Source organism: Sturnus vulgaris, chromosome 10, assembly GCF_052056855.1.
Source record: "Sturnus vulgaris isolate bStuVul1 chromosome 10, bStuVul1.hap1, whole genome shotgun sequence".
Classification (NCBI taxonomy): Eukaryota; Metazoa; Chordata; class Aves; order Passeriformes; family Sturnidae; genus Sturnus; species Sturnus vulgaris.
The window spans coordinates 24,932,770-25,051,175 of NC_142252.1; the positions used below are offsets into that span (position 1 = coordinate 24,932,770).

Consider the following 118,406-nt stretch of genomic DNA (forward strand, 5'->3'; position numbering starts at 1 on the left):
ATGAGGGCAATGGGGCAGAGTGGTTCTGGCTCCTCTTTCCTTCTGGGAGTTTCCCACCATTTTGAGCTTACTGCTGCTTCTGGATGTGCTCCTGAGTCTTATGGGTTCAGGGTGTTCATGGCAAGGGACAAAGGCCCCATTTGTGCACTGCCAGGGCATTGTGTTTGCTGCCTCCCCCACTCTTACAGGAAAGTGTGAGGGATTTGTGTAAATTACAAATGTATCTTAGAGTTCTAGGGACGTGTGCAGAGCACATAGTTACACACACAGCCCTTAGATCCATCTGTGTGTAGCTGATGGTGTATTTTTAGATGTGGTGTAAATTGATCCTGTTCATGAGCTCTGGTCACTGCGAATTGATCAAGAGAAGGAGCAACTGAAATTTGTGTTTCTGTACATTCAATAGCAGAGATTAATGTCTGAGGGTCTACTCTGGAATCCCCTCCTGGACTGAGGGTAAAAGCAGGTGAAAAGCCAGGCCCAGCTGTGTCACACCATCAGCTCCCAGTGGTTTAGGAGCGTTCCTGGCTGACCTGCACCCCGAGTCCCGAGCTGCTGCAGGGCTTGGCTCTATTTTGGGTGCAGGTGATTATACTTAGGGCTGAGTCATCCCTTCCAGTATCAGTTACAGGAGAGCTTAAATGAGCAGAGCCGGTGGCCAGAGCCGCTGGGAAGGGCTGGGGCTGTGACACTGAGCTGAGCCTCTGGTGGTGGCAGCAGCCACTGCTCCGTCCGGTGGGGACAGCCCCAGCCCTGTCCCCTGTGCCTGGCTGAGCCAGGGGGGAATTGCAGCACAGCCCCAGCCCTGTCCCCTGTGCCTGGCTGAGCCCAGGGGAGGAATTGCAGCACAGCCCCAGCCCTGTCCCCTGTGCCTGGCTGAGCCCAGGGGAGGAATTGCAGCACAGCCCCAGCCCTGTCCCCTGTGCCTGGCTGAGCCAGGGGGGAATTGCAGCACAGCCCCAGCCCTGTCCCCTGTGCCTGGCTGAGCCCAGCATGGACCAGGCAGAACTGTAGCTGGCAGTTGAGGAGTGGGTGCTGCCACTGCCCAGCTCCATCCCTGCTGTGGGCAGGCCACCCACACGGGGCCATGCTTGTCCCCACGGGGGTTTTAAAGCCAACATCCCTCCGTGGAACAGTTCCTTGATGTCACCATGGCCTGCCATGCTACAGGGAGCTGCTGAATTCAGACAGAAATTCACGTTTGCTTCCTTATGGACGTGCACTAAGGGCACCTGCTTATCCAGCCATTTACTGGGAAATGGGATTCACTGGGACTCACTGGTATTTAACCTCTCCTGGTTTCAGCAGCCTGGTGTGACCCCAGAGCCACAGCAGCTTTCAGAGCACTCAGTAAGGAACGTGCCCGAGGGGCTGTGGCAGTGCTGGATCCTGCTGGTGTGGCACCAGCCCTGCCAGCACACAGCACTGAGAAATGTGTTCCTTTGCAGATTTATCCCCATGCAGAAAGGGAAGGGTAGAAAACATTTTCGTTGAATCACAGCCAGAGAGACAAGTCAGCTCCTCCATCTGCTCCCCGTGAGGGTTTGGCTGTTGATTTGCCTCTGTGGGTCTCTCTGGACCTGCTCACTCTGCGCTCTACAGGACACCTGTGGGTCAGGTTTCTTCTGGTTTTTCGCTGTTCTCAGTTGTCTCAATCAAGTGACACTTTGCCCAGAGTCTGAAGGAGAGGAAACAACTCAGAAACAAAGGAATATCTTGGTGAAAACTGTTCTGATGGTAGCGAGAGCTGGCTTGAAAACCCAGAGTTTTATTCTGAGTCGAGTCCCTCAAGTAATAGCTGAATATTGGCTTTTTTTTAAAGTGTTTAACTTTATTTTTAGTGCATCAGTGTCAAGGTGAATGACAGATTTTCAATCTTCCTTTGGCTCCTCCTGCTCGGTGCTCAAAGCTCCCCTCCATCACCCTCTGAGGGGCCAGGAGCCCTTCCATGGGAGAGGAGGAGGAGGAGGAGGAGGGTGCTGCGCCCTCCGGGGCCAGGAGGGGACAGAGTGGGGGGTGATGGGATGGGGGTGACCAGGGGTGATGGGATGGGGGGTGGTCGAGGCATGAGACTGGGGAGGGCAGGGGGAGGAAGCAATCCTCTCCCAGCTCTCTCACTTCCCCAAAGGACTTTGTTTTAAAACAAGTAGTCTTTTAAAAATCTAGGGCAAGTCAGCCTTCTGCCAAAATTAGTCTTTGTGCAAGAGCATGAGAAGGAATTTTAATGGGTAGCTGGTATGTGGGGATGAGGGGAATGACTGCTTTTACTATCTAAATGCTGTTTAAATAAGGCTGTAACATCAAACAGCTTTGCCACGCTCGCAGCTCAGTTTTACAGGAAGCATCACTGCCACCGCTCACAAATACACAAGAATGTTAAACAACAACTTTTTATTTGTGCCAAACGTGTCCCGACACATTGCTGAGGAGGAGGAGGAGAGCTGCAGTGCCAAGGGAGCTGGGGCAGCACCAGGGACCTGCTTCCCTCTGGCCGGGCTGCTGGCCCTGCATTGGAAACTGCCACAAACCCCTGCAAGGCCACTTTTCCTCTTGGGTTGGCCCAACTGCACCAAGGGCAGCAGGGAGAGGTGAGACCCATCCTGCTGCACCCATCTGGCTCCTGGAGCCCTGCACAGAGCTCACAGCAGGGATGGGGATACTGATGGGCCAGCAATACCAAACAAATAAATAATTTGCCCTCTGCAGTGCAAAGCTTTATTACCTTCAATGTAAGACTGAACTACTCTGGTGTTTTTACTGAGGATATTAAAATTTAATAGTCTGCTAAGAATTTAAGTTCTGTGGAGTCTTAAAAGTACTCTTTAATTCTGAAATTAGCAATAACATAATATTTGGTACAAAAACTGTGTTATAATCCCCAAGAGCTTCTTCCAGCTGGGTCCCAGAGAGACCAAGTGAGCAAATCCTCATCTGCTGATCCCAGGACCGTGCTCCAAGCCTCTGGCACGTGCATTTGGGATGCTTGGCTGCGTGCAGGAGCATCCCTTCCCCTCCTCTGCCAGTCCCTCGGGTCTGTTTGGGTGATACCAAGGCTGGGTGCCTCTGCACAGCTCCTCCACACCTCTCTGGCCCCAGCACCTGACACTCACCCCAGTCTGCTGAGCCAGCCCTGGCTCCACGGCTGGGTCATTTCTCAGTCACTGTCCTGGAGAAAAATCAGTTCCCCACAAAAGGCCATTATCCACAGTGGAAGGAAGTGCATTTGTGACCAAGCAGCCTGACTTCCACAGGGAAATCTCTGCCAGTACATGCCAGAATGCCAGCACAGCACGGGGCACTGCCCTGCCACCCACCAGGAGCCAGCCTGGCCTCGAGCCCTTCCAGGGGAGGGGCAGCCTCAGCCTCCTGGGAACCTGTGCCATCAAAGTTAGGAATCGAAGCAGAGTGAGGCTCTCACCCTGCTGGGGAAGGTCCCTGGGAGCAGCAGGGTTTGATGGATTTCAGTCCATCCCAGGTCATTGCCCCAGCTCAGGAAGGAAAGTGCAGGGCAGAGCCATAAACTGAAGGGAACTGAAGTCTTCTATGAATTATTAACATAAACAGCTCTGCTGTTCCTTGGCTGTAGGGGAATGCCAGGAAGTGTAAATGGTGTTTCCAGCACTTTAAATGAGCCAATTTTCTGATGATCACTTAGGGATGCGAGGATGTTCCCACGGGCAGGCAGCAGTCACTCGGGTCCCTGGGGATGGTTTCTTGGTGGGACTCTCTGCCTGGTTCTCATTTGGCATATCCAGCTTGCACTGGGCTGTGGGTCACTCTCAGAGGGGTATCCCCATTCCCCAGGGAGCACGGTGTGGGGCTGTGTGCCCCAGGGACATAAATACACCCAGCACTTCACTGTCCCCTCCCACAGGCACTGCTGGTGACCCCCAGCCAGCTGCCATGGAGCCCAGCAGTTCCAGGAGCTCCTGTGATGGCACAGACACAGCTGAGCCCCACCCAGCAGCCCCGGGGCTCTCCTGCCTCACCCCCAGCACCTCCAGCCCCTGGGGATGCCAGCACAGGCTGGGCACCACTCCCACATCACAGCCTGTGATGGTTTGGGGTAAACCCCACAGATGTGTCCCTTGATATATCACTGCTGTGCTGAATGCAGGCTGGGACTGATGGGCTGCTTCAGACTATCAGCCTGTCTCTGCTCTGCTTTGAAGAGGAAAATAGCAATGATTTTTGCAGGTACCAACAATAATCTGATCAGTAATTCTGACCTGGTGGGGAGAGAAAGACAAATCTGCATTTAAAGTCCTATGCATTAGGAACTTGTGCCAGTGCCCTCTGAGCTCTGCCCTGCTCCAGCCCTGCCTGAGCTCAGCTCCATCCAAGCACCTTCCCTGCATCTCCCTCCTGCTCCAGCAGAGCCAGGGGCTGGTGCTGCCAGCAGAAACCCGAGCTGCACAGTCTGAAACCCCCCATTTATTTAATTATTTACCTGTTCTGCTCGCTGCCTCTTGCCACAGGCCGGTCTTTGCTTTCCAAACGCTGTAAATTAAAGTTTAGAAACAAATATCCCCCGGGGCCGTGTGCTGCCTCACCTCTGCCAGGGTCACAAAGTGCCTTTGCCTGCTTGGGCCAGGGTTAAAGGAAGCCATTGTAATTGCACTTGATGATCTTGGAGGCTTTTCCAACATAAATTATTCCGTGATTTGGAGGAACCAGAGATAAGTGCACAGTCAGCTCAGATATTAAATCTGGTGTTCACACACTGCCTGAGTCTGCTCATGTCAAACACAACCAGCCAGAGCACGGCCCTGGACCTGCCTGACTTGGAGCATTTAAAGGTTGATGTGCTGGGGGAAAACGAGGTCTTCGGGCCTCAGCAGGTTTTGGAATGGAAAGGAAATTTTGGAAAGGCATGGAACAGCATGATTTGTTGATGATGGAATTAATTTACTGGTAAGAAAATATAATTTTAATGAAATAATTTTAATGGGTAGCTGAACCATTTGCATGAAGGGCAAAGATAAATGGAGAGGAAGAAAATTAAGAGAAAGGTAAATAGATCTTAAAATAAATCAGGTGAAATCAGTGAAGTACCAATATGTACCCACAGCCATCCCACATGAGGAGGAGGGAACAGAATGAAACTGCATATGGTGTGAAGCTGGGGCAGCTGCAGGCAGCCAGACGAGACAATGGCATGGAAATACAGCCCAGCATAAACCTGAAATACTTACATGGCAGGGAAGGCACAGCTAACAGAGGGCTTCCACGTTTTAATGGGATTGGACAGGTTAAGCTGTTTGGGAAGGAATCATCCCTCAACATCCTGCAAGGAAACTGAGACACAGCAGCCATTGCCAGAGGGGAAAAGCAGTTTTAGTTTTGATCTGTACAGGAACAGGGGATGGGAGCAGGTTCATTTCTGGCTGAATACTGGGAATGAGAGAGGGTTTGGAGTGGGTGGGAATGGGACAGCAAGTCAGCCTGCAGCCCCTGGAACTGCAGAGGTGTGACCCCTGTTTGTGCCACCCACGGACACGCTGACCCCAAACTGCACAGAATCAAGGTTTGGGTTGGAACATGGAAAGATTTGGGTTGGAACAGACCTGAAAGCCATGGTAGGGACACCTTCCACTGTCCCAGGCTGCTCCAAACCCCAATGCCCAACCTGGCCTTGGGCACTGCCAGGGATCCAGGGGCAGGCACAGCTGCTCTGGGCACCCTGTGCCAGGGCCTGCCCACCCTGCCAGGGTAAAACTTTCTTCTAATATCTGATCTCTATCTACCTTCCCTCAGCCTAAAGCAAATCACCCTTGTTCTGTCACCACATCTCTACACGCCTCCTTTGTCTTTGAAGACCAAGCATCACTCATTTATTCACTTATTTTGATTCTCATTTGGTCTTCCTGGTTCCTCTCAAGGTTTTAAATTGCATGTATTTTGCAAGCCTTTTATTACCTATTTTTAAAGACATATCACTGCCGGAAGAAGCTCCTGGAAACATGAATTAACAACACAAAAGGCAGAAGGAGTGTTTCATAATGTTACTGGGGCGGCTCCAACACGAGTTGCTTGGTGCGGTGGTGCAGCGCCAGCAATGCTGGGGCCACAGTTTTGCTGCCACTAAAAATAGTTGCAACTTCAAACCCAAATATATTTTTGTTCATTAAAATAATGGACAAATAAGAGGATTTTTTACTCTTTAATTAAAGCAGCTACATAACCCGAGTGTAAATAAAAGGTAGCCCTGTCCCTGCAGATGTTGCAGTCAGATTTCAGCAGTGTTGACAAAAAAATTGAACTTAACAATATTAAAATCACAGCACGCCAGAAAAATTAGCGTTTTCACATATGCCCTTGGAACACACAGTTATTCACAGCCACATGCCAAGCAATAAGTCTTGTGCCTTCAGAGTATTTGAAATTGCTGTGCCCATGCAGTCACGCCCAGGAGTGCCTGGAGCCCCATGTCCTTCCCCACCCAGAAGAGGAGGACAGCACGTCCAGGGAAGATCCCATGACCCCTCCTGGGACTCACACAGCCCCGTGCTGGGGTTTGGCTGGGGGCCTTGCTATGGAGCCAAACCCCAGCGTGTCCCTGCAGCAGTGGCACAGGGGCCACCAGAGCAGCCCTGCAGCTTCCCAGGGCAGGGCAGGGCACTGGGCTCACCTGCACACCCAGGGCACCCTGCTGCCAACAGCAGCGCCAGGTGCTGCTCGCTCCCCACCCTGCTCAGGAGTTCATTGATTCCTGTTATATGGAGTGGGTTAAAACAAAAAAGTCCACAGTGCTGTGTTATGCAAATGTACAAACTGACAGCAGTTCACGTTGGTGCTGACTTCACGTTGTGTTAAAGTTATGGAAGAGTTACTGGGCATAAATGGGAACAAACATTAACCCATGAGCTGCAGGAAGCAAATACAGCTCCTGAATGAGGATTGGTGTTGGATCTGGTAACCTTTAATCTCTAAATAACTGTTTACTTCAAACTTTGTGGTGTCTTAAGAGAATGATTTATAGTTAGAAGATCCCCAAACATACCCAGGGGGAAAATAGGTTACAAACATGACCACAAAGTCAGAACAGGTTCAATCTCATTTGCTTGTCACAGATTGCACAGCATGTGGGAAGGTGGAACTTCTAGGTGGTCACAGTAGTGAGATAATGAGCTGAATCTTGTCCCTAGTAATCACAACTCATCTTTGTCACTGATTATTAATTACCAGCCCAAAGACTGGAGCTGCAGTTGCCTTCCCTTTGCATATTGAATGGATTAGAAACTCCAGGTGAGTGGCTCAGGGAAAGGCCTCTTCAGCTACACCCATCTCTGAGGTTTATGGATAATCACAGGGATCACCTTGGGTCCCTAATGCTGGGGGTCTGATTGCTTTCCACAAATCCATCACAGAAAGGACCAGTTCAGTGACAGACTGGCAGGTCTCCAGGAGCTCATGGCTGCAGCCCTCGCTGTGCCTGGAGAGCTGCTGGGCTGCCCCGTCCCCCCAGGTGGGACTGCCAATGCATGGCTCTGGCCTGCTCCAGGTGAAAACGAGCTGTGATAGACAGGAACCTACTGGGATTTTGCAATGGCTCCAGCTACCCCATGCCAAACACAGCAAGGCTTGAAAATGGAGCGGGAGCTCTGCAGGTTGTGGGGCTCAGCTGCAGTCCTGGTGGGACTGAGCCATGGCTGCGGCAGCTCAGTGTGTGCAGCTGTGAGTCCCACAGGCATGGAGTGAGGGGTTGGCTCTGCAGGGCAGGGGGGCTAAGAGGTTTTAGCTCTGCAGGGATGGGAGCTGTGAGGTGCAGAACCAGTGCCTGTAAAACACGTTCCGTGACCCACCCAGCATCCGCCGGGAGGCTCCTGAGAAACTGCAAGTGCTGCTCCCTGCCCCGGCTGCCCGGCAGTCACAGGGACCTTCCAGCAGTGAAGTGTCCGAGCAGCAGTGGTCACCTGCTGGACCGTCCGGCCACCTGCCCTGCTCCTTCTGGCTTGGCCAGGCCCCGAGTGAGCCCTGGGGTGAGCTCGGCCATCCCATGGGTGTGCGGGGCTCAGGGCCACCCACAGGTGCCCAGCTCGCCAGCATGGCTCTCCCTGGCCTGGCTGGACACGGGTCTGTCCTGCTGCCATTTCAAGCCCTGTCCCCTCCAGCTGGGAAGGGTTGGACAGTTCTGCTGCCCAGAGCCATGGTGCAGACAGGGAACTGCACGGAGCCCGGCCTGGGCCTGTGGGTTCTGTGGGTCCTGTGCAGCCACGGGCCTGTGGGACCTGTGGGTTCTGTGGAGACTGTGGGTTCTGTGGGTTCTGTGGAGACTGTGGGTTCTGTGGGTTCTGTGGAGACTGTGGGTTCTGTGGAGCCTGTGGGCATCTGGGGCTGAGGACCTGCGGGGCCTGTGGGGTCTGTGGAGCCTGTGGGGTCTGTGGGGCCTGTGGGGCCTGTGGGACTGTGGGGTCTGTGGAGCCTGTGGGGTCTGTGGGGCCTGTGGGGCCTGTGGGACTGTGGGGTCTGTGGAGCCTGTGGGGTCTGTGGGGCCTGTGGGGCCTGTGGGACTGTGGGCCTGCGTCCTGCTGGGGACCTTTTGTCAAACATCAACTCGTGGGACATTTTATTTCCTAACTTAAAGTGAGAAATTGACCACAAAACGAACAGGATTTTCAACACGGAGAAGCAGAATCAAAGAATATCCTATTTTTGTGCTCCCTCTCCGTGTAATTCATCTGCCATTCCAAACAAGACGTGCCTCAGCTGAATGAAGCCTCAAATAATCACATAATAGGAGAAGTCATTTATTGTGAATCAGGCTCTTTCTGTGGTATATAAATAGTCTGTGCTGTTCTACAGGCTTTGTCAGTCAGGATTAATTAGCAATTGACCCTTGCCTGAGTTTTCTTCACTACCTTTACATTTTTCATAGGGCTAAATGAGCTCTCCACATTGCTTTAAGAGGCTTCCTAAGCTGGAGTTTCATTTACCTCTAGGCTACAAATCAGTAGTTTAATTTATGACTACGTTACATATCAGCAGTGAATAGTCAGGGTGGAATTGAGTTTATTATAAAGATGTTCTGTTAGAAGACACAGTATTACAGTGATTGAAACATGCTCTTCAATTTTCCATTAATGCCCAATTCTGAATATGACCACAGAGAACCACACTTTACAAACTTTACATTTAGCATTCTAATAAATAAGTTCAATAAATAGGGACTCTGCAGAGGAAGCCGTACATGTGAACAGAAGCTGCTTAACAATGTTGTTGAAAAATAACTAGAGCTACTCTCATTTGTAACCAATCACTGGAAATTGGTAAGTAAAATATAAATATTTTACTCTTATGATGCAGACCAGAGGAACAAAGATCTGTTAAAAATCACCCCTAGGATTACATTGAACTTAATTTTGTACACTAAAATTCATAATTCAGAGCATGCTTTTATACCGCTTTTAGCACAAAATATTTTCAAATACATTTATTAAAAGTATGAGAAACGAGTGAGACTGCCCATGTAGAATTTCATCTGTGCCTGATCACTAGCTCTTGTGTTACACAATGTTGCAGTTTGGCTAATTTTGGACAAACTATGTCACATTTGTAGAAGGTCTATAGTAAAGGGCCGGATTTAGCCCATAGTATATTGCAACATCTTGTTAATACAGTAATTTACTTGTCAAAGTACAAAAAAATGAATTCCCCCCAATTACTGTTATGTATATATTATATATATAATCCATTTATATTATCCATTTTAATAGTCACTGTTCTTGGGACATGACTCTTGTGTTTTCTGTACACCTGCAGGAGCAGAACCACCCTGGTTCCAAGCAGAGGTCCATGGAGCTCGTGTTCCCTGCTGGCCTCCAGGCCGAGCTGTCCCCAGCACACCCATCTCGGGTTCACTGTGAGCTCCGGTGCCAGCACGGTGCCAGCTGGGCCAGGCAGCTCCAGCCAGGCCACACTGGGGCGGTACCACCACGCCACTGCCCTGGGCATGGGGACAGGACCGGACCCTTGGCCCCCAGAGCCGTGACCCTGCATGGAGCTGTGACCCTGCATGGAGCTGTGACCCTGCATGGAGCTGTGACCCCAAACAGAGCTGTGACCCTGCATGGAGCTGTGACCCCACACAGAGCTGTGACCCCAAACAGAGCTGTGACCCTGCATGGAGCTGTGACCCTGCATGGAGCTGTGACCCCAAACAGAGCTGTGACCCTGCATGGAGCTGTGACCCCACACAGAGCTGTGACCCCATACAGAGCTGTGACCCCACACAGAGCTGTGACCCCCACACGGAACCGTGACCCCACACGGAGCCGTGACCCCACACGGAGCCGTGACTCCACATGGAGCTGTGACCCCACACAGAGCTGTGACCCCACACGGAGCCGTGACCCCGCATAGAGCTGTGACCCCAAACAGAGCCATGATCCTGCATGGAGCTGTGACCCCACATAGAGCTGTGACCCCAAACAGAGCTGTGATCCCGCACAGGGCCATGACCCTGCATGGAGCAGTAACCCCACACAGAGCTGTGACCCTGCACAGAGCTGTGACCCCACACAGAGCCGTGACCCTGCACAGAGCTGTGACCCCACACAGAGCTGAGACCCTGCACAGAGCTGTGACCCCATACAGAGCCGTGACCCCACACGGGACTGTGACCCCACATGGAACCGTGACCCCACACAGAGCCATGACCCCACACGGAACCGTGACCCCACACAGAGCTGTGACCCCACACAGAGCCATGACCCCACACGGAGCCGTGACTCCAAACAGAGCCGTGACCCCGCACAGCCCCGTTCCCCACGGCCGGCAGCGCCCGCGTGCCCGGCAGTGCCTGGGGACACCTCCAGTGCCAAGAGCCCGGGCTCTGGGGAGCCCTGGCCACTGAGGGGGCCAGGCTTGGCACGAACAACCACCGCAATCCCAAAGCACGACCATGCACACACCAGTAAAGCCTACCTCGAGTAAAACACCGGCACTGAAAGAGGACTGAACCATAAATGCCACCGAACTATCAAGTCATTATCAGCACTAGATGAAAAAATAATAAAACTGAAAATGATAACTGCATCGTGCCTTTGATTTAAATCCTTGCGTACAACAGCGAGTGAGCAGAAAGCCTGGTCTGTGACTGAGCCTCAGAAGACAAGATACTGCTCTTATTTTTATTTCCTATTTTTAAAGACAGGCTGACTGAGAACATTTTCAAACGTGGGAGACTAAGTCATTAAACCAGATGCACTTGGATTGCTCTCCTCCTTTAGGGGATTTATTTCATTTTACTTTATCTGACACAAGTCAGAAATAAATGAAACTACTGAAGGAAAGCTGAATTTTGACACATTATTTTCCATTAAAATTCTTCCACTGACTTTGTTAAGCGTTTTCTAAGACCAGAAAATGAGGCTTTATCTAAAAAAAAATTTGAGACTGGTAGATTTTCCTCACACACTTGTAAGCCCTACAGTCTCCTATTGCCTCAAAGCGGAGGATTTTTTCCAACTGTTCCCAAATCTTCTTCATTTGTTCACAAACTGGTATCTCCGTTCTGTTTATACTCTGTTAAAATATTGAGAGTCATTTCCTCACTTTTAGACTGCACATTGTGTTCGCTCCTTCTGGATGATTTCCTGGTGGCCCGGGAAAGTCGCCTTCGGAAGGTGTCACCTGCCAGGAAGTAAAGGATGGGGTCAACGCAGCTGTTGAGGCTGGCCAGGCCCCTCGTCACTTGGTAAGTGGCATAAACCTTATCGTTGAAGGCACACATATCTGGGGTTTGAAAATCCACCCTGGCCCTTAGATTTAAGGTCTTCATCACGTGGAAGGGAAGGTAAGACACTGCAAAGACCGTCAACACAATAATGACCAGGTAAATCGATTTTCTCCTGAGAGGAGAATTGTCCAAATCTTTGTAAATCAAAGCTTTCACGATGAGCCCATAGCAACCGAGAATCACTATGAAGGGGATGCAGAACATCAGCACTGTGGTGCACATGCTATAAATGAAGTAACTTCTCAGGTAATCATCGGCCGTTGTGTCGTAGCACGTTATGGTTTTATTTTTCCTTATCCCTGTTCCCGAGTAGAAGAGTATTGGAGAAATCACAGCCACCACCAGGACCCAGACCAGGCTGCTGATGTACATGGCGTTCTTCTTCTTCAGCCTCCCCAGCGACTTCAAGGGGTGCACCACTCCCGTGTACCTGTGCACGCTTATGCAGGTCAGGAACAGGATACTGCCATACAGGTTCACGTGGAAGATGAACCTCTGCAGCTTGCACATGATATCTCCGAAGATCCAGTCTGTTTTGTTGAAATAGTAAAAGATGAGGGCGGGCAGAGTCAAGACATACAAGAAATCGGCTAGTGCCAAGTTGAACATGTAAACCGAGATGCCGCTCCAAGGCTTCATGTGGAAGACAAACATCCAGATAGCCACGCTGTTGCCCAAAAACCCAGTGATGAAGACCAGAATGTAGACGGTGGGCAGGTAATAGAACTGGAAGCCGGTTTTGGTCAGGGAGCACTTGGTGGTGACGTTTCCCGCAGACCAGCTGCTGCTGGATAACAGGTTGGGCTCAGTTCCGTTCAGAGCAGCAGAGAGAAGGACTTCGGTCATGATCCTTCCCCCAGCGTCACATCGGTCTGAGGCGAAGCAACGAAGTCTATACAGGCACAGTAACGCATCTAAAAAAATAAGAGAGCAAAGCAAACCTAGCTGGAAGGTGAGCCCTGCCCTGCTTTTCCTCGGAGATTTCCAAGCGGCCGTGCCGGGCCCCGCTCCGCTCCCCGCCCCGCTCCCGGGGAGCCGCGCACGCCGCCGGCACCGCGGGACCGGAGCGAGGCCGGGGACAGGGCCGGGGACAGGGACAGGGACAGAGACAGGGACAGAGACAGGGACAGAGACAGGGACAGGGCGGCGGCAGGAACGGGGCCGAACGGGGGCAGGGAGCGGTCAATCCACCCGCGCCCCTCGGCGATCGCCGCCGCCCCCGCGGCTGCCGCCCCGTCCCGCCGCCCGCCCGCCGAGCCCCTCCGCCCCCGGCCCCGCCGCACCCCAGCCCGGCTGCAGCAGCGCCGGGGCCGCCCCACCTGCCTCCTCCTCCTCGTCGTCGTCGTCGTCGTCTCAGCCCGCGCTCGCCGCTCCGCGCCGCCGGCAGCGCCCGCCCGCGGGGGGCGGCGTCCCGGCCGCGGCTGCCCCGGTGCCCATGGCCGGGCAGGGCCGGGAGCGGCGGCACGGGAGCCCTGACGGCGGCAGCGCCGCGGAACGCGGCCCCTCGGCGGGCACGGGCACGGGCACGGCCCCGCCGGACTGAGCCGGGCGGGACGAGGCGCGGCTCGGCCCCGGTGCGCCCGCCCCCCGCACCGCCCCCGCACGGGCGGTGCTGCCGCGCCCGCCGGGGATGGGGACCGGCACTAACCCCGGCCCGGGCACCGCCGCACCGGGCTCGGGGGGCACCCGCCATGGGCGGGAGGCGGCGGTGGAGCCCGCGCCGTGCGGAGGGCGTGGAGCTCGGGCACGGCCACCGGCGGCTGACGGTGTCACAGCCGGGCAGGCGGGACAGGGAGCGATGGCCGGAGACACGGTCCCTTTAGCCCTCAAAGGAATGGGGCAGGGTCAGTTCAGCTCACGCAGCGATGGGACAGGGTCCCTCAGCCCTCAGGGGGATGGGGCAGGGTGGTGCTGCACTCTCTGTCCCACGTCTTTGCCAGTGGGTGGGTGCCAAGGGTGCTGCTCCCGAGCTGCTGCCAGAGGTGGAACAGCCCTTCCCTGATTCTGCTTTCACTCAACCCTTTGAAATCTGCTCTGCAACCCAGTTTAAGTGACACGAACATGTTAATTGCTGTAAATGGAACAGCTGAGCAGAAATATGCTCTACTGACCTCTAATTAAGCGCTATACATTTGGCACTTGAGTCAGAATATGGTTATTATTTATTGTCTTGGCAAAACACAATCTGCTGGTTTCAGCCATTTCTTCCTCGTTCCCATTTTCGCTAAGTGTGGTGGGTGAGACATGAGCCAGTCAGAGCTGCTCTCAGCTCAAAGCTGTGTTCTAGACAGAGTGTTATTAGTCCTTCATGAATATGTATTCATTTCTCAAACTTTTGAGTCTGTTTAAATTATAAAACTTCTTTGCTGGGAAAGCTTAATTGGGAAATCAGCTGCATATTGTACCCCTGTGGGAATATGCAAGTGGCTGCAGATGGAGTCGCCGGCCTGGCTTCACTTTTGGGGCAACTTAAGCTACAACGTCAAAGCAACACCTTCAGTTTTGTAAATACCTTTCCTTCTTGTATATTAGGGGACTTTTTCCCTTCTGTATTTATCCACTAATAACTGCTTATTCAGTACTTTAAGATTCTTTTAGTTTTAACACAAAATGAATGTGAAGAGAAAGGAAAGCGAAAAAGGAGACAAGAAGTGTAACACCTGTAAAATCCATGTTGTACAGGGAGCCCGGTTTGCAGAGCTGTTCTGTGGTGCCCTCTAGGATTTGAGAGAGCTGAAAAAATGAATCCTGAGTCTTCATATTCCCAGGAAAGCAAACACCCAACCCACGAGCCAGACACATGGCAAATGCAGCACAATGATATCAAGCCTACCACGCCAGCTTAGGGAAAAACCATCTTGCTCCTCTGAGAATCAGCTGCATGACCCAAAGCAGAATTTATTTAAATGAAGGACTTGGATTGTTGTGTACAAAAGTAATAAGATATGCAAACCGATGCTATTAGTAGAGGAGAAACCCTTTCGTTTCTCTATCCCTTTGTAAGAGCCGTTTCACTGGTGACTTCTCAGTGCCACTGCTCACTGCAGCTTCTCTCGGCAGCTTCCCTGAGTTTCCTGTCGAGCAAATTTTGAGTCATGCCGAAGCCGTGCCGATACCATCAGCAAACATGCACTATGAACTCCAGCCTGTTTCCCTCGGTTACCTAAGCAGCGCTGTAAATCCAGGCTGAAAAGACAAAAGGTTGGAGCAGCAATCGCGGGAGCACATAGCTGCGGGGAAGGAGGCATTTCTGGGCTTTGTGCTGGTGCCGGGGCCAGGCTGAGCTGCAGGCACGGGCACAGGACGGGGGGAACGGCAGGAGGTGCCGGCAGGAGGATTGTTGTTGTGTCAGGAGGAATTGGTGTTGTGTCAGGAGGATTGGTGTTCTGTCAGGAGGAATTGGTGTTGTGCAGGAGGATTGGTGTTCTGTCAGGAGGAATTGGTGTTGTGCCAGGAGGAGGATTGGTGTTGTGCAGGAGGATTGGTGTTGTGCCAGGAGGAGGATTGGTGTTGTTCAGGAGGAGGATTGGTTTTGTGCCAGGAGGAGGATTGGTGTTCTGAAGGAGAAGGATTGGTGTTCTGTGGGAGGATGTTCCCCATGTGCTGTGATTGCCCAGGCACCTGTGGGTCACACTGACCTCAGGGGGAACGCTGACACGACAGAGAGACACCCCTGGGCAATCCCTGGCTGCATGGAGAGGTGACAGCTGGATTGGCAGGACATTCCTGAGGTACCAGTGTGCGTGCTGAAGGATGAATACAAAAGTGCAAATACTTAAGGCAGCAGTGCTCTGTACCAGATCCGTCCTTCCCATCACTCAGGTTGCTCTTGATCTCTTACCAAACACTCCAAGCTCAGATTTATAATCTGGTCTGAGGCTACAATTTATTTAGTCTTCTGTGGAAGGGCAGGATTTTCCAAGATACCTGACTCATCCCTGTAACCTTTTTCTGGATGTCATCTCATTTTTCAATGGTTCTTAGGAAGGGTGGGCCGCTGAACTGGTTGCGACAGTGGCTGACACTGATTTCAAAGCACCGAGCTGCCTCCCTGCCCCGAGAGTGTCCCCTGGGAGATCCCGGACCCGAGCAGCCTGTGCTGTCCAGGCAGCTCATCCCTGCCCTCAGGGGCAGCTGCACCTCGGCATGGCCCTGCAGGACCTGCTAGCTCTGGGAATGGAGATGTCACATCCTGGCTACAACAGTTTGCACATTCTGACTGCAGTGCTTTAGCTGCAAAAGGTCCAAATGCATGAGTAAAGAATGAGACAGATTTTTTCTCAGCCACACTGTTCCATGCCTTCTTCCACAGCCAGCAAACGAGTGCCTTCCTGCTTGCCACGCCGAGCTGTTCTTATTTTGGAGCACAACATGAAGCATGTTGCATTAGCACCTTTCTCTCCATCGCTCCAGCATATGCCTGCAGCTCACTCGGTTTCTGTCTGGTGGAGCTGGAGCTGAATTCCTTCCAGCTCTGCCTCTTAATGCACTTTCTGCAAAATCTGGGATTTTATACTGCTGATTTCCATTAAACTGAATGTTTTGTTCTGTTAACAGCTGATTTAACCCAAACGGATGATATATCCCTAACGAGGAACCAAAGTGTGCTGGAGCACAAATGGAAATTCCCAGTCAGTCCAATTAGTGCTGAGCCGTTGTGGTGTGGGGGAGTGTGAAGGGAACAGGCTGCTCCTGGATCCAGCTGTTTCTACCTGTTGGGGCTGGCTCTCAGGAAGGCTCAGATGTCAGTGTCTCAGGGTGTGCTGGTACGAACAAGGGGCCCGAACCAGGTGCTGAGAGCTGGTGGAAAAGACCCTTGTAAATGGTCATCACAACGCCTGCTTCCTGAGAGGGAGAATATATACATATATATACAAAAATACAGCCAGAGAGGATTTAAGGCACTCTGCAGCTCTCTCGGGAGTGCTGCTGGGAAGGACAGGTGAGCACAGAGATTGCAGAGCTAGCACAGAGCTCGGAGATTGAGCTGCTCTCAGCTCCCCACCACAGGACACCTTACCTGCTGCAAAAATGCCTATTTCACATTTTACCTCAATTGCCTTGTGACCTACCTATCGGCTCCTGGAGAGCTCCATTCGCCTTCACCTTAGGAAACTCTTTAGGTCAAACTACACTTTACCACGTTAGTTTCCTTCTTCAGTCCCTGCAGCTTCTTTTTTTCCTTTTTCACGTGTCGCAGAAGACAGCATCTCTTCCCAGCATTCGTTTATACACCCTGCAGGCTTTCCACAGGGAGACCAAAACACAATTTATTTTATTTTAAAATACTTCTGCCTGCAGTGTATAGACCACTTTACAATATTCCCTTTACAACACAATATTCCCTTTTCCCAGTGAAGGGCAGGTTTCAGGTGGGCAGCTCTGCAGCAGCCCCGGGGTCCCTATGGCCAGGGCAGCCCAGGAGCTGCTCTGGTGCAGGAAGGATTTCGTGTCCCCTGGCCAGCGCTGCCGCAGATCCTCCCCTCGCTGCCAGCCTCGGCCGCCGCTCTTTCCTGCGGAAAACAAACCGGGGAAATGGCAGCTCAAGAGCTGATAAGAATAATTAGACGTGTCTGTGGCAGATAGGACACGCAGAGCTGGCAGGAGCAGGTCTGAGCCGAGCCGCTGCCAGCGGGATGTGCCCGAAGGAGAACGGGAGGAAGGAGCTCGCTCTGCACAATTCCCGACAGGAGGGTGAGGGTGGGATCGGGGTCTGCTCCCTCAGAACAAGGGCAGGACAAGGGGAAAACAAACCCAGGGTGTGCCAGAGGACCCTTAGGCTGAACAGTGGGACAATTTCTTCACCAAAAAGGTTGTCCAGCCCCGGCACAGCTGCCCAGGGCGATGGTGGAGTTTCTCCATCCTGGAGGGATTTAAAAGCTCTGTGGACGTGGCCTTGGAGAACCAAACTGGATAAAGGGTGACATTGGCAGTGTGGGGGTCCATGGCCTTGGAGAGCTTTTCCAGCCGAAATGATTCTGTGGTTTTGTGACTCCAAGCTCTGATGGTGTTTCTGTCCTGTGCTTGCTGTCCTTGCAGAGTGGCAGCTGCTGTCCTGGGGACTTTCACCCCAGAATTTTGGGGGTGACAGAATCAAGCTGTGCTCCAGCCCTCCAGGAGACTCCCCAGTGCCTGCTGTGGCCGGGGCAGCAGCTCCCTCCCCTCCAGCACAGGAGGAGCCGGCTCCTCTCTGCATTTTTATGTCTGAGCTGACATTTTGCTGTCTTGAAAACAAAAGCTGTTCCTGGGCTAATTAACTGGATCTCACACAGCATCGTGTGTGCCCCAGGGAGCCAGAGTCCCAAAGGGAGCTGGCTTTGGGAGCAGAATGGCACAGTCGTGCTGGGAAGAGATGTTAATTCTGCACTCAGCACTGGGAGCTGTGGTCAGTGTCCAGCACGGGAGGTGACAGTGCCACGTCCAGCAGGCCCCAGCCAGTGTCCTGTGGGAATCCCACTGAGCCCCACCGGGGTGAATCCTGCACATCTTTGCTTCTCCCTTTTTGCCTTATTAATATCATAAACCAACAAGGATAATGAAGCTGTTCTGGAGTCCCTTCTGTATTCCAGAATATGCAAATGGTTTGTGGTAGCAGTATGGCACAGCAATAATTGGAGTTAATGAAGTTGACTTATTAATCCTGCTAGAGCAACTACACTTCCAGAGTCTAAAGATAACACAGGATCCTGGAAAACTTGTTCTAATTACAGCAGGGAGCAATCTTTACTTCTTCCTATATTGCCATTTAAAATTGGAATTACTATTCTCAGTAGAAAAGCTCTTTTGTTTAGCTCCTGGCCAAGAGAGACAATTCTGCTGAGGCGGTTTGGTAGCACATTAATACTTACATTATACAACTTCCTCAAATGGCCAAGAAGACAAACAGGTCAGAAACACTGGAGGCTGCATACCAGGGGAGACAAAATTAAATATTTCAATTACGGATTTGCTATCTAATGCATAGGGGGAATGAATGTGGTGCTGCCTCTGAGGTGCTGTGACCAAAGCTATGACCCAGCAGGGCACTACTGAGGCATCAGTGGGACTCTGCAGGTGCCTCCTTCCAGCCCAGTGAGCCTCCTCATGGGGGCACAAATGGGGGCAGTAGCCAAGCCTGGGACAGAAGAAGGCAAATGTAGCTCAGAAAATGTCATGGCATCAGCATCACATCACAGCCAGCATCATCTGATGATGTTTAGCAAATATTAACAATATGGTCATACTGGATTTTCAATTAAGTTTCCCTTTTGATATTTTTTTATATATTTGTGTAAATGTCGGCAAAATTGTTTCTTGATGTGTTAGTGCAGATTTGGTCAGATCATCTATTTGGTTAAAATAAGCGTTCTCAACCCCCAAAACCTTGAACAGCTAAAATCAGACAAAATTTGGGTGCTAAACTCGTAAGGAAGATGTTAAAACTGATCTGAGTTTTTTAAAGCTAAGGCAAAGTAATGAGAGGTGAGAGCCCAGAACATTGCCCTTCCATGGGCAGCCACAACCCCAAATCCCAAGTGGTGAAGGTGATTCCGCTGCTGTTTCCAGCCCCCCCGTGCTGGAGCCCCCTGGAGCTGCCATCCTTCCTCTTTCCTTGTTTCCCTGCCCACATTTCCCTGCCGACGAGCTGTGCAGGAGCTGCTCTGAGCGGAGCAGGCACGCCCCGCTCTCCCACGCACCGCGGGCTGCGCTGCGTGCCAGCAGCCGGGGCTGGCTCCGGGCTCCGTGCCCCTGGAATCCACCTCTGCCTCCTCTGTGCTCGGCCTCCAGAGCCCCCAGAGATGATCCACCCGCGATTTGGGTCGTGCTTTGGCACCGGCTGTGCCACAAGAGCAGGGAAGGTGCAATTCTCGCCCGTGTTTCATCCCTCGCTGCGTGCCGGGGGTGAAACCCAAAGTGGTCCTGGGTGGTTGTGCCCCCGTGCCTTTCCTGCCCACAGCACCGGCTCTGCCTGGCCATTCCTCACACCTTTCTGCCTTTCTGCAAACTGCCCTCCCTCACTCCCTCCCATTCCTGCCCGACGGGTCTCATTAGGGGAGGGAATGGCCTCGAAAATACCGGTCAAGGAAATGGAAACCAAACTGTTCCGTTTAGTGCTGCCACAAAATGAATCCTGGATTTTTAGACTGATGCCAATTCTCGCTTTTGTTTTATTTTTAGAATATCTGAAAATGCAGTAATGACAAAGAGGTGTCAGGAGTTTAAACTCAGCGTTAAAAGCCCCCTTTTCTGAGCTCTCTTCCAACAGGTTTGAAGCAGATGGGGGTAGGAGCACCTTGAGCAGCACCTCTGCACTGCTATCTCCACAGCCAGATCTTTTCATCCTTTCTCCAGCTATTGTTCCCTCCCTCATTATCCTGCAGCTTTCCCTGCCCTGCTGCTCTTGCTCCCGGAGCTCTGTGCAGGGCACAGTCACCCCTCATTACCGGGCTGCTCTCGGCTGCTTCCCGTCCTGTCTCTCGTGACCCTCATGCTCTGGCTGGTTTCGGTGCTGCCTCTGGGCTGAAGCACAGCAGATGAATGTTTTCATGTCTCAGAGCTCTTGGGCACCTGGGTGTACCTCCACCCTGGCCTCAGGGACACGTCTGTGTGCACATGACAGCCAAAGGTGAAACTCAGCAGCTCCCAGTGATGCTGAGGTAGGAGGTGATGCCAAGGAACAAACACAGACACCTCAGTACCTGAAATAAAAACCCCTCAAGCTAATCCTGCAGGACAAAGAAATGCCAGCTCAGCCCTTACGGGAAGCAAACCCCCTGGCACTGCTCACCAAGGCCGTTTCCAGAACAAGGGGCAGCTTCTGAAGCTGCAGCTTTGGTTGGAGCTGCACAAGCTGCAGCTCTGCAGTGCTGGGGGGGTGCCCCTGCTGCAGAGGCCCCTCTGTTCCCACATTCCCTCCTCCTTATTGAAATTCCAAACACAAATAAACTCATCTGAGTCATGGTCCTCTGCCCCCTGCCATGGCACGGGGACCCCCACACCCCTGTGGCAGCAGGATTTGGCACCCCACACCTGGGTGAGGCCAGTGCCTGCTGCAGGCACATCTTCCCTCCAGCCCTTCAGCCTCTGCTTGCCCTGTGCTAATGCTTTCCATCCCTTAATGAATGATTGTTTATCCAGCTCTTAAGGGATTAACCTTTGTCTTTCCAATTTGGAGCTTCAGGAGCTTATTCCATGAGCCCAGTCTAAAAATGTACTGGAAAATAATGGCTGGCATAGATAATCCTTTTTATAACCTCTAGAATTTGACTAAACGAACCCACTGTTAAGGAAAAATACATCTGTTAATGCTCAAACATGTTATTGTACAAACCTTTTAAAGCTATTAATGATTGATTTTAATGTTTCATATTTAGTGGGGGGGCAAGATCAGCACTGACTTAGAACCATAGCAAACGGGGGGTGGGAAGGCAAAACCTGCTCTGTGAGTTTCTCTTTGCTGCTTCGATTTCTAAATGAAGTAAAATCAATTTTAAATGGGGCAGGTAAAAGAACTGCACTCCCAGAACTGCAGGGATGGTTTTGATTAAGGATGAACACCAAACCATTCTGTGTCATGGGGGTTTTCCTAAGAGAAACTCATCCTTCATGCCCAGAAGCAGCACCCTGGCACAGAGCTCGCTGGGTTTCCCTTGGCAGATTGATTCTGCCATGCCTGACACTTCCATTGCAAACCATCCACTGAGATGTTTTACCCTGTTCTGGTGAGAAGCTGATGGACAGGCTGGACAGGAATTCAGTTCTAATTTAGCCTAAAAAATGGGGAGAGGCAGGAGGAGCAGAAAGTGACACCTGCAGCAGCAACCCCACCTGGAGTGCTGCATCCAGCCCTGGGGACTGCAACACAGAGAGGACGTGGAGCTGCTGCAGCAAAGCCAGAGGAGACCATGAAGATGCTCCAGGGCTGGAGCCCCTCTGGAGCCAGGCTGGGACAGCTGGGGGTACTCACCTGGAGAGGAGAGGGGTTCAGGGAGAGCTCAGTCCCTTGCAGAGCTTAAAGGGGCTCCAGGAGACCTGGAGAGGGACTGGGGACAAGGCATGGAGGGACAGGACACAGGAAATGGCTTCCCACTTCCAGAGGGCAGGGATGGATAGGACATTGGGAAGGAATTGTTCCCTGTGAGGGTGGGCAGGGCTGGCACAGGGTGCCCAGAGCAGCTGTGGCTGCCCCTGGATCCCTGGCAGTGCCCAAGGCCAGGCTGAAGCAGCCTGGGACAGTGGGAGGTGTCCCTGTCCATGGCAGGGGTGGCATTGGATGGGCTTTGAGGTCCCTCCCAACCAGTCTGGGACTCTGATTGCCAGGCCAGGGCACACTGACTGTCCCAGAAGTGCTGCAGCTGCCCTGCCCCAGCCCCAGTGTCAGCCCTGGGTGCCAGCAGAGCCCCCAGTGCTCGTTTTCAGCCCAGCCTGGTTTGCTCAGCCAGTTTAACACCCTGTGAGTGATGAGGGAGTGCTGAGATGAGGGGAGCAGGGCTCTTGTCTCCTGCTGTGTTTGTGCTGTGCCTGGCAGGAAGGCACGCTCCACGCTGCCTTAATGGAAATAAACACTTCCCTGGTACAGGTGCTAATGAGGCTTCATGTGTTTGGCTAAGGGAGCTGCCTCAGGAACCCTGCCAATCCCTTGACCTGGCTGCAGCCAGGAAAGGAGCAGCCACAGCTAGGCCTTAGTGCTGCTGTAAAGTAATGAGGAGTGGGATCATCCTGCCCCGTGCTCACTGGCCAAATAATGAGATCACATCTCTGAAGTCAAAATCTGGTGGTTCAGTGAACTAATTCTATGTAAACTGACAGGTCTAATGATTGGAGCCATTTCCAGGAACAATGGGGTGCACACATCCTGCTCTGCACCCCAGAGCCGTGGCAGTTCAGGGCTCCTCCTGCCCCAGCACCCCAGACAGACCCTGAGGCTGCCCCAGTACTTGGTGATGGTGCAGGTGAGGGTCACACACTGACAGGATGACAGTGACAGGTGACAGGATGCCCCTGAGGATGTGTCTGGTGGTGTCTGCTGCCCGAGGAGATCCCAGGACTGTGCAGGACCCTCTTGCCCTCGGGTCCAAGAGGGATCCCCATGCCAGCCCTGCTGCTGCCAGGCTGCTGGGAACCATGGATGATGGATGGATGATGGATGGATGGATGGATGGATGGATGGATGGATGATGGATGGATGATGGATGGATGGATGGATGGATGGATGGATGGATGGATGATGGATGATGGATGGATGGATGGATGGATGATGGATTGATGGATGGATGGATGGATGGATGGATGATGGATGGATGGATGGATGATGGATGGATGGATGGATGATGGATGGATGATGGATGATGGATGATGGATGGATGGATGATGGATGGATGGATGATGGATGATGGATGATGGATGATGGATGGATGATGGATGATGGATGATGGATGGATGGATGGATGGATGGATGGATGATGGATGGATGGATGATGGATGGATGATGGATGATGGATGGATGGATGATGGATGGATGGATGGATGGATGATGGATGGATGATGGATGGATGATGGATGGATGGATGATGGATGGATGATGGATGGATGGATGGATGATGGATGGATGGATGATGGATGGATGATGGATGGATGATGGATGGATGGATGGATGGATGATGGATGGATGATGGATGGATGATGGATAGATGGATGATGGATGATGGATGGATGGATGATGGATGATGGATAGATGGATGATGGATGATGGATGGATGGATGGATGGATGGATGGATGGATGGATGATGGATGGATGGATGGACCAAGCAATCCAGCAGGGCCTTGCTCAAGTCCCCTCAAAGCCAAAGCAGTGATTGTGAGGTTCCAGCCTCGTGCTGCCCTCCAGGCTGCTGTCCCTGGCTCTGGGCAGGGAGGAGAGGGACACAGAGGGACTCAGGGGTGTCCCTGCTGCCCCGGCCCCTCCCCATGCACAAACCCCAGCAGCAGCCCCTGACCAAAGGAATTCTGGTGTGGCAGCAGTGCCAGCGACCCTGATTTCCAGAAGAGCAGCTGCTCTGTCATGCGAGAATGGCGTGTCTGGTAAACACTGATGAGAGGATAAGGGGCAAGAAGAAAGGTCAGGTATGGAGCCTTCAGTCACGCTGCAGTTCTGCAGAAAACATAAAACGTGCTTTGTACAGCTTCCCCGTGCCTGCCCTGCATGCCAGCTCCCAATGCCACGTGTTTAAACTTCATCCCTTTTCTGTGCTGTTCTCTAGTGGGTAAAACCACATTTAAAAAAAAAATATTTTTTAGCACTAATTAATATTAAAGCACATCTCCTTAGGGGATGTTTAAAAAAAATGCAGAGCCTTTGGCGCGGTGGGGGGGATGACATTAACGTGCACAAAACCACATAATTTAATTTCTATTTTCCTGTTTAAATTAATGCAGGGTTTCAAAAGGCTGTTTAAAACCAGGGCAAAGGATTCTCTGGTGGTGTTAACTGGGCCACTTAGAGCAAATGGGCTTTAGCAGAGAAATGCACAAATAAATGTGCTGTTCTAGCAGTGATCACGGAGCAGGCAGCGAACTCTCAGTGAAAGCACAGAGAAATGACAGGCTCGTGGTTATTGACTTTGGGTTTTGAAATGAAATTACTGCAATTATTTTGCTCTTGCGAACAAGAAACGCAGAATTAATAGAATTCACAGGAGATGAATATTCAATTATCCTGGGTTAGGGGGTTTGTGGTGTTGTCAGTCGGTGCTGAAGCAATAAAACAAACATTCCTCAGGAGAGCTGACTGCCAGGGGCTGCCCAGGGCCAGCCTGGCCAATGCTCCAGGCCAGGGCATCTCTCCCAGCCCTGGAGCCAGGGGCAGGGGCAGCTTTAATAAAATAAATTTATTTGGTGGCACCCAGGGCACGGATTCTCCGGCTTGGTGTGGGCTCAAACTCCAAACCCAGAGAATTTCCTGCCTCCTCCCACATCCACATCCGTGCCCATGAGGGAGCCCCAGCCCCAGAGGTGCCCCGGGGACAGAGCAGTCACACCTGGGGGGGGACGTGGGGCTGCCCTGCACCCACCCCACCCCACAGCGCGTTCCACAGGGCTGCACCAATCCTGCCTAAAATAAAGGGCAATAAACAATTCCCAGCTCCTCCCCAGCCAGCCCTGCCGAGGTGTCCGTGCCCACCCTGCCCCAACCCCGCAGCTCTTCCATTCAGGAGCTTTAAGGACAAGACTCATTTTTCCAACTCACAGCTCTACATTAGAAAAGACACAGGTGAAGATTTTTGAATGCATTTTCTGCTGATAATGAAAAGGTTGCTTTTGGTTTTGTTTTTGAAAGCAACAAAACTACCACACGGCAGAAACAAATGGGAGAAAACGATCTTTGAAACAGTAAAATGCATCGAAATTGGCTTATTCTGGGGCTTGTAAGGTCCTTGAGCAGCCAGGACCGCTGATCCCCAGCTCTGGGTGTGCCCAGGCCCTGCACAAGGACAGAGCCAAGAAGGGACGTGAGAACCAGAGCCAGGCAAAGCCTGTCCTGTGCGATCGGGCTGAGGGAGGGCCATGGATGCTGCCCCTGCAGGTGTGACACGGGACAGGTGCCCTGGGACCCTCCCCTCAGCCCAGGGTGTCCTCCCCCTCCCAGGGGCACATCCTGACACCCTCCTGCACCAGCAAAGCCTCTTGGCAGAGGACATTACATTTCTTTTATAGGGAAATAGGAGGAAAGATAATATAAATATAAATATAAATATAAATATAAATATAAATATAAATATAAATATAAATATAAATATAAATATAAATATAAATATAAATATAAATATAAATTAAAAATATAAATAGTATATGTAAATGTAAATATAAATAGATGTATCATTATTTCCTATAAAGTATGTAATATATGAATATTACATATATAAGTATCTCATATATTAATATTACATATACAAATATTTCATATATAAACATTTCATATATATATCTCTTATATATATGCTCTTTTAGGTTCCCACAGCCTTGCAGAGGAGGCATCAGAACAGCACAAGCAAATGTGTTTACAGCTTCACACTTAAACTTGAAACGTGTTTCTAACCTGACATCTGTGTATTTTCAGCCCTTCAGCCCTTTCCAAAGCTCTTGTTTTGCTTTCTATGGCTTCTGCTTCATTATTCTAATTTAATAAAGCTGCAGTGAAGGCAGACTGCCGACTCTTTGTGGCTAATGAAAGACATTGATTTGTTTGTACTTCTTGTTATAGATTTTTCCTAATTACAGGCATTTTTCAGAGGCAGTTGAAAAAATAAACGAGCAGCTGGTTTGAATGTGCAACCTATTATTGTATTTCCTAGAGCTGCAGAAAAAGTATTAACGCTCACAGCAGGGTGGTTTTCAATGGAGGAGAGCAGGAAAGGTATTTTCCAGGTGGGAGTCCACTCACTGATCCACTCCCCTCCTCCCTTCAGTGCTACTGTCAAGAAAAGCTGAAGAATTGGCTTTTTCTGTGCCACCACTCCAAGGTGGCACCTGGGCTCTCCCAGGGAGCTCCATAGGGCAGGAGGAAGAGGAGCAGCATCCCCAGGGCCTGGGAGAACTGCTGGGAACGGGCAGACAGGGGCTGGGATGGCAAACAGGGCAGCAGCCCGGGGTGCAAGGGGCTTTTCAGAGCAAATCCAAACAGTCAGGACCCAGAGGGGATGAGCAGCACACTCAGAGCCTGCCCAGAGCTCCCCTGAGACCCCTGGCACAGCTTGGTGGCCACAGGCTGGCACCAGGACACAGGAGCCCTGTGCCACTGTCACTGTGTCACTGCTGCAGTGACAGGGACAGGCACAGCCCGTGGCTGCCAGGGGCTGGCACCCCAAACACCCCCATGGAACGCCAGGGCAGCTCCTGTGGGACCCCACTCACACCTTCCATGGGAACCCTCCCCATTAAACGCTGATGGGAAGATTTCCCCAGGCGGATCAGGCTTTTCTCTCCAAGCACTGATGTTATTTATTTACTTCCCAAAGTTCGTGTTCATTGCTCCACGGAGCTCTGGCAGGGGCAGGACCTTGGCAAGCCCCACACAGCCCTTCCCTCCCAGGGCCACTGCAGCCTGGCCACTCCTGGTCACACAGCTCACTAGGAACCACACACGTGTTGCAAAACTATTGCTAAACCCTGGAAACTCATCCAAGCCCCAGTCCCTACACGTTTGGATCGTGCTCCCAACAAAGGCTGATTTTCCTGTGAAAACAAACCACTGCACACTTCACCCCAGGCAGGAGGAGCTGTGGAGGTGGTTTTGTTTGTTTGTTTGTTTGTTGGTTTGGGTTTTTCCTTGGAGGAACTATTCAAGACTTTAATCAAAACAAAAATCTATTTGGAGCCGGTTCTCTTTACCAGGGGAAATTAATAAAATATTGAATTTCAACCCAAATCCTTCACATTTTGCCCTGGCAATGTGTTGCAGAAGGGCACAGCACAGGAATCCTGCCAGCACTTGGCAGCTCTGCCTCTTCCCTGCCCAAATTTCTTTCAGAACACCAGAATTGCAGCAGCAGGGTCAGGAAGGTGCTGCTGCTGGAATTCCCTGCTGCCTGCTGCTGCACCAAGGTGCCTCAGGTGTAAAAGCTAAAACCCAAGGCATCAGAGCGAGGTGCAGAGGAAAAGCTGAGCTCGACCTGGAGGCAGGGACTGAGAGCCCTGCCCAGGGGCACTGCAGGGTGGGACACAGCCCTGAGGGTCACAGCCCTGAGGGTCACAGCCCTAAAGGTGACAGTCCTGTGTGTCACAGTCCCATGGGTCACAGTCCCGTGGGTCACAGTCCCGTGGGTCACAGTCCCATGGGTCACAGTCCCATGGGTCACAGTCCCATGGGTCACAGTCCCATGGGTCACAGCAGGGGCTCCCCGGGGCACGGGGGCTGTCCCAGCCTGGGGCTGAGCTGCAGCCCGGGTGGGAGGAGCAGGGGTCACTCTGCCAGCATCCGTGACAGAAGCAAAAATAATCCTTTCGCTCCCACATCACGAATTTCTTAGCATGATTCATTGGAAAGCAGAATGAATTCCAGTGGGGTTTTCCATGGAGGCTGTTGCAATCGAGAGGTGGGGGCGGGAATGCTGGGGGGGCAGGAGATTCCAGAGGGGATTTTGGCCATTTACTGGGAGCAAATCCCTGCCCCTGCTTCAGCTCCCTCGTGAGCAAACGAGGATGGTCCAAATTAACCACCCTGGTTAAACACTTGGAAATCTAAAATTGAAAGGGACCGTGAAAGAGCTGGATCTATTGCTGCAGGAGTATGGAACTTTAAAACTCCCTTGTAATCGTTCATGACCCCAAAGCTCAGGCTCAGAGCTGCACACACAGATTGGGGTCCCGTGCTGGGGCACTCTCCAGCCTGGGGCAGAGGGCCTTTCTTGTCCCTCCTTGGACAGGAGCAGCAGGAGGACTCACAAAGAAGCAGAGGAGAAAAAAATCTTCAGAAGTCCAGTTTGAAAATAAGGGAACAGCATTGTCAGCTCGTTCAAACCCTCCCTGGCTGCCAAACCCTTCGTGTTCTCTGCTGGGGTGTCAGTGCCCTTGCTGCTGGTGCTGCTGGGGGTGAGTGGCAGGATGAGATGACAGGACTGAGCTCTGCTGCAATGTTTAGAGACTGAGACCCTTCCCTCTGCTCCCTCCCCACAAGAGCATCCGGAGAGGCCTCGGCTGGCAGTGGGCAGGAAACAGATCTGGCTCTGGGTGCCTCTGGTGCCTCCTGCTCTGCTGCAGCCTGACCACAAACCGTGTGGGTGTTCCTGAGCTGGAGGAGCACCAGGGCACACGGGGAGCCTGGTCCCCCTGCAGCATCTGTTCCCTATTCAAGCCAGCACCAAAAAAACCCTTGGGACCCCCACCCCCCTCTCATCCCCCCAAAAATTCAGTCTTTCACATGGAATGAGAACAAATTCCCAGCAGGGCACTGCCCGGGTGAGCTCAGGACAGGAGCCGAAGGCACAAGCACAGCAGTCAAACAGCAGCCAGGAGGCTCAGCTCACTGCTCAGCACCCCCGAGATTCCCTTCTCTGTCCCCCCAGTGCCTCCAGGATCCCGAGCTCTCCTCCCCTGGAGGTGCCAGTCCTGCCATCACCCAGCTAATGCTGGCAGCTGCCCTCACAGTGCACATGAACTGCATCTGACTGGGATTCACAGCCAGCTCCTGCTGCAGAGGGGCTGTGTCCCCCCTGTCCCCCCTGTCCCTCCTGTCCCCACTGTCCCCCCTCACAGCCTGAATGGGGTCGGGGTTTCAGCCAAGCCAGGACAGCAGAAGCAGAGCCCCTCTGCTCTCTGCTCTTCCCCTGTCATCCCGGGTGAAGGAGTTCGATGGCAGCCGTGGGGTGGTGCTTTGTCTGGTTTGGGGTTTAAGCACAAAGTTTTTATGATTTGGACAATAAAGAGAAGATTGCACTCCCCGCAGAGCTGGCAGCCCAGCCTGCAGGAGCCCATCCCCTCGGTGGGGCTGGGCTGTGAGCACACGGCTCCCATAGCCCGGGATGATGCTGCCAGCTCCCTCCCTGCCCTTTCACTTCTCCTCTGGAAGCTGCTCCTGTGCCAGTGTGGGGGCTGACAGGGGGCTGTGGTGACCCCCAGAGCAGAGCAGGGAGGGGGACAGGAGCAATGGGGCACTGGGGTGAGGCTTTCCCACCTCCCCAGGGGCTGAAAAGCAGCTTCTCCTTTTCCTGCCTGCAGCCCAGCGCTGCCCCGTGCCCTCCCGGGGTGATGTGGAGCCCCATTGCTGCCCCAGGGGCTCCGGGCTGAGCACACACCCAGCCCTGCACCCCCACTCTGCACAGGCTGGGGGGTTCGGGTGCCACACGGGAGGAGGAGCAGGAGCTGCCGCTGCTCTGTGCCCACCCAGCACACCTGGATGGAGTGAGGGCACTGCCAGGCTCTGCTCCACACACGGGGGGTGTGGGGATGGCTGCGGGCAGGGGGATGCCAAGGGGAGAGCCTGCAGACCCCCAGCCCTGACACGGGGCTGGGATCTCTCTGGGGCTGGTCAAACAATCTTTACTCCTGGAAATTCCCAAATGGTTTTCAAGGCCTGAGAAAAGTGAGCCTTAATAGCTCCCCTTTTAGCTGAACTTTTGGCCATTCGTGCCAATGCCTTTGTTGACATTTGGTGACTTTTTTATTTATAAATTTCCTTCCCTCCACCACGGGCTGCTCTGTACAAACAGCTGTCCCACACAAAGAGCTCTGCAAGCAGAGTTCTGTCTCCCAGGCTGAGTTATCACACTTCCCCCAGATACAGACCTGCTTAGTAATGAATGACTTTTTAAAATTTACTGCAATATTGTATGGATTCCTGCGGTGCACTGAAGGAACACCCCCCTGTGCTCAGGGTTTGGATGGGAGCTGGGAGATGAGTGCTCTGTGCTGGGGCAGAGACAGCTCCCAGGAAACTCTCGTTGCTGCTGGGGGGTCACACATTTTTTAAAGAGTGCCACTTCCTGCAGCTCTGGGGAGCAGTTCTCAGCCATGGAAAAGCAGCGGGTGTTTAAAGAAGACACCAAGCCTCAGAGTCACCAAATGCTGGGATTTTCCAGCAGCTCCCGTGGTGCCTCCACAGCCCATCCAACATCTGCTGGAAATGCCAAACGCTGGGACAGCCACACCTGAGAGTGCTGTCCCCCACAAAGGAAAGGCCGAGGGTGATGTCCTGTCCCCACACAGGGCTCAGGGTGTCCCTGGGGCAGAGCGTGGGCTCTGCCCTGCAAACCCAGCAGGGTTTGGCAAACCTGGCCAGCCCCGCTGCCACCAGCCAGCACAGCTCACAGCTCACAGCTCACAGCTCACAGCTCACAGCTCACAGCTCACAGCTCACAGCTCTCAGCCAGAGCTGCTGCCCAGCACTGAGCACAGCAGCGTCCCCCTTCCCTGGGCCCTTCTGACATGTTTTGGAGTGAGCTGCGAGCTTTTTACATTCATAGTTGCTATTCAGTATTTTGAGTAGAAATATTAATTTTTTTCACATTGAGTAGTGTTAAACCCGAAGTGCTGGAGCATGGCAGTGCTTCGAGCTGCTAACAACATTCTACTCTGAAATGTTCCCATAAATAGGAAAGACAGGATAAATTATACTGTACAGCTCCATATAACTGACAGAAATCCATAAGCAAAACTAACAGGGAAGAAAACCTCTCCTCAACAAAGCTTATCTGAGTCCTTTAATTCTCATCTCCAATTCTTTCCTTGTTTAACCCTGGTTTTAAAAGACCTTTGAAAGTTTACCTCTTTTTTTTTCCCCCTTTCCTAAAATAGTTTCAGTTCCGTGCAGTTTTGCTGAGCGAGTGACAGAATTTTTCCTCTCTCATTGCATTTACTCCCCTGCTAGCGACAAAAAATGGCAAACCTGGGATTCAGCCTGGGTGGGGGAAAGCCGGTGGGGCAGTCAGAGTCACCGCTGCCAGGCTGGAGCTGTCCCTCGGCTGTCACTGTCCCCACCCTGGACCCGGAGCGTGTCCTCAGCCGCCCAGCACGGCCCGTGAGCGTTTCTGTTTCCTCCCCCGATAAAGCATCGCACATTTTTGCGATATCGCAGCAATTCCTGCCCAGTGCAATGCCGGGCACGCCTGAGGAGCATCAGCTCTGACCCCCGGCACCCCCAGCCCTGCCCGGCTGGAGCAGCCCCGGCGCTGCCCTGGGATGGTTCGTTGGTTGGTTCGGAGATTTTAAAAAATGTTCACTTCCTCAGCTGCTGCAGGCACAGCAAATCAAGCTGCTGTGCTCTTCCACCCCCGAAAACTCCGAGTTCCAGCGGGTGTACGGCCCCAGCACACATCGAGCACCCACCCTCAGCTAATGAACAATCCACTCCTCTCTCGGCCTCTGTAACCCAGCAGGAGTCTGACAACGAACATTTAATTAAAGCAAATCCCCACGCGGTTTGCAAACAATTTTTTTTTAATTACAGTGCATCAGAATTATATTTTTAATGAATTGTAAGATGCTGCGGTGATCCCCATCCACTTCCAAAGCGCAGGGGCACATAGATATTCATTTTCTTATCTCTTTTTTTTTTTTTTTACCCTGCACAAACACGCCTGCCTGCAGGAGCAGCGCCTGCCCGGGGTGATGCCCACAGAAGGGTTCGGGCATTTCGGGATCAGCCCCGCCCGTCCCGCTCGGACTGGGGCTCAGCACTGAGTGCGGAATCCGTGCGGGAGAGCCCCGCGATCCGTCCCCTGTCAGAGCCTCCAAACTCCGAACCCTCCCGAGCTGAGCCCGGGGCTGTGCCCGGGGCTGAGCCCGATCCTCCCGCACTCTCGGTCCGGAACCCAGAACCGCCCGGGCCGACCTGGGGGCAGGTCTGGCAGGAGGAGAGGCACCAACTTGCAAAGGCACAGGACAAAGCAGGAGCTCCACTGTGGTTTTAATGCTCCTCTCCTCTTCCTCGTGGGGAGCAGGAGGAGCACAGCCCCGTGCCAGGGCAGCACCCCGGGGTGACCCGGGCAGCGGCACCGGGATGCGCCGGGCACGGGGCTGGAGCCGCTCCACGCCGGGCGGGGAAACAGCAGAGCCTCCTCCGGACCGGCAGAACCGGCCGTGACCCAGCCCCGGCCAGCGGAGCCCCCACAGCCCCGGGGCTCGGCCCCACCCCGGGCCCGGGGAAGGTCTGGGGATGATCCCGCAGCATCCCGAGCCGTGGGAGCAGCGCCGGGATGCGCTCGGCAGGCAGCGGCTCTGCCAAACGCATTCCCAGCTTGGCACGGGACCTGCTCCCCAGGCAAGAAGAGACACGAAGCTGCTGACACGTTTCTTCCTGTTCCCACTGAAAACTGCGTCGGAGCAAGGCTGCGAGAAATCATGTGCTGGGTTTAACAGATTTCTCCCCTGAATGAGGCTTCGGCTGGGAAGGTGAGGATGGAAGGGTTTAAAAAATTAATACAAAATTCTGTTTGCCTGAGAGTGCTGTCACAGCACACTCGGACAGGCTGCCAGGTCCTTCACCGACTCCTCCCGGCCTGCAGGAGTCTGAGCTGGTGCCACTTGGAAAGCAGCAGTTCGGTTTGTGTAACCATTAATATCCACTGCATGAGGAAAGGATTTACAAATCAAGTACAAGAAAATGTTGCCCATCTGTTATGAGTGGGTACCTTCAAACTGCAGCATCACAAACGATCTCCCAGGACTGTAGGGGGTAAAAAAAGAGGGAAGGAAAGAGAAAGGGGGAACGGGCTGGAAGTGTGTCCCTTCCCTGCCCTGTGTCCCTTCCCTGCCCTGTGTCCGGCTGGCTGCAGGCTGGAGCGGCACTGACCGCGGGGCGGGCTGAGGTGTGGGCACTGCCCGGGACTGGGGCTGGCAGATACCAGGGAGGGCAGCGCTGCACGGTGCTGCAGAGGGGAGAAATGCAAAATGCCAGGAAATATCCGGGAAAGGGGAAAGGCTCACGTTGCAGAGGTGAATTGTGGAATGACACGGGAGAGGCACGTGAGACGCAGAGCAGGGCTCTGGCAGTTTGTAACACCGGGTGCTGCCCGTGGGTGCTGCCTTGCACCTGCATTTTAGGGCATCTCAGGGCATGGGGCCGGCCCCATCCTGTCCCATCCTATCCCGTCCTGTCCCGTCCCGTCCCGGCCCCGAGCAGCCCCAGCTCTCGGGCTGCTCACGGCCCCGCACAGCCGCCCTGTGCACCCTGGGCAGGGTTGCAGGACCCCAGAGGGGGCTCAGGCTGCAGGATGGGAGCCGGGGGAGGCGATGGCAGCCCCGGGGCTCAGCACTGGGCACTGGGCACAGCCCTGTCTTCCTCCCCACGAACAACCAGGGGTTCTGCCGCATCTGCCGAGCAGCGGAGCCGCGTGTGGGAACTCGCCGCTGGATTAGGTTTTTGCCGCCCTGGAAGCAACGTGATGACTGAATTCCCGAGAAAGAAAACAGATTGGGAAACAGAAGATTGCTCAATGCACCTGCTGGTGAGTCAGAAGGCTCAGGCCCGGCACGCTCCCTCCGCAGCGAGTGCCTGCACCACGAGGGTGCCAGGAACCACCCTGGGCGGACCAGCCCCCCACTCCGGCAGACAATTCACACACCAGGCTCGGCTCTGCCCCCAGCTCTGGCCTGAACCACTGCCCAGGGCAGGGAATTCCGGGTTTGGCACCCGAGTCCTGGCCAGGCACCCGGGGCCGGAGCTGCCCCAGCCAGCAGCGTCCTCCATCCTCCTGTGCCCTGGTGACACCGGCACGGCCAGGAAGGGCCTGTCAGGGGTGGCTGTGCCTGGGGGCTCACAGGGACGGGACCAGCTCAGCAGGTTCCCTACTGAAGGTGCCTGGCACTGCCAGCCAATGTTCGTGTTTGCCAACACTGCTCACAGGAGGTTTCTCCAAAGGAAAATAAAATTGATAAACCACATGAAAGGGCAACTCAGCCCCAGTGTGAGCATCTCACTGCAGAGCCACGTTCTCCAAACAGCGTGGAGGCGTTTTGGAGAACAGACACGAAGTGACTGATACTGGGTATGGGGAGAGGTCAATACAGGCATGACCCCCTAGAGTGAATGTTGATAGAGGCTCAGAGACCCCCCCAAAAATTTTATAGGGCAAATTGGATTTTGTGAATTCCTTCCAGCTCTCTCCTGTGAGCTGCTCCTCTTCCCTCTCTATCTGTGCATCTATTTTAGAGGGAAGTTATCACTTCAGCACAGATGTTAAGAACTGGGTTTCATGCAGTGCCGATCTGTTCGCATCGTTTTCCTTTTTGCACCAGAAACCAGGAATTGAGGCGCTGGAGCCAGCAGCAGCTGGCAGAGCCGATGGGTGACACTGAGCTCACGGCTGCCGATGCCACGGGCGCGGTGGCCACCGCCACAGACCCCTTGGCCACCACGTGTCGGGATTTTCCTGGCAGCAGCCCCGGCTGTGGCACCGCTGCCACCCCCCAGGGCAGACCCGGCCCCCAAAGCACCCGGGGTTAAATGAGCCCCTGCCGAAGGAGCCGGCGAGCACCGGGCAGCAAAGGCGACTGAGAACGGCGAGGGAGTGGGAACGGGAGGGACGGGACCAGCAGAGCCCCTCCACAGGCACGGGGCTCAGTGCCCGGACACTGCCCCGAGGCACAGGGACCCCGGAACAGGCTCCAGGCTCCGGGAGCCCCAGGACAAGGTTTTGTGGGGCAGCCCCGGCCGGAGCAACAGCTCAGCCCGGCCGAGGTCGGTTCTGGCCGTGGGAGCTGCCCCGAGGCTGCCCCAGCTCCCACCTGCGCACGCTCAGGCTCCAGACCCCTCCAGCCCTTCCCTCCAGCCCGGCTGAGCCCCTTGAAATCCCCGCCCACCCTGGGGCCGCCCAGCCCCACCTGCAACACCTGTGCCAATCCCCGAACTCGCTTCTCCCTCCTGCACCTGTGCCAATCCCCGAACTCGCTTCTCCCTCCTGCTCCCGCCGAGCCTCGGGATGCGGTGCCAGCAGCAGCAGCCCTGGCACGGGGTGGGGGTGGCAGTGCCACCCTCCCGGCCCCGCGCTGCGCTGCGTGTCCCGGGCAGAGCTGAGCCCGTCCAGCGCCTCTCCCCGTGCCGAGGCTGTGCCCAGCACCAGGACATCGTGCTGGGGCCACAGGGAGGGGTGTGATCGGCTCTGTTTGGGCAGGAAATACACTTAAAAAAAAAAAAGTCACGACTAATATCTGGATGCAAAAACGCCCTCGGAATTATTCTGTTTCCTTCTTCCTGCAGCCATTTCCCGCCCAGGGAGCAGAGGTAATTCGAACTCTTCCCCAGGTTCCCATTCCTCCCTCCCTGAAGGCCCAGAATCCTCCCCCAGCTCAGAAAAGCCTCTCAGCTGCAGATCCTTAGAACAAAATTCTGCTAATTTACTCTTCGTAACTGATACAGTTCTTATTGCTGCTCCTGTGGCTGTCACTGTCCTCGCCATGGCCAGCGAGGTGCCACAGCCCCAGGAGGTGTCACAGTCCCGGGAGGTGTCACAGCCCCAGGAGGTGTCACAGTCCCAGGAGGTGTCACAGCCGCAGCTCCCCGAGCCGCTTTGGCAGCAGCTCCTTCTCGTGGCTCCGCTCGGCATCCGAGCTGCTGATTCCTCTCTGCAGCGCCAGCCCCGGGGACAGAGCTGGTCCTGCTGCTGCTGCTGCTCCGCATCCTCTGCCCCGCCTGAGCCCGCAGGACAGACCCGGCCGAGGGCTGGGATGGACACGGGAGCCACCGCAGCCGAAATTACAGAGGAAAATCGAGCCGGGCTCTTTTTGCCAGTTCTGAACACTGGCACTGCTCCACACGTTGTTCTTCCCTTGGCAGCTAAGTGTGGGGATAAATGAAATGCTGGTGCCATCCTGAGCATGGGGCAAAGGGGGTGCAGGGGAGGGGGTGCTCAGCCGGCAGGGATGGGGTATCCAGGGGTGCTGAGCTGGGAAATGGTGCCCATAGACCTGTCTGGGAAAGGCCAGTTCGTGCTGGGGGTCACAGGAGACACCCGGAATCCCCCTGGAAAACAACTGCCCTGCAGTGCTTCCTTTAATCAATTAAAGCTGTGGTGTTGTGATCAAAACTTTCGATTATCAGTGATTTGTGGGAGACCGACGGAGGAACTGCAACACGTGGCAGCAGGGCTCCCTCTAATGTCAGCCACTGCCCGGCTGCACCCCATTCCCTGTGCCCCATTCCCTGTACCTCCCTCCCCGGTTCCCTTTATTCCCTGAACCTCCCTCCCCGGTTCCCTTTGTTCCCTGTGCCCCATTCCCTGCTCCCCCTTCCCCTGCACCTCTCGGTTTCTGCTCCCCATTCCTCGCCCCTCCAACTCCACGCTCCCCTCCTTCCCTTCACTCCGAATTTCCTGCACCCCCAGCTCCCTGTTCTCCAATTCCCTGAGCACCCAGCTCCCTGCTGCCCCATTCCCCTCATTCCCTGTGCCCCCATTCCCTGCAGAGGGTCCCAGCGAGTCCCTGGATCTCTCAAGTGTTGCCATAGGAAGGTAAAGACAGCTGAGGCTGACCCAGAGCATCCCGAAGCTTTTTATTTATCCCCTGGATCTAACAGGAATATCCTGAGCAGGGGCATCTCAATACACATCCTGTGGATGGAATGTGCTGGTGCAGAAAAGCCCCAGTTCCAAATAAATTGTGGGCAGTCCCACAAGTGCTCAGACATGTCCAAGCCTACATAACACAGCGGAGCCTCTTTTAACTCGGTAGAGAAAAAGATAATTAAGAGCGAGAACTTTTATTAGGGCAATTTCACTTTATTTTTTTTTTCCATACAGCAAGGTCAACTATAGCAGTAATAATAAAATAAGCATAAACCCAAATTGCAGCCCAGGACAGAGTACGTAACTGGAGCAACTACAAGCGAAAGGAAGTCTGTGGTTACGTAAGAGCAAACCCAAGCGCGCCCGTCCTTCCAGCAGATGACCCGAGGGCTGCACCTTAACGAGCAGCTCCTTCATCAATTAATTACTGATTGCTCTCAGCTCCCAGCCCCACGCCTGCCCCAGCTCTGGCACGGGGTGACCAGGTTCCCGTGGGAGATCCCCAGGTGCTTTTTTCACCTGCTAAAAGAACAGGACCACTACAGCGAGAAAATAATCCCCGACCCTACAGCTACGGGTGCTGTTCCGTTTGCCTGTCCATGGTTGAACTCTGTGAACGTCAGTATTTGTTTTGAAGAATCTTTTTTTTGTTTTTTTGTGAACAAGAAACCACTGAAATTGTCAGAAACTGGTTTGAATAGCATATATCTTTAATATATTTTGATACTTTAAACATGCAGTAGATTTTGAATAATGTACGGAATATCTGAGCCATGATTCCCTGGATGGGCTGAAGTACCTGCTTTTTTTTTTTCTTTTTTTTTCTTTTTTTTTTCTTTATTTTTTCCTTTTTTTTTTCTTAATGATTTTCAGGCAGATTTGACCCAGTGGAGCTTCTGTCAGTCATGAGATCTCGGAAGGATGGCAGATCTTTCCAGCTGAAAAAATCCTGGCAAACTACAAGCTGTCCACATAAAGCAAAGCAACTTTTTGGAAGGGGGATGGAGTGCTAACTCTGTGCCACTTTTGCAAGCAATTTTGTTCAGCCTGTCATTTTATTTAGCCTTAACAAAACTCCTTGTAATTATAGACATTTTTATTCAAAATAAGATCTTACTATTATACAGGTTTCTCTCTTTTTTGACTATATACAGAAGTGCAAAAAGTCAACCTTCGCTCTCGACGTCCCAACTGCAGCATAATCAACCCTCAAGAGTTTGCACACACACACTAGAATTCTTGTTACGTAAACTTTGAGTATTTGGATTATCAACAAAAAGTCCCTTGATCTATTGATTATGCAGCTTATTTATAACAAGGCCTGATATTCAGGGATTTCAAAAAATATTTAAACAATATTTTAACATTTGAAATGGATACAGTAGAAAATAAATTTTATTCTAATATCTAGGAACTAGATTTTTTTTTTTCTCATAATAACTAATTACAAACAAAATAAATCATCAAAATATTACTCAATTGTCTGCCAGGATTGTTGCCATAGCAACAACTTAACTTCTTACTTAGCAATGATTATATAATTATAAGATATCCATATAAAAGATCTTTGTTCTTTTAATGAAAACTAGACAAGAACTAACAATGACTGACATTCTTACATTGTCATATTAGATCAGTAAAATAGAAATCATTTAGTTAACAATAATACGAATACTCATAAGACACTACATGTAGATTCCAAACTGAGTATGTTATGAAGAAAACTACTTTTTTTTTTTTGTATTTTGAAAAAGTCATCAGTAAACTCTAATAAAACAAAATTCTATGAACTGAAATGGTATCAACTGGTAATAGAAAATGAAAACGAGCTAATAAATGTAAGAAATAAAAACTACACTTTTAACAAGAAAAAAATAAGTAAATTCTCTATGGTAAGTCACTACAATAACATGTGAAGTCACCTATACTTTCTTAACACGATTGAAATTACATTGGTATGGGTTTTAACCCGTAATGTAATAATCTAAGGCTTTAATAGATGTACAGTACAATCAGGAAAATCAACACATCATTCTTATCTATAAAGCATCTCTCTCAAGCATAAAAACTCGCAGTAAACTCGGAGTATGGCGAGTTCTAGAACAGAACCCGCGCCTCTCCCTCCCTGCCTGGCCCCAGGCAGCCCCTGGCTGAACAGAGCAAAAATATCCTTTACTGGCTGCAACATCCAAACCACAAAAAGGAATTCCTTTGGATGAATCCATTCTTAAAACTTGAATGCACATCTATTTGTTTGTTTTTATTTTGTAAAGGCTTTCTAAGGCTATAAGCAGTTAATCTGAACAAAAAAAAAAAATCACATATAAAACTCACCCGAGTATTAACCCACCCAATTTCTACACTAATTAACGTCTCATTTGTCCTATTTTGGTTTGTCATGCATCTGCTGTCAGTGCTTCTGCGTCTTTGTTTAGAGTCGCCGTGGACACGGGACTTGATGAATTAAAGTGAAACCCATCTCTGCAAAACATTTATAGTCCTTGTGACTGGCGACAGAGGCTATAAATAGAGCAAAAGAAGTTCCTCAAACATTTGTTACTGTGTCTCAGAAATGGCTTTTCCCTTTCGCAGCTCACCTCATACTGTAAATGTGCATAAATATGACATACAGCGCCTCGGGAGAGTTTAGAGATAATGTTGTCCATAAGGGCTGGGCACAGCTGGAGCATCCCTCTGGTGCTGCCCACTGGCTGTGAGGAGCAATTGGCCATTTCTGAGACAGCTTTGGTTTGAAACAGAACGGTGCCCTTTGACTGATCAGTACTCATCAAGTCAGTGAAAACGTGGTTCTGAAAATAACACTGCAGAAATAATACTCTGATGGATGTACAGTCTATGGCACTTCATGAGAATCCTTAACAACGTGGTACTTAAAGCCATTGATGTGCTTTAAAATATACACAGTTGTGGTTTTGCTTGGCACATTCATCTCTGTCAGATTCCTCTCTTCTCATTTCTTACAATCTATTACATTAAAAATATTACTCTTAAACAAAAATTACTGTGCATGCACGCTCTCGTCTATAATGGCAATTTTAAATACAAGGTGCACCTTTGTTATTTGTAAACCTTGAAAGAAATAAACTTACTTTAAAAAATTATATCTTGGTCTACAGACGTACCAATACATAATAGATTTGTGTTACAGCATCGTCCGTCTTTCCGGGTCATGTCCGTGATTGTGGGGGCAGCCCCGAGCAGGAAAGGCAGACGATGCTGCAGCCTTAGACAATAAGATCACCTCAGCACAAATATCAATTCCATGTACAAAGTAGATAGGCAACAGTGTGCAGTGGAGTCCCACGGTCTCGCTTCGTCTCGTTAACATGCAATGTGTGATGTCACTGCTGAGGGGTTCCCAGTGCTGCTGGACAGTATTTACATAACTATGGCTAATGGGCTCGGCCTCTTCCCACCCCAATCCGGCCTCTTCACCTCGGATTCCATCTGGGAAGGGAAGAGCACAAAGTGTTCTCGGCACAGCCAGGGCTCAGAGTCAGCCACACCAGCCCCAGCCTCACGTGGCACAGGGGGCACTGTCCCTGCAGAAACCCTCTGGAAGCACAAGTGTCCCATCCCACGTGAGGCATTCCTTCCATCCATCCATCCATCCATCCATCCATCCATCCATCCATCCATCATCCATCCATCCATCATCCATCATCCATCATCCATCCATCCATCCATCATCCATCATCCATCCATCCATCCATCATCCATCCATCATCCATCATCCTTCCATCCATCCATCATCCTTCCATCCATCCATCATCCATCATCCATCATCCATCCATCCATCCATCCATCATCCATCATCCATCCATCATCCATCCATCCATCCATCCATCCATCATCCATCCATCCATCATCCATCATCCATCATCCATCCATCCATCCATCATCCATCCATCCATCCATCCATCATCCATCCATCCATCCATCCATCATCCATCCATCCATCCATCCATCCATCCATCATCCATCCATCCATCATCCATCCATCCACCCATCCCATGCCATCCCACCCTTCCTGCATCCCTCCAGCAGTTTAACAATGTTTATGCTCAGCTGAAAGGAGCAGCTGTGATTTTGGACCACTGTGGCCACAGGGTCAATCCTCACCCTCAGAAATAATCCCATTATGGCCAAAGAATTCAGTAAAAACACGGCAGGAATGGAGCACAGGAGAGAGGAAGGTAACACAAAGGAGGAGCCATCCTAGGACAGATGGCTGTGGGGGGGGGAATCTCACAACAGGAGAATTATGGGTTTCCAAACCCAGGAAATGCTGGTGTTCCCAATTTTGATATTTAAAAGCTGTTGTTTCTGAACAGAACCTGATAGAATCATCTTTCCCCCCAGTCTGCCCCTCAGCTCAGGTCAGTGCTGAGGCCACCACAGACAGAACATGAGCCTCTGTGAATGCTGATTTTGCAGGTGAGCATGTACAAACTAACACATGATGTGGCCACTGGTACCATTGGGATCTCCCCTCGGAGAGGAATGGCCCCTCAGGGGGGTCAGAGCCTCTGCCCCCAGAGCTTACTGGTTTTCTTAGAAAGAAAATAAAAACATTCTGTCCCTTACAGCAACAAATTGCACACATAAGAGCAAGAGAAAATACAGCAACAACACATTGGGAACTTACTGTTTGATGACCAAATGTCTACATCTGTGTAACATACTTGTGGCTAGTCAGATGTTCGGCAGATATTATGGGTATCTACAGGTAAGAAACGTAAACAGTGAGTGACACGTGCAATGAGCCCACCCAGAGGCACAGCATTTGCTACAGAACATCACTTTGGGAAAGGGAGGATCAGCTGTGAGTTGGTGGATTTTATAACTGTAAGTTAAAGTCAACTGAAGTGCTACAATAGCAACTTACAACTGGAAATCACTGGGTTAAGTACTACGGGACAAATGTAAGTAAGTATTATTGTTGTTCAGGAAATAGGAGAAGTTAACATCTACAAGTCATGCAGTGCAGTAATTGAAAATAGCCCTTTTTGTTGGCCTACACAAAATTCTGTGCTTTCAGTGTCTCAGATGAGGAATTCTACAGTGGCCTCATTTCAGTGTGATTTTGTGAAGTGTTCACTGCTGTCACTGTCCTGGGTTTTGAATGCCAAACCTACAATGCCCTGAGTTTGATTTCCATGAGCTCTGCCCTTCCTAAGCAGCTGCAGCACTGTGCAAGCAAAGCCTCCCCAGCAGGGGAACAGCTCCCAAAATGTTGGGCTGCACAAACAGCACTGAGCACGTGGCTCCCCTCCAGTCAGTGCCCATCAGCTCCGTTTCCCATTGGAAAAGCCAGGATTACACTGGGAGCCAAGTGCCAGCAGTGCCACCACAGATGACACTGCACCCTGGCCGTGGTGGCACCGCAGCCCTGCAGTGCCCAGGGGAGCAGATGTGCCCAGATGTGCTGGGGCCTAGGACTCAGAATGGATTGGCACCATGCCAAAGGGCTGTGGCACTTGGAAAGACCCTTCTTCCTGATGGGCACCAAGGCTGGCCTGTGAATCTGCCCAGTAAAGAGAACAGGGGGGGTTTCTTCTCAGCCAACTCCCTGGCAGGTGCTGCTGTGCTTTTCCACCCGTGTGCCCTCTCCTCCCCTGGCAGATCACACATCACAGCATTGCCAACTCCACAGAAATGGGCTTGGAGCAGAACAAAGCTTCTCATACCATGTTTTCCTACTGCTGCAGGACAGTCTGAGGCACCCCACTGGAGCAGCATCAGGGGCAGTGCTGTCGAACAGACCCAGGACCTTCAACACCAGCCCAGGCAGATCCAGACCTTTGGCCTTTGGCATGCAGGCACACGGCATCAGGTGGCATTAAATACCTTCAGCATTGCTCACATGGTATATACATATATGGGTATATATGTATATATGGAGGTTTGGCTGCAGAACTGCACTGAGTGTGTTATGAGGCTCTGGGGAGGAAAGGCATGAAATGACCAGATTCTACAGCAGAAGGTTTTCCTGTGATCTACCTGGGAAGTGCACGGTTACTAACACAGAGATGATCTAAAAATAATGACTTTTTCTGTGGCTTGTCTTGTTCTCACAACCCTGAGGACATGGACAGGAGACAGAGACACACTGAAAGTAACTGTCTGGTGCAATCAACTTCAATATTAAAGAGACTTTGGGCATACAGTAGGTTGCTTGCTGAGGTGGCACATATGCAGAGGTAGCCCCACCTATGAACTAGCTTTTAAAACACAAATTCTTAGGCCAAGTTTAAAGCCCTGAGTGAGCTGTTCATTCAGCAAACATTTCTCAAGAGAAGAACATGCTAGCTGCTGAGCAGACTAACCTGGGTTGTTTTTGGAATTCTACAATCTCCAGGTCCCTTTGGAGGCTCGGGATGTGCACTCCTAGGTGTCACTGCAATGATGCCATTTGGGAATTGTATTTTTGAGAGATGAGGAAGCAGACAGGTTAACGAGGGACGTACAGCTGGGGCAGCACAAAATGGTAGTGCTCAACAGGTAAAAGTGCAAAGGCTCGAAGCCAAAGGCCCTGGGGCTCCTCTGCAGCTCTGGGTGTCCTGAGGAGTCACCTGCCCTGAGCCAGGAGCCCAGTGTGTCAGGTAAGCCTGCCTCAACACTGACATTTACCTGCACAGCTCGTCCCACACACAGGACCACACCTGCACCTGGAGCTCCCTGTTCTAAGGGGCACACACGTGTGATCCCACTGAGCTGGCAGCAAGACCTGCATGTCAGACCAGAACTGATGGCTTCATGGCATGGACACCTAACTGCCCAGTAAATCTCAGAAAATAATTTGCTTTTAGAAGAGGAACAGGAGGCTCTTTAAAACGTTTTTATTGTTGCACTTTCAGCCAGGTGTCGTACAGAAATCTGCCCTTCTGACAGCGTCCTGTGCTCAGGTGCAGCTCCAGCCACTCCTCTGGCCCAGGAACTCATCTTTAGAGCATTGGTTCTGGCTTTCCTGGGAGGACTTCTAATCATTTACGTGGTAAATCATTACTCTCATATTCCTGAAATACATCCAAACACGGCAATGACTGGGGGGGCTATTGAGAAATAAACCCAGACTCTAATGGACATTTTGTAAACTGAGCTCTGTTCAAAGCAATGGGCCATTGCAAAGAGAATCACAAGGCTGGAACAAAGGTTTCAAGGAAGTTTCTGTGTGGCCCATGCTCACAGGGTTTTGTTTTATGCTTGGAAGAGGAGAGTCAGAACATGTTTGGACTGCTAAACTCAGACTGCAGGAACCTGCAACCCCTCTGCACAAAGACTCCCCTGGCTTTCCCTAAGCTCTGCACTGAAAGGAGCTGTTGGCTCCACAGAAACAGAAATAAATCATGGGTTTGTGTATTATCCCTTGCTCTTTGCATCCCCGAGAGCAGAAATAAGCAGCGTGGCCCATAAATGTCAAGACTGAGTCAGAAACTCTATTGTCAATTATTTTTAGCATCAGAAATGGAACTGCAGCACCTTTGGAGCACGGCTAAGGGCTGATTAAGCTGTGCTGCAGCTCTCTGAGAGAATGTGTAGGCCAACAAGAGGTCAGATCCAAACCCCCATGCTCATTAAAGCACCGATTTCGAGTTGTCTGTAAGGAACAAAGCTGTAAATTAGCAAACCTGGTTGGCTGTGGCTGTTGCAGCGAAGGGAACACTTGTGGCAGATGTTGTTGCTGCAGACACAGTGGCTGGCGTAGCACCGTGCACCATGGGAACTTTCGGAAGGAAAATCAAATAAGCAAACACACAGAAGAGTGTAGCAGGATGGGACCAGAGCGACACGTGGGAGTCATTGAGCATGGGTCACCACAGCGAGAAGCCCCAGACACCATTGCCAGAGCGTGACATGCAACCACAGGGCAAAGCAGGACAGCATTCCGGGAGGGAGGGCAGGGAGATGGGAGAGAAAAAAAAAAAAAAAAAAAAAAAAAAAAAAGAGGGGAAAATGCTTGTTACCATCAATAAAGAAAATCGACACAAACAAGCTTAACCATTTCAATATGAAAAACAACAGGAGAGTTTTTTTCGATGCTTTTATATTTACAAATTTTTGGCTTTTAAAAATTCAACCCGAGTATTTACTGCTAACAGAAAATAATCTTGTAGAAGGACAGAAAACAGCTACATGGCTATGGTAAGATACAGTCTTTAGTTAACACAAGATAGTTTCTAAACACTGGAACTCATAGTCCAGTCAAAATCCACCAAGGAACGATGTGCAATTAAAAACTGCTGTACAAAATTAACATCTACGTGTCCATGTCAATTAAATAAAACAATCACATTTAATTGACAGGTGTTAGTGCAGGAGGCTGGGGGAGATGGACTGGCACGAGGGCTGTACATTAAATCTAGCAGTGGATTTTGAGGGTCTGTGAGCTGCACCACAGGTTTAAGATAATCAAGAAACAAAGCTGGCACCTACCAACACTTGTAGCGGGTGTCATGCACAATATTGAGCCTGCTCATCATGCATTGCAACAGGAAGGTGGATTTGGAAAGGGAAAAGAATTAAAACAACCCATCACACGTGTAATTAGAAATTTCATTTGAACAAAGAAGAAAAATGGTTATTACGGGCACAGTGGCATGTAACTGTCAGCACAATCAAACCATACACCAGCACAGTGACCTGTTAGAACAGGGCCTTGGGCACAGGGCAGAGCAGGGAGCTGTGCTGGGCCAGGAGAACCTTCCTCAGCTCCACCTCAGAGCTCCTGAGGCCTTTCTGACACCAGCCTTGCCATGGTCCTTTCCCTGCTCTTCTCAGATCAAGAGATACTTCAAACTCAGCCTGCCTGCTGTCCTTGTCCTTGTCCCTGTCTCTCCTCTCCTCTCCTCTCCTCTCCTCTCCTCTCCTCTCCTCTCCTCTCCTCTCCTCTCCTCTCCTCTCCTCTCCTCTCCTCTCCTCTCCTCTCCTCTCCTCTCCTCTCCTCTCCTCTCCTCTCCTCTCCTCTCCTCTCCTCTCCTCTCCTCTCCTCTCCTCTCCTCTCCTCTCCTCTCCTCTCCTCTCCTCTCCTCTCCTCTCCCATCCTGACTGCTCCAGTGGCCAGGGAATGCTCAGGCCACCCCCAGGTGCCCTGGCAGGTCCACATGGCTCAGAGCAGGGGCTGGATGGCCACTGTGCCCAGCTCATGGTGACACCTCACAACCCCTGCTCACCTTTTGTTCCACACTGTAGGATGTATTTTAAGCTGCTGGGCTCCCAGCCCCAGCTCCCTTCAGACCACACAACAATAAAGCACCTGCAGAGTTTGCCCTGCAAGCAGAGCCAGCAGCAGGAAAGTGTTTTTAGGATCATTCTGGCATCATTTTTAAGTACCACCAAGTTGGCAATTCTCTTTATGTCACACAGCAAAATGCCTCCCACCAGATTGATCTCACAATCCTCTATTCCTGCTCCCAAGATGATAAACATATACTGATCTTCCAGAATATCCATTCTTAATAAATTATTTACTTTTAAATTTAACAAATAGCATTCACTAACACTGTCAGTGATGACTGACACAGCAGAAACTGAAATAAACTCTGAAATCTGGGCATGAGGTTGCAGTAGAAATGGAAACATGTCCTAGCAGACTGGCAGAGGCAGCCAGGCAATGCTGCCTGTGTGACACCCTGGCTGCTCTGGGGACAGGGAATGGCTGCAGCCGTGCCAGGCACTGCAGGGGATGCTCAGCCTCAGGAGCATTTCACTATGCAGGGAAGGAGTGGGCCAGTTTAATTACTGCTGGGACCAAGGTCATTCTGTGTCACTGCTGTGTCTGTAAGGCAACAAGGGCATCATCAGGTCTCCAAATGACTGCTCTGTGCCATGGAAGAGACTGAGAACATTCCCAAAGAAAGGGTCAAGGAAGGGCACCTCTCCTGACCTCCCCAGCTACAAATCAGGGCTGAAGCCAAAGGGATCACTTGCAAGATTAAAACATGGAGCAGAATTTGGCTGAAAAAGTACAAACAGTAAGAAAACTTCTCTCTTGGTCCCTGCTAAGGGCTCTGAGTGGTGTTCATGGTTACAGAGGCTCTGCAGAAGTTCACAGGGCTGTGCACCCTCCATGGAGCTGCAGCAGCACATCACCCCATGCACAGCTGTATCCACAGGCTACACATGAGCTGGGCATTTATAACAACTCTGAAACAGCCCTGTAAAGTTTGCAAGTTAAAAGCTCCAAATTCCAGTCTGAATGATCTTCATTAACATTATGACCAGTGCACACAGTTTTTGAAAGGAAATTTAAGCAAATGAACATGAGGCAGAAAGTAGAATGCTTGCTGGGGTGGCATAATGCCCAAACACAGTTATTATGCTATATGACCCTCTTACCAGTAATAAAAATAATTTTTGCTATTATCTTAATATTCAGCTTGATTTCAGAAGCTTTGACTGACTAATGAGAACACATGAATAATGAATGTGCACTTTCAATGTTCCCTGGCTGTTTGGCACAAGGCAGAATTATAATTTGAGGATGTTCTGACTTAACTGACCATAACTTCACAACCAGATTATTTCTGCAGCAGAGTAAAGCTATTTTTATAAATATTCTAGGCTTACTGTTCTATTTTTTTTCTCTTTTCTCCCTTGTATTACTCCCCTCAGTCTATTTCTTCTGCCCAATCTACTAAAGCCTAATTAAAAACAGCACTGCAGTGGAGGTGAGCAGTGGTGTGTGACCTTTCCCTCCCCAGGGTTTTGGGGGAAGAGCAGTGGTTTTGCACAGGTCCAGCAGCCCCAGGAGGAAAGTGCTTTAGGAAAGGCTCTGGGCACTGAGTCCCAGCCAGGAACAAGGGAGTCTGTGGTGCTGAGGCTGCAGCAATTGAACAAAGACACAATGGGTTAACACGATACAGACTGAGCTGCAGCCTTTCCTCACTGGCTCTGGGCTCAGCTGCACCACCACACCAACTCCTGGGAGCATCCTGCCAGGCTGAGCCCTTCCTCTGGAGGATCTCACCTCTCAAGGACACTCTGGTCACCTGGGGCACACCTGGGGCACACCTGGGGGACACAGCTGGGGGACACAGCTGCACTGGCACTCCTGAGGGGACAGGAGCTGAGGCACAGGATGGGCACTGGCACTGGGCAGATGGCACCCAGCTGCCACAGGAGCAGCTCCAGCCAGCTCCTGGTCACTGCAGGACACGGAGCAGGCAGAGGTCTGAGGACCCAGAGCTCTGCACACCCACAGCAGGAGGGTCACCCACATCTGCTGAGGTGTCTGAGCTGGCAGCCAGGACCCAGGGACCAAACCAAGCTGTGAACACCACCAGGGCATGCAGAGCCTCCTGACCCTAGTTAGAGCACACTAACTGCCCTTATTTCAACAGCACAAATGCTCCTGGTTCTTGTAACAGCCCTGAACTCCCCTCTCAGTCTGGGGACAGCTTCCAGCAGCCAAGGTTCAGGGATACCTCAGGAGGGGAGCTGTGCACGGAGGGAGCTTTAGTTGAGAGAGGAGATATGAATGTCTGAAGGACATTTAATCACTTAGGGCGTGCTGGAGTGCACTCCCAGGCATGGATGTGCCTCACACCCCTGGCACACAGCGGCCAGAACAATGCCCTACAATTCACAAGAGGCATGTGAGGTGTTCTGGACTATCAGTGGGAACACATGAGGAGAGAAGAGCCCTGCAGAGAGGAGGGCCCTGCCCAGATTGCCAGGACCCACCCTGGGCACAGCCACCCTGTGTAGGCTCTGCCCGGAGCAACTAAAACACAAATGAGCACTTACACCTTGGGTTCTGAACCTGAAAAATTCACTTTAATTCAGATCCCACTGAGCTGCCCTGGCCCTGCTCTGTGGAGCTGGGGGCTCCCAGCTCTGTGCTCTCTATGGTTTTGTAGGGACAGATGGAGAAACTCTGCTTCCAGGTGACTGTGCCCAAACGGGAACTGATCCCAGTTCATTTGAAGTGGGAAAAACTACAAAGGGCAAGGTGCCAAAGACATTTTTCAAACTTTTTGGAAAGTACTGGATTACTGGAAAGCTCAAACTGCTGCTATCTGAAAAATATAGAGAGAATTTATAATAGCTCAGCCTAAAAAACTCCCTTACTTTTCTTGTGTCACATATATTAAACTTCGGTGGTCAGGAAAGGTCTAAGGAAGCCTCAAGAACCACTACCAAGCTCCTGGAGGTTTCAGTGTGGATCTGCTGGAGGAAGGGCTGAGGTAAGGCGTGTCAAGAGCCAATGGGAAAGACCCCAGTCTCTGATGAGGTGTAAATGGGGTCTGGCACACACAGACCACAACCCCAGCTCCTGAGTTCAAAGGGGGAGTACAAAGGCAGCTCCAGCATTTCCAGAAACCATCCAGCCCCTCACTGCTCTCATGGAAGCCAGAACATTGCATTTTACAGACTCCACTGGTTATGCTGTGCCAAAAGAGATCTGTGAAATGTTTAACATTCATAGGAAGGATTCTGAGTCTATCTGGATGGGGCTCTGAGCAACCTGGTCGTATGCCAGATCAAGACAGAATAGTAAAGGGCATTTATACTGAACTCCTGGGAACATTCTTGCCTAAGATGTTTGGGATAAAATCCTTTACTGATTAGCTGTATTTCTTCCTCTTCCCAGTGTGCATTATGAAGGGCTGTCCTCACAGACTCTTTCCCATTTTTGAGTACAGATCTCTCAGCTGGGCTCTGCCCACCTCCTGGAATGATGGTGCTGCTTTAGAGTGGGTTCAGGTGTAACAAACTACCTGGGTGTGTAACTAAGGGCAGAAGCTCCCGGGACCAACTAGAGACCATTTCTCACACAGTGCCATGGGCAGAACCAAAGCACAGATTCCAACTTTACATCCCCCATCACTAGTCCTCCAAGGGGATTTCTGCTTGGTGCAGTACAGCATCAACTCCTCAGCAATTACACCAGGACAAGAGTGGAGCTGGTCACTCTAGGCTGAGACAAGCACTCGGCTTTACCCAGTCCAAGAGCAGCCCTGAGACATCAGTGTAGAGGCCCAAACTGTGACTTCTAGTGCAGGTTTGTGATTCTGCACCTGTGAGACTGCCTGTGCTGCCTGGGATCGCTGCACCTCATTAAAACCTCATTAAAAACCCCTTTGTGTGTGTGACTCAGAGCCACCACTGCCAAGCCCAAGGGGTCTTACAGGGAAACAAGCACAACAGCTGAGGGATGTGGAAGGAAGAGCAGTTAATCCAGGGAAAGAGGAAGGAGAGAGGAGATTTCAAATTCTGATTTGGGGTGACAGAGCATGACGCTGATTCTGTGTTAGACTGGAAAACACCCACCCAGCTTCTGCAGGGAGCAGAGAGAAGCCAGCGTTGCCACAGCCAGCCCCTCATTGCCCACGGGCACGGGGCACTGCTGTGCCATGGCTGGAGGGGCTGCCTGTGCCTGGCACCAGCAGCTCCAGCACACACCACGTCTGCCACCAGCAACCACAGCTGTCTCCTACTGTGCTTTTTCCACAAGGCCCCCCTCTCCCTCCCCTGCAAAGGCGCCAGTGAAGCTCTTACCTGGTGGGAGAAAGGCTGTATGCTGCTGTAACTGCATGTTGGCAAGAGCTTGCTGGTATTGGAAGATACCAGTGTTAAAGACTGCGGTGGCACCATTGGTTTTTTCAAGCGCAGGCCTCTTTGGTAAGGGGGGAAGTACAGCTTGAGGAATTCCCTGAATGGTGGATGGGTATAAAAATAAAGTCCGGTAACAAAAAGAATAAAAAAAATAAAAAGGGAGGGGGTGGGTGGGGGGGTGGGTGGGGTGTGGAGGAGAGAGGGAGGGAGGGGAGGGAGGGGAGGGAGGAGAAAAGGAGAGAGAAAAAGGAAAAAAGAAAAAATCAGTAGAAGGCAAAATAACCAGGCAGCACCATGTTTCTCCATGAGCAAGCAAGCGGCATAGCAGACTGAACTACCAAATAAAAGGCGAGGGAACAGCTTTCCAGGGAGCACTGTTTGCTGTTTGCTGTTTGCCTACCACTGCAGCGGCACAGGGAGCGGCGGGACAGCCGCCACGGGCACCAGGGCCACGGCACGGGCAAGCTCCGGGCCGGGCCAGGAGCCAGGCTCTCGGGCAAGCAGCACCGCCAGCTCCATGAGGATCACACGAAGAAGCCATGTTAATAATTGTCACCGTCCGGAGCGGATGGCAGGGCCGTGGTGACACCCCAGTCCCCGGGCCCCAGCGCTGCCCGGGCATGCAGAGCGCGCCGCATGCCGGCCCCGGCCGCCTCCGCGCCACCAAGCCATGCCAACGCCCCAGCGCCGGCACCCGCGGGGACAGGGACAGGGGACAGGGGACAGGGACAGGGCAGGGGACGGGAAGGGCGCGGGGGCGGCCGCAGGGAGGGCACCCGGCCCGGCCTGGCCGCCCACACGCCCTTGGCCGGGGACGTGGCGAGGGAAACCGGGATGTTCCGTTTCTACACATTAACCCCAAACTCCACTCTACCATACAGCTACATGCCAAGCTAAAAGGTGAAAGGTCATAGTACCAGGTCAAAGGTTGCCTCGAGGGGTCGCTTCAGTGATTTGACAGCCGACTGAGTCTTAATTAGCAGGCAGCGAGCACATGATGGCAATGGCCAGTGGGGTCAAGCGCATTAACATAAACAGCAAGCAGAGGTGCGTCATGGGGGCAGCAGTGCATTTGGGGAGGTGAGAAAAAACAAATAAAAACAAATCACCGGATGCCGTGTACAACGGTAACAAGACTAGGCATGCACGGGCCCGACGGGCAGGGCAGCAGGGCAGCAGGGGGTGCCCCCACCCTGGCCCCCACACCGGGCAGGCTGTGGGGCTCACGGCCACGCCGAACCGGGCTCCTGCCCGTGCCGGACCCCGCCGGGAGCCCGCGGCCACCGCCTGCCCTGCCACCCCCACTGTGCTCTGCTTCCCACACCCAGGGGCTCAGCACAGGCGGGACCCTCGGCCACCACAGCCCCCCAGTGCTGCCCTCGCCTCGCCAGCACACCAGCTCCTCAGTGGGCACAGACCCGGCTGCTACGGCCACGGGCTGGCACTAGCCCTGGGACAGCCACCGCTAGCCCTGGGGACACGGGATGGGGACAACAGTAACACGGTCAGGTCACTTCAAACTGCACCTCTACGAACATGGACTTACAGAAACTAACCACGGGTTTATCCAGCTGTGCAGCTGGGTAGATACACACAGAGAGATACACATCTGCCCACACACGGACACACAGCTAACCAGAGACACAGGCTGCCCACACGTACAGGGGTACACACAGGTATTCTGTACATCAGCAGGCAAAATTAGTCAAACGCCTCAAAGGTCTGGAACTACTCCAGAGCAGATCTGGCACCACATGCTGAGAAAGCTCATCACACCGTGTAGTGACCGGGGTCCCCGAGCACACGCCCCCTCCTTAGCAAGGACAAACACACATCCACCATTGCCTCTCCTCAATGTACTTCTACATTCTATCTTCTCTCTAGAAGCGTTCCCACACTCACCATGGCAGCTGCAGTCGCTGCTGCTTGGGCAGCTGCAGCTTGGTTAACCTGGTACTGGGCAGCCTTGATCTTGGCTTGCAGGTGTGCAGGAGGGTGGAAATATTTGCACTTTTCCCGGGAGCACCTCCCTTTGATGTAATCCATGCAGACAGTGACCGTGTTGTCGTTGGTGTCGATCATGGCGCTGTCGGCGGGGTGAGCGAACCTGCAGTCGTTCTCTCCCCTGTTGCAGTTCCCACGCTGGTACTCTCGACATACCTGTGACACCAGCAAAAGAAAGCCACTTACTTTTGGTGATGGGTGCTGCAGCATGGCTCAGAGCAGAGATAAGCTTTCTGAAAGCCTGCGAGAGCACCAGGAGGAAGGGGTCCCACTGCAGTGGGATGGAGGGCTCAGGGACCTGGCAGCAGAGCCTGGCTTCTCCAGAGCCACTTCTGATGTCCAGGAGCAGGAAACCCTGCTGTGATCAGAGCCAAGCACACTGCAGTGTCACTGTGGCTCCCACTCAGCTGCCCATGAGTCTGAGTCTGTTCTGCTGCCATGTGCCATGGCCATTCTGAAGCACCCCAGGGTGCTCAGCTGCTCCCTGCTCTGGCCTGGCTGTGCTCAGTGTGCTCATTAAGGTGAGTGGATGGTGTGTGGCCACCCCCAGAGAGCCCCACCAGGCTGGCACTCAGTGTCCAGGTGCCCCCACAGTCCAGGTGACTGTCTCCTGCCAGGTGACAGTAACCCACAGCCCACGGTGGTGGCACAACCCCCGTGCTGCCCAACCATCACCGTGAGCAGACTCGGGAGGTGGGCACAGCCGAGCCTGCTCTCTGCTCTCTGCTCTCACTGTCACACGGCAGCAGCCAGATGGAGCTGGAGGGCTCCGACACTGCAGCTGCTTGGTGACAGCCCTGCAGTGTCCCCGTGGGCTCCAGCCAGCCCCCAGCCCACACAGACCCCCAGGCCCCTGCCACCCCAGCACTGCAGACACGGACTGTGCCACCAGTGTCACAAACACCACACGTGCAAACCCAGTGTCTGACAGACTGACATGGGCTCCTGTCGTGGCCAGTTCTCCCCAAAGAGCCAACAAAACACACTTAGCATTCCAGTTTTCCAAAGGCTATAGGAAACAAAGGGACAAAAGCAACTGGGTCTGCCCACATATCCTTCAGTAGATGGAATTTCCTGTTCAAGGTGGGTGCCTGTGAGCTTGGATCATCAGTATTTCCTCAAGGACTTTGGCTCTGATTCCTGCACTAACCCAGATTTGGTTTGCCTTCACACCAGTCCTCTGGCTGCCGTTTAACCCTTGTGCCACTGCCACTGCCACTTGCCCATTCTCTGTGGTTATGAACTGACCCCCCTGTAGGACCAGGACCAGGGCGGGTGTGAAAACATTTGTCCAGGGCCATTCCTGCAGGGCCATTTTTCCACGTGGTGACAGACTCCAGGTGTGCATTTACACAGAGCCACATGAGCCAGGCCCAGCCCCTCCCCGGCCCCTGCTCATCCCCTGCCCTCCTGCTCAGGGCTGGCAGAACGGATTCTGGAAACAGCTCAGGCAAATTCCTGGGCTGGAACATAACCACTGGCCTGCCAGGTAATCCTGCAGCCAGATCCCTTCCCTGGTCCAGTCCCCTGCAGTGACACATGCCAGCCAGCACAACTGTCCTGATCACCCAGAGCTCACCAGCTCCAAGAACTTCTAAGTTGCTTCTTTCTGGCAAAACATGGCATATTAAGAACCAAGCAAGAAACAGCAGCTTGGCTGTGGTCATTCCTGACTTTGGAACACTTCTAAAAGGAAATGATGGCATTCCAACAGAAACAGCTGTTTTTGATAAAGTGTTAGGCAATTCCTTTCTCTCTCACTTCCCTTCTTTCTTGCTTCTTTTCTAGTTCACTGAAGAACCACGCTTTGTTCAAGATATTTCCTGCAGGGGAGGAGTGTGAGGAAAGCTGTGGAAAAGCCTCAAGCCATGACATTTCCACCCTGAGATGCAGATTCCTTACAGGACTGGCACTGGACACCCAACACCTGCATGCTGAAATCTGGTCTGAAATCCAGATGAAAGCAATCCCACTGCTAGTAGCAGTCACTGACCTCACTTCACCAAGACTCCCATTAATTCAGCAGACACAGCACTGCCCGACAGTCTGCTTGCATCCCTGAAACCCCAGGTTGTGCCTACTGAGAGCTTTCAGCCTGGGAACAGCCTGCCTCTGTATGCCACAACGTGTGCTGACTTAATTCCTGCCACCGTACATCACTCTTGAAAATAAATATTTAAAATTCTAAGCAGAACCAATCATACTCCAGGATTAGATGCTAACATCATTGTGGTTATTTTTCTCCAGGACAGTTCATTCCAAGGCAGAGTGAGTGGAGCCTTATAAAGCTCTGATCATGCCATAACAAATGGCAGTGCCACAGCTGCAGCTCCCCACAAGAGCAGGTAGACACTGCTGGCTCCTCTGGGAGATAACAGCCAGATCATGCAGAATCTCCAAAACTCATTCTGCATTTCTGTAGCCTATAAAGTACATTCAAATATTTTGCTGTTCATAAAAATGTCATGCTTGTTTAGTGTTTGGATACTAAATTTGGATACTCCGGATGAGATGACCACTGTACTGGAAAGCATTTGCAAATTATGTTCTCACCTACATGTTTCACTGTTTAAACTGAATTTGCAGAAGGGAAAACAGTATTGTGCCCCTGAGAGTGCTACTCTAGGAGTTCCCTCTCATGCAGAGGAGCTTGGCTCGCAGTACATCCCTTCTCTGAACAGCAGTATCAAGAGAATGCAGCATCCAGAGGGCCAAATCCTGCACTCTGAGGTCCCAGATATCATCAGCTCCCTGTGCACAGTGGTCACAGCCTGTGGCCAGCACCAGGGCTGCCCTGGAGCAGCACACCAAGGGGTGCCCCTGCTTCCCTGGCTGCCTGGGGACAATGGGTACATCCTGCTTATAACCAGGATGCTTTTGAGCTCTGATGTCCCACCCTGAGCAGCCCATGGGCACTGCGGGGCTGGAAGCACAATTGAACACAGCAGCTGATCTTGGCAGCACAACCCAAAGGGTTCCCACCATAGGCACCTTCCTCTCCATACTCGTTTCCAAATCCATCATGATTTATTTACAAATTTACCTAATTGCATTTTGGTTTTAGTCCACCTCTGGCAGGTGTCCATCATGAAACAGAGTCCTCAAGGGAAAAACATCCCTGGGTGATTCCAACCAGCCCCATGTGTGCCAGCTCAGAGCTGCCTCCCCTGCAACCTGAGCGTGCTTTGGGGAACGCTTCCCTCAGGGAAAACATCTCTAAAAAGGGAAATGATATGATCCCACAGGAGGGTGACCTGTGGTGATGTGAGCTCTGAGAATAGTGACAGGAGCAGTGGGAAATGCTGGCTGCCAGCTGACCCTCCCAGCTCACCCCTTCTGAGCTCGTCAGCCAGGGATGCAGCTAAAGGAAAGGAATTCATTTCCCTTGGAAGGAGAGTTAATCCCTGCTAGTGCAGATGCACAGGCAGAAAGAACAGAGGTACAAATACAGCAGGCTGCATAAAACAGAGATCCTTTTTGCCAGCATGCTCCCTGAGCTCAGTGACCAGCAGCAGCCGTGCAGGAGGCAGCAGCCTCACACCCCCATGTCCAGCACACACCAGGGGGACAGCAGGGCAGCCTGGCTGCTCAGCCTCCCCCATCCCTGCCTTTAGCCACCAGACCCAGCCAGGGCTGCCAAGCACCTGCTCCAGGCTGTGCCCATGGGCTGAGATCTATGTTCTCAGGCTGTGCCCACAGCTCTGCTCTCAGGCTGTGCTCTGTGCTCTCAGGCGGTGATCCATGCTCTCAGGCTGTGATCCATGCTCCCAGGCTGTTCTCTCAGGCTGTGCTCCATGCTCTCAGGTTGTGCTCTCAGGCTGTGCTCCATGCTCTCAGGCTGTGCTCTCAGGCTGTGATCCCATGCTCTCAGGCTGTGATCCATGCTCTCAGGCTGTGCTCCATGCTCTCAGGCTGTGATCCATGCTCCCAGGCTGTGCTCCATGCTCTCAGGCTGTGATCCATGCTCCCAGGCTGTGCTCTCAGGCTGTGATCCCATGCTCTCAGGCTGTGCTCCATGCTCTCAGGTTGTGCTCTCAGGCTGTGATCCCATGCTCTCAGGCTGTGATCCATGCTCCCAGGCTGTGCTCCAGGCTGTGCCCACGGGCTGTGCCCCAAGCTCACAGCAGTTGGCTGCAGGTCCCTGGCTCCCCGCCCATGCTGCTGCAGTACTGATAAAGGGCTGAAAACACTGTCGGGCCTTTCAGATAAGGAAGATTGGGAGCAAGGGAGAGCAGCAGCTCGAGAGCAGCGACACTTGTCAGGGTTGTAGTGAGGGTGATAAGCCAGGAGCAGGAGGCCAGCAGGGGAGCCAGGGGAGCGTGGGCACTGCCTGCCCAGAGCCAGAGAGCCCGAGCCATCTGCACCTCTCCCCAGGGCTCAGTGGCTGTGTCCTCACCGTGGGGACACACTAACAGCTTTGTGGCACTCCTGCTGCTGCCATGATCGTTCCTTAATATTCCCATTTCTTTCTACAAGGGAGGGTCAGAAGCAGAGGGGCAGCCTGAACTTTACAGTACAATCGCTCAGTCACTCCTCCTTACCATCACAAACATACAGCATTACCAACCCAAGTGCAACCTGCATGATTTGCTTTCACAGGGCAAGTATTTCCTGCCCAGAAGACACAATAAACGCCAGCACTTGTGACAGTAAATTACACCACGCAGCTCCTACCTCCAGCCTGTCTGTCCTCATCAGCTTCTGGGCGGCGGCGGCGGCAGGGACGGGCACGCCGGGGTTCCCTGTCACCAGCATGGGGGCCGTGGGCAGGATCTCAGCGGGGACCAGGCCTGGGGACACGGGCCCCAGGTAGGGGTTGAAGGCGGCTGAAGCGTTGGTGGCTAAGCTCGGTGTGACGGAGAACATGGGCTGCAGGTGGAGACAGGAAAGGGACACTGAGCACTGTGCTTGCCGGGCTGCCACCCAAACAACTCTGCCATCCCCCCGAGCTGAAGCAGGGCCGTTCCTGCTTGGGGAACACCATTGGTTGTGCCTGTGGGTGGCAGGGAACACCTGTGCAGTTGTTGCACATGAGCGAGAGCAGCGGCCAGGTACCCCCAGCAGCCTCTGCTGGTTCTCCTCCTCCAGCTCCCTGACACTCCCAGCAATGCCACCACGAATGACAGACGCTCTGTGGGGTCACTGAGAGTCCAGGGCTACCAGGGGGACATGGCCACAGCAGGTACAAAGCTGGCTCTCGGGGAAAAGGCATCTGAGAGCCCTGACAAAGCATCAGCCACACTCGACTTCAGGCACGGGCTAAGCTTTTCTGACCCTGGTGCAGCTTGAGCTGGCTCAGGAACTCCTGGGCTTTCACACAGCCACAGTCCTTCCACTTTATAGAATTCAACAGGCTGGCCATGCAGATATTCAGAGACTCACTGCATCAGGGAGATCCTTTAGTTAGGCTAAAACATTACACCAGTGGAAGAAAGAGCACATACAAACATAATTTTCTTTTGTTTATTTGCATGTTTTCAAAAAAGAGTCAAGTGCCCTTGTGGGTGTGAAGACAATTGGATGCAGAGCCCAAATAATGCTGTGAAAACCCAACACAGAGCTGCTACACTGCAGCAAGGATTAAATAACTCTCCTGCCCCCAAATGCAGTGTAACTGCCAAATAAAATTCAGCCAGGAGTGTTTGTCTTTCACTATCTAAATAAAGCAGTTACTCAAGGCATTTAGGTTTTTTTCCCCAACTAATTTTTAGAGGGAAAAACAACTACAGAGTGAACACAACTCTTTCTCTGTTTCATATCAGTTTAAGACAGACACTAGAGAACAGCACATGTTTCTGTATTCCTGAGGAAATGACTGAATTGTTTGGAAGCAAGGGACATTGGAAATAATGAACAAAAACAAACTGGAGAAAACAGAATGAGAGTTGTGTAAATGAGTATAATTTCTGTAATGCTTGTGATTCTTCATTCATGTCAATGAAAAACAACCTGGCAAATATTACAGGAAATTAAATATTACTCTTAAACACACTATTAATTAACTGCACTTTTCCTTAGTGGGTTATCAGCTATGTAATAATGAACTTTAAAACAGAACCAGTCTGTTAGTGTGTAACTTAAGAGATGTTGGTGTTTGATTTTAGCCCAATGCACTCAAACAGACACCTGTGTGTCTGCTGTACAGCAAATAAGACTGCCCCATTTGTTTTCTACTGAGCTTTTTCTACAGCAATATAAATATCCTGCAGCCTTTTGACCACTGCAGAGTAACAGCATGTTATCAGAGCCAGCTGGCATTGCTGAAGCTCACAGGTACATTGGGATGTGCTGCACAGGTCTCAGTGGGGACACCCCACTGTCCTACAGCCCCACCAGCACATGGCCCCTGCTGGGCCAGGGCACAGAGCCCCCCAGCTCTCTGCTGCCAGGTGGGCTCACACTGACCAATGCACTAGCCATGGTCAAGCTCAGCCTAACTCCCCCTAAACCAAAGCTCAATTCCAGCAAGCAATTCTCTGGGAAAGTTGCCTTGAGTGAAAGGAAAACACCCAGTGGGCATCTCCTCAAAGCCAGGAGTTTCCTAGAGCACCCAGTGGGCATCTCCTCAAAGCCAGGAGTTTCCTAGAGCACGTGATATTGCAAAGGAAACAAAAATCTCATGCAGGTCACTTGCTGTGCAAACTTTGAGAATTAAATTTTAAAAGATAAATTAATCCAAGATTACTGAAATCAATTAAAAATATTACTCCAGGCAAGGCAGAATTAAGCAACACAAAGACACACACAGGGGCGTTTCGGTGCAGTTGGCTCCTGTCCCATTGCCCAGCTCTGTGGGGTTTCCCTGGGCAGCATTTGCCTGCCCCAGCTCTGAGGGAAGCCTGCAGGGCACGTACCACGGGCTGCAGTGGGGCTCCAGGCATCATGGCATTGGCCAGCTGCATCTGCTGGGCCAGCATGGCCATGTTCTTCTGCTGGATCAGGTTATTGCGGCCATTGATCTCCAGCTGCGTTTTTAAGTGTGGTGGTGGGTGAAGATATTTGCAGTTTTCCCTTGAACATCGACCCTGAAGAAGAGAATGAGCACAGTAGGGTTAGAAGCTGTATCTTTGTTCCTTATGTCATGAGCTAAAGCAAACACAATCAGACTGCAGAAACATTTATCAGATACCTGGCAAATGAGATCTTACCTGAGCACAATGTGAAAGTCAGAGGCAATTACTGCTAAAAGGGTAACATGGAACTACAACATGTATTGCTGCATCAGAGGAGCAGTTGACCTGATTCTGAAATCCAGATTAAACTCAATGTCCTCATCTCAGTGCTGGGCTTTAGGCTGTTCCACAACTCTCTGGATGAGATCCAAAGCCTGGCAATACGTGTTGTACACCCCAACCACTTCGTGTACTTCATACACTCAAATGCTTTAAAGCCATAAAATATCATTCCTGTGATCTAATGCAACGTCCTGTGGCTCCCAGGAAACAAGGAACCTCACTCATGCCCCACTGAGACCAGCATTTCTATCCACCTAGAAGATGGTTTTTAAGGAAAAGTATTTACTCAAAGACTACCAGAGTATACCACAGTCCCAGGTAAATTGTGCTTATGCTTCATTATCACCAGCTACTATCAAAACACTTACAACCTCCTTGTTTGCATGTAGTTCTGGAGCCCAGGGCACCTTTAGCCTTCAATCTTTTTAATTTACAGATCTTAGTGAATTTCCCAAAAGAAATGCAGACTTGTCTGTCTGGGAACAGGGTTTCTTGTCTCACTTTTATTCCATGGACCTTTACAAATGGTCCACAGAGCACCCAGGAGCTGGAAACCACAGGCTGGAATCCACTGCCACAGCTCTCACCAGAACACAGCAGCATTCATCCCCTGACCCTGCAGCTCCTAATTACCTGTCACTGGATCCTGCTAACTGCAGTCAGCAGAGTTCAGGGCAGATTCTCATCTCTCTGAGCCTTTTCTGAACTCTCTTCCAGTCATTACTAAAGGAATATTATGAGTAAATTCAGAGGTAGCAGTGATGCTGCAGTGTCCTGATGGGCCCCACCAGCACACTGGGACATTATCCAATCCTGCTGGACTCAAACTCAGGATAAATGCTCCCGAGGCTCCCCAGCACACCGGGGGAATTATTCAATTCTGCTGGATTAAAACTCAGGATAAATGGTCCCGAGGCTCCCCAGCACACCCCTGAGCAGAGCCCTCGAGGCCAGGGGTCCCAGCACTCTCCTGTGCCCAGCTCTGGGCTCAGCAGTGCCAGGCAGTGCCCGCTGAGCTCTGCCAGCCCCTCTGCCAGCAGCTGCCACACAAACTCTTCACTCTAATTTGAAGCATGGCAGCAAGCACACATTTGCTTTGCTCTCCAAAATTTTTTAATCTCATGCTGCCTCTCCCTTTCTTTTTTTGGGGTTTAATACACAGATTTATTTCCTACTCTGTATAGTTCACTTTCATTGTCAAAAATGAAGAAATGCCATGCACTCTGGATGGGAGCAGGATGTGCCTGACCTTGCTGTGCTCAGCCTCCTGTGACACCTCAGGGCTCAGCACGGTCTGGTGATCAGGAGGGGGGTTGGGAGGAATTTTCACCTTGCCTTCAGGGGAGCAGGAACATGTACCTGTCCCCAGGCACCTTCCCAGAGGGCAGAAGCATCCCCAGCTACACCCCATGGCTTCACTCCCCACAAAGCACAAGGCACTTTGTGTGAACACTTACAGAGCTGTGGGAAGCGGGGCAAACTCAGAAAATGACCAATCATGCCTTGGAAAAATCACTCCCAAAATTCTACATCCTGGAAATACAGGGTATTTCTACAAGACTTGGATCTTCTGACAGGTGTGTTGGATGCTGACAGTACACCTGGATTTTTCAGCCCTGCACAGGTGAACAGGAGTGTGCCCATCTGGGTGTGGTCACCACCAGGCTCTTCCCCACACCACCAGTTTTCTGGGAAGCACAGCACACCCTGCTTTTAACATCCTACATCAAATGTTAGGAATACAACTGCAATTCTTGCTCTCTGATAATAATCTTCCAGAAAACACCCTGATTGCATATTTAATAACAGAAAAGCTTTCTTGGGATTCCCTTTTGAGGCTGCAAGCTCCTTTAGTCACTAAGTCTGTGATTCTGTAATTTTAAGTAGCTATCCATGGTCAGACCAACAAGCCTCTAACATTTAACAAGCTACCTCCTAAAGACAGAAGAAAAATCTCCTTGTGGCCAGCAGTGAGTGCTGCACATCCCACCTGCCCGGCCTGAACACCACCACCCCATCACTACTGAACAATTATTAATGCCTGACATCATTTCCAGTCACTTAAACACTTGTGGAGTTCTGAGGGTGCTGTGGTACCGACTGGCTGCTGCTGGAGCTGTCCTGGTGTTCCCTCAGCCAGGGGCTCTGCCTGGGGAACCAGCAGCCACAAGTCACCAGTGCAGCTGGAACACACAGAACTCTTCTGGCCCAAAACAAACACACAAACACCTCCCTCAGTCAGGGAGTACAAATTCCTCCTGAAGCCAGCAGGAGGATGGCTGCTACACACCATCAGCTATTGCCTCTAAATGGTCAAACTATTTATCCTGATGCCCATGTGTTTTACAGGAAAACATTTAACTCCATGTAAGCTATGGCTTTCTTTTTAAAAACAAACTGTTTGCAGGCACTTTGTGTTGAGGCTGCCTGCCACATCCAGAGAAACCCTTTCAATAACACTCAGAGACACCTTTTCCATAACTTTCAGAGACACCTTTTCCATAACTTTCAGAGAAGCCTTCTCCATGCACTACAGGCCATGAGTCAGTGAGTTCCACCCCCGAGGGCAGGCAGAGGCAGGGCTGCGATCACGGAGCCTCTGCACAAGGCTGCTGTCAGCACACACAGCGTGTCTGCACAGGGGGTCCCTGCACCTCTCCCCAGAGCTGCTCCCACACCATAACCAGGGGCTGCTGCAGCGCCAAACCCAGAGCTGGGGCAGTGCCAGCCTGCCCTGGAGGGGCTGTGGTTGGGACATCCCCAACAAGCTGGGGACAACACACATCTCCAGGGCAAGGGAGTGAGGGCACCCTCCCTGTGAATCCCCCTCAGCTCTCCCCAGGGCTGCTGCTGTGGCACAGGGATACTGATGGCAGCGCTCTGCAGACACTTTTTAAAGTGAATCATTTCATGTGAAAACACACCAAAGTGACCACTTAATGACGTCTTTGTGTGTGATTCTTGTACATAAAAGCCTCAAGCCCTCTAATGGATCATTTGGCTTGCACAGCTAATAGCACTCCTACAGAGCTGTCCTACTGCCATGAAATACAACAGGGTTTAAAAAAAGAAAGAAAAAAGCAAACAGAGCAAGCAGACTGCCAGCATGAAACAGAAGGAAAGACACCAGCTCAGCAGCAAAACCCTCCCTGCTGCTCCTGCTGTCTGTGGGTCCCTCCTCCTCCTCAGCCCCGAGGAAGCACAGAATGATCCCCAGTGCCACAACAGCGGCATGAGGATGGGGATGTGCTTATATAAATTCTTTAAGCTCCGTAAATTTTATTTGTATTCATGAATTTTAAAAGTTTATATTTTTAAAATTTATATAAAAATTCAATACAATTTGTGGCTGATCTTGGTATTACTACAAATGTTTGTATATCCCCATGTCTGTACAGACACAGCATATGTATCAATCCATCAGAATTTATACTGACACTCCCAGGACACACAGACTCTGCAGCCTGACACTGAGCAACACTTCATTTCCTCCCAAGCACCCCCCTCCTGCCCCCAGCCAGGGGCTGTACCCCAGGACACGAGGGAATTTCGTTTTTCCGGGTGGGTACAGAAAGAGCAGCCTCGCCCAGCCCGAGGGGCTGTGTCCACCCAAGGGGTGGCACATGGGTCACAGCACCATTGGAACCACAGCGACAGCTCCAGCTGCTCCTTGAGCTTCCAGTGCTGCCAAATCCTTTTAGAGCAATCTCTGGTAATCCATATGATCCTCACTCAGGCGTGTAATAGCTCACAATTTAAGAGGAGAATTAATGACTTTATGTCCAGATCAAGTAAAACACACGGGAGATTTAATCTGTTTATCAGTGCAGAGTCCCCTGGTGCCCAGCACAAGTGGCCAGAAGAGTGGGATGCAGAGCAGGTACCAGGATTGCTGTGCTCCACACTCCTGCTTACAGCTGTAATCCCCTGACAGTGACTGGACAGGCACGACACAGAGCACTACACAGAACCTTCACAAGGAATTTACCCTGGAACTGACAAAGCAAATAAATAGCAGCAGAAAGGCACCATCCCTGTGCTGATCCTTCTGCACAGAGCTCGGGACTGAGCCCAGCACAGGCACCCACTGCACAGGGATCCCAGCCTGGCACCCCTGACAGCTGCCTTTAGCCCCAGAGGTGTCCCCAGGCACAGTGTACCCCAGCCTGGCACCCCTGACAGCTGCCTTTAGCCCCAGAGATGTCCCCAGGCACAGTGTACACCCCAGCCTGGCACCCCTGACAGCTGCCTTTAGCCCCAGAGATGTCCCCAGGCACAGTGTACCCAGCCTGGCACCCCTGACAGCTGCCTTTAGCCCCAGAGGTGTCCCCAGGCACAGTGTACCCAGCCTGGCACCCCTGACAGCTGCCTTTAGCCCCAGAGGTGTCCCCAGGCACAGTGTACCCCAGCCTGACACCCCCCTGCCCCATCAGACAGGACCCGTGTCTCTCCTGACAGGACCTGTGTCCCTCCCGACAGGACCCACATCCCCACCTGCAGCTGGATGTGACCAGGACAGAGCCAGCCCTCCCAGATGTGTGAAGGGCCAGGGGTGCACAGTTTCCAAAACAAGGGCCAGGTGCAAGAGGGGCAGGAGCAGCAGCCCTGAGCTCTGCTGCACTCTTGCCCTCGACAGGCAGCACTTGCACGGGGCTGGGGTTTGGCTGCCTGGCAGGGCTGTGCTGGGGCAGATGATGGCACAGCGAGCTCTGGGGAGCTCTGACCCATGGCACACCTTGGCTGGGCCCAGGTGACACGAGGACAGCACCAGAGGCTCCTGGGCAGGCGTCAGGCTCAGGGCAGCAACAACACCAAAATTAACATTGCATCAATAAATCACTCCCTGCTGCCCAGCAGCCTCCTCCGACTGCCTGAAGGTCAGTGGCTGCCAGATTTTATGTCTGGGTTTTTATGGGAGAGAGGCTGCTCTAAAAGCATTGCTGAGAACTGCAGCCCCACAGCTCAGACACTGGAAATCACTGCTGGAATCCTATCCTGAAATTGCACATCCACATGTTTGGGGTTTTTATTGACAGAGTTTATATAAGAATTTCCTTATTGTTATCCTTTTAGCTGCATTTTTCCCTTGTTTTTAGCAAGTACAGCATCTTGATATGCTGTTTTAAATACAATTTAAATATGATTAAAATACATTTGTCAAGCAAATATATTATTGACTGAAAAATATGTAAATCCCTAACATTAGTGGGGAAAGTAATTACTAAAACATTATTTTATTCAAGTGAAATGAAACAATAAATTCTGACTGAAATGTGGGAAGGTTATTAAACTTAATTTCAAAATAGGATTTGAGTTTACAACTGAGCACAAGTGAAACAAAGCACTCTGAGAGGAAAAGCTCTAAATGGGAAATTTCATAGCATCACACAACCACAGACTTGTTAGAGCTGAAAGTGACCTTAAAGATCACCCAGTTCCAATGCTCCTGCCATGGGCAGGGACACCTTCCACTGTCCCAGGTTGCTCCAAGCCCTCTACACTTCCAGGGATCCAGGGGCAGCCACAGCTTCTCTGCCAGCCTGTGCCAGGGCCTCACCACCCTCACAGAGAATTTCTGCTGGAAGAAGAAATTTGCCTGGACCTCTCCTTATAGATAAAGAAAACATTTCCCTGAATCCAACTGGGAACTGTTCTGGGGATCAATACCAAAGCCTGATTTCAAATTAATCCCCTGAGCTCTGCTCTGAGACGCCACTTTTGTCAGAATGTGGGAAGCAGGCAGTGACCCCCCAGGTGGGCAGCAGCAGCACAGGTACCTGTGACAGGTACAGGGCAGGCTCATGGCACTGTGGCAGCAGTGGCTGTTTGCACCTGGAAAAGCCAGCAGCTGCTTTCTCAGCTCAGGAACTTTCCCCAGAGTGTACAAAGGATCACAGGTTTGGATCAGCAGCGTGAGGAATGATCTTGACTCTCTTTCAGCAATGCCACGCTGAAATCTGCTGCCACGGGTGGCTCTGCAAGGGCTGCCTGGCACCTGACAAAACAAACCCAGCACGTTCCTCTGCTGGAACAGCCACGGGCTGCAGGGCATCCTGTGAAATCCCTGAAAGGAGCACGGAGATTTTCAGGAATGCAAACAGCTCCAGGTCCCTGACCGCACACGTGCAAGAGACATTTTACAACACAATAAACTGCCTAAGATGGAAACACACTGCTTGATCACATCCAAACCTTTCCACTTAATCACCACACGCCTCCAGTACTGCCAAAATAACCCCGAGTGGCTGTGGAGGTGACAGGGAGAGCTGTCAGGACTGGGACAGAGGTTCCTGGGCATTACAGACCCCCCAGCTTTCAGAGCAGCAGGCAGACTTGAGTGGGTGCCATACCCACAGACAGGCTGCCTCTGGCTGCTGACACAGCTTCTGCCTCTGGAAACCAAAAATTGGACACTTCTGGCTTCTCTGTACTGTTTAGTTAAAAGATCAACAAATGAAGGCCGTTCACTCCATTCAGTAATAAAACAAAAAGAGGCCAATACAGCACACTCGGCACCCAGGACAGCAGCAGGCTGCACATCACCCTCGTGGCACTGGAGCTCCAAAGCGATTTATTCTGATGTCACTGCACCACAAATCACCAAGCTTGGAGATCCATTTCCACAGGGGGCCGAGGGAGCACTGACACCTGTCACAGCAGGTAAGAGGGGGGCATGGAGCCCCTTAGAGCAGCGTGGGCTGAGCCACAGGTTTGACAGAAGGGTGGTGGCTGTCACCAGCACAGTGCCACTGACTGCAGCGTGTGGGGAACCAGCCTGTGCTGCCCTGCCTTGCAAACCCAAAGAACAGGAGAAGTTCACACAGGAATGGAAGGAAAACCACTCAGAGCTTCCAGATGCCTCCTCCAGCCAGAATCCCACTGTGACTGAAAGGACAAACCCACAAATGCACTCGAGTAAGGCAGAAAGCACTGCCACTGTCCAACAAGAATTTTAGGAAAGAAATAAAGTTGAAGAATTTCTCTTTTGGAAAAAAAACAAAACAACAAAACAAAAATGGGGAATCTTTAACAACTTCTAGGAAAAAATTCCACCTGTTTTCCACAAGAGGGAACTTTTGACAAGACAGTGATTTCCTACAAAACACCTCTTTAAAATCACTCAGTGCAGCTTCCCAGCAGAGGCAGAAAGAAGCCCCTTAATCAGCAATTCAGGAGGAATTAATGAACCCAGCCACACCCACCTACGAGGGCAACACACGAGCCTGGTGCCCAAAGGCACCCCCAGGTCAGCAGAACCCCTGGCACTGCTGTGCCCACCCCAGGGCACCCCCACAACCCCTGAGACACTGCCAAGATCGCCCCTCTAAGGGCACTGCTGTGTGCCCCTGCCACCACATCCCACCCTCCTACCCCACACCTTTCCCCTTTCCTTTGGCTAGCAATTAAGCACGCCTGGGCACTTTGAATTTTATTTTTTTTTTTAAAGCTCATACCGCCCGGTTTGAAGTGAAAATCAAAGAACAATCATTAAAAGATAAAGATTAAGTTGACAGAAAACTAGCTTGCATCTTTCCTTAAATGTGCAAGACAGACTGAACACAGCTCTTCTCCTTTTAACTCTCTACCATATCATAATTATCACGTATAGAATTATCATAATTATCACATAGAATTGTTAGCCTTGGCCTTTGTTTCTGCACGGGTCACCACCATAAAATCCATGGAGCCTAATGGGTACAGTGCCCTGGAATTTGGTAATTGACAGAATTTCAACACGTGCAAAGTAAAACAATTCAAATTAATACTTGTTGTAGTGATAAAGTGGCATTAAAAAGTAAAACAAAAGAGAGATGCTCCTTCCCTGGTGTAGCTGTCCCCTGCTGTAACCTGAGTGTCACGAGTGGTTTAATTCTATATATGAGAAACTATTTTTCATGCTGTGACATTTATGTGTCACTTTTCACACCCAATCTCTGCCAGGCACTATTCATTTCCTACGAGCCCTGTGTCCCTATTTGCTTCCAGATAAAGTTTCTCTCCCCACTTGTTGAAATTCCGTGCAATGAATTAATGAATTGTACCTGGGCACAAGCAGGGCCCGAGCTGGCAGCAGCTCCAGCAGGTGTTCCCAGGGAGCTGAGGAGCTGGCACTGGGCTGTGCCCTGCTCTGTGACACAGCAGTGCCTGGCAGCCCCAGTCGGGGCACAGCCACCTCCCATCCCCACCGACCCCATCCCTCCCTGCCATCCCCACCGACCCCATCCCACCGACCCCATCCCACCGACCCATCCCCACCGACCCATCCCTCCCTCCCATCCCCACCGACCCATCCCTCCCTCCCATCCCCACCGACCCCATCCCTCCCTGCCATCCCCACCGACCCCATCCCTCCCTCCCATCCCCACCGACCCCATCCCACCCTGCCATTCCCATTGACCCATCCCTCCCTGCCATCCCCACCGACCCCATCCCTCCCTGCCATCCCCATTGACCCCATCCCACCCTCCCAGCCCCACCGACCCCATCCCTCCCTGCCAGCCCCATTGGCTCCATCCCTCCCTCCCATCCCCATCCCTCCCTGCCATCCCCACCGACCCATCCCTCCCTCCCAGCCCCACGGGAAGTGCCCCGAGCTGCTCGAAATGCTCAGCATGGCTCAATAAACCCTTGGTGGCAGCACAAGGCAAGGCCCTGAGTCAGCTCTGCACGGCCACCCCTAACACACAAAAATAGCTTGTTTATTCCTGCAGGGGGGTTATTTTTACACCAGCAGCACTGGGTGCCCGTGGCTGTTTGCTGCTCCCAGTGAAGGCACGTGGTGGGGGCCAGGTGTGCATGAGCCCTGCAGGGTGCTGGCCTGGGGACACCCCTGCCCCCCTGAGCTCCCTGTCCTGGTGCAGGGGCTCCGTGTGGGGCTGGGAGAGGCCCTTGCACTCAGGGGACCCATGGCAGACACCTTCAGGCACTGCCCACCCTGCCAGCCAGGGAGAGCCAGCACACACCTCCCACAGCCCCTCCAGCTGCCCTTGGAGCTGCAGAGGGAAATCCCTCTCCTGAGCAGCTCCTTCGATTTCCCATCACCTGAAGGAAAGCCCTGCTAAATCCAAGTGTGCCTGTGGTTTCCAACGAGGCAGGAGCGATTCTCCTGTGCACACAAACACACCCATCAGCCAGGGATGGGCTGCACCCACGCCAGGTGGGCTCACATCTCAAACCAAAGTGCAGCTCTCCCTCCACACACCTAACAGGGTCTGTGCATTCCTGCAGCATCCAGGTAACTTCTCCTGGGGTTCACAGCTCTTTATAAATCCTGCCTTTAGTGGAAATAAACCCAAGGGAGTGAATGTGAACATCCCTGAGGGCCGCAAAGAACAAATTGAGAGGTGTGTGGGAACAGAACGGAGCGGGACAGCAGCACGAGCTGTTGGCAAGTAAATATTGCCCAACACAGCAGCAGGATTGGGGAAAATCTGACAGAGTGGAATAACAGGAAGCTTAGTCACTTCTGCACAAAAAAAAGTGAGCATGTGAGTGGGGCGGAGGGGAGAGGATGGTCAGAACACTGGGGTGGGATAATGGGATGGGATGATGGGATAATGGGATGATGGGATAATGGGATGGGAGGGCAGGCACAGGACACGCTGCCCTGGGCACTGCACTGGCCAGAGGAGCCTGTCCTGGGTGTCCTGCTGCACCAAACCCCGCAGGCTCCTGCACAGGCTTCCCCAGTCAAACTGGGACCCCATCAGCCCACATGCCCAGCTCCTCCTCCACCTCAGCATGGAGAACACCCCAAGTGCTCAGCTTGGACAGGAAAACACCAGCCACAATCCCCTGCAGAGCACTGTGCTGGTGATGGAATTACCATGGGTGTCCTGGCCCTCCTGCCAGTTGCTATTCAGATCACAGAGACACTTTGCAGAAGCCTCAGGAGTGGGGAGGGAAGCTGAAAGGAAGATCAGATTTCCCTGATGGCAACAGAAGTACCCATTACTGCTGAAATATGGTCTGTGCCATCACTGATGAGGGGATAACAGCACTGGGTGTTAGTAAAGGGACTAGAAAAACACAAACCTAAGATTTTACTACATCATCCAGAGAGGCAAGAGAAAAGATAAACTTGAAATAATTAGAAGCTAGATAAGGAAAGTCACCAAACCATGGCCAACTGATGACAAGCTTGAGTAATAGTTTTTTACTGCTTAGGCAAATGAGGGAAGAAAAGGATATAAATAACAAAGGGTACAGCAGCAGAGAAATAAAGAAACTGAAACTAAATTTATAGTTCAAAAATTCTTACAGGGAGGATCAACCTAAGTAATTCAGACCTCAAGGACAAAAGAAAAGATACCAAAAAATGTTGATGTATTCGACATCAGAAGGGAAACGGAGAGTTAAAAGTCTTTAACAAAGAACAAATTGAAGCAAGCAAGGCTAGGAAAGGGAAAGTGTCGTGGGTAAACAAAGGCTGACACATCAGGTTTGTTTTCCCTTTCAAGTGTTCGATGAAGCACAGTAAAAGCTTCCTAACCAAATAAACTCCCTTGCAGTCCCTGCAGGAATCACCCCTGAACGAGGGTAGGGCTGGAGGCCCCACTGGGACCTCACATGCAGCCCACTGTGCCTCTGGGATACACTTGTCATGTTCCTTCAGAAAAAACCAAACCAAAACAAACCAGCCCTGAAGCACTTAACAGCTCCACGGAAAACCAAGGAGCAGAGGACAGGGAGCAGGGAAGGAAGCTCGGTGTCCTGGGCAAGGCAGCAGAGACAGGCACAGGGGGAGCATGCAGAGCACAGACCACGAGCACTCTGCTGAATTTCACATCTGGGGGGTCAGCAGCACACAGACCACGAGCACTCTGCTGAATTTCACATCTGGGGGGTCAGCAGCACACAGACCACGAGCAGCCTGCTGAATTTCACATCTGGGGGGTCAGCAGCACACAGACCACGAGCAGCCTGCTGAATTTCACATCTGGGGGGTCAGCAGCACACAGACCATGAGCATGCTCTGCTGAATTTCACATCTGGGGGGTCAGCAGCACACAGACCATGAGCACTCTGCTGAATTTCACATCTGGGGGGTCAGCAGCACACAGACCATGAGCACTCTGCTGAATTTCACATCTGGGGGGTCAGCAGCACACAGACCATGAGCACTCTGCTGAATTTCACATCTGGGGGGTCAGCAGCACACAGACCATGAGCACTCTGCTGAATTTCACATCTGGGGGGTCAGCAGCACACAGACCATGAGCACTCTGCTGAATTTCACATCTGGGGGGTCAGCAGCACACAGACCATGAGCACTCTCTGCTGAATTTCACATCTGGGGGGTCAGCAGCACACAGACCACGAGCACTCTCTGCTGAATTTCTCATCTAGGGGTCAGCTGGGCCCACAAAAGGAGGCAGGGCAGTGTCCAGCCTCCCTGCCCTTGGGTCAGTGTCTGGCTCCACCACTGACACGCCCATGACATGATCCAATAATCATTAACATTGCACATGGAAGCATCAACCACAACTGGAGGTTTCAGCCCATACCAACACTGAATTCCTTGCTCAGCTCTGTGCTGCACTGCTAAGGGGGGGAAGGCAGCACAGAGGGCTCAACAGGCCCTGTATCAGTCACAGGTTTTTTTTCTCATACGGCTCAGGAATAATTTCCTGCACTAAGTGCTTTCCAGGCCTCTTAACATTGATATTGCAGATCAATATTTCACAAAGACAAAGCCGCCTGATGGATGTGTGCACTCATTTAAGCATCTCTTACAGGCAGCACTGCTGTAATCACACACTGCACCCCTGCTACCTTCTACCCCAGAGGTTTGGCCTTGCTCGCTTTCCACATGAAACAAAATGACAGTAAAATGAGGGAACAAAAGACCCACTGTAAGGCAGTGTGCAAATAAAGACACTATCTCTGTGCTCTGTCTGCACCAGTGCAGTGCAAATACAATTACAGCTACCAGGAAACATTGCTTGCTCTCAGGAGCTCTCCAGCCTCTCTCTGTTAAAGCCTCTGCATAGGTTTTACTTCTAAAAATGCAACTCCTCGTTAGGACAAATACACAGAGTGGGGCCAGGTGAGAGCCTCTGTGTGCTCAGAAATGTGGCTGCACGGTGAATATTTGATGCAAAAGTCTTGAGAAGCTCAACTCTCAGTCACACATCGAGGGGAAACACGCTCAGAAAAGCTTATAAAATAGGTGACAATGCCACCAGAGGAGCAGAAAGAACACATAACCAGCAGAAGCAGTTCCTCAGTGTCTGTAAGGCCCCAGAGCACGTGGGCATGCAGGAACAGGGAGGTGCAGACCCATCTGCCCCTGCCACGCTGCCTGAGCTGTGAGCAGAGCAGCTCAGAGCACACCAGTGGGAAACACAGGCGGCAGGATTTATTTTTCTAAAGTTAAATAATCACAAACCATGCCAAGCACTGCTCTGTGGTCAGAATTCCCTTTGATAGTTTATTTTCACGTGGGCACTGACAATGCCGTGTCCTGTCCCAAGGCAGAGCTGTGCAGGCAGCAGCAGAGCTCTGCTCCTCCAGAGGGAAGCCCAGCTCTGGGCCCAGCCCCACAGGTTACCCAGCACCAAGAGACAAAACCTCAACCCAATGGTGAAAAGCAAGGAGGAGTAGTATTTGTTTTACAGATGCAGCCTTTCTGTAGGAAGCAGCATTTGCATTAAGAATTTCTTTACAGCAAGGGTGGTCTGGCACTGGAAGGGGCTGCCCAGGGAGGTTGGGAGCCCCCAGCCCTGCAGGTGTCCAAGGAATGACTGACTGCAGGTGGCACTCGGTGCTCTGGGCTGGGTGACAAGGTGGGCATCAGGCACAGCCTGGACTCAGTGATCTCGGAGGTGTTTTCCAACCTAAACGATTCTGTGGTTTCTGCTCCTGGCACTTTGGTGTGTGTTAGGACATTTTGGCAGTGTCACCACCCTTGGTGCATGCTGAGCTGCAGGAAATGCCACCCCTGCAGATACTGTGTGTGTGAGCTCAAACACACCTCCATGACCTGCAAACATTCTCACTTCAACTGTTCAGCCACAGAGCTGGTGGGAAATGAAAAACTTTCCACGTGTGGGAGCCAACTGAGCCGATGAAACAAACAGGAACATTCAGAGGGAGGACTGGTGTATCATGATCTCATTGCAGAAGCACTTTTTCCCCAAGTTCAGCATGTGTGAGGCAGAATCAAAGCTCCAGAGATGAGCATCAGCCTCAGGGCTGCAGAGCTGCCTTACAGGTGCTTGCTCTTCAAAAACCTAAATTCTCTTTTAATATATTTGACTTAGATCTATGAGAGGAAACAACTTATTTCTGAGTATTACAAGGAAATAAACCAAATATTGAATTCCTCTCTTTTCCATGACCCTTTTTTTTCACAAGAGACCTGGCTCACTCTAAAAGTAGTAAAACAGCCAAGGAATGAGATAGAAAATGAAAACTTTCTACCCCACAACCTCCCTACAAAGCAACAAGTTCATGGTGCCAGCTTTGCTCACCATTACACCCAGGAATTCCAGGAATTCCAGGGGGCCTGGAGATGTGCTGCTCCCAACTGCTGATCCTGCTCTTCCATGGCACCACTGCCCCTGGGAGTCCCTGCAGCTCCAGGGCTCACACAGCTTTGACACAACATGAAGGAGCACAAGCTGAACCAAGTAATTTGTCAGCTGATCAAAACAGAACTTGAGCAGTCACTCAGTAACACTTAATTATTTGTCATTTAAACAGACCAGAGAGGAAAGAATGGAACAACTACAGATGGTGCTGGACAACTGACCCATGGCTGTACTCCAGACAACCATAAAATCCAGCAGTGCTTTCCAAATTTTAAATATTAAATACGGGCGTATTTTTAGCAACTGCTATTTTTAATTTTTTTAAGCATAAAGTAGCTTCTTAATTCACAGAAGGTCTTTGCAGCTTCTGAAGGCTCCTTTTTGTGTACAAACCCAAAGTCAACACACAAAACACACAACCTGAAAAAAGCTTGGAGAGGTCATCCATACAGACATAATAATATACAATGAGCACACATATATTATATATAATATACAATGAGCACACATGCATACACACACAACCTACAGTGTGTGCATGGCCCAGAACAAAACAGTTGACAAGTATAACAAGTAACTTCAACCTTCCACTGCTGCTACTTTTTCAGTGTAATTCCTTAGGTATCTACAATCACCGGAAACATCTACACCATGAATACGTAACAAGTGCTCTGTAGAAATATTTTACATTGTTACAAACATTAGCAGCATCTTCAGCCAATGGACTAAACATGAACAGGAGACCTCACTTCCCCTCTGATTTTCAGTGACACTTAATGAAGCCAAATGTTAAAGGATTCCAGCAATGCAAAACTAGGTGTGCTTTCCTCCACGGTAAGAAAAAAAAATAAAATCCATCAGCAAGTGTTATTTTTCTCTTTACATATATTTAATCACACCAGTAACCACGTTTGGAACTAGGTGCAAAAGATCTGCTGTAAGAAGCTGGCAGAACCTGGGGACAAACACATTTTGTGAAGGAATCGTGGAGCCTGTCTCACACCACATCCTCCAGCATCTCCTCATCTCCTGTCCTGTGCTTTGCTCTTGTTTCCCCTCCCCTCCCCTCTGCTCACTCAGAGCCCTCTCTCCTGTGTCATCTGCCAGGTGGTGAAACAGCCTCTGACCTCCTCAGCCTTTTGTCTCTCTTCTGTCCCTCCCTTTAATTTCTTTCTCTCCTGCCTTGTCTTCTCTTCTAGTTAGAGACTTAATCACCTTCACCACTGTCATAAAAAATCCCGTTTCCTCCTGTTCAATGCAGCCATAGAGAAACACCCAAACCCTGGTCGTGGCTGCAGAGCTCGCTCTGTGCTGCACATCTGCTTTGCCATTTGCAGCTTCACTCACCATCACTTCCCTAAAACAACTGCCCAGCCTGCAGAGGTGCTGCCTGGACTGACCAACCCCCCCACACCCCTCCAGGAAACATTTAAAACACAAATTAATTCTTTTTCTATGAAACAATTCCTTGTTCTACACTGTCAACAAGAGCTTTGCATTTTAAGGAACTTGGAATTGAAGCTGCCATATCCATCCATCCATCCATCCATCCATCGTGCAAGGGAAGCACCTGTCTCTGCTCCACAGACAACCAACAACAGGAGTAAATAACGTAGCAGATACAAAGAACTGACTCTTCTGTTTCCTCTAAGGAGTGTTTAATGAGCATGAACTCTTTAACCCTTCAGTTTGCCCAGTCAAGGGCTTTCCCAGCTCACCTGCATTTTTATTTGGTTACAGACACTGCAGACATCCAGGCTGTCTCCTGACTCAGCTCACTGCAGGGAAGGTTTTACCAGGGCAAGCAATGGTATGTCAATGCAGATGATTTTCTGAACACGCTCCACAACCAAAAGCTGAATTTCCAGGCACAATTTCCCATCTACAGCTGGCTCTAAACACCGAGTGCACTGTAAAGAAGGGGCAGGGCCAGCAGAGCCAGCAGCACCCCCAGCTGCAGCTCACCCTGTCTCTGGTGGCACAATGTGCCCCGAGCTGCTGCCTGCTGACAGCCAAATTCTGCACAAAGAGCCCAACCAAGTGCACTCTCCTTTCCACTCTGTGTTTGCTTCACCGATGTCAGTTTGCAGCAAGCCCCAAGGACACATAAAACATTTCATTCTGCCTGTTCTTTTTGAAAGACTTCAGTTAAAATTGCACGCTCTTGTTCCTATATAACAGAACAAGGTAAGAAAAACTGTGCTGTTCCTGACATTGCTGTGCTACTGCACACCTAAAAACCTGCCAGGCTCCTGGGAAGTGAGAACCTCTCCCTGAGCCAGACAAGCTGGAAAGATGCTCTCAAATTAAAAAAAACACAACCTCCTCCTCATCCAGTACTGAACACCAGCACTGAACCAGTACAGGTTTTTAGCCTGAATCCCAGCAGGATAAAGAAAGAGCAGAAAACAGTGATTTTTACTCCTGTAAAGTGATAGTTACCTGCTACACCTGCAGCTATTCTGGTTTACTGGCTGCTCCCAGACTCTGTGTAAGCCTGGAATTAACCCATGCAAATTCAGTGAAATCACACCAACAGTAAGTAACCAGCTTTGCTTCCTCCCAGAACTGCTCCTCTTTTCAAACAGCACTCTCTCTTTTTGCTAATTTTTTGCACTATTTTGCCAAGTTAGGAATGGTCCAGAGAAATCTGGAGCTGAAGAGAGTCTTTCCAGGAACTTGACGGCACTTGAAGTGCTCTGAGAGGAATCTGGATCCAAACCTGCTCCCCCAGCCGGCCCCTTCCCCCCTCCTGCTCCTGTCAGCAAATTTCGGAACCATCAGCACTCTCCCATTGGAACAGCACTCCCACCCCACCATCCCCTCTCTGCAAAGACAGAGAGCTTTTTGGGATCTCCAGAGATGACAAGTTTATCCAGTGAGTGGAGTATAACAAAGAGGCAATCTGAGGAAGCAGCTTGCTAATACACCGGATTTCTTCTTCCTCTTTAAAAATCCACTTCATCAGATGTATTTTCCTTTATTTGATCAAACATTGCAGTTGCTTTCAACTACCTCCATATGTGTTCTGCATCAGTTAAACCCTGAGATGTTTCCTAATGAAGAGGATAAGCCACAAGTATTTCAATAAATCCAACCATGAACCTGAAGGTTTTCTTACTTGCATAATCCTGCGTTTCAGGACCTGACAATTCAGCGTCGACTTAAATCCCATTTCAACAGCAGTAATCCTCCCAGTGGCACCGTGAAATGGGGGACAAGACAGAGCTCTGGCTCAGGATAGAAGCAGCTCTTGCTGTTTCCTCCAGGGGCTGGTTTGAGTGCAGCCCTGGTGGAGGAGCCCTGGTGCACAACCCAACCCGGAGCATCCATCGGGGACTGCCGGGTACAGGCACAGCCCAAAGCCCGGCCGGGTCTGTCTCTGCAGGGCTGGATGGACACGAGCACCTGGGGAGGGCCCTGGTTTGGCTGCTCACCCGGAGGAGAGGCTCGTCCTCAGGCACAGCACACGGGAGCTGCTCCTGCAGGAAACACACACTCCCCTAAGCAGCACCCGGGGCAGGAGTTCCTAAATAACATCCAGCTGGAATAACTGGGCTCTGCAGTCCCAACAAAGAAACACCAGCGTCTCTCCCGAGTCAAAAAACAGATGTGATCATTCGGTCTCGAATGTAATTTGTTGCTTCCAACAAATTTCAGTGAGCCTTGGCAACAAGGCATCTGTATTTGGAAAAACAGACACTTGGGGTCATCCTGGGAAGGAGACAGGCCCCACAGGCTGCTCCTGATCGCTCAGTTAAGGCTCGGGACAAATGGCTGAATGTTCCTGACATGAGGTTTTCTTATTTTATGCTACTTCACATCTTCCCTGCAAACCAGTTCAGAATTTTAGTGATTTTGACTATGCCCAGCAGAGTTCCTGACTGTAACAGGAGCCCACGCTGGTTTCTATTATGCACAGCCTTTAAAAAATGACAGTGCAAATGCTGCAGTGCAATGTTTTAATTTCTACTTAATTTCCTTCTGCCGAGGCAGAGCTGGAGCTGTAAAATGAGCTGTGAAGGCTGCAGTTAGTTGTAACTCCTCTGTCCAAAACCTTGATAAGATTTCAAAACACCATCTATCTTCCCACAGAGGAACACACGTGCTTTCAATTGTTTGGTTTGCTAATGGACTATTTGCCACTCTGCCTAACAATTGCCCCATTTTCCCGACTGTTTGCCACTTTTCCCTTTGCTTCCTCTTCTGGAGCTCAGCCTGCTGGCAGACGCACAGGCTGGAGAGGAGAGAAATGGCAAATCAGACCTCAGGAATTTGAACATTGTTTATGTTTTCATTTTTTGCCACGGGTTACTGCTTTACGAGTTTCTTTGGAATCAGCCATGTGTCCATCTGCCTCCCGGGCCTGAGCCTCACCTCATCTCTGCACCCTGAGTCCTGGCACTGCCCCACGCTCCAGGGATGCCACACAGCTAAAATTACCCAAGAATCACCTGAGTTTCTTCTTTTGCCTTCATTCAAGAAGAATCAGACCCATGATCTGCCACTCTCAACATGATTAATGCAATAGGCTTAGGGGATTTTTTTTTTCTTTGTATTAAATGAAATAAGGTTCTTACTCTACATCCTTAGGTGTCACACAAAGGGGAACAACAAGTCAGAAAAATCAGTATTTTTTTTGAAGTAGTGACAAAGTGGAGAGACTTGAACAACTAACGTTACCTCTCTGAGGTGGAAGAAATAAGATGCTCACCAATTTCATCAATAATAATAAAAATAATAATAATAATAGTACTGCTACATTTATATATTTTTAAGCCTTCTTGGTAAAAAGTGGCAGTCACTTTTACAGAGTTCATGCGTTCTATTTAAAAAAAGAATAAACACTTCTACATCAGAAGATAAAATACTATCATACCAAGTGCTCATGGGTCTCAGACACAAGGCACCAGAGCTTCAACCTCAGACATCATCACCCAAGTGACTTACACTTCTGGTTTCCAGCTTTTTCTTAGAATTAAAAAAAAACCGCAGAGAAATGTGGAAGTTTAAGGCTTTCCAGCTGTTGAAGAAAGACTAAAAAAAGCTTTTACACTTCATTGGGACACCCAGCTCGAACATGAAGGAGCTGCCTTAGCAGGAGCATAACTCAAGAGACCAGGAGCTGATGTGGGAGCTGTGCAGTTATCTCCAGAGCCATGGCTGTGACGGGCGTGCACCAGCCACCACCTCACCACGTGAGCTCCAGATCAGCTCCAAGCAGCAGGTTTGGGGACACAGCAGCAGTTTGGGGACACAGCAGCACGTCTGGGGACACAGCAGCAGTTTGGGGACACAGCAGCACGTCTGGGGACACAGCAGCACGTTTGGGGACACAGCAGCCCCCCTGACACAGAGCTGGTGTGGGGCTGTGCCGAGCCCCTGTCCCTCTCTGTGTGTGACACTTTCCCTGAGCCCCTCTGCTCTGTGTGTGACACTTTCCCTGAGCCCCTGTCCCTCTGCTGTGTGTGACACTTTCCCTGGCCACAGGGACAGGGCCGGGTGTCCTCAGTGCATCTGCAGCTCCCACAAGATTTGCATTTGCCATCCATCTCGCCATTGTTCAGACATCTTTATCTCAGCTTTCAGGAAACGCGGATGACTCATCTATCGGAACATCTGACGAAGCTAACGTAATTTCAAAAACCAGTTCTACTTAGGCTTATTTTTCCAAGAAAAAAAAAATAAAATTCAAAAATATGGTAAAATCAAATTTCTGTTGCAAACCAGTTTCCTGATTTAGGAACTCGAGCTTATTTTTGCTGTAGACAGTCTAACAGGCTTTTAGGCATCCAAATTTAGGAAAAAAATCCTACGGCATTTAAACAAGGCAGAGCCAGAGCTGGAGCTGACTCAGCCGCTCCAGCGCATAATTTGAATACACTACATAATCATTCTTAGTTTAAAATTATCCTCCTAATATCTAAGGGCCAGATTATCCCACACACGTTCATCTCGATTCATGTGCTCCCCTAGGCCAGCCCTGCAGGTTTCATTAGCACTAATTAGGCAGCAGGATGATAACATCTCGCAGGGGCTGTCCCAGCCCTGACCTCCTGCAGCACCTCGGAGGTCACACCACGGGCCTGGTGCCTTTTGCTGCCCGTGCTCCCCGTGAACACGGCTGCTCGTGCTGCTCACAGGTAAGGAGGAGCTGCCAGGTGCACCCACAGGTGTGTCCCAAGCAGAGGCGGTGTCCAGAGCCCAGTGCCACCACACACAGCACAGGAGAGAACCTCGGGAGGCTGCACTGCTTTCCTTGCTCTAGCCCTACACAGTTTGTGCCTTCATTTCACAAGAAGGGGAAATAATAATTTAGGGAAAAAAAAAAAAAAGTGCTTTACACAAGCTGCAAGTTTCACTTCTGGCATCTATTTTTGCCTGCTCCTGGCCGGGCAGGGCAGGGTGATGGTGCTCGGCTGTAGTGGCTGTGCACTCACTGAGCTCTGTCCCTGTGCCTGCAGAGGACACCTGGGCCAGGGCCAGAGGCGAAGGGCACTGCCACAGGGTCCCCTCCCGAGGATGTGCCCTGCCTGTTTATGTTCTAAATATAGCAGAGCACACGGGCCATGTCCAGCTCGGAGGAGCCCTGCCCCGGGGGCTGCAGCTCTGCAGACTCACACCTGCCTGACGTCAGCCCCACACGGCAGCCACTCACTCCTAGGGCACACACACACAGTCCTGGAGAGACACATCACAGCATCACACCGGCCTCAAAGGGACCTTAAAGGTCACCTCCTTCCAAATCCTGCCAAGATGCAGGAGTTTGTACAGAAAAATTCCGTGACTAAGTATCTGTCTTATGTCCAAGAGATAATGCAAGCATAGCTGTCTAATTAATACCAATATCATATACATTAATAAGAAATCAAATATTTTAACATTAGGGTCAATTTTTCAGCGTACTACCATTTTAGTAAAGAACAAGAACATTACATCCATATTGAATTACTGAAAAATTAAAAATTACTTTTGAATGTCCTGACCAAAAATCTTTTTTATCTGTACTAAAGTATTGACTGACCTTATAAGGTCCAGACAGAGCTGGTGCAGCATTTCCTTAAATTGCTTTTGCAGAACATCTAAAGTTTGGGATATTGCAGACAAGGTAACTCAATGACTAGAGCTGGTTGAGCTCAGCACACACCAGAACTGACACAGAGCTGAAACAAAACCAAAACCGAGCAATGGCTTCAGCAATGGGGACTGGACTGGGAATTCCCCAAAAGGGCACATTCCATTTCCTGTTTGCCCAGGGTATTCTGGTACACGGCACAGCTAGTTAACTAACCACGGCACAGCTAATTAACTAACCACGGCACAGCTAATTAACTAACCATGGCACAGCTAGTTAACTAACCATGGCACAGCTAATTAACTAACCATGGCACAGCTAGTTAACTAACCACGGCACAGCTAGTTAACTAACCATGGCACAGCTAATTAACTAACCATGGCACAGCTAGTTAACTAACCACGGCACAGCTAGTTAACTAACCACGGCACAGCTAGTTAACTAACCATGGCACAGCTAGTTAACGAACCCCCCTGGCCAGGGGCTGAGAGCTGCTGGCAGCCCCAGGCCCAGGCTGGGACACGGCGGGCTCCTGCCCCGGGCAGCAGCGAGGGGACGGCCGGATCGCCGGGAGCCTCTCCAGCTCACAGCAGCTCAGCCACTGGCAAACCTTCCAGCATGAGCACAAGTAAACAGCTCTGGTCAGCAGTGTATTTTTAAACAGCAGATTCTTTCCCAGCTCCCAGCTCGGCCCCTGCGCTGACTCCACAGGGCAGCAGCACACTCCTCTGCTCCGAGGATCCGCAGAAGGCTGTAACGTTACCCACGTTATCACCCACGGACCTTGCAGTGCTTTGCAAAGGTCAGCCTCAGTTCCTGCATTAAAAAAGGAAGTGAAGAGCCCTGCTGACAGCAGCAGAAGGGCCAGTCACGCTGCCGGGGCTGGGGAAACCAGGCCAGGCCTGGTCCATCCCCTCTTACACCGACACCAGCTCACGCTGCTGCCCGGCTCCAGCACCACCAGCATCCCCACCAGCACTGAGATTTCAGGGCACTTCCAGCGAGCGCTGACATCATGTCCGGCTCACTCCATGGCCGGTTTCCAGCTGAGGAGAGCAAGGCCAGTGGGGTCAGGCCGCGGTGGCCAGACTCACGTTGCTGGGAAACCAGCCCGGGGACACTGCGGGTGCTGCCGCACCAGCAAAGCCATGCTGGCTGTCTCAGCCCCTCACTCAGGAACAGGCTCAGCCTCTGGGGCCAGGCCCGTGCTCTGGCTATCCCCACGGTGACACCACACACTGGCACCGTGTCCTCGTGATGGCACCGCAGCGCTGGGACTCCCCACTGGAGTCTGGGACTCCCCACTGGCACTGCCAGCCCTGGCTCTGCTCCTGCCTCCAGCACATGCCTAATGCATAGAAACATCTTACTTCCATATTTTCAAATTAATACCCTGCGTGCGTTGTAATTGCCGTATTTAAAAACAAACCGGATGACACAGAAACAAATCCTTTCAGGGTCTGCAAGTTAAGCCATGGCTGGGGGTGATGGAGTGGTCATTTCAGGCCTGAAAGCACTGTAAAGCTTTACCCTGTGTCCTGACTGGAGACAAGACACATTTTGAAGCTCGGGATGCTGAGGATTTACAGAGACCTGCTGTCAGCCCTGGCTGGGCTGGGACCTGCAGGAGCTGCTCCAGCTCCCTCCCGAGCACAGCTGTGCCAGCATCAGCTCCACACACTCGGCTCCACTTCCAGGGACTGGGGCTCAGGAAGAGAAAATCGCACTAGAGAAAACTGACAGACAGATTTCTGCTTCCCAAGTTTTGACTTTTTCATGGCTCCGCTGGATTAATTCTGTACTGTGTGTGGTACGAGTATTTTACGTGTTAGGTTATTTAAATCATTAAAAACCAAGGGAAGGAGCTGGGACCTGCACATCTAACACCTATCACTAACATGACAGCTACAGTGGAACAGCAGCCCTACATTTATGGTGCCTAGCTGGGATGTGCCTCCTGAAAACCCTCTCTGCTCCTGCCATGCTTGCATGTCCAGAGGCACCTTGCCTTCTGCTAAGAACTGTCCTTCCCTTAAGCAAGTGCACTTGGGAAAAAGATGGGATAACCACACCAGTGCCAACCCTGGAAAGGCAAGCAGGGTGCTCACAGACACCTGAATAACCCAGGGAGGAAAACACTCTTCTAAGGTTCACCATCAGCTGTCCAGAGACACCAACAACCCGCTGGTAGTTACGAGATGGAAACAAATCCTCATATTGCTTACGTGGTTTGTGCTATTAAAAACAAAGAATCCTCACAGTGACTTTGCTGTTTCTACGTGAAGTGCCCTTTATTCCAGCTACAGGCAGGGAATAATTTGGAGGCGAAGAATGAGCCCCTGTAGCCATACTGGTGGATTTGAGCCCTGCCAGACGTATTTTCCCTTCGTTCTCTATATCCTTCCCCTTCCCCCAAGGAAAGCTGCAACGCAAATCGACAAGCATCAATAAAATAAAAGCAGCAAAACAGCCCATTGCTGGCAGCCAGCACTTGCTCCTGTTCGGCTGCAGGATTTCTCTGGCTACAACTGCTTCTTTCTTTAACCACATATCCTTGAAAATAATGTAATATTTACTCACTTTCAATGAGTCAAAGCAGGCGATTACGCGTCCGTTTTCAACTTGGCAGCTTTTCGACGGGTGTGCAAATTTACATTCCGTGTCTGGTCGTGAGCAAGTCCCCCTTTGGAACTCCCTACACACTTCCAGCGTTAGCCATTTTGTGTCCCGGATCGGTGTGACGCTAACAGCCATCTTTAGATTTTACAGGTAGTTAAAATTTCCAATAAAAACGGGCAAACGAGTATCTGAACTGATAAACTGGAAATGATGAAAGTGCCACCTCCAGAACACTATTTTCCCCCGCTCCCTATTTTAAAATAAGTACGTGTAAAACTGGGTGGCTGCAATCCCGAGGAAGAGCTGTGTCACCAGAGTTCAGAGCGTGGCACCGTTAGCGGGGCTCGGGCAAGGCCGGGAGCGGCAGCCAGGTGCGCCTGCGGGAGCGTGGCCAGGACTAGCCCCGTGTGCTCAGCATCCCGTCCTGAGTGCGGCCGCCGCAAGCATGGGCCCGTGGCGGGCTCCGGCAGCGCTTCCCGAGCTGCTCCCGGGGACGGTGGCTGGCAGGTGCCTCCAGGCAGCGGGCTCGCAGCGGGCTCTGCGGTGCAATCGGGATCGATTAGTTTGGCATAGACAGATGCAGCAGTTTAGAGCAACGACCGACACTGGGTTTAGGCTGGGGTTTGTTTTTTTTTTTTCTCCTCCTCTCCTTGGCTTTCGGGCAGCAGAGCTCTGACCTTCGGGGCACACTTTAGTGCACAGTGCAGCGGCGGCGGGGGAGCAGCGCCGGACCCTCCTCCCGGCGGGCGCGGGGCTGGCAGCGGCGGAGCGCTGTCGTCGCAGTCTAGCTGGCAGCAAGCAAGGCAAAAGCAGCGGCTGCTCTAGAAGCGGTCCCAAGCAGCAGCGACGTCAGGAAAGGCACTTCTTAGTACCAACCTGTGGAGAGAAGAGACACGTTACGAGCGGGCGGCGCGGGCGCCCCGCGAGCCGCCGCCCCGCGCAGGGCACTCACGGCTGCGGGCGGCGGGGCCGCGTCCCCGCGCGGGGCCGGGCGGCAGCACCGCCGCGGGCCAATCGCGGCGAGCGTTGCAGCGACACTCCGGGCAGGGAGCCAATGGCGGGGGCCGTCTTATGAAAGGTCGCGCCTGTCAGACGCCGGCCGCGCCGCGCTGCCCCGAGCGCGCCCGCCGGGGCCCGCGCGTGCGGCCCGGCGGTACCGGCGTGCGAACCCGCCCGGGAACGGCACCGGGAACGACACCGGCAGCGCCCGCCGGCCCTCCGGGCGGCTCGGGCCCGGTGCCGCCTGACCTCCCGCCGTGGCTCCCCGGCGGCTGAACGGCACCGGCACCGCCCCGCCCGGCCTGAGCACGGACCCGAGACACGCTGAGACCCGGCCCCGGCGGGGCCTGACCGCCCGCTCGGACGCGGCCAGCGGCACCGCGGCCACGCCGAGGGCTCGGGGGACACCGGCCCGGCCCGGCCCGAAGGGAGGAGCGCTGTGCCCCCGGCACCGGGCGGCGGGAGCGCAAACCCCGCAAACCCCGCGGCAACGAGGGCAAACCCTGCCCTCGGGATGGGTTTCCCTTCACTCCGCCACTCAGATGCCCAGCTCGGGCACAGCAGCCTGGTGCCACCTGCAATACAATTCCAGAATAATGAGCTACAGCTCCTGTCCCCTCCTGAGGATGTCAGCCGGGAGCACGGAGCACTGCCTGGGACACACTGACACCAACAACGACGGGGATTCTGCCAGCACTGCAACCCCAACAGCATCCTCCGCCTGTGACAAGGGCAAGACTGTTCCCATCCCCGTCTTTCTGAAGATGCTGCTTCATCATCTTCCTATTTCCCACCGCCCTCCAATACAGGTCACTGACACAGCCTCCAGAATCACACCCTGGGGAGCGATGCTGCCAGCGTGGATGCAAACCAACAGATGAGAAACAGCGAGACTTTTTCTAGGGACATAGTGATCAGAACAACCAACTCCAGGGGAAGGAAAACACACCTAACGAGCTAATGAGATTACAACAGGCACCGCGGGTTCTTTGCCAGGACGCTTGAAATCATGCCACATTTTTAATCCCTGCTAGCAAGAGACAAACAGCTACATAATTACTTGCAAGCACAAGTTAACAACTAAGTGTCTTTGTGGTAAACACAGACACTCATTTGCTTCAACTGCCTAAAATTCTGAAGTTTAGGGTCATGCTGCAGCAGCAGTCAGTACTCCATAGTGCTTGGGATATCGAATTCTTAGGTCTTGAAAACTTATTCTGTAACAAGTGTCCAGGCAAACCAGTTTGGTTGTTGCTCTTGTGCCACGCTCCCCAGCCATGACAGACTAGCACTGAGAGATCTGAAAGCAGAGAACGTGCTGCTGGGGCCGTGTGCCCCCAGGCATCCCTGCAGCCTGGTGCAGGACTGCCGGCACATCAGAGCACCTTTGGAAGCCTAAACACATCTGCCAGCCCTCAGTCAAGGTGCACTGCAACTCATCCTCCACAGATGAGAGCTGGATCTGCATCCTCCCACCATCACTCCTGCACTGCACAAAATGACTTGTGCTATTTTATTAGGAATGTTTGTTCCCTGTCAGACCCTCAGGACAGGGTGCTGCCAATGCCAGCAAGAAGAGTTCTACCACAAAGCTGTGGAACTGCTCTAAGCAGGTTTTTCTCCTGTTCATTAGCTTGGTAACCAATCCATACCAAGCATTGATTTTTCCAAACACCAAGAAGAGTTAGAGCAGTAAATTGATGCATTTTATACGCTGAAGCCAATGCAAGTTAAAGGCCACCACTTCCAAGCAAGATATTTCACTCTCATTACACGAGTAGTCACCCCTAACAAGAAATGAAAGAGAGCATGAAGGCAGCACCCGAAATGAAAACAGATGAAAACTAGCTTTTGTGCTCACGTGTATTGACAGGAGAAATATTCCCGGTAAGACTCCCAAACTGTGCTTTACTCCTGGGTTACTTGAAGTGTTTTGTCACAGTTTGTTGTCTACCTGAAAAGAGCCAGAAATGTCAGCTTTAAAAATAGCCTTCAAGCAGAAATAAAGCCTGACGTCAGACCAGAGGTTTAGCTTCAGTGTCTCTACTAAATAAAGGAAGATGTTAGCATGGAATTATCCTTTTTTATCTGCATAAACTATTTTCCCATCACTTTGAAATTCTCTTGTGATACTCAGTCACTAAGGAGTCCTCACTAAGCTCCATGTGCTGGAAGGAAGATACACTGTCTGCAGAACCCAGCTGGTCCATGTGATGTCTCCTTTGGGCTGTGGCTGATAAGGTGGGAGGGACTGCATCAAATCCAGAGGGAGAACCATAGGGACAGGACAGCAAAAGTATTGAACTTTTTATTTTTCATTTAATTAAAAATGATTTATGGGTTGATGGTTTCTAGACCCCACCTAGCAGAGCAGTCAGTACTAAAGACTCTTGTGATCCACAGGTGGGTTTTAAAGTTCATCTTTTGAAATCTGAAATTTGGAAGCAATTGCTACTCGTCTTGGGAATACTGTAACATTGGTTTAGCCAAAGCAGAACCTTGCCTTCACTGAATATCAGGATACAAGGATTGAAAGCAAATTAAAAAGTGATTCTCAGAAGAGACAGAAGAGAGAAAGAACACTAAGAAGTCATTCCTTAGGAGGGTAACAGAGATGACTTCGTTGTCTCCTGAGCTGGGTCAATGAAAATGATTAAGAAACAGCCTCACAAATCAATGGAAGGGTTATCTGGAAATGTCCAAGAAAGTGAATCTGACACAGAAGAGAGACCTGTTACTTCCCCTTATTGCTATAAAGAAATGTACAGACAGATTAACAATGCATTTTTCCTCCTCATTACAGTCTTTGACACAAAAATAAGATATCTCCCTGCCCTGAGAATCCCTCCCAAAGAGGCACTGTTTTCACTGTTCCTTTAACTGGGTTTGCTGGACATCCCTGTTTTCTCCAACTCAATTCACACACATCTCTCAAAGAAAGATGTAGAAAGCTGGGCAGGCAAAAAGCCCAACACTAAGGAGAAGATGGCAGGGAAGAATGCTATTTTTATGCTTAGAGAAAGTGGAAGCTGAAAACACCAGTCTCAATGACATGAGAACTGTCAGCAAGAACAGATAATTACACAACGTGAATACATCCTCATGACAATGACTCTAATGAGATAGGAAATGGAATAAAATCAATATTCTATTTACACTGACAGGGCAGTCTCAAAGCTTGAAATTGCCAAACGGCTGTCTTTTAAATCAAGGAACACAAAATTACTGACTCCTTACAGTATTTTCAAAACACCTCTGCCAAACTCAAAGTTTACCAATAACGTATCTCAATACGAAAGTTGGAAGAGATACAGCAATTACTCCATGGCACAATTGAGGGATATAATTATAGCATTGTCACAAAATTAAGCTGAAACAATGAGTTAATTAACATCTTGTCACATAACCGTATAGGACTGGATAAAGGAAAATATTCTTTAGTAAACTACAGCTGAAGAAGCCAATTGTCACATTCCGGGCTGCTCCCAGAGGACAGCACAGCAAAGCAAGATTACTCCTCTTTCAATTTTGTACTTTATAAATTTCAGGGAAAAATGGGAGTGCAAAGGCAGGAGCAGAGAGCAGCCAGCTCTAGAGCAGCCCTGCCAGGGTCTGTACCCTGGGCTGGATTTCACAGCTCCCCAGCCCAGTAACCTGGGACTTGGAGCCTGCCAAAGCTACAAGCACATGTTAGCTTTGAACTACTAAGTGCCACAACAGATCTGTAAAAAAACTGCCAACGCTGCTTCTATGACCCAGATATTTTGCATTATATACATAGTTTTAGTACTACTACTAGTAGTAGTGTTTTAAAGGTTTTTTCTGTACTGTTTTAGCTGTGACAGACTTGCCTGGTGCAACCTCCCACTGACTTGAGTGGCTCCTCCGGCACATCCCCATCAGACGTGGTTTTATCTTGAGTCTATTTCACAGTTTCTGAAACTGTTTCAGCAGAACCACCTAACTGTGACATTCCATGTGAATTGAAGACACCCAAGTGTACTCGGTTCATGGGAATTGGATAAATAATGAAAAAAGAGGCAACATGTTGTACCCCAACCACCTGCAGGAATTGGGTATTGCTCCAAGATTTCCCTGATCAAACTGTGAACCAATTCCCACTAGCAGTGCATGGGCACTGACATACAAATCCCACAGCCCAATCCTCTCTTACTTTAGATTACAGTAATGCTATTTTCAAGTCAGAAAGCTACACTGCAAATTCCATAAAACCTCTTTCCTTTAAGGAGCAGACGGTTACGGATTAACTGCTCTTGCTGATTTTTAAAAAAATTTTAAAGTCAAGAAACACGCCTGTTGATTTATTTTAATAAGCTGGGGTATATATCAATCTCTTTTACAAACTTTGAGGCTTTGGGGACACACAGGATTCACAGTTTGACAGCATTAGCTGGATGTGTATTTATGAGCATGAACAGGCACAGGCCAGTCCCTGTCTCTGCATGAGGATGTGGCACATGAGCTGTTATTCTCTTCCTGCAACTTTAAGTCAGGGACACAAAATGGGGAAGGACTACTCTGCCTTTAATCCAATTTTCATCAATTTATGTATTACAAAGCATTTACATATCCATCCCCATCCACCACTGAAGTTGCAAATACTGTTTCTGGTAATAAAAACATACTCACCCTGTAATTCCTTTACCATAACATTCACATAATGTATTTTAGAAATGGGAAGTTCTGTATTATCCTGGCATAGGGGAATTCCAACCATAAAAGAAGTGACATTGCCCAAGCAAGTCTAAAAAAGTTCTTGAGCTTTAAAAATGACAGTAATCTAGTGATTTAAGTTGAAATTCCAAGAGGTAACAAACTGAATTGAAAAAAAACAAAATCTGCTTTATTAAAATCAGTTTTATTTTCTTGTTCTAACAGTAAACACGTTGTTTCTATACAAAGGCACTTGAGAGGCCCTAATAAATCAACTATGCACCCTTCCAAAAACGACAAGCTATTTATTAATCCGACTCTTGCTCATTTTGTTTGATTAACTGCAAATGTACACAAGCCAAGCAAGGCAGGAGAGCAGCAAGATGACCCACAGCATGGGGTCAGGCCAGGACAGGCCCCCCAGGCTGGGCAGCACAGAGCTCTGCACCTGTAAAACCTTCCCTACCCTGCAGCACGTAGTGTGACTGATGCTCTGCCTGGCTCAGTGGCAGCCAGGCTGGGTGCTGGGTGCTGTCCTCAGGAGCAGCCAGAGGCAAACCCCAGGATGGCTCCCACAGCCCAGACTCACAGCTGGAGGCACCTGCAGCAACAGCAAAGAGGCAGAGACTGTCCCACAGTGACAGGTGATTCCTAACTGCACGTGTGTATGGATTTGTATAAAACACGACCATTAGCATCATCCACAATAAAAATCCCTACAGAACACAAGGCATGTCCATGACTCAGCAAGGGAAGGAGCTTCCCTCTGACACCAAATTCAGCTGATGCTGATGGTTTCAGGGAGAAGTGACCCGGAGGAGCCTCACTGGGGAGAGGTGCAGCACACACCAACTTCCCGTGCTCCACTGCCTGAACATCTCCTGTGCTCAAGGGAAAACAGGCCAGCACCTCATTCCTGCTCAGCTTCCCACTTCCCTGCCTAGTGCAGCTGCCATGTGGCCCTGGAGCAAAGGGAGGCTTTTCCTTGCCCAGACACAGCTGGATAAAGCAGGGGGAAAAGGAATCCTGAGAGACCAGTGCAGCCAGCACCTGATGGATCAGGACATACACATGGTCACTCCTAACATTATTAATTTATTAACAGTAGCACTTCCTCCAGACAATAAGCTCCTCCCCTTGGCCTCACTAACTCATCCCTGGCTGGGCCACCCCTCCCATGTTCACTCACAGCAAAATCTCCAGATTTCAAAGTTCTTGCCCGTTCACATGACAACCACTTTGTTAGGACAATAATTTCCAGTCAGGAGTCTGGATGCAGCCACCACATCTCTGCACACATCAAATTAACTAGCAAGATGAAATCTGAACCTAATTACCAGGAATAGAACAGGCCATTCATGTCACCTGCTCCATGCTGGTGTGTTGTCCTGCTCCTGTTGACAATGCCAGCAGTTTTCCTGGCCCTGAGGACACATGGACCACAGTGGGGCACGATTCCATGGGGGACACCTTGCTGCTCTCTGCCTGCTGTGAAACAGAACATTCTCAGGCAGGCCCATCGGGGTTATGGTAATTCTGGATTGCCTCATCTTGCATCTGACTCGAGGGCAACCGAAAAGGGACCGGACCCAGCCCATGAGGAACTCGTTACACCAAGTTCTGCTTGCAGCAGCTCCTAGAGCTGGTCACTTCAGCTCAGCTGTGGCAATGCAGGGACAATCACAGGCTTCTCCCCAGGGACCAGAAAATGAGACGGGAATGAGGGACAGCAGAGCCATCAGTGCAGTTCAGTTTGGACCAAAAGACTGCTGCCAGAGAGGCAAATCCACACTCTGGCTCTGCAGCATGGCCCAGCACAGCACCCCTGAGGAGGGACCGGGAGTCCTGCACCTCTGAAAGCACAGCAGCATCACACAGAGACAGCTCTGCCATGCTGGGCACACCTGGAAAGCTCACCAGCATCACAGAGACAGCTCTGCCATGCTGGGCACACCTGGAAAGCTCACCAGCATCACACAGAGACAGCTCTGCCATGCTGGGCACACCTGGAAAGCTCACCAGCATCACACAGAGACAGCTCTGCCATGCTGGGCACACCTGGAAAGCTCACCAGCATCACACAGAGACAGCTCTGCCATGCTGGGCACACCTGGAAAGCTCACCAGCATCACACAGAGACAGCTCTGCCATGCTGGGCACACCTGGAAAGCTCACCAGCATCACACAGAGACAGCTCTGCCATGCTGGGGACACCTGGAAAGCTCACCAGCATCACACAGAGACAGCTCTGCCATGCTGGGGACACTTGGAGCAGGGAAGCACTGGCAGTTCAGTGTGATGACGACACCACCAGACTCGGGTCACCAACGTGAGTCACACGGCAAGGACAGTCCTGGAAAACACTCAGCATGCGCTGGGAGACAGGAGACACAGCCGGCTGCATCTGCATTCACAGCTGCCTGCTTCCCAGGGAATCTCAGATCCAAAATAGAGCACTTTCCATGCCTTGATTCATTCTGGCCTTACATTTAATTTATGTTTATAATCACATCCTTCCAGGATAATAAAAAACTTGTACAGCTTCTCAGAAAATATAACGGATCTATATAATCTATTTCATTAGTTACATACGACTCTAAACCACAGAGAATGGGATTTTTAATTCTCTTTGCTCTGTCACCATCTGATGTATCAGAGATGACTTTATACACTAAATACAAAATGATTTTTCCATACACAGCAAAACCAAACCAGTTTTGGAGACGCTTTCCTTGATTTAACAGAGATCCCTGCATATACAGTGCTCAGCAGCACAGCAACACTGACTGATGTGATTCATTTTGGATCGTGACCAATCTCACACAAACTAAACAAATACATGCATCTTCAGATACCAAGCAAACGCTCCAAATTAGTCACTGGTATTAAAAAAAAAAACAACAATAAAAACTACACGACTTTTACTTTTGGAAAGAAGTGGAAAAGATCTTTGAGACAAGTTTTTAATCGGAATTTGCTTTAGTATATAGTAGTTATGCTTGTTCATTTTGAATCATGGTATGCATGCAGTTAACAATAACCATGAGAAACAAGCCTCCAACAGCCCTGCTCAGAACAGCCTGTGCTGCACACAACCTCAGCCAGCACAGCTTCCACCACACAGGGGACAAGTCACAGGGGGCTGCTGAGCTGGGCTGGTCCCAGCAGTGCTGCCACTGCCACTGTCCCACAGTACTTCCCACATGGAATTCTCCATCCTCTACCTGGGTTCTCCTCAATGTGTCTCCTTTTTCATTAACAGAGCAAGCTACCCAAATTAAACACAATGAAGGAATTCTGGAAAAACCTCAAAAGATTACTGTTTTCCTTGTCTTCTCCCTCCTACCTCTAAAAGCCATTTTAAAACACTAATAATAAAAGTTTAAATTTCTACTCTAGCTCAAAAAACGGGATGTTTGGAAAAAAGCTTCTGAAATTACTTAAGAAAACCTAGCTTTTATAAAAATGGTGATTAAGGCAGAATGATCAGAAGTTGTAGAAAACAAACCAAATCCAAAGCAATAACTTTGTCAGTCATGCAGAAAAATGAGTGAAAGAAGTTCAAATGCTTGTATTTCTGTTCCATTGCTAGTTGTATTTAATTAGAAGAATTGAGCAGAGCTGTGTGTACTTTTCACAACGAAAATCAAATCATTAAAGATTTATTTATTGAATATATTTGCACATAAATACAGGAGCTCAATAAAATGTTGATAAGCAGCAAACAAGATACCTGCCCAAGGACATCCTTCCCAGCAGCCTGCAAAGCTCCAGCACCACGGCAAGTGCCTGCACTCCCAAAACAACGTTTTTAACTGCTACACATCAAGAAGCTGAAAAGTACATAATTACATTATCAGGATCACAGACTCACTACCTTTGATTTTTCACTGCTTGAAAGAAGACTCAAAGTCCACTGAAGTTGTGCCTATGTTTGGAGCACGGAAGGAATTCCCATATAAAATTACAGATGAAGAGTACCAGACTTCACTGAAAAGCAGAGGTGGCCACACAAAGTCAAGAACGCTGCCCAGGCACTAATAAACTCTTCCACACACTGGAATCAACATTTTTGTTCGGATTTTATCCCAAGCTTCGGAGAGTCACAGAAGAAAACCCGGAGCGTTTGTTTCTGCCCAGAAAGGCCTCCTGTGTTTATCAGTGCGTGCAGCTGACAGACCTTCCTCCATGGAAGCCAGAGGCACAGGCAGCCTTGGGAGCGGCGAGGAAGAGGAAGGGTGGGTGGCCCTGCACAGCACCTCTGCCAGCGGCTCGCAGCGCCTGCGCACACCCCGACACCTCCTTTATATGGCCAAGCCAGGCCCGCTGCTGTGCCTTCAGCTTGGCAACCTGCTCGGAAAACCTGAGCCACGTGCCTGGAGCAGCGTGCTCCACAGCCTCTGCAGTGCCCGGAGCCAGGGGTTCAGAGGATCCACACCTCGGTACATCCAGCCCCAATGGACACAGCAAACTCCATGTGTACTCACACTGAAAGGAAAGCTGGTCTCCTGTGCGCTGGGAACTGTCACTGCAGTGCAGATACTGCCACTGCAGCGTTTTCCAGGGCTCCAGCAGCCTCGGGAGCACATCCCAGGGGGGTCTGGCTGCCCACAGCCCATCCCTGCCCAGGGCACAGGGGGAGCTGGGCTCGCACAGGGGAGCTGGGCTCGCACACAGGAGCGCCGACAGCCCTGCAGCACTGAGCTGGGCAGTTCTGACTGCTCTCCCTTTTTTAGAAGGAAAAAATTCCAATTAACTTCTCTGGAAGCAGGATTGGGCCCAGAGCCCAAAAATGCTCCGGGTTCCCAAGTCCTTACTCACTGCTCGCAGTTGGAGACAGCAGCGCAGCAGGAATGCACGGAGCTGCTGCGGGAGCCTCTGGGAGCCCGGGCCCAGCCCTGCTCCTGCCGCCTGTGCCCCGGCCCAGCCAGGGCTCGCTACGTGCTGCAGCAAATGCCAGCCATGTACGGGACAAACGCTGCCCTCGCCCTCCCGTCCCTCCCGAGGGGAATGCAGATGCCACCAGCTGCCTCCTGAGCAGGCTCTGCAGGCAGACCTGAGCCCACAGACACCCAAGTCAGGACATGGTATTTATACTGCTTTCAACATTTCACTTTTCTCTGCAAATAATACCTGCTCCAAGTTCAAGTCCAAAGCATATTTTGCCTTGCCAGATGATCTGCGACCGTCTCATGACTTATTACATTGTTATCGCTGCTAAGCTGAGCAAACAGGGCTGCTAAGTCTATTAATCTTCTGAAACACCAAGTCTGAAACTGTAGAAACAAAACATCTCACTACAAGATACATAAAATGTGCTATAGAGAGATAAGGGGGGAATTCAGTGCACGCTCTGCTAAGTTTTTTCAGCGCCACTGCAAGCAAGACTGACGCACTTTTGCAAGAGCCGACTCTGGATGTAACACCAACAAGTTACATAAGGGAAAAGAAATTCCTTTGACAAGAGCAGCCTGCCCCAGGGAGGACAGCGAGGTTCACTTCCCACAGGAAAACCTGGGCACTCTGCAGGCGCTGCAACTCCACCTGTACATTCACAAGGACTGATAAAAGGAGCTCAGCCCAGCCCAGCCCAGCCCGGCTAGCCGTGGTGGGGAGCTCTGCTCAAAACACCAAAGGAATGGACGTATTTCAACCTATCTAGTACTTACTGCTGTTTATTCTGTGGAAATTCACTCCATTCAGCTACTCACAGGCAGCTTGCATATTTATGTACCAAAATATTTTTCTGAGCAAACAAGTATTTGGCCTATTTGCCTAAAGCAAAGGTCCCCCAGCACAGGGGATTCATACATTTTATCACAGTGCTCAGACCAGGGCAGCTCCAGGAGGTAGTGGGGCTGTGGAAGGACAGACAGACCCAAGCTGAGCTGGCCCGTTCCCCAGGCTGGGCCTTATGGGAATTATAATCTGGCTACACAAAACTCAGGCCCGGCTACATTTTCTTCAGGCCTGGCTGCCTCCATTTTCCTGTACAACCTGGAGATCAAACCAAAATGAACTCAAATTGCAGGATTTTGCACCCTTGTGACAGAAGTGCTGCCACCTTACACACTGCTGCTGCTCTTACTAATTTGTACCAACAGCAATTTTACCTCCAAAATTCAAGCTTAATCAAGCTGAATTGTGAAAACTCGAGTCAGATTTTACTGAGGATAGATTATGCCTATTGCAAACTTTTTTTTTTCCCAGCTACTCAAAATAAAGATATTTTGGATATTCTTCTATAGCAATTACATGCACATAATTTGAAACATGGACTATTTCACAGGGTAGGAGTTGACAGAAAGTAGACATTTAAAAAAATTAATTGACCCCTTAGGAAAAGCAATTCTTCTGATAGATAGTTGGAATTCACCCTGAGGTCAGCACACATCAAAGCCAGCCCCCAAACTGCCCAATGGGCACAGGAAACCTCGTTTCTGCCAGCCTGGCCCAGCTCAGGGCGCTGCTGTCACCCTCCTGTCGCTGCCTCTGAAGCTGAAGAGACTTCAGAGCATCTTCAGAACAGCACAACTTCCTGCTGGTTCTGAATGCACACATCAGGGCAAGCCAACATTTGTCACTGGCTTTTTTCTCCGAGTAAATGCCTAGGACATTCCCCTGCACAGACTGCTGAAGGGAGAGTGGGCTAAAGCATCCTCACAGGAACCACACAAAGCCTTCACCTCACAGCTCGCTATATTAACTGCATGTGCTTATCTCAGGATGTATTGAAGTTTCATCACCACTACAACATGGTTTTAACAGTCCCTTCTCTTTCCTTGCTAATTGCTGGGGACTCTCTTTGACACTAATGGAATTGCAATTGCACATATTCACGGCAGAGCAGGCTCCAAATGTCACCAAGGACAGCATTCAAACATATTTACATCTTTATCCCTTTGGTAAATAACTATGGGGTAGGAGGAAAGAAATGTTGTTTACTTTGCTGCATAACCTGGGAAACTAAGTTTACAGTATCTAATTGTTAATAAAACTAAATTTAAAAATAATAATCATAGGCAACTGCTCTAATCCTTCAGGCACATGAACAGTGGAGACTACCAGACATGCAAGGGAAAGGAGAGCCCCTGTGTAGGGCTGGGCACAGCAGGACACACTGAAGTGTAGGAATTCCCAGGGAAGCAACTGAACTCTGCCAGATCCTCCCTCTCCCTTCTCTCCAGACAGGAGTAGTAGCAGGAATTTGTTGATAAACTCATAGTTGCAAAAATCATCCTTGGTATGAACATAAATCACAAGGAACGGGAACAAAACCTTTCCTGCAGTTTTACCTTCAGGAGCTGGCCTTAGCTAAGATGCTGTTTACAGCATTCCCAACGAAAATATGCCTAAGGAAAACACCCGTAAAGCCTTTGAAAGTAAAAGAGTTACCACAAGGCCTCTTACAACCCAACACTCATGACTTCCTCAGCTTCAGAATATCATGTTTGCAGATTATCCACCAGTTCCTGAGCAGAAATCATCCACTAGTTGGGAATCAAGAGGTGCTGAGGCTCATCCCCCTAATTACAGGCTTCCCTGTGTCACTACCACCTCCCCACTGACACTGAAGCAGCAGAATAAAACAAGTACTCAAAGGTAATAAAAACAGAAGAAAGCCTGTGATTTAATCTGAACTGGTTATCAGATCTTCATCTACACCACACGTGTAAGAACCTTCCTGTGGCCACAGAAACCCTCCTGGCCAGAGGGGTTTTCACAGCCTGTCTGCTCTGGGCAGCCAAACCCTGGCCCTGTGGGGCAGGGCCCTTCAATGGCCAGTGCTGTTTGCTGGCACCCATCACCATCTCCTGCTCTTCACCATCGCATTCCAGGCTCCCAACTCGGGCAGCTCCAAGGACAGGGCAGTCAGAGCAGCACCTGATCAGGGATGCAGCAGGACACGGCTGGGACATCACACCAAGGCCACGGAATGGGACATTCACCTGCCCTCCACAGACCCCTCAGCACAGACTGCAGGAGTGCATTGCAGACTCTCCTCAGGGCTGTCAGACCTTCCCAGGAGGAACCAGGCTGGAGGCAGCTGTGGGATACACCCAACTGGCCATTAGCCGTGCCTGCTTTCAGCCCTGAGCAGACAGGCTCCCAACACCTCTGGTTCCTGCAGTGGCACATCCCAGACTTCCACCTGCAGCAGTCCTGTCACCATTGCAGTGAGCACGGGGCTTCCAAGCCTTTCATTTCTTCCTCTTTTATCCACTTTAAATTACCATAACACTGTTCTATGCCAGTGGGCCTGCCCAGGGTCAGTGTCACATGCAGCCAGCCCGAGGGGAGCCTGCAACCTCTCCTCAGCTCTCACCCCAAACTTCCCCTGCAGCAACAAGTGCCATCGGCTAATTATTCATCATGCAAATAATTTCCTTGTCACTTTGGAATGTGTTGTCGTTTCATTAGAACCCTTTGTCCGTAGTGCCAAAAAAAGACATAACCCAGTTAAGTTATTCACCATTGCTATTCATTACCGCCATCCCTCTTTCCCGTTACATCCCTTCCCTGAACCTGCTCTCCTGCGCTTCATTATCTCTGTCACCCGTGTCCCGCTTCTCCCTTGCTCTGGGGCATATATTCCCCACCTCAAAAAAATCACCAAAAAAAAAAATTTCTTTCTATAAGAAACAATCGCATATTTTTCCAAGACAACCATTTTACACAACCATCCCTGCATTTTTCTCTTCCACTATACCAACGTCTTAACAAACGGACTTGCTTGCACCTGCAAACCAAAGTTCCGAATTCAAGAACTCAATTGAACTGAATTTTCTAAAAAGAAAACACAAATCTCTCATTCCATCACGGTACCGCGGCAGCTGCCAGGCCGGGCGGTGAGTGCGCACAGGGCGATGCCGTGAGCGGCACCGCAGAGCCCGCCTGGGACAGCGCACCGCGGGCCGGGCCTCCGGACACCTCCGGACACCCAGGACACCTCCGGACACACACCGGGCACCCAGGACACACACCGGGCACCCAGGACATACACCGGACACCCTCGGACACACACCGGACACCCTCGGACACACACCGAGCACCCAGGACATACACCGGACACCCTCGGACACACACCGGGCACCCTCCGGACACCCAGGACACACACCGAGAACCCTCCGGACACATACCGAGCACCCTCCGGACCCCTCCGGACACCCAGGACACACACCGAGAACCCTCCGGACACCCAAGACACACACCGGGCACCCTCCGGACACACACTGGACACACACCGGGCACCCTCCGGACTCCTCCGGACACCCAAGACACACACCGAGCACCCTCCGGACACACACCGGGCACCCTCGGACACACACCGGACACCTCCGGACACCCAGAACACCCACCGGACACCCTTCGGACACCTCCGGCCACCCACCGCCCCCCGGAGCCGGCCCGGCAGCCCCAACCCAGGGCCCAGCCCCGGCCCAGCGCCCACCCCGCGGCCGGGCGGGTCCGGGGGGCTCCGGGCTCCCGGCGGGGACAGGATCGGGAGCCCCGCGCCGGGCGCTGCCCAAGGGACGCGCGGGCACCGGAGCCGCGCCCCGGCCGGCGCTGCGGCCCCCGGCGGAGCACGGTCCCCGTGCCCGGCCCGCCGAGCGCAGCACCGCTCCCCCCGCTCCCTGCCCCGGCAGCGCCGCCGCCCGCCTGCCGCCGGGCCCGGGCCGGGCCGCGCCGCCGCACTCACCCCGGGCCTGCCGGCGGGCCCTGCCGGCGCGGCCCGCCCGGCTCAGCCGCTCATGCCGACCGTGCCGCCGGCGCGGCGGGCGGAGGCAGCGGCGGCCCGGGCTCCCCGCGCCAGCCCCGGCCCCGCTTCCGCCGCCGCCCCCGCCCCGCCCGGAAGCGCCACCCGGCCCCGGCCCCGCCGGCAGCCCCGGGCCCGCGGGGAGCCCGGCCCGGCCCGGCTCGGCCCAGCCCCGGCCCGGCCGCGCTCACCTAGTCCCGGTGCGGCCTCCGCTCTCCGGGCACGGCGGGAGCGAGGGGCAGGCGCGGAGCGGGGCGGCGGCGCGGCGGGCTGCCCTCCCCCGGGGCCGCCCTCCCTCATCCTCCCCGCGGCGGAGCGGCCGGCGCCTCATGAGTCACCGAGCCCGGGCCCGCACACGTGCCCGGCCCCGCCGCCTCCGGCCGGGGGAGGCACGGCAGGGCCGGCCTGGGGGCGGGCGGCGCAGAGCGCCCAAAGCGATCGCTGCGGACCCCCCTAACGCCGCTCCTCAGGGCACGATCCTCTAAGGATTTGCTTCCCGAAGCGGGTAGAAGGACCCCGCTTTCCTCCCGGCTCCCGCTCCTCCCTCATCGCACAGGAGCCGCCGTTGTAAAGCGGTGGTTTTGCCGGCGGTGCGGGGGCTGGCAGGGGCTCCCCGGCACCCACCCTGAGCAGCCGCACCGCTCCCGGCCCTGCAGAGCCGCGGGCCCAGCACAGAGGCAGCAGGGCGGCTCTGCCCCGTGTCACAGGGCAGGTGTCGGTCCTGCCGAGTGGGTGACACTGACAGCAGAGTGCAGGGAAGGAGACTCAATAGTCTGGATTAGCCGGACGTGTATCAATGTGTCCTCTGCCAGGACACGCACCATGGGCCATGTGCAAAGGGCTCATCAGGGCACTGCGGTACTAACCACAGTTTAGAAACATAAACAAACTGGAAAGAAACAAGGAAACTGACAAGGAAAGAGACAAAGGTTTATCCGCAGTGTCAGGTAGTGTTAAACATCTTTCAACACAGAACCTAAGCAGAGGGTTATGTTTTGTGAGATGAAGGAATAATGAATAGTTCCTCACTTGATTTTGGGAGACAGATTTTGTTACCTGGTCTTTAGATCTAACTGCAGCTGCTTCCTTCATGAGGCTTTTTGTTCTATTACACAGCCTGGAGGGGATATCATTAACTTTGCTTTTCTTGTGCTCCAATCACCCCTCCAGCAGAGCAGGCAGCTCTTTGGGAACAGAATGGGTTTAGTGAGCATCCCTCCTCAGAGCTGCCCAGCCTCCGGAGCACGCAGGTGTGTCACATGTCCGAGGGAGTGCGGGCACCTCACTGCCTGGCAGAGCTTTCTGATACCTGCTGCTTAACTCATGGCTTTTTCCTACAAACTGGAGACTGAGAGGACAAAGAAGCATTCAGCTTTCTTTCAGAAAAATGTCATGTTCTTACACTTGTGTTTCAATGCAGCTTAATCCTATCAGAACAAAGCCCATGACAACTGGTATCCCATTATATTTTATATTGACGTGCCTCGCTGTGGTGCAGTGCAGATGTCCCTCAGACACCTGCACAGCCCCGATGGGCCCTGGCAGTGAACATTGTACTGGGCCATTTGTGCTCTTCCTGTTCCCGTTCAAGCACAAAGAGCTCCGTGAGCCATTTCCTGCCTGAGAACCGACATCACCACGCCGGGCATTTTCAAAGCACTTGCTCTGATCACTAAGTTTCTGTACAAACTCCTCCCTGCCCGAATCTTCTCAAATAATGGCATAGGACAATGGCACTGGAAGGCTGGAGCTGTGTCCTGGGCACCTGTGATGGCATTTCTCACTGTATCCCATAAAGTGAATGCATTCCATTCACATCGGTTTATGCAACTTACAGGGGATCAAACCCTAGGGTATGGATGTCAGGCACAAGCTCTGTCATAACAAAATGTCCAGGCAGGGCAGGGTAAAGAGGAAACCGTAAGAAAATCTCAGATCCAGGGGTCTCCCAGGTCATCATCCAGTACCAACAACAATGACCACCTGGGATTCCAACAGACTAATTGTCTTACAGCAAAGATAAAGAAATATGTCATTGCACACTCAGCATTGTGTGCCACTCAGCCCAAAAGACATAAATCAGTACTCAGGGACAAAGAGAAACACTGTGTGCTGAGAAAGTTTTTTGAGAGGTATTTTGTGTTTTAGAGTCCCTATGAGCTACTGCAGCTGGAGCAAGAAAGAGCAGCTCTCCTGGCTGAGTCAGTGCAGCCTTGGTGCTGCTGAGGTGAGAGGCTGACCTGTGAAAATGGTGCCAAGGTGCCTGCCCTGCCCTCTGAGCCCAGCATGCAGAGGGGCCAGTGGTTACCCAGAGCATGGCACTGGGACCAGTGTGTCCCAGAGCCTGGCAGGAGGGTGACCGTGGCATCCTCGCCACAGCTGCACCTCGAGCAGAACACAAACACTTCCTCACTGCAGGGCTCCCACCCACGAGGGCCATGGGGGTTCTGTACCTGCCTGACACACAGACAGAAACCACAGTGCAAGTCCACCAGAGCTCCAAGTATGTCCCGTGTCTTCATTTTATCTCACCAAAAAGCTGCAATACAGCAGGCACTAAATCAACCTGTACTCTGATTTTCCTTCCCTCCTCGACCCTTTAATAAAGGCAGACACACGAGTTGCTTCAAACCCAGACTGAAGATGACTGCAACCCAGGAGAAGCCGTTTGCTTCCTGATGCCCTTATTTGTGCAAGGCTGGTGAAGCTCAAGTTCCCCAAAAAGGTCCGACACAAGCGGCAGTGCTGCCGCCGCAGAAGGCCCCGCTGCTCCTGCTCTTCCGGAGCTGCACGGCACACGCAGCCCCCGCTTCCCGCCAGCACCGAGCACACCGCTTTCTGTTTAATCGAATCCTCTGTCTGTGCATTTCTGGAGATATAACACACTAATTTGTGTCTTGGCCCTTACACCGCTTTGGACTCTTATTTTATAGCCTCCTGCAACGATAGTGTATTTGTTGAAAGCATAAAATACTTAAAATCTCCCCTAGTCTGCAAGCACATAAGTGAGCAAAACCCACAGTGCAATTCCCAGCAAATACTTGTGATATACATTTTAGCTTTTGCACTTTCTGCAAAGGCGATTTCTTTCCTTCTCCGCAGCTCATGCAGCCCCTCCAGCAGCGCCTGGTCTCTCCCCCAGCCCCAAGGAGCAGTGTGGGTGCTCAGCCCGGTGGCTGCTGCCTGTGATCCAACATGTGTTTAGTCACGGAAGACTGGCGGGACGTTCGCCAGCAGCAGCAGATTTCAGGGTAGGAAGCTGAGGGTCATTCTCAGAGGATTAATGTCATTTTAATCTCCCATGCACTTAACCAGCAGCCCCCCAGAGTGCTGGAGCAGGCTGAGGAGCCATGCCCCAGGGATGGACACCCTCCTGCCTCGCCCAGGGCTGGCAGGTGCCTGCAGAGGAGCAGCCCTGGGCCCCGCTGGGAAATGCACCCAGCGTGGAGCACAGCCATGGCGGGGGTGCCTCACCAGCCCTGCCTCTGCTCCACCACAGACACTGCCAGAACGCAACAGATGTTGAACCAGCTCACAGGGCTCTTGTGAGCATGTGAAAACCTCTCTCTCAACTTTTCCAGCACGGTAAGCACAGAGGTTGTGAACAGATGAAACTGTAGAAAAAGCAGAAGAAAAGAGAAGATGCACGCGCCGGCGCCATGGCAGAGGCTCCTGCCCGTGCTTGTCCTGCGTGTCCCTGGGAGCAGCTGCTGCTCACTCAGGGTGCAGCTCCACACCACAGGGGTCCCACTGAACCCCCAGCAAGCACCACAGAGGGTCTATGGTGGGTCTGACTGAGACCTCTATTCCTCTTCAGAACCACCGAGTTTCGTCACTCATACCTTGCATAAAATCATCTTGCATTTAGCGTTCATTTCTCTAATAAATTATTCAAGCCTTCACTAAGTCAGGGTTGCGAGACGAGTATGCCAAAGCAGCACAGCGAAAGGTGACAGCAAAACCACCCAGCTTTGTGACCAACTCACCGTGTCCTGCTGCTCTGGGGTGGCAAGGCCCCGCGCTGGGCCGAGTGCCTCGGTGCCACCCGGGGCTCCTGGGGTGCACGGGGCGCAGGCAGAGCTCTGGCACAGCCACCGCCTCCCCGGTGCCACGGGACCAATTACAGCAGGCTGCTGTCTGCGCTGGCCTGGCCACTGAATGACACTTACCAACCCCACGGGGCCAAGGGATTGAAGTGAGCCCTCCGTGCAGCGGAAACCACGGCCACGGGCCGGGCTTTGCTTATGTATTTTCTTAAGGAAGCAAAAATTACTTTCTGCAAGTCGAAAAGGACCTGGCAGAGGAAGTGCTTTGCATGGCGGCTGCAGCGGCGCTGGCTGGCGGGAGCTCAGAGCAGGGACACGGACCCATGGCTGGGAGCCGAGGGCTCCCTGTGACCCCTTAATCTGCCCGCCGGCAGCTGCTGGGGGAACAGGCTTGGGCCACCGACACGGGCCATGGCCTGCGGTCCCTGGGATGGGGCAATGGCTGGGGCGGTGCCCCGGGACTCCTTCCTGCTGCAAGCCACAGATAACGGCTGCCTGGCCAGCACACTGCCACCAGCACCCACAGCACGGCTGCCTGGCCAGCACACTGCCACCAGCACCCACAGCATGGCTGGCCTGGCCAGCACACTGCCACCAGCACCCACAGCACGGCTGCCTGGCCAGCACACTGCCACCAGCACCCACAGCACGGCTGCCTGGCCAGCACACTGCCACCAGCACCCACAGCACCTCTGGCCTGGCCAGCACACTGCCACCAGCACCCACAGCACGGCTGCCTGGCCAGCACACTGCCACCAGCACCCACAGCACGGCTGGCCTGGCCAGCACACTGCCACCAGCACCCACAGCACGGCTGGCCTGGCCAGCACACTGCCACCAGCACCCACAGCACCTCTGGCCTGGCCAGCACACTGCCACCAGCACCCACAGCACGGCTGCCTGGCCAGCACACTGCCACCAGCACCCACAGCACGGCTGGCCTGGCCAGCACACTGCCACCAGCACCCACAGCCCCGCTGGCCTGGCCAGCACACTGCCACCAGCACCCACAGCACGGCTGGCCTGGCCAGCACACTGCCACCAGCACCCACAGCACCGCTGGCCTGGCCAGCCAGGGACTTTCAGCCCTTTCTGATATTTCTGCTGGGGTTACCACCAGCTCCAGGCTCCAACCCTTCTGCCCAAAGCTGTGCTGCACTCAGAGCCAGCTGGAAATGTCCCTGGCTCAGCCCAGGGGGAGAAGGCCATGGTGCCCCATCTTCACTGGCCATGCCAGCTTTGGTAAAGCTGTGCAGTGGCTCCTGCCTGGCAGTGTCCATGGTGGCATTGCCCGGGGCCAGGGATGTGTGGGCAGCAGCCCAGAGCCCCAGCGTGGGCACTGCTCGGCCGTGCCAGCTGTGCCCCACAGCTGGAGCAGGAGGGCTCATACCCACAGCCCCCGTGCCAGGAGCAGAGCTGCCTCTCCAGGACTGGACCCTGCACTGCTCGAGCTCAGGATGTGCTGCAGGTGCAGCTGGAGGTGCAGCATGTGGCTGGAAGAGCTGCCAAGGGATGCTGCAGCAGCACAGCCATGCACAGGATTTCCTGTCATCTCTTTCTGCTCCTGCCCTGCAGCAGAGCCCTGCTGGATTCACCATCCCACCCTGGGGGCATTGCAGGAGTGGAGGGAGCAGCTTTCCATGAGTCCCTGAGCCTGGCTCGTGGCATGGACCAGCCAGCCCCAGCCTGGCACAGCCCCAGCACTGGCAGCACTCACTGAGGCCACTGCAAGAATTGCCCCGTAGTGAGAAATAAATCCTAAGTCCTGATTTCAATCACTGATAAATAATAAAATCAGTTGCAGAGAGTAAATGATACACTGATTTGATCATACTAGAATTTGGAATAGTCACCTGAGAAATATCCATTCCTATTACAGAATTTTGTGTGTTTTGGCAGGGATAGGGATACTCTGCACTAGGGTTCTCTTCCAATCCTGAAGCCTTTTTCCAAGCAGAGCACAGGCACCCTGGTCTCTTCTCTGGAAGTTTCAGAGGTTTTGCAGCCTGGTCACAGTAAAACCCCTGATGAGAGTGAAAGGTGCCCAGAAATTTCACCCAGAGAGATATAACATAAATTTTCCCGTGGGTGTCAGCTGTCTGTGAAGAAACCCAACATCCTCAAGGTCTCCAGCAGAAAAGAGGCCTCCATGGAGAGAGGCCCTGGTCTATCTGAAAATCATGCCTGTAATGACAGATTTGCTATGTTTTCCTTTCCCTTGATAGAGCTGTGGCACTGCTGGGCACAGTGCACTGGCAAACCCCCCTGTTCAGTCTGACATGATCACCCGGGCTGCAAACAGACAGCAGAGCCCATCACCTTCCTGTGGTGTCAGACATGCAGCAGGGGGAGTCTCCATGCTCTGATGAATGGCTAAAACTGCTCACTAAATCCTGATCACAGACACACTTGTTGGCACATTATTCCTCAGGCCGTGGTTGGATCTGTGGCTCTGAATTGAACTAAAATTTATCATCAGCCCCAGACTGTGAGCAGTGGTGATGGGACACACGACAGCACTGCCGAACTTTTTTCCTTTTTTTGTTATTATTCCTGAAGAGTCCAAAGCCTGAGGTTTTACTTAGGCTGCAATTACTAAGATAATGAGTTCCTTCAGAAAGGCAGCAAGGCCAGCCCATGTCATGGTGCTGCTGAAGGGGTCCCTGTTCCCTACATTTCAGTAGCTTTAATTCTTTCTCATTAAACCCGACAGTGTCTGACCAATCACCCAACTCCTTCCTTATTTTTCCAAATTTTGGTCACATCTTTGTTTTGAAAAATAATGACTATGAAATTTTTCAGGGGCAGGAGCATTTTGTTTTGTTTGCAAAGAATGAGGAGCCTCTGGTTAATCTGCAAAAGATTATCTGAATCAGAGGAAGTGTGGGAAACATATGGACAATCTCGTCTCTCCCTCATTAGTAGATAAAGAGTCTTTGCTCCTCATTTTCATCCCAGCTTTGGAGATAACAGCTTTGCCTTCCTGCTGGATATTGTGTCAAACAGATCCAGATTGGAAACAAAGGTCTCTCCCCTGATAGGGGAATCAGGAGCAGGATCCTCATGTTCTTATATTAAACCCCAGTGTGAAATAATAAACTGACCCTGTTGTACCTTCTTGTGTTGTTGGGCAGCTCTTTTTCCATGAGGAATTGTGTAACCAAGGCAGACCTGTGCCGTGGGCACTGGGCAGGAGTGGGAGCATCTCAACATCCCTGAGCTCCATCCCACAGGATTGTTTGAGTCCAGCCATAAAGGAGGAGGAGGGGGTTGGCTCAAAAAATAAAACATGTAATTCCCAAAAGTGAAATCCATATGTAAGTACAAAGTGCACCAGATAAAACAACAGACACTTCTTTGCTTTGTTTGGCCTTTTTCCCTTTCAAAAGGTAGATCCCAAACAAGTGATGCTACTAAAGGCATTCCTGCTGTATTCTTTACCTTTTTCCCCCTCTTTTTAAAACTAATTGTATCCAGGTATAAAATAAAAGATAGTTTTAAGTAGTTTGCAGATTTTCAGGCCTAGAACTTAATTTAATCTTCTTTTTCAGTCCTACACGTTATCATCCCAGTGTCTGGCAAGGAGCAGTGGAACTGCCCTCCTTCCCACCTTTCACAGCCTCCCTGGGCTTCCAGAGCAATGGCCCATTCCTGCTGCAGCCAAACGACACATTAACCCTGGCGCTGCTCGCCCCAGCAAAGCGCGGTCCCTGCGGTGCCGCAGCACGAGGGGGTGGCAGCTCTGGTGCCGAGGCACAAACGCTCAGACCCGAACGGTCCCGGCCAGCGGGCCCGGGGCTGTTGTGGCTGGGGAGCGGGGCAGGAGCTGCCCTGAGCCGGGACACAGCCGGGCCAGGAGCCGAGGAGCAGCTCTGCGGGTCCCTGCTCCAGAGCAGGCGCTGGGATATGCCGGGATGTGCCGGGATGTGCCGGGATGTGCCCGGGATGTGCCCGGGATGTGCCCGGGATGTGCCCGGGATGTGCCCGGGATGTGCAGAGATGTGCCTGGGATATGCCGGGATGTGCCCGGGATGTGCAGGGATGTGCAGGGATGTGCCCGGGATGTGCAGGGATGTGCCCGGGATGTGCCCGGGATGTGCCCGGGATGTGCCCGGGATGTGCAGGGATATGCTCGGGATGTGCCGGGATTGCAGCGCAGCCATCCCAGCGCGGCTCGGGGGATGCTCGGCTGGGTGGGACAGCCACGACCCTCCGTGTCCCTGCCTGGACAAGGCATTGCCTTTTTGGCACTTTCTTGAAGGGATGCCTAAAGATTTCCTCCAGCCTGCCAACACCCCAATCAATCTATCTTTGTGTCTCTTCAGGAAACCACAGTCCCCAGTTTCTTCAGAAGACACTGCTAATTCACACGGGCCTAGCTGAGACCTACTTTCAGACACATCATCTGCTGTGAGACAGCCTCCAAACAAACACCTTATGGCACGTGTTCTCCCAGCCTGAGGAATCACCCAGCACAGATAAACTGTTTTGGGGAGGGTATTGTGTTCACAGCATATGAGAGGCCACATTAGTTCACTGGAGCAACTTCTGTGGCTGACAGCTCTTGTCTGGATGCACCAGCCCCATCCTGTCCTGCCCAAAGCAAAAGAATCAGAATAAAATACAGCAAGATGACAAGAGTGTTGTTTCTGTCTTGCTCTCATCAAGGCCATGTCAAAAAAAAAGACAATTTCAGGGTTTTCTTCTATAATCACACATTGCTCAAGATGCAATTGCAAACAGGATGATGGATTCCCAGTTAACCAAAGCATGGTGATGAACACAGACAGACAGAGCACAGACAGAGGACACTCCCCACTTCACTCTGACACAAACCAACAACTCCCATGGTCTGCTTTTCTGTGGCACAACTGTGCACAGAACCCATCCCATTTGGCCAGGCTCCTGGCCCTGTTCCAGTGGGGCACAGCCCTTCCACAGTTTGCCATGCCACAGACAGAAAACCAGAGCAGTGCTTGCCCAGTCCAGACCAGTTGGTGCAATGGGCATACTGGGATGTAGGGTGACATCCCCAGAGCCAGGTTAATGATCAGCTCATCTGTAAACACCAGCTGGATTCTCTAACTTGGTATTTAAAGTTGTACTCTTTCTAATTAAGTAGTGACTATGGCTACATGTCATAAAAATCAGATTGCAAGTAACTAATCATTAGGTCATATTTTAATTGAGTTTTTTTATGGAAAAGGCATCCTTTATCTCTTGTGCTTTTGAAGGGGCAATAAATAAAAAGATGAAAGATACTATTACAGTAGGAGAGAAAAATAAGTAAGAAGTGGCACATCCAGACAGTGAGTCCATTCAACAGATTTACAGTCTGCATGTTACAGGCATGAAGCAGAAACCTGCTTTAAAGTAAGATTTAAGGAGCCCAAGGAATCAAAATCAAGCCTGTCATGCTAAGAAATACTGTTGGAGAAACTTACATTCAATGCTATCAGTCCAACAGGCTGAATCACTGCAATAATGGGCAGCAGCTTTAAGAAAAACTGATTTCTCTGGTATAATTCAATATAGGAATAAAGTAGCTAAGAGTAACCATTTAACTCTGTTTATTTTAAACTTTATCTGTGTAAAGCAATACTGGGTGCTACATAGAATGGTTTGAAAAGCATTTTAGGAGGTAAGCAGGCTTATTGTTCCTCACACGAGCAGCAGGTCTGGAAAAGCTGCTGTCATAAATATAGCAAAAGTCACACCAAACCACTTGGAATGTCAGTAAGCAGAGGAACTGTTAATGAGAACAGGATAATTGTAACTAAACATTAATTCCTCTCTATTTATTTTGGTACAAGGTCAGTTCTGATGTTATTTCTTCCCTGCCAAGTTACACCAAACACTCTGCCCAAAGGTGTTGCAGGCAGGAGGAAACAAAGACTGAATTAATCTCTGATGGGAACAGGAAAAGTCATTTGGGGATCCTTTGAGGTTACTACAGAAATCCTTCTAGGAAATAACAGAAATCAAAGCAGAGGAGAGAGCATCTGCTCATCAGCTCCAGGCAGAGGATGAGGATGAAGGATGTGCCCTGGTCCTGAGGGAAGGCAGGGATGAGGCTGGGACAGGCACTCCTCCTGAACCACAACCAAACCCTGAATTCAAGGGGGTTTTATGGAAATCAAGCCATCTAAAGCATCCTGTGACACTTCTCTACATGAAGCAAAATGAGCAGCATGAATCACCACCATTTTGTAACGATTGCCCTGAAATGCACGAGAACTAATTAAAAGGAAACAAGAAAAACACCCTGAAAGACAAAAATAATTTGCTCTGAAAAGAAATTGCTCCCAGATCAGGGAAAGCTTATTTCTCTGTGACAGAACATAGACACAAACCTCAGAGAAGCCAGCATTTCTTAGGGTGGTCGATAGCTAAAGCATTCCCTGCAAAAATATTGGGTTGAAACACAAAGAAACTAGAATATCCCCATACACCATAAAGAAAAATAAACATTAGGTTGATAAAGTACTTCCTCTCCTGTCAAAAATATATTGCTAGATATAAAATCATGGCGACTGAACCTCATACAGGAGGTTTTTAAATTCGGGCCTCCATAGCAATGTGCTCTAACAGGATGATGTTTGTTTTCCCTGGCTGCTGCTCAGCCTGGAGAGCCCCCAGCCATTGTGCTCCTGCAGGAGGAGGATTTCCTCTGGTAAACCTGCCAGGGGAGCACAACCAGGCATCCCAGGAGCTGCATTTCTTCAGGAGAATGGAAAACCCCTCGAGTGCCAGGAGCTGGGCAATAACAAAGCAGAGCGAGCAGCCCAAGGTCCAGCAGGAAATGCCATGTTTGTTCTGGGGCTGATCAGGGGAAAGGAGACACTGGGACTGCTTAAAGAAAAAAAGAGAAAGTCCAAATGACTTTTAAAGCTACCATTCCAAGGATGGAGGGAGCCCGCTGGGATGGTTCACACATCCTGAGCCCTTTGCCAGATCAGCTGGAGACAGCAGTGCTGAGTGTCCCTGTCACTGTGTGTCCCTGTGACCATGTGTGTCCCTGTGACCGTGTGTGTCCGGGTGTCCCTGTGACCATGTGTGTCCCTGTGACCGTGTGTCCGGGTGTCCCTGTGACCATGTGTGTCCCTGTGACCGTGTGTCCCTGTGACCGTGTGTGTCCCTGCATCCCTGTGTGTCCGGGTGTGTCCCTGTGTCCCTGTCACTGTGTGTCCCTGCAGAGCCCAGGGGGCAGCTCCAGGCTGCTGCCTTGGCTCACAGCTGTTCCTTGTACTTCCCTTTACAGGGGATATTTCTGACTGGTTTCACTCATAACCCAGCTCTGAGGATGAATTTTTTGCCCGCTGCCTCTCAGTTTTACACCTGCAGGAGCCACGGGCTCTGCTTCACCACCTCCTTCAGCACCTCCTGCCTTAGCACAGAGCATCCCCTCACAGTGCTGCATGAACTCTGAGCACACATTTCCACTGCCAGATAAACCAAACTGGGTCACTTTTTTTCTCTGCAGTATCTCCTGGTTCCATCTGACTGTCCCAGCACACACAGCTCTCTCCCCAGCAAGTGCCCCATTCAGCAGTCATTTTTTCTGCTGTAACTTATTTAGCTATTGAAGAGACCTTTGAGAGCTGTCACCTCATTCTTACCTGCTCAGTTTGCTCCTGCCTTGTGCCCCTGTGGCACCCCCAGCACAGGAGCCTTGTGCAGGCAGGGAAGCAGCACCAGGGCTCCTTTTTAACCCCCCAGACCCCACATCCTGCCCGATGGAGCTCCTGGGGCAGGTGGGATGCATTTCCTCCTCTGCCCCTCACCTGGGCAGTGGGCACTCCCCAGCCCCTGCCTGGGTGGGCTGACAGCTGCCTCAGGATTTCCCCAGGGTGTTTGGAAAGCTGGGCTGTGCCAGGCTCCGTCCCCACCTTTCCCATCTGAAAGAAGGAATCGAGCCAGCAGCGAGTGGGCTGTGCCTGCCCCTGAACAGCATTCACCAAACAGAGCAGGTCTCTGGGAAGGAAAAACAATTCCTAAGACCAAGCCCTGAGAGCACAGGGCTTATTCCAAAAGGCAGCAGGCAAGCTGCTGGATTGCTCCATTTATCGAATAATTTAATTATTTCATCTGGACGGTTATTTGTGAGACCTTCCATCCTGTGACTCTTATGTGGCTGTGTCAGGAAGTGAGGCAAGAGTGCAAGAATGAACAAAGCAGCAGCTAAATGTTCCACTCCACTTAAGTGGGTCAAAATTGCTATAAGAGAGAAAACTGAAAGGAAGATGAGTCTTGCAGGCACCTTGCCCTGACATCAGATCCCTGCAGTTCTCTGCCCCCAGGTGTTTGTGTGCTCGGGTCAGACCTGATGCTGCTGGTCCAAAAGCTGCTTAGAACAAGCAGGAAAAGCTGTAAATGTTTCCATGAGTGCTGCTGCACACCTGGGCTGCTGCCCAGAGACCTCGGGGGCTGTTGAGGTGATCCCACACCTCGTACAGGCTGCCCAGAGGGGGAACTTCCTCCTGGGCTCCAGGAAGACTATTTTTAGCTTAAGTATTTTTAGAATGTGAAAACCAAATTGAAACCAAGCAGAAGTCAGCTGAATTGGTATCTCCATTGCTGTCAACATGAGCAGCTAAACTCTGAGTTGCCAATGTGGCAGTGCCAGGTCAGGACACGCTGCTGGAATCCACACAGAGGGTGTCAGCTCATGCCAGTGCCCAGGGCTGGCCAGGCAGGCTCCCCTCACACAGCACAGCCCTCAGCCCACAGCCCCTGTGTGGGAATCCTTGCTCCTATAAACCTTTATTAAACCACTGCAGAGCAGGAGCTGCTGTGGCACAGAGCAGTGCAGGGAGCACAGGCACCTGACCCCAGAGCAGCACTGCCCGGGCAGTGCTGGCCAAAAGGTGATGGCAACAAAGGCAAACCCGGGAAATTCCCTCTAAATGTCAGGAAAAAACATGGTGGGACATTTCACACGTTCCAAGCTGCAGAGGAGCTGGGGTTTGGTTGGGTTTGAAATGAGTAAGAAATAGATCTGTGTGTTTTCTTATGGGTGTGGAGCTGGTTGTGAATTCCCTCCAAATTCAGGTTCCTGCAGCTCACACCTGGAGAGGAGACTGAAAGCAGCCCAAAGCCCTGGCCTGTGTCTGCCCGGGGCAGAGGCTGCAGGGCTGGGCAGAGCCCAGGCAGCCCCCAGCCCCTCGCCCTGCCCTCACCACCCTTCCCAGGAACAGATATTTTTAGGTCACTTACCGCCACTAAAACATACTTGGACTGTTTTCAGGCTGACTCACAGCTGAATTCCTGTTCTGGAGGCATTTTCAATCCACACCCAAAATAAGGGAAGACAAAACAAAATGAAACCAAAAAAAAACCCCGTCTGAATCAGAGCCAAAGCCCAGGTCCAGCTGTGCTGGTGCTGCTGCCTGCAGCCCAAGTGTGGCTGTGCCAGGGGAGAACCTGCACCCACAGCCCATGGCCCATCACCTGTACCCACACCTGTACCCAACTTAGCCCTGCTTCACCAGCTCAGGTGAGCCAGGTAGTGCTCTGCAGCTTTATTAATTTAAATTTGACCATGTTCTGCTGAGGAGTAGAAGAATTAAGCAGAGAGGAACATGTATGTGAAGCTTGAACATACCGGGTTTTATTCTCTTTTTATCACACTTTTAATTGCAAGACCAGCAGCATCACAGTAAACTGTGTAATGATCAGAAGTTTCACTTGTTAGTTTAGGGAAAAGGAAGTCATGGAGGCTTCAGAGACTGCCACTAAATCAAAGGCACAAAGCAGGGCTGTCTCAGAAGGGGGCAGGACCAGAGCCCAGCAGGTCTTGGGGTCCCTTTGGGGTTCCTGGGCTGTGTCTGGAGCTCCCCAGCTGAAGAGAGCCTGTCGTGACCAGTGCAGGTGCTGGGGCAAAACCAGCAGCCCTGTGGTGAAAGCAGGTGACAGAATGTTGGCAGCTCTGTCCAGCACTGGCACCCCGGGACACAGGCACTGGTTCTGCCTTTGCACCTCTCTGCTGCTGGATCTGGGGTGTGTATTGACACAAGGAGCACACATTACCCGTGGTTACCCGTGGGTAAATGCCATGCCAGTGTGTACTCAGGCAGCAACCCTTAGTGACTCAGTCACTCAGGAGGAGCAGATGACCCTGCTCACCTCAGTGGACGCAGCAAAACAAATAATTGAGCATATTAATCCATAAAGACTGTCACTACACATTGATTACGAAGAGAAATCAGCTCCTGGCCATCAGCACATGGCCATGGGATGCCACAGGCTGTACAGACTCGTCTCTGGAGAGGGCAGTGGCACCCGGTGTGCTCGGGGCTCCAGCCCTGCCCCGGGGCTTGGGGTGGGCTCGTTGGGCAGGGCAGTGGAGAAGGACCCAGGCAAGACCAGGGCAGTGAGAGCTGGATGCTGCTGGGCCGGCTGTGCCTCCTCTTCCAGCAAATTCAGCCTCAAGGAGGAAATCACAATTGCGAAAGCACCTTGAGCTTCTGCATGGCTGTTCCTAAAAAACCCCAAAGGCAGTAAGGTCCTTCCACATTTCTGTGGGGGGCACAGCTCAGCTCCTCAGGTACAGAAGTGCTGAGCTGGCTGGGAGCCAGACCCTGCTTTGATAACACTGCCACAGGGCTGTGCCAAGGCACAGGACCATGGCACATGGACCAAGGCAGATGCTGAGGCTTCATGGATACTCCAGAGATCAGCAATAAAGTAAAACAACACAGAGGAGAGTTTTCCTGGTTTTTTAAGTGTTTTATTATCTGGGGACTGGTGGCACCAGCACAGCAAAGCACATTGTGGTGACACATCAGAGACAGAGCCCAGGAGGAGCTGGGTGAGTCCCAGGGCAGGGCTGGGTGTCCTCAGTGCCTGCAGGGGTGCAGGCAGGGCAGGGGGCTGCCCACCCCCTGCCCTCCCTCCCTCCCTCCCTCCCTCAGCAGCCCTGGGCCAGCCCAAGCTCAATGAGCTCATTATTCCATCGATCTTTCCCCTTTCTGTTTGAAGTCAGGTCAGTCTGTGGGAGAGTAACTCGTGCTGCTGATCGATCCTGCAGGGATCAGGCAGGGACTGGCTCCTCATTAGCTCCTGGTTCATTAGTAGAACTGCTAATGAAGTTTGAACTCTGAGGTCTGAATTCTGCTGCAGTCTATAGATCCCACGGACACTTACAGACAGTTATATTGGAGACAGGTAACTCCATCCCCTGAGAAGGGGCCCATGCGAGTGTGCCTGGCTGTCCTGGTGATGTATGAAGGCACATTTTGTCCCAGCTCAGGCACACGTTATGACTCACAAAGCAGCAGTCTGAGAGCAGTGTGTTTTCCCTCCAAGGGCTGCTTTGATGGCCTTTTGATTGCTGTATTAATGGCCATGGGGTATCCCAGTCCAGAGCAGGTCCTGCTGGGAGCCAGCAGAGCATCCCTCCTGGTGTGCTGGAGCAGCTCAGCAGAAGTCTCAGTAAGTTCTCAAGAAGTGCAATAAGGTAACAGGGGCGTTCAGAGGAACACAATAAGCTCGTACCTATTCTATTGCATAAATAAAGTTATCTAAAAAACAATGGCACATTACTGAATGCTCTCCCTAAGAGAGTTTCCTCCCAGACCTCTCCCACTACAGGGGGTCTGGTTACTCCTTCACTTGCCCGTGCTTGTCAGCCTGCCCAAGAGCTGTCTTGCTTTGGCAATCAGCATCTCTCGGAAGTGGTCACCCATCAGGAAGTAAAAAACAGGATTAATGGCACTGTTTAGAAAGGCAAAGGGTCTGGTGATGATGTAAATGGTGCTGATGATTCCCTGGGTGCACTCAGAGACGCTCAAGGCTGGGATTCGGGACGCGATCCGGACATTGCGCATGACGTGGTAGGGAGTGAAGAGCAGGGAAAAAATCACCACGGTGAGGATCACCAGGCTGAGGGGCTTCTCCAGGGTCAGGGCAGAGCTGATTTGCTCCCTCCTGTTTTTAAGGAAACGAACCATCTTCACGTAGAAGCAGCACATGGTGAGGAGAGGGATGAGGAAGCCAAAGACAGTGAGGAACAGGCTGTAGATGAGGTTTGTCACAGGGTCCCCAGAGCTCGCATAATCAAGACATTTGTAATTGTTGGTGGGTTTTAGAGGCTCCAGGAAATGCAGCAGGGGCAGCAGCTCCAGGATCACCCCAATCCATATGGCAATGGACACCATGACAGCTGTTTTCCTCTTCTGCAGGATGTGATCCCTGAAGGGGTGTTTTATCAGCATGTACCGGTCAACGCTGATGGCCATGAGGAAGAGGATGCTGCTGTACAGGTTGGCATGCAGCAGGAATCTGTTGCTGTGGCACAGGATGCCCTCCTTTGCCCACTGATCTTGGGAGTAGCTGTTCACCAGTATTGGCAGAGTGCACAGAAACAACAAATCTGATATGGACAAATTGAACAGGTAGATGTTGCAGCTTTTCCATTTTTTCAGGCAGAAAATATAGCCAAACACCACAATGGTGTTTCCAATGGCACCTATAATGAACTCAAGGCTGTACATGGTGGAGAGAAAATACTTTTCTAGTACTCTGTTCGTCAGAAAGCAGTCACTGGTCTCATTCACAGCCTGGAAAATCAAAAGGGAAAAGATAAACACCAAACCCAAGTAAAAGATCATTGTGCAGTTATTGTTATATCATTGCTGTAATCAGTGAATGCAGCCTGCAATTTCCTCCCAGCCTACAGGGTAAGTAGATATGTGACCTTAAACAATGTCTCTCAGACAGGGGATTGGTACTTGCAGACACTGCTCAGAGTTACAAAGGGAAATGAAAACTCCCCTGAGCAGAGACCTCTGTGAGGAGCTTGGAGTGGGAGCATCACCTGAATGAAGGCATCAGCCACAACGTGCCCAGGGCAGTGCCAGGGGCCAGGAAAGTGAAACCAGCCCGTGGGTGCCCTGTCAGCACCTCGTGGAGTCATCTGCCCCTGTTACCCAAGGCTGGTCCCGTGGGTGCTCCCTCATCACTGACAGAGCCTTGCTGACAAGGCTGCTGAGGGATGGCAGCGCTGCTCGGAGCTCATTAGGGAGCCAGGAGAGATGTTTGTTAAATTAACCCAGCCCTTAATGGAGCACTTTGTGTGCTGTGCTGGTAACTGGGTACCAGAATTGCATGGAGGATGGAGCACATCTCCTGTGCCTCCTGCCAGAGCTTTCTCCAAAGCTGCATCACTCATGAGCTTGCTTGCTTTTGAAAGGCTGGTTACAAAAATGCTTTCAGCTACAGGCAAGGAAACAGAGCAGGATCTCAAGTGTTTACTGCTCTCCCTCCTCAGCTAAGCCACCTGGCCCTGCCTCAGGACACAGCTTTTGGTGAGAGCCTTGGATAAAGTGTCAGCAAATCACTGGAAAGCTGGGAAAACCAAATGCCAGAAACTGGGATATAGATCAAAACTGAACTCAAGCTAAGGCTAAGCATTTCCAAAGGTGTTTTTGTGTCAAGAACTTGTTCACAGGTCTCTGCCCTCAAAGCACTGTATTTAATTTCGAAGGGAGATCACGAAGCAGAACAAAAATTTCCTAAAGCCATTTCCATCAAGTCTCTACACTTATTCTGTGCCCCCCAGGAGCCACAAACGCTACAGAGAGAGCTCGCTCTGCTCAGAGCTCACCTGCTGCACCTGCCGAGCCCTGTCTGCTCGGCTCTGGAGGAGAAACTCAACACCTCAATGAGATTCTATATCTAGAAAGCACAACACGGACATTAGCACTTGAAATAGCAGTAATAATTCAAAGTTCGGCATGGACAGAGACATCAATTCAGCAGTTAGGAAGAGGCTGACGGATTCTTTGGAGGTAAGAAGGTAAAGCAGCCAGAGCCCAGTGAGAAAAGGGCTGGCAGAGGAGCAGGAGAGGCTGGGCAGCCCTGGAGCCCTTACCATGGCCGGGCTGTGGAGCTGCAGGCGCTGCAGAGCTGAGGGATCCCGGGGCAGCCGCGTGCGCGCAGGATTCGATCATTAATGAGGCAGCGAAGGCGGGATCAGCCTGAGCTGCCCAGATGCAAACAACACTTCCCCTTCTCAGAACCCGCTGCTCCCAGCCCTGCCAGACCTGGGCAGGGAGGGCAGAGCCCGTGGGAAGGGGAGCGCTTGGATTTCACGCAGCAGCACGTCCAAAGCTCGCTGCTTTACTCAGCATTGCCATTTAAATTATTGGGAAAGATAAAAATACAACAAATGCTGCTAATGTAGAATGAGCAAACCCCAGAGTGACTAATGCCACCCCCTCTGCCATGGGCAGGGTCACTTCCACTGGACCAGGCTGCCTCGAGCCCCATTCAACCTGGCCTTGAACATCCTCAACTATGGGGCACCACAGCTTCTCTACCTTCCCCTCCCTCCCCTTTATTGTGATTTACTTCACAGTTAGCAAATATTAACCCTATTAATATATATAAAAAGCCATTGTAGCTTTTCTCTGTGGACAAGGCAAATAAATCAGCTCATATTTAGGCATTACAGAAGCTGATTTAAAATTTCCCCCATGGCTAATAACCAACACTGGCTTCTCATTTACCAGCTTTTAAATATCTTGTTCATTCAGGCAACTGCTGTTGCACTGAAGGATAAAATAGGGCTGAACAAATGGAGCATTTCTTTCTTCCTTCCTGCTGCAGTAACTCCTCAGGAAACTGGTGAGGGAGCAAGTACTGCTCCTTAATGTCCTCTCAGTAGGCTTAGATTGGTCCCTGCTTTACAGCTCTGAGACTATTGCATCAGTTGGCTGTACCTCCAAGCAGTTTTCTAACTCTTAGTTATTTTGAGGCTGTCCCAGTCACACATGCTGGAAATGGGTAATGGGGAAGCCTGGATTGGTGGGGAAACTTCCAGGGTGATTTGCTTTCTCCTTGACTCACTTGCAAGTATGAACCCCATTGTCTGCACACACACACGGGAACCCCATTGTCTGCACACACACACACGGGAACCCCATTCTCTGCACACACACCTGAACCCCATTGTCTGCACACACACACACACACACACACACACCTGAACCCCATTCTCTGCACACACACCTGAACCCCATTGTCTGCACACACACACACACACACACACACACACCTGAACCCCATTCTCTGCACACACACGGGAACCCCATTCTCTGCACACACACACCTGAACCCCATTGTCTGCACACACACGGGAACCCCATTGTCTGCACACACACACCTGAACCCCATTGTCTGCACACACACACGGGAACCCCATTGTCTGCACACACACACCTGAACCCCATTGTCTGCACACACACACACACACCTGAACCCCACTGTCTGCACACACACACCACTGCACCCTGTGGTAGGAGAGTCAGGGTGGGATCCTCGGAGGGTTGGATCTCTGCACCCAGAGCTGCCTCCAAACGGGGTTGTGAGCCCTACCATGGTGAGGCTGAGCTTTGTCCTTGACTGTCAACCACCAAATCCCATCCTTCCTTCAAGGGAAGACTTTTGGACATGTACCAAAGCCTTCTCTTACGATGGTTTGTCTTGTTTTCTGCTGTGGATAAATGGGTTGCTTACTGCAGCTCCAGCCTCTCCTGCCAGCAGCATCAATACTGCAGCTTTCACTGTCTCATTTTGTGCCTCACCAGGCATTTTCAATCCCAAAAGTCTATTTTAGGAACCTAAACAAAAACATACAGCCCAATCAATCATGAGTCCATATTTAGGTGCTGGTGCTTAAAAGCCATTTACCTCTGGTTCCAAGAGAGTCCTATAAAAACTCACAAGGGAAGGTTGGCAATTTTTTTGGCTGGCATTGTTTCTTAGAACATAATTTTTTCTCCTGCCTTACAGGCAGGAGTTCAGTGTCCCTGACACAGCTGAGGCCACGATGGAGGAAACACAATATTGGTGCAGTGTGGACGGGGGGATGGCCCAGGTTTGCTGAGGCTGGGCTGGCACAGGCACCCCCAGCACCCCCGAAGGGAGCACAGCCAGCTGAGCCCAGCACTGCAGGGCACCAGAACAACCAAAACCAGTCTGGGTCACAGCAGGACAACCTGCCGAGGGATGGGATGTGGGCATGTCCCCTCCAAATCAAAAACACAGCCATCCTCCCTAAGCAGGCTCTTCCTGGAAACCCCAGGGCTCATTTCATTTGCATTTTACAAGCCAGAAATGCCCATCCCAGGGAACATTATTGTGGACATGACCCTAAAACTGTATAG

At 51.4% G+C, this 118,406-nt stretch overlaps 3 protein-coding genes and 1 long non-coding RNA gene across 16 annotated transcripts; all 4 read right to left on the reverse strand.

Moving 5' to 3' along the window:
- Positions 1 to 8,995: 8,995 nt before the first annotated feature.
- Positions 8,996 to 12,586, reverse strand: P2RY1 (purinergic receptor P2Y1). Its single transcript, XM_088171134.1, has one exon. It carries the CDS (start codon positions 12,584 to 12,586, stop codon positions 11,495 to 11,497), a length of 1,092 nt encoding a protein of 363 aa, XP_088027260.1. The 3' UTR covers positions 8,996 to 11,494.
- Positions 12,587 to 16,941: 4,355 nt separating this feature from the next.
- On the reverse strand, positions 16,942 to 31,224 carry LOC148222725 (uncharacterized). The gene is made up of 3 exons (XR_015805821.1): positions 31,099 to 31,224; positions 18,589 to 18,643; positions 16,942 to 17,253 (listed from the first exon to the last, which is right to left on the reverse strand). It is a non-coding gene; the product is annotated as an uncharacterized LOC148222725 (long non-coding RNA).
- A 5,680-nt stretch (positions 31,225 to 36,904) lies between these two features.
- On the reverse strand, positions 36,905 to 102,311 carry MBNL1 (muscleblind like splicing regulator 1). 13 transcript variants are annotated; one of them, XM_088171121.1, is made up of 11 exons: positions 102,178 to 102,298; positions 82,723 to 83,637; positions 59,152 to 59,322; positions 56,972 to 57,166; positions 52,196 to 52,453; positions 51,211 to 51,264; positions 50,237 to 50,390; positions 45,170 to 45,205; positions 44,365 to 44,459; positions 41,382 to 41,456; positions 36,905 to 40,180 (listed from the first exon to the last, which is right to left on the reverse strand). In XM_088171121.1, the coding sequence occupies exons 2-10, from the start codon at positions 82,894 to 82,896 to the stop codon at positions 41,400 to 41,402; spliced, it is 1,194 nt and encodes a 397-aa protein (XP_088027247.1). In that variant the 5' UTR covers positions 82,897 to 83,637; positions 102,178 to 102,298; the 3' UTR covers positions 36,905 to 40,180; positions 41,382 to 41,399. The 13 variants fall into 13 exon arrangements, with proteins under 13 accessions (XP_088027247.1, XP_014741616.1, XP_088027246.1 ...); XM_014886130.2 differs by lacking the exon at positions 102,178 to 102,298 and adding an exon at positions 98,383 to 98,503; XM_088171120.1 differs by lacking the exon at positions 102,178 to 102,298 and adding an exon at positions 98,135 to 98,264.
- Positions 102,312 to 113,145: 10,834 nt separating this feature from the next.
- SUCNR1 (succinate receptor 1) lies at positions 113,146 to 114,916 on the reverse strand. The gene has a single exon (XM_088170503.1). The coding sequence runs from the start codon at positions 114,846 to 114,848 to the stop codon at positions 113,847 to 113,849; it is 1,002 nt and encodes a 333-aa protein (XP_088026629.1). The 5' UTR covers positions 114,849 to 114,916; the 3' UTR covers positions 113,146 to 113,846.
- Between the last annotated feature and the right edge of the window lie 3,490 nt (positions 114,917 to 118,406).

What these genes read in the sequence shown, in the direction of transcription:
- P2RY1 (XM_088171134.1), bottom strand. Translation starts at nt 12,586, where the DNA reads ATGACCGAAGTCCTTCTCTCTGCTGCTCTGAACGGAACTGAGCCCAAC.
- MBNL1 (XM_088171121.1), bottom strand. Translation starts at nt 82,896, where the DNA reads ATGGCTGTTAGCGTCACACCGATCCGGGACACAAAATGGCTAACGCTG. An exon ending in TCGAGGCAACCTTTGACCTG is followed by an intron (nt 50,391 to 51,210) that starts GTACTATGACCT and finishes TCCACCATTCAG; the next exon opens with GGAATTCCTCAAGCTGTACT. An exon ending in TACAGCCTTTCTCCCACCAG is followed by an intron (nt 45,206 to 50,236) that starts GTAAGAGCTTCA and finishes CATGATGAGCAG; the next exon opens with GCTCAATATTGTGCATGACA.
- SUCNR1 (XM_088170503.1), bottom strand. Translation starts at nt 114,848, where the DNA reads ATGATCTTTTACTTGGGTTTGGTGTTTATCTTTTCCCTTTTGATTTTC.